The sequence below is a fragment of the Papilio polytes genome, unplaced genomic scaffold, assembly GCF_000836215.1.
Source record: "Papilio polytes unplaced genomic scaffold, Ppol_1.0 DF823688.1, whole genome shotgun sequence".
NCBI lineage: Eukaryota > Metazoa > Arthropoda > Insecta > Lepidoptera > Papilionidae > Papilio > Papilio polytes.
Genome location: NW_013525516.1, coordinates 1,199,575 through 1,343,753, shown reverse-complemented (window position 1 = coordinate 1,343,753; position 144,179 = coordinate 1,199,575). Strand labels below are relative to the sequence as shown.

The window sequence follows — 144,179 nt, the reverse complement described above, 5'->3', positions numbered from 1 at the left end:
AATGTGACAGAAATATCTTGTGGAGTGTGTGTACTCTTTATATAAGTACAAAAGTTATTTTTAATGATATTATTTAATGAATAGTAAATATTGATATCATTATTTCATACTTAACTAACGATATATTGTTTTGTAAGTATATAATTGTTTATTTTAAACTAAGTGTAATGAGTTCATTAAGGTTTATAACTTACTATATAAGAATATTTATATAGGAAAGTTTAAATTGCAATTATTGGTAAAGCGAGTGTTAAGTACTTGTAGAATAATCTTATACTTTTTATAAAGAACATTAAATTTACTAAGATGCGATATTATAAACGCAAAAACTATGTCTTTTATATCAAGATGTTTCCATGGCTTTAGCGTGTTCACGTACGCGGCCGTGGGCGTAGCCTGTACGTCAACAATGCCGCGCGGCCGGCAATGAACCCTCACATTTGCTTTGCCGAAACAATTAGCAGAGCTTCACAAATACACAGCGAGGATCGAAATTCTTGATTCTATATCCATAGCTTAATCCGGTATATATATTGTAATAAAATTAATAATTGTGAAACAAAGCAACTACCTTTTTAAGTTTCATAGGGTCTCGAGAATTGTATGTTAATTTAAACTAATTTGCGTAACTTAAGTACATAACTACCGAATTTGGTAGTTTAGGTCAATGGCGCAATTGTTTACCTACCGCTTAATAATGCTAATTCGAGTTATTTTTCTTTAAATTTTAATGAACTTAACGTGGGCGTCGAGTCGATAGGCGCAATATGCGACAGGGCCGCGCCTTCTGCCACGAATTAGAATCTTGTGACTATATGAGTAAAGATGTATAATGAATCGTCGCGTTGTGTAAGAACGGTTCAAGGCGAGCTGGATATTAAAAATCTAAACACTATTTGGAAAGCTTCAGCACCTTGAGGTGTGTTCGAACGTCCATCTCTCAGATCCGTCCCCAGTCCCAGGCGAGGTCGTGCGGCTGATCGGGGGGAACAAAGGGCCGTGACTCACGTCCGGGCTGCGATGGCCGGAGAAAGGAACAGTTCTCGAAATAGAATAATGACCGGTGGACCTGGCCTACGCTCGTTCGACAAACCGAGCCGCACACTCGTGCGGAGTTACACATGAACGGATTTAAGCTCGCTCGTTATATTCATTTAGCCTGGGAATATCTTAGCAGCTACTCGCATACGCGACGTGTTTATTGATAAGTAAAATCTTTAAACACGTTCTTGCATACGGCCGGCGATCGAGTTAGGCGAACCAGTTGCAATCGGCACTTACGAACGAGTTTTTCCACTGAGCCGCTCGCTCGTTTTGTAAATTAATGTAAATGCAAATAGCGCGATAATCAAATATATTCCACGGTCACAGCGAGGCAACGAATACTGTTGGTATTTAAAACTAATCGCGTCACATTGCCGCGCAAAGCGACAACAATATAGGAAATAATCTAAAATAGCTGATTGTCTACATTGAACGCTAGGCTGGCGGCAACTCCCACGATCGAAACTTATTGTTCGCTGCACTCGAAGGTTTCTGCAACGCTTGGACGTTGGGAAACAGCGGAGGTGGCGGCTTAGAGGCCAGAACCGGCCGTTTGAGAAACCTTTCCACTTCAAATTGCGAAAATTGTTGGAAAGCTTGTTTGCGTTGAAATCTTAAACATACATTCGCTATCAGCAACTATTTCTATAAGAAACTAACAGTCTTTTTATATCCATTTCATCACATGTGGTAGATGGCCAATAAAATGTCTTGAATCTATAGGCCGTACAAAAAAATTACGAAATACTTTCCATAACCTATTTTATTAATTTCATGAATGAGTTCGTAAAGTTGATTAACGGAAGTTTACAGGTGACGCGTGTGATATACACCGGGCGGCAGGGGGGAAACGGGGAGGGCAATTACAATGGCTTTATCTGAACACGTGGAGAGCTAATCATGTCGCGTGACCTCCGTCGCTAACCGGCAGCATGTTAGCACACGGAAAACGTTACGCCTTACACAACAACGGTGTAGACAGAGGATCAATGAACTATAACGAGTGGGCCGTCATTGTTGACTATGTTCCAAGAATAAGACGTTCCCCTTTTCACCAAGGTCAGGTCTGAAATGTGACAGTGGCATACTATATACGTGGAATTAAAAAAAAATAAAAGTGAGTAGTCTATGTGTTCTTCCAGACTATCCTCTAAATCTATACCAAATTTCATCGAAATCTGTTCAGTCGTATAGGCTACAAACTCTTACAACCCTCCATCCATCCATTCATCCATCTAAACTTTCACATTTATAATATTAGTATGAAATATGAAGTATGATATCAAATTATTTTTAAACGTACTAGTATTATTGTTGAATTGGAGTTTCATATAAAAATAATTTTACATTTCAATTCAACATATCGTTCACTTCTGATCGCAATAGAGTTTCCTTTTTCCTTATTGATTAAAGTCGGTTATATATGTTAATTTATCTCGAGTTAATTATTATAACGACTACGAAATAACACCCTTTAATGTATTGTGTAACGTTGTTATCTTTGAATTTGTTGAGGCGTTTCCTCTCATTATTTTGCAAACGATAAGCAATGTAATGCGCACAAATAATGTAAAAAATACGATCGATGATGCAGAAGGCCCTTGTGGCAATTTCATTCCTTACTGACCAAATTGTTATGTGGTAAGATTTATCACTTTTAATTTAATAAGTCAAAAATTAACTATAACTATGATTAAATACAACAACAATAACATAAATTATTTTAAGTACTATAAAGGTTTTTTGTTCACTTCGTAAATTTTCTATAACTACCTGCAATTCAGTATCTATAGAAAGCCCGTTTAACCTGTGAAGGTACCAAATTTTCTGAACAATACTAAGCGTGGGGTACAAAGCTCTATACAGCAAGGTCTCGGTGCAGGTACAAAAAAAAAACTTTTCAATATAATAATAATACACGGAGCGGTTGTGTTTGTAAATAGGCAGGTAGACGGTTGTAGGTGTATTTACGGCCTCAACGGTTTTGAGATTTTTTTTTTCAAACCGCCGAAATACAAAAAGGGCACCGGAGCACCTTTCGAAATTCCCACTGCCAGAATTGAAAGCGATCTATTGTGGTACCGTGGGCAAAGATCACCTGAGTTTTGCAAACTTATTTATGTAAAAATACATATTGGTAACGTTCATCACCTTTTATTAATTCTAGCCTATTGTTTCATTTGTTTAAAATTGTATTGTTTTAAAATATGAAGTGTTTGTAGGTTTTAAAAAAAAATAGTTGTAAATAACCATTACAGTTAAAAATATATATCTCTCGTTATTTACACTCTTAATATAATATTACTCTCCTATATAAACAAAGAACCCTAACATCCCCTACCCTACATAACCGAATATAAAATGGCGCTGAGCAACAAGTGGTTCATATGCAATGTAAAACACCACAAAAACGGACAGCAGGTAGCGTAAAAGACGAGCGAACGATTTATAACTATGTGAATTAGCTAATAGAACCGGTTTTGCCCCACCACAATACTTGAGCTTCAGAACGTATACACATGCGATTATGTGACTTATGACCACAGCTCAAGTTCACTTTTGTATTGCACTGGTAATAATAATATGAGCCGTACCAGTCACACCACTTAACCAAGCCTGTTCTTCACCCCTGCTGAGATTTGAAAAGGATTTGTCAAGCAATATCACTGACGATCGCCTATGTAAAAAAAATTATGTAGGTACATTTTATTCTTCAACCAAGGATGAGCTATTTACTACAAAAAATAACAATAATAAATAATGATAACCATAATTTCTATAATCGTTTAAAATAAATAAAGTAGTAGGAGAACCTAAAAACAATTCCTTTAATTAAAATAAATATATCAATGAAGAATTACAACTCTTTTCAATTACTTTACTTGTAACGAAATAAAGATTTGATTAAAAAAGAGAGTTACGAATTAATAATAAATATCGATTGTTAGAAATTCATTAAGATAAAAACATTATAAATTCGATTTGAATTTCACAGCCGCCATGACAGTTTGTGCGTTCTTTAATTTCAAAACTAAGCGTTCCTATTGACAAGTTTTCTTGTGTCCATGTCAAAGTGTCAACTTACTTTTACTTTTCCAAGGAAACTGGCTGTACGCTAGCCAGATCGTATTCATGCACTTCATGAACGGACTGGTCCTACAAGCGCAATCGCACGCAATACCAACTGGTTTAACTCTTTTTCCGTATAATGTAATTATGGAGTTAGGAACTCTGACTTAGGCAGTAAAAGGTAAGGGGAAATTCAACTTACCTTGTTTAGCGTAAGTGTACACAGTTGGCTAGTTACGGACTATTACTAACTCAACGATTACGATACAGAATTTTAAAACGTTGTTTAACTTTTAATAAATACGAAATTATATTTTGTCCATTAAGTATATTAGAAATTTGTATATTTGCAATAAAATACAATTTTATGTTTCACCATAGAATTCCCAATAAACAGCAAATCATTTAATACGAATAAAATTTCATAATAAATCATAAACAGCAATAAAACAACCATAAAGTAAATATTAATCGAAAAAAAAAATGTTGCACTAGTCCTTAGGAAATTATTAAATAGCTCAGAATCTACGCCAAATTGAAGAAAACATACAATATTGTCAGTATCGATATGTTATATGCATTATTTTTGTACATTATAATCCTAAAAAACTACTATTTTAATGTCCCAAAACTATTTAAAACTCTAAGAAAGTCGTTGCACGCTTTAAATTTACGCCAGTATTGGGTAGTACGATAATTGCATACATCCATTCGGAAAAAATACTTCTTTAAATAGAAACTAATAAATATCGGAATATTTTTACCTTACTAAAATAATTTAACTTTTAAAAAGTTTTGAATTTGACCAAAAATGGCAGTTATTTTTTCTAAGATATTTGAGTGACATTGCTAATGAAATTAGGTTAATATTTACAACATGCTTGAATTTAGTTAATATTACGAAGTCATCATGAATTTTAAATTAAAACACCATACGATAAACATTTTTCATACGTTTCAAAACTTTTGGTAAAAGTTTGGTGACATTTAAAAAGTTGAATAGGTTAAAAACGTGGGCTACTGTTACGAACTAAATACAAAATTTGTACGGATAACACTACCATTATATTCAATAATCTGTAATGACAAAATAATAATCAAATTATTCTTACCTTCAAGAACAGATCCCCAAAATCATACAGGGCAGACTGATGCATTATGGCAGTAGACATTATGTAAAACCAACTCGACACTAATTTAGATCCAGGATTTTAGAGCTTGTTTTGCGTAGTTGACAAACTGATCCACTAAATCACGATACGTTCAAGGAACTCACTGCAATTTTGTTGAAGTAAAATAATTAGTCCACGATGTTTCGACAAGAATTTAAAAGAATCTCTGCATAAAGTTTGTTGAATGTTGTAAGAGTACGAGAATTCGTTGCGTTTTTGTCTTTCGTTCGGTGACCACAGATTGACTCCGAACTAGTTGGCCGAGGGCGATGATTTTTTTTTCCTGTGCCCTCCACGATTAAGCCAGAACAATTTTTTTTTGAACACAATTTCGCATTAGTTGCGAAAATGTACAAAACAGTCCTTTGTTTCGAAAAGTCTTGTTCACTTTTATTTTTCGCGTCTATACGGAAATACACAAATATCGGTCAAAACTCTGCGCGAACTGTATTTATATACTTTGGACAATAAATACTTTTTAGTTCTCGACTTTATACACCAAAATGTCTATATACTGGCTGTATAAATCGCAAGATTAAAAAATAAATCGCAGTGTCAACGTCCGCGCAAAACGCACCACACGTTCATTCCGTATCACGCTCGCTCGCGCACTGAGCCTGCGATTCGGTTCGCCCGTGACTTGTGAGCCCGCGGCAGGCGGGTGGATTTTGTTTTCAAATCAAACAGCGCGATCACGTTTTGGAGCGAGATTCGTTTTCCGCTCGGCCGCTCTCGGCTCCCATCGGCTGTTTTCGACGGTTTGTTGTTGCTCCGACCGCCACAACAAAAGTGACAAAACTCTCCCATGGCGGCTCGCTCTTGCTTTTTATATTACGTTTATTACGGGATACTTTTTAGACTACGCAACTATAGCAATAAGAATAAACACAAATTAGGACGGCTTGTGCTTCATGCTCATAATTAATATCTCACGATAACACATAACTAGGATAAGTTATGAAAAAAAAAGACCGATTTACTTAGGTATTACCTATTTGTCATAAGAATGGCTTGGTTGATGTCTTCAGAGAGTTTTACAGTACACAGCTACCCATCTTAGTAATTTTTACAATGTCGTACATTGAAATGTAATTAATGTATCGATATACAGTCGTTGGTAATAATACCATGCTGGCATACTGGAAGACATAATGATGCCTGTATTGGTACTTGGAAGAATTTGCTCTTGAGCCTAGTACATACCCGTCAACTATATAGAATTCGGCGAGGAAGTGCTAAAAAGTGGCCAGAACGGTGAACAAACGCAAAAAGTTGTAATTTTAGAGCTGGTCCGACCAATGGAGGTAACCGCTGCCCGCGTCCATTTAAGGCTACTGTTATTTTAACCAAATTAGCGTTTTTAACATTATGACTATACGTAAAAATTTCTTAATTAAATTTATGAATATTAATACGTGTTATTAACGTAAACTCTGGAATCAAGTAATAATATTTTTTAGAGAATATAGAATTTTGGAACGCTTCCTTTTTAAAAGATATTTTAGGCCATAATGCTTGGACAGATTATATTTTTACTATTAAATAAACATACATTTATTTACATACAGTAAATAATTGATTTTATAATTACTTTTCAATATACGCTCCGCTTGTCAATAAGTTCGTGGTATAATGTCCGCCGCGTCCCTCGAGCAACTTTTTATTATGGCATTCGTTGCAAACCCGTTTGTCGGTTTAGTGTTATGCGCTATGTTGCAGCAACCAACAACCATACGGGAATCGATGGTACCAGTATTCCAACACTCGCCGTGGTATTGACGGCACAGTTTCATACTGTGTGATCGAAACATTATAGACTACGGCCGAATCTTTAAACGACAATTACCTTCGATGATAAAACCACGGATAAACTCCAAATTCCTTTAGTATTCTGTTAATCTATACAGTTGCCACTCAATATATGTTTTTGATACTGGTTGATAACAATTTTGCAGACTTTTTTCGTCATTACGCGATGGCATGGCGCCATGACAGCAGTGTTGACATACACTACAATGATTTTCATAATTATTTATGACGACTTCGCCCGGGTGAAATTAAAAATAATATGAAATACAGCTTATGTCAACATAAATTACTTTTCTAATGGTGAAAGAATTTTTAAAATCGCCCCAGTAGTGCGTGAATCAAATACATACAAACATCTAAAAATACGAATACTTCCTTTTTATAACATTAGTTTAGATATAGATATAGGTAAATAACAAAATAATTTCTATACAATGCTGTTGTGAGCGGCTATTCTACTCTCATGGGAAATATTCTGTAATGTGAGTTGAAATATGTAACGCGTTTTAGGGTTTCAGCAGACAATTTTCGAATACAAAAACGTTATCTAGTCTTTGACGTGGTGTTTTTAAAATGTTGCCCACGTGTCTCTGCCACGCCATAAAATATGTCAAAAATATGTCAAAAAATTGGAAATAAACACTTACAATCGATTTGAAAAACAATAAATAAGATTTATAACCAAAATGCTGATTAAATTTCGGCACTAATTTAGTTATTTTAGTTAATTTAAACACTTGTAATACTAAGCGGGAGGTCGCTTAATATGGAGTACAAATTCAAATTCGATAATTAACTCTCTCAATTTATCCTTGGTCCTTGTAAAGGAATCGGAATTTTATCGCTGGATTTAAATCAACAAGAAGCTTATAGAATGTCTGCGATTTTATCTAATTGTGTAGAATTTAGGAGAATATAATACTGTATCTTGGTATTACTCGTTTTATTATTAAATTAACTAAACACTGTATAAAAAATGTTCGTTGTGATTCTTGGATATTTTTAATTTAACATTGAAGTATGTATTTATCTATGGCCAGAAATAATCTCGATTAAAACCTTCAACTAGATATTATGGTTTAAAAACAATATTTTGCATAATTTGAAAATCGAACAAAGATTATTTCATCATTTTTAAATTCAGAACAATTTAAAGTAATCTTACGAAAACATAAATTACGTAAGATATTGTGTGTACAGGACACGTGTATTTTGTGCATTTTAAAATGTTTAAACATTTGAATGATTCATTTATTCTAAATTTTTAATAACAAAAACACAGCTGTATAAAACATAACTATAATAACATCCTTATTGTCCTTCGTAGGCGATCTTTTGAATATTAAATTACTTTAAAAAATTCCATGGTACACATAAAAATAAATACTTATACGGAACCACCGGGACGGTGAACAATGACTATACATGACTGTTTTATATAATGTGTTAGTGTCGAGTGACGAGCACGTAGTGCTTAGTGCTTACTCCTAAAGTTATGGCGCTTGGAAACCCAATACATTGTATGCAAACACGCTTTGTATCACTGCCCCTCCCTATACACGAATTTTATTATTAACCTATTATCATATTATATATACATTTGCGAAAAATAATACAGATAAAACTATAATCAAATGTATTTTTATTTAACGCACTTCTGCACGCATATAAGTGTGCGGTAACGAAAATTAAAAATTTTCGCCCAACGCATGCGGGCTAATGAAAAACTAATGAAAAACGACTAATGAAAACTCACATGCGGGCACTATGGTATGCCTGAACAGGAAATCTATGGCTCTGATGCGACAGAAGATAATCTGTATTTCTTAAGGATATATCTTTACTAATCTCACTTCTTACTTCCTACTATCTTACTAATATTATAAATGCGAAAGTTTAGATGGATGGATGTTTGATAGAGTTTGTAGCCAAAACTGCTGAACGAATCTCAATGGCCTTGGCTATCTTAATATAGACGATAATCTGGAAGCACACATAAGATACTAATTTTTTTAATACCACGCACACGAAGTCGCGAGCGAAAGCTAGTGTAATATATTTCATTAAAGGTTTCAATTGAAAGATATTCGATACAAACAAAATTCGATTTGCATTCAGCGACTAAATGAGTCCTCGATTAATTCAAAATGCTTTGTAACCCGAAACATTGAATCGGTTAGTGTACTAGTCAATTAATTTGACTTTCCATTTTAGATTTACTCTTAGTGCAGGAGCACTGACCAATAATTACTGTACCTGAGTTAATTCTCTATTATTCTATTAATAATTAATGAGATTAAAATTTTTATGTAATTAGTTTATCAAAGGATATCTAAATTACATTGTCAATTATTGTAATTGACTGTTTATTGTTATTGTTTGTTTTTATAACAAGATTATAAACCTAATACAAATAAAATATAAACAACTTGCTGTTGTTCGCGACTTCGCCCGCGTGAAATTAGTAAATAATAAAAATCATAGCCTATGTTACTCACAGCTGAATTACTTTTATAACAGTAAGAGAATTTTTAAAATCCACCCAATAATTTTTGAGTTATTTCAATACTTACAAAAAGACAAATTTATCCTCTTTACAATATTAGTATAGATGTACAATAATAAATTTATAGTTTTAAATTTGTAGTGTGTAAAACTTCTATTTCAAAAGTATATCCGAGAATTCTGATGGAGATTCTGATCCGTACTTCTTGAAATCAAGTAAATAGGTTACAAGTCTCAAATGAAAACAAAAGAATATAACATTATAAGAACTGGCTTAGACCTAATTCCAAGAAGCCAGTGATAAAGTACTTTATTGTTAGTCACCTAGAACTTTAAACAATGAATCGGCCAATGCGGGATCCACGGCTTCTTAGAACCAAGTAATAATGTAATCCGTACTATATTGGTACTTATAAATATTTTTATTACTCTTTACAAAATATTTAGAACTTTTATAGATAGTTTTATAAATAGGTTATTGTTTGTTAGAGCGTAAAATAAACTTATTACAGTGAAAATATTAGGACAGTGTAGTCCTCTTCCTCATTTATAAGTAAGGGATAGGTAGGGGATGTGGATTTGACAGAAGAGGGGAAGCATAGGAAGGAGAAATATGCTCTGAATGTAGATGCGCAAATGCATCGTAACGGTAATTTTGTTACATTGGTGAATTCATGAGGCCGCTTGCTCGTTTACCTACCATCTTTTACTATAAAAAATAGCTTTGTAATTTACATAGAATTGGTTGACAAAATAAGATTTATCTTTTAAACATTTATGTTTTTATTCATAAAATAAATTTAAACAGCCATTAAATATGAAATTAATCCAAACAATATTTCTTTACAATATTCAACAGTGTGTTGACACATTGACCCCACAATATTTACAACATTTTTCAAAAAATGTAAATCTGAGTCTTTTCTTTGAAAAAGCACTGTCTAAATTCACATTATTGCATTGAGTAGCTTATAATCTATGTAGAACTCAGTTTTGTTTCTTTTTGAATAATAAGAAATTCAATTAAATAACAAGGAAATGTCTAAAAGTCAAAATCACTTTCCTTTTACGATAACAACTTTGTAAAAATGTTCAAAGAAAGATTTATACTGTTTCTCAGCATTAGTTTATAAAAACTATTTATTTGTTAGTTTACGGTTTTGTTAAATATTACGAAAGTAATAAAAATAATAATTTTGTCTTAAGGTTTTTAAAAGTTAGGTTGTGATAACAATTCAGCGCCATCTTGTGATGGCGGCGAGTGTAAATTGATTTTGTGAAGTTTTAAAATAAGTGCATAAAGGATCGCTTAGCCCATTTCGGATTTACGAAGAATAAATGTGTAAGTAGACTCCATGTTAATTGTAAGCATTATTTGTACAAGTTATGTTCATTACTATTTTCTGTAATTCTAAAACCAATGCTTTAGCGAATGGCAAAAGGCTTGGTTTCATTACTTTTAATAATAAAGTTTTCAAATTCACATTTAAAATAAAAAACTCCAAATTAGACGTGCAATTGATTTAACAATGCTAAATTTACGTTGTTTAAGAACTTTTCTGACCTACAAATATGTAAGTAAAGAATAAAAATTAACAAAACTTTTGGATCGTTTGGTAAACCACCGTATTAAAATCTATACATGTGTTCATTTAAACATAGATGGACTGGATACAAACTTTGCAAATTATGTAGATTAATAATCATTGAAAATCTAAATAAACATACAAATATGGGGAAGTGTGAAGGACTTGCTGAGGGTATATCACTATTTATAACAGTTGCGAGAACGTATTCGTAACGTCATCGATTTTGTATGAGATTTGTTGGTGTACTTTACCTCCGGTAGTTGCGCTGCACAAATCTGATACAAATTTTGTCGATGGCGTAATGAAAAAAATCTCACGGAATATTCGTAATAACCGTCAGTACTTTATCAAATAAATCGCATCGTGTTACGGTAGGTCGTATATCAGAGATCGTGTATAACAAAGTCACCTTTGTTATCGACCGGTGTCTATTTTATGTCGTAATATACTCGAGTGAGTGTAAACAAAATCATTTCTAATTACTTAAAGTCCATTGTTATATCGAATAAAATGTTTTATTGCGTTTTATTATTTATACACAAATTACGTATTAAAAAGTTATTGAGTACCAATTTGATTGATTGAAAATTTGCAACTAGTTTTTGTAATCGATTGAAATATAATTTTTCGCTATTGTAAATTATTTAAATTTACTATGTCAATATAACATCATTATTAAGTAATAATATATCCATAAATTATGCACGACCTACACAATTCTAAATAATATTAATACAATCTATAAAAATATTGCAATTTATTGACAACGTTTTATTTTTGACGAGCTGTCGTCGCCCGTAAACTTCGTTAGCGCAAATTTGGACCACACTTTACACCATTTTGACACCGCGAAATTTAAATTAAAAAGTAGCCTATAATATGCCTATCCGTGTCATCTACCCTCCATTAAAAGTCCCGTCAAAATCGGAGTTTCGGAGATGAGCGGTTTACCCTAATTTAAAAAAAAAACATAAATACTAATAAGTGATGAGTAGCCTCAAACGGAAATAATTTTCGCAAGGCAAGTACAAAAGAAATATAATAATTCTATACATAGGAACAACCTTTAATAATACAATAAAAAGTAAAAATCTGTTTATGTCTGAAATCGTAAAAATGTAAATATGATGTGTATTTAATTTATTTTGTTATAATACATGCGGAATCAGAGAGAACAGTATGCAGGTTGCATTTTAAACCCACATTACATGTGGTGGAAAACACAATAAGAGAATTTCATAAAACGGCAAAGCGGGTAATTTTATAATTTGGCGCGCATTTATTGCGTTGAAACAGGGCTGCGATGCGGGCGCGGACGTCGCTTATCACAAACATATTATAGAATATATAACTCAGTATGTTACACGATAACTGATTTTTACTGCTCTAAATACTTATGTAACAACAGTACAACGTAACGCGCCCCGACGCAACTAAATCACGAACTATGTGAGTTCCTTATCTCCGCGTTTCGTGCATTTTCGACATATTTCATTTATTTTGTTGCGCTCAAGTATGCTTAAGTAATCCATATTTAAAGTAACAATTTCAGTTTGTAAACATTTACGAAATGTTACTTTTCAAGGAAATGAAATGACTAACAGGAGTAGCTGTAAGTTTTATTTTATCCACACGTATGTGTTTAAATTATTTGTTAAATCAACTTTATGTCGATAATTTTAAGGTTGATTTTTATTTATGCTTTATATTCTGATCTACATTTTATATAACATGTTGTAAATATCTTTAATTAATTAAAACACAGCATTACAAAATCAATGCGTTATGTTACACTGGTGTTGTTTTGCGATAGAAAAACATATTCTATCCACCTTAGCTATTATTTCATTTCCGCTGATGCCTCTGTAAAGGTTTCAAATTGTATAATTTGATACGATTACTTACGTCAATACGCGAATATGATATTTTTAATGTAATAAATAGGTATATAGACACCTCTAGTGTATGCACTTTTAAATGAAAAGATAACCTCTTTAATGAAAAGAAAGTTAACATATCCGAAGTACGAAAACAACATTCTTTATGGCAAAATTTTTTTGGCTGTACTATTTCCTTGAGTTTTAGTATATTTGTTCGGCACAGGTGCATTTGTATCACTTGCTCAAATAACATTTAACACCTGTACTATTGTAATTACTGAATGTGTAGCGCGAACGGTTAGTTCCGTACAATATAAATAATGCCCAAAGCACGTGGTGCGTTTACACAATTGCGAAATACTTCATACAAACACGTGACTAGGATATACATAATACGAGAAATGTATATTTAATAAATATATGTCACCTATCTAAGTCCTCCATTTGTCCTGTCCTAGTCCCTTAGTATATTGTTTCCCTACACTAGGCGTCAGTCGCTCGCCTCACTTTGCCCTACCCTACCTAATCATTTAAGTTACTTATGATCTCAAAATAAATGTGAACCCTATGTACTCAAGTTAATAGGCACTTTATTTTTTTCCAGTATTGCTACAGTCAATTCGGCATTCATTATGTGTGCATCCACTTCACCTGCAATCGCATCCTCAACAACATTCTGTGCAACTGCTAGTTAAGTAAAGTAAGTGTAAATTTAAATCGTATTATTATAGTGAATAATGAAGTAGTCATTGATTGTGTGAAAGAGGATATGCTTAAGAAAGGAGTGGATTCAGATATGGTGGCTGATAGAGATGTATGGAAGAGCAGCACATACTGTGCCGACCCTCCGTAAGGGATTTTTTTTATGGCGGCTCTGCGCCGCCCTCCCATACCCCTAACATTTGGATCAGGGACGTTGCTTACTTTCCTTTTTTAAACTTAATATATTTGTTAAAACTTAAACGAAATTTACAATATTGTACTTTTTACAAATTTCCTATTTCTATCTTGTCTTATTTCTAAATATCACTTTTTGCGCTATATATTTACAAAATTTTATAAACCCTTCTCTCGTGTCTTCATTCCTTAGTAAGCTATTTAAATTATCTCTATTTATTTTGATATTTATTTTTGTTTCTGTTTCAGTTCTTCTTGCGGCGAAGACCGGACATTCAACCAGGATATGCAGCACGGTTTCCTCCCTTGCCGGGTCGCAGCGGCACGAGGGGTCCTCCTTGCATCGGAACCGATTCAGGTAAGCTGAGAACCCCCCATGCCCCGTCAAGACTGGCGGCAGCACAGGGTCCATCTCCATCTTCCTTAGTGTGGGGTAGGCGCTCGTTGCGTCTGGGAGGAAGAGCTTTGTTGTTGAGGCCGTGACCCCTTCCACATATCGCCTGTTCCATTTGTCAAGCGTGTCCAGTCGAATCTGTCGCTTGACAAATGAAACAGGACACCTTTCATACATCATCCCGACATCTACCTCGACTGCGGCCTGTTTTGCCAGCTGATCCGCTCTCTCCTTTCCCTCCAGCCCCGCGTGTGCTTTCACCCAAAACATTCTTACACTCTTTCCCTGTCGCTCCAATTTCCTTACACCCTTTCTTATCCTTTCAGCGAGGGGATGGAGGAAATGCGAAATGCGGCGGTTAGTCTCCGAGGCGTTATCCCATATGAATAGCGTAACTCCGTAAGGGATTAGGGCAAGTGGATGATGTATGATGTAGTTATTGGCAAGGACACGTATGTTTATAAATCTGTATACTTATCAGGGATTAATATGAAAAAGCCTATGTATGTTTTTGTATGTATTCAAAAAATACTGGGCCAATTTCAATTTTTTTTTCAACATCAAAAAGCTATGTTATCAGTAAAATAGGCTATATTTTTTTAAATTTACGCGGGCGAAGTTGCCTAGCTACAGCAAATTTAAAAATGTAATTGCATCTCTGTCATTCTCTGTGAATAAAAAAGAGATAATATTATGAATGTAAAAAGGGTTACGGGAGTGAAAACGCACGGTTCGATGTGCGATCTTCTTTTATTGATCTTATTAAACGCTAAAACCATATCGTAATGGTCAAAAATACGATCTTGTCTAAATTAGGATCTGCATTTATTAATGTTTATAAAAACAGGAAAATTATATGCAACTTGATAGCAGCTAATTTTGTATTTCGCGGTAGTGATGAAAAAAAAGAAAAATACGCGTTTCATATTATTTATACCAAAGTAATATAATTAAGAAACTTGTACAGTCAGATAAGTTTTATTTTTGAAACTTGAGATTCCTGTTTATAAAAATCAATGGATCCCGAAAATATACCAGTCAAGGGTTTAATAAGGCAAGGTAAGTACACTATGTTTTATTCCACTTTCTACGACCATGAAGGTTTTACGTTCCTTCACAGTACCGACCTCAAGCAACGTCTGCTTCCCCAGGGTAAATATAGGGACATCTATATTTAGCCTGTCAAATAGGGTTTTGACCATGCATAAAAACAAAAAGGAATATGTTGAGAAGTTTATAAAAAATACACAATACAGCTTATGTGATAAATTAAATTTACTTAAATGTGTATGTAAATTTTAAATATATCTAAAAAAAATGCTAATTTAATGGCAATTGAATTGTTTAATGGATTGCAATAATAAATGTTAAAGTTTCTTCCTATATTGTAACAAAAAGTAATCATTATGTGTTGTTTTATTATATTAAAAGGGTAATATTTAAACAACCAATGCTTAAAATTGCAATTAGAATGGCATTTTACACTTATTCAAAGCAATGGATTGTAAGGTAGATCAGATTTTTTGAATTATCCATTAGCACCTGATAACAACACAGTATGCAAATATCTCGTGAGATCAACTTAAGATATGTTGAAATGTTTACTTGTTTATAAAACCCAGATTGCTGTCTTGTAAATGTAATTGTCTTTCGCATCTTTGTTGCTCTGTCAGTAAAACCACAAAACATATTTATTTGGACTAGATTGGAGGATTAGTACTACGGAAACTCTAAAACTAACGTGTAGTTAAGTCAAATAAAATAACTAACTTTAGTGAATAAATGTTTAGATTAAGGTTCGAAATACAACAGGAAAAAGATTAAGACAAACCATAAAATATTACAGATGAAACAAAAAAATATAAACGTAATTTATGGTTAAATTTGTAACGAACGTATCTTTTCCTTTATTTATTTTCGTACAATATTTCTTAGATAATCTAATATTGCAAAACATTCAGCCAACAATCTTTTATCGGACAGCCGAAATAATGAAGTGAATCCTTCATCTTCAACTAAATAAACTGTTCGAAGGGTATACGCTAAAGTGAAAGAATGGCTACGATTGTACAGTCGCGCACACCATGTACACATACAGAATCTTATCTATGTAATATAAGTTTTACTTATCCTCGAGAATGTAGCATTGCGTGCGTATATAACCACTATTATTACCATATAAATGGGTTTCGACAGGACTGTACTGTTACGTTACAATGTTGCGTAGAAACGGTTATAGCAAATTATTTTTTTTTTCAAATAATTAAGTGCTAAAGAACTTGTTCGTACGAGGAACTGATGTTCGAAATTATAAGTTTATGGATAAAATTGACAACATATAAAATTAAACATGATAAAAATATACTTAAATCAGTAATGAAGTAACAAAAAAAATCATACCTATCTCATATCTCTTAAATAATTATTAACTTATACTTAATATTATCTATGATATTTAGTGCAACAACAAACAATAATAACGATAAAATTTAAAAAAAAAATATTGATAAAATACAATTCCCAAATATATCCCAGCTTTTCTTAAAATCAAGTCCCATCTATTCACACTCCCTTTTGAGGACGGTAATTTGAAAAGGGCAGGCGTAGATCACCTCGAGACTCGACCTCTCTTACTGCCGGGTTGCTCGAGCACGTGAACGGATTAACATTAACAACGAAAACAAAGGCCAAGTGCGGCTCTCGAATAAGGCATTTCAGGAAGCGATACAGCAAGCAGTTCTTTTACTTTCTAACGTAGTTAACGTGTCTAAACAAGGGCAGAGATCCGATGAACTAATTGTCGCTACCGCTCTAAGATAGGACATACGCTCAGTTCTAGCGAGTTTTTAAAATATTGTACTTGACAAAGCTACTTTTTAAATACACGCTTTTACTAATGCATTGGTATTTATATGTTTTAAATGTTGTATTTTTTGTAGTTTTATTTAAAGCTACAAAATACATAGCGTGTAAAGTCTGCTTCTTGCAAATTTCCATAAAATTAATTTTGGCATTGCTATATTTGTCTAAATTAAAATCATTCGTTAAAATAAGCACCGATTAACTTTAAAATTGTTTTATTCTTACACTAGTTACTCCCAACTTGCAATAAATAATTTCTAGACGTTTAATTTTTTTTAATGTTTAAGGCTAAACGTAAGCATTAATATAAGTTTTCTGGGGGAATTTTCTGTCTGTTTTTGTGTTCATCATAATATTTTCGCATGTTTGAGCAGACCTTTTAAACCGCAAAGATAATAAATATACCTAATTTTATTCAATAACCTCTCTTATCGCTGTTGGTATTATTTCCTCTTCGTTATTTAAAATTTGTAAGATAACATAAAACTGGGTCGTTTGTGTAACTAAAATGTTTGTTTTTCTGAACTTATCTTTGTGGTCGTTAGGAGATTATTTTTATATGCATATACATAAAATGATTTATCTTAAAGGACGGGCAAATAGCAATGAACTGTGTAAAAAGTATACACTTAACTTATACCAGATATGTTTAAAATCGATGGTTCATACGTAAACTGTCGTATGTTCGAAACGCACATTTTAATAAAACAAAAGTTTATTCATTAATATGATTAATTACGTACGGTAGACATCTTAATCTTTAGCTTTTCTTTCTAAAATAAAAACAAATGAATATTTACCAAGTTATTTATAAAAACCTTTAAATAAGGCGTAAATCACAAAATTGTGGTTTGCGATAGTCTACGTAAGAGCTATCGAAATATTGACAGTATAACACGAAGTACCAGTTGTGGGTTGGTCTGTCTCTTATAGAATCCGGTTTTAAAGTCAAACTATTTAAATGCAAATTAAGTTATCGTAAAATATAAAAAATACAAATTAAAAACACTATTATGACTGGCCCAGCTTCAAGTTATTTGTTCACAACATATTGCTTTCAGTAAACGTAATAAAATTATGGACTCATACAAAACAAGCAATGGATACTAAAATTATTCATTGCTTGCATTATACTTGTAAGGAGAGTATAAGCTACAATAATAAATTAATTGAAGTCGCGACATCCAGTCTAACAGTTAATTGTCCTCATCCTCCGGACAGCAGTGAATAACGCACGTAATTATTAAAAGGAACAAGTGACCAATTTGTAGATTTTGTAATTTAATAACAAAAGCTTCTCACGGTATCTTAAACTTTTGAGTAAGAGCGTGCGCACACCTGAAACTACGAGTACTTTGATTTCTGTGAGCTTATATGTAGGATACACTATTCGATTTTTACTTGTGAAACTAAACAGTTGAATGGGCTGCGAAACAATCGACGATCGACAATCGTATAACAGATTTTCTATAGTTTAGTCAAATGTATGTTGTCCAAGCCATATAAAAAATTCTAGTGTTGAGGGCTTCTTTTGTTCGATCAAACGATATGTATTCTGTAAGTCTATCTTGAATATTTGCGTGACAGTTGTGAGAATGTATTTGTAACGTCATCGACAAAACTTATATGAGATTTATGTTGTACTTTACCCCTGGTAGGGCCGCTGCACAAATCTAATACATGTCGATGACGTTACGAAAACTCACGAATATTCAGGATAGTCCTTTCATAGTACTTCGTAGTTCTCTATTCTAGTAAACTCGTTGCAGGAATGAATCATTCGTGCACAACTTAACTTCCAATATGTACACAATCAGTTGCAACAACATGCGAGCTATTCTTGGACTTATCAATGTAGCTAATTCATTATGTCATGAATACACTTGTGTGGTACAACGATGCCGATAAGTGTACAGTACAGTCAGCTGCATAAATATGCATACATTTACACAAGTTCACACTTGAGGATTTTGTTTTAAAAAATATGTGCTTCAAAACAAAATTTATCCGTATGTTTCCGTTCATTAGATTATGCTATTAACTAATACGTGCATACGTATTTTCGGAACAGGAGTTTCGAATGTTTTTGAATGTATGCCACTTGAAGCTGACTGTACTTTTTAAGTAGAGAGCAAACAAAAGTAACCATGATTCCGTGATAAGGATAAAGGACAAACGGGTCATTCCGATAAATACACGGTTATTCTTTAACCCTCACATTAAGAAGAGATAAGTTTTCTAGTCGGGGTCTCTAAAATTAGGTAAAAGGGAAATTTTTGTCACTACTCTATTAAAAAGTAACTACTTCGGCAACTTTAGTTGCACGTATGCAATTACAATCTGTGTACAATTGCTTCGTTACAGATTAAATAAATCAATATTGCTTTTATGTGATACATTTCTATGGATAAAAATATTATTTTGATTTTATAGCCTGCGATTAAATAAAATAGACTGTAACAAGCTATCTAAATTCATAAACACGTAGAATATCTTATTTCCTACCATAGTTTTTAACACATTCTTGATTAAGAATGTTTTAAAAATTAAGGAGGTAAAAACTAACAGAATAATTGCACTTCTTTATGTATTACATTTTAAAATATTTTATCTAAAATAAAGTAAACGTTAAACGATCGCGTTTCTGTTTTTATCACACAATCATGAGCGGCCTTTTTTTTAGGTTATCAAGTTCAAGAGAACGTAATTTATTAATATTACGGTTTCGTTTATTCATATATCATAAGATAACAGCTTCTACTCAATAAGTTAATCTGTTGTTATCAAATTTGTTTATTTTTAAAAACATATAGGATCCTGGTTGGTTAAGTTGGTACTTGATATTGAATTGAAATTTAAGTTATTTAAAAAATTTTACATTAAATTTGTTTATACAATTTGTGTGATTCTAATCAGACTTCATACTAATATTAAAATTGCGAAAGTTTAGATGGATGGATGGATTGTTAGAGTTTATAGCACGGCTGAACAGATTTCGATGAAATTTGGTATAGATGTATATTCTGGAAGAACGCATAGGCTCATTGTTGTTTTTGTTTGAAATCACGCGGATGGAGTCACGAGCGAAAGCTTGTATTTCATGGTAGTAAACAATTCTTGTCTTGGGTGATAATGCTTCAAGCTTAAAACACATCTAGCCTATGTTTATAATTGTCATAAATAAAAGTAATATTAAAAATACTTTTATCCAAAAAATAAAGTATTCTTTGATAAGGAATTCAGTAATGCGGAAGCGTTCTTGTTTTATTTGAAGTAACAGATAGCAACCGAAGATTCGTAACATATACAACAGCGGTTTTTTCCATTGCAATACTAGAAACGCTTTACGCTGTTTCATTGTATGGCAACATGATATGTATGAGAATTATGGAGTTTACTGTACTCTTGTTTCCGAGAAAAAACAACACTATGAATACACGTGCAGGAATAGAATATCCTTGTCTTTTGATACAATTTTTACATAAATATAAACCAAAATAAGACAGTAATTTAGAAACGTAAATATTTTGTTATTGAACCCTTGTAATCATTGTCACCCCAACTTTATAAATTCCTTCACCTTATATAGTTATATTAGAGCTATTCTTTGAAGACTTATGTTTTGCTTGTACATGTATAAATTTTTGTATAGCGATATAATCATCATTATCTATAAACAGTTTTCATTTAGAAATTTGTTTTTACATCAAGCTGTTAAAACTCTTAGTTGTATTTCGGACTTGTATTATCAGAGAACATATTTGTTATTAGCACCACAAATTCCAACCGCTTACTTGACAATCCCATGAGAGTAATATAATCGTGGTGCCTTTTGTAGACTCAAAATTGTTTAGCTTTGTTCGACAGCCATTACTAATCGTAATCGACGTTGTAGAACCAAATATGTAAAGAAGTCTCGCAAACAAAAGTTTCTAAATAATTACGCGAATGCCTTTTAAAAGAATTGCATATTTCGCGGTGTTCATTGTTACACGGTTTTATTTTCAGTTTGTTACGACACGAGGACGGATTATGATGCGACACACTTATTCATTGCCTTTGTAAGGCGTTTTGAATGTTTATTATACGTATTTACTTTCATTTTTTATCGGTTGAGAGATCATATTCTTCTTTATAATAAACTTTTTTAATTTTGTAACAGATTGTGCATTTCTATTTTTCTCTCAGTTGTCGTCGGTTGTTTCAGTAATGTTAAAATTGTATCGATTGTTTCCTATCTTTAAACATGTATTGAAACCGAATACTCCTTTGGAGTCAGAGGCGGTGCCAGGTCGGCTAATAGTTCCAATAACGCGGATCGTTCGCGACACGAGGAAGTCTGACGGACCGGTTCTGCCCCCCGAGCAGCTAGGCCCCTCAAGCGACTCGGTGTCGCCGTTGCCTCATACATGCCATTTATAATAATACCCTCCTCCTTACAGCTGACAGCTGGCTCTGCCTACGTTCTTGTGACGTAATTATTAAATATTCAATTGCAAAATGCAAAAGGATGAGACTTGTAACCAGGAAGTCGTGAGAATTTGTTGAGATGTAACCAAATATAGCTGCAATATGATTATGCGCAATTTATGATGAACAGTATAATTAAGTTTAACATAAAAAATGTGTTCCGGCATATTGCAGTAACAAGAAAATGAAATGTTTGTGATTAACAAAAAATATTCTAGCTACTCATGTTTTTATTGTAATCGAACTGATCATGAGTAAAAAGCTTGCAATTATACTGATCATTAAACGAGACATGCATATGTAAAAACTTTGAGTTTTTACATGTGATTGAATCTTCAACATGTATAACCGACTAAGCTCAACTTAATATAGACTTGCTACGGTCGATTCGCTTAGAATAAGGTAAGCAAACCAAATAGGAAATAAAAGTTAATATAAAAACAAAGCTAAAGTTAATCAAATAAAAGTAAAATTAATTAAATACATTTCAAACGAAAGTTCTTGAAACATTTCGAAACTTCTCGCCTAACTCATAAGTCGTGAGAAGGGCTAATGGGAGTTGGGAAGACGAAGGCGAATCATAACAGGCAATTTGAATAATGAACATTGTTATTCTGCGAGCGGTTGGAACACGCGACCGCAGTCTCTGAGCTGGTCCGCTTTACGATCGGGGATGCCAGTTGTTGTTGCCATCTCCAGGTTCGTACCAGGACTCTTAAAAATTGAAGACTTAAAAATGTTTAGACTTTCTCTTCCTCAGCATTAGTATCTGTGAATTAAATATGTAACCTTATATTCAGTGTAAACAGTTCTTTTAATTTAACTTGTAATTACTGGTTGTTAGTATCCGACTTTTATTTAACCCAACAATGAAAATTGTACAACAGAATATTAGATCTAAGTTCGTCGCTCGGTTACAAGGTTATTAAGACAAATTGATTTCTCAGTATAGATATGCACACGCGTTGTCCGTGACGTGATAAATTAAAAAAAATCATCGTTAGTATGGTGAGTTTTGTGCAGTCGACGGTCGCCGGATGTTTATCAACATTGGCGTTCCCAGTATCCAATGGTGACCCTAGCGTTGGCCCATAAATGTACGCCATAAAACTCTCGCCATTCCGACACACGAAGCGTCTGAGAAAAAAAACGAACGCACAATCTTTGTTATCCTGTTGTGGTGAATCAAAGTACTTACTGATGTAGGATCGCTTTTTTCTACTTTCGTTTAATTCATTCACAGCAATAGTAAAATCTATTTTCATTCCTATTAATAAACGTAAACTTATAACTATAAAGTCTGTAACTATTTTTGAATATGACTAGACTGAACCTTCAACATGAAAACAATATTGTTTTACCACACTTGTTAGTCTATTAGACATTTGCAAGGCAAAAAGACAGCGTCTGTTTGTTGTTTAAGATTTCAACTTAGTTATAAAGTTACGGAATATCGAAATCAAATTCCTATTAACAAATATACGATACGCAGACCGTATCTCATCAGTTATATAATAATACATCATCGCCAAACCAGTTTTTGTCAAGTCATCCTGAATGCCAAGTTACATAATTTAAAAACAAAAGGGTCACGACAAAAAAGCCTTAGGCCAGCGTTCGGATGAGAACAAAGCATTTTGCCAAGATATAACCTGGAATAGGTTCGGTTCTTAGACGTCACATAAATCGAATCCTTGAGCGGAAACAATGAACGGCCATTTTTGTTTATGATTTTCGGTTTCGAATTTAGGTAGGCGTTTTGTGACTTCATTATAAATGTTTACATGTAGAATTTTAGCACAATAATACTAACGAAATGCGATCATACTCTGAAAGAACACGTTATGGTTTCTATTTCGTTTATTTTGTTGATGGCCCGATTGATTTTGGCTTCTGCGTATAGATCTTCGTACAACGCGTGGGTAGTACCACAAGATGAACCATCATTTTATTCTAATATTATAAATGCAAAAGTTTAGATGGATGGATGTTTGTTAGAGTTTATAGCCTAAACGGATTTCGATGAAATTTGGCATAGATGTAGAGGATAGTCTGGATGAATACATAGGCTACTTACTTCTGTTTTTTTTAACTCCACGGGGACGGAGTCGCGGGCGACAGCTAGTATTGTTATAATTGTGAAAGTTAATAATGAGAATATTAAAAGGGGAAATTACTGAAAAGACCTACGTTATCTCCTAGGTATGTGTGATATAATAAAATTGGTTAAAGGCATTATTGTATTTCTTCAAGGAATGGTTTCCTTTAAAGTTGCTCCCTAATAGCTAGAATCTAAAAATGGAGATATTATATTTACCGTTCGCAGGTCACTATAACAGTTGATGGTCCTAGGCAAAAAACTTGGAAAACTCGCCTTATATGAATTTAATTAAAATAACTCGACTTTTATGTTTTCTAGAGACTAATAAATAATCGTATAAAAAGGTTTAATTGTATATGCCGCGGCAGACAAACTTGTCTAAAATTAACAAGATCGTGGCTCGTTAGGGACCACGTTTCGCTGAAGTTCATTTATATGTCAACTGGTCCGTAAAAAATAATATACCTACGTCTGTTGGTAACGATTGCGTATTCGTCCTAAAACATCTATATATATCGTACTTCGTGAATGTCATACTTTGATAATTAAATCTTATATCATCGTGTATACGAATCAACTTTATCTTGTTTTTTTGGTTTACAAAAAAATAACAACACGTTTTAAAATACTTATTTATAATCTGTAGATTGTTAAAAAGGCGCAGTTTAATATTAAAAACGTAATATCTCAACTGACTTAAACTAATTTTAATGAAATAATTACTTATAGGTTACTTTATAGTTTCCATCATGACGTCTTGGTACTTGGTGGCATTTTTTATTTCAAACTAGCTTTCGCCCGAGACTCCGTCCGCGGGATATTAAAAAAACAAAAGTGAGTATCGTATGTGTTCTTCCAGACTATCCTCTACATCTATACCAAATTTCATCGAGATCCGTTCAGTCGTTTAGGCTACAAACTCTAACAAACATTCATCCATCGATCTAAACTTTCGCATTTATAACATTAGTATGATTACCAACTAGTAAATTATACATATGATAAAAATTGTTCAAAACTAATTCAATTAGCGCAAAAAGACCGGTAATTAACTACAAGAAGTTTTTTCTTAAAATTATAATTAGTGTTTTTTAGAATTCCAGTAAATTTGCGCGACTTCTTATGAACTAGAAACCAGTCCATCGTTGTTATGTTTTCGCTTTCGTGCGGCGGAATAACACGGGATACAACCGAAGCTTATCGTTGGCAACATTAATTAAATTTATCAACTCAAACTAGGTTGTGGTACGGTGTATAAGGCAGTTTTTATACTTTATATTTCCGGTCTACTGTAACTTTGGTTCTAATTGTAAGCGTAGCATGCTTTGTTCCTCATATATTTTTTACTATAAATAATAACAAGATTTTGTATTTGTAGAATTATTATTGAAATAAAGGCAGTCCTCGTACATACGACATTTTAGGTTCTCGAAATACGCGACGTAAATCGAAACGACGTAAGTCGAGACATATTTTTTCATATGTTTACATGTAAAATTCAAGGGTCAGGTTCCATACGGATTCAAAATTAAAAAAAATGCATTTATAACAAAGGATACTTTATTATCAAAAGTAAGTTCTTAAAAAAATTATATATGCCCTTATGAAATAGTTGTTTTTGGTGTTTGTGTGTAATTTTTTGAGTAATTTTAATAATAGTTATAAAACTTTGAAATGCAATCAAATACATATGTAATAAGAAATAACAAATTAAACTTTTGCATTAAAGAAACTATCAATTCCAGATTGCTTCGCTTCTTTCTTCTTGCTATCATACAGATCTTAGTAACACTGATAGGCTACCCAAATTTTTTAATAACTTTAAAACTTCTCACAAAATTAGAATAATTTTGTTCATCTCCTATGCCGGAAAACGAAAAAAATGACTTATGTTTAAGGAATAGTGTCAAAACATTGGGTAACGTTAGCTTTAAAATAATTCAGTATGCAATAATAAACTTTGTACCACGGGATATTTTTAAACAATATGCTTTATAATCACAAAACAGGTTTTCTGTAGGAACTAATGACCTAGACGGATAATGGGTCCGCATTTATACATACATAATGAAGTTTATTTGACGTTGGCAGTATTTAATTGCTAATTTCTGTTTAAAACAATATTTTGCTATTTATACCGTGCTTAATTTATGTTTTAATTGATATTATTTGCGATGTTATAATTGCTAAGTTAATATTATGTTTCGATAACTTTGTAACTTAATATATTTATAGTAGTTTAATGTTTATGACGAAACATATTTGTAAGGTTTTCTGAAATTATGTTCCTTTCGTTGGTTTCTTCTGAAAGTAAAAATCTTTTTTTTTTGCTATCAGGATATAATCGGGTTGATATTTTCTTTATTACCAGTATTGCCTCATAAGAACAAGTTTCCTATAACTTCTTTTTAATGTCAAAGATTTTATTTAAAGTACTCGTGTCATTTTAATTTAATTAACATATTGTGAATAATGAATATGGTAGTGACAAATCTTGTTATTTTTTCAAATTAATTCCTACAATTTCTAAAATTGATTCATTGATCGTTCATCAGTTTTATTCTAGTCTATACTAATATAATAAAGCGTAAACACACACTTCTTTGTTGCCTAAGATGTCAGCAATCACAGCATATTTTCGAATAACTCTTTTTTTAATAAAAAGCCCTACACTTACGTCACGCTTTAGGCTATATATTTTCACGCCGTTAAACTTAGGGATAAATATTTTGGATAAAAACCCTAATGTGGGAAAGAGACCATAAGTTGTTGCCAACATCAAGGAAGCAAAATTGCCAAGGTTTGACATGTCATGTCATTTTGACATTTGCTATTGATAATTTGACAAATGTAAACTATAAAATACATTTTTCATAATTTTATGCGGATGAAGCCGCACGGGAACAGCTAGTATGCGAATAAAGTTGCATGGGAACAGCTACTAATAGATAAAGTAATCGAATGGATCTAGAATATACATTTGTATTTTTTAAATAATTACTATTATAATAGAATGCAAAGTAATAATAAATCGATGTAAAAAAGAAATATCTTTAAAAAGTTCGGCGAGTTTGCACAATATTGCGAATAGTTAGGAACAGTGTAGCTCGAAGGCCGGTAGTCGATAGCAGTTATCTGCTGACCCCGGCCGCTGCAGATAGCGTACCACTCCACACCCCATTGTGATCCGACTCTCGCTCAAATATACATGGAAATAGAATTTTGTATGACTCAATACTGATATCAAATTACTGCGTCTTCTACTATAGAAGCTATAATTGTGATTTGTGAGATTCAATTACAAAACGTTCGTCAAGTACGCCCGAAAACATTACCCTACTGTGATTCCCACTGCACAGATAGATAAGGCATTTGTTTAAAAACGACTGCTTTTGCTCCATTTCGACGTATAAGCGTCTGTTGATGTTGACGGCATTTAATAATATCTCGATTATTAGTACGAATTGCTGCTAACTACTGTAATTGTCAAAAAGGCGCAAAAACAAAAAGGTTACAAAATACCACGTCCTTTAGCCTGTCTATAGAGGTCAGTTGTACCACAAAATGATTTGCATGGCAGGAAAATGTCACACGGAGTATGCAGGTACGGCACTGGAGTAGCGTCGCACTTCACTTTGATGAAATTTGTATTCCCCAAGTTAATAAGGGACAACATAATTAGAGGGTTGATATCAAGAAACGGTTTTTACTCTATAAATGTAAGTGATAACTATTCAGTTTGTAAAAAATAAAATCATTTAAAATTCTAAAAATACAACCACAAGTTTGCATTCAATTTCATAGCCGCATAAAATATTCAACAGCTAAACAAACGAAGCGCATCGCGGACGAGTGCGCATTTGCATTAGTTGAAAACAATTTATCATAGCAATTTATTTTAGGCATAGACTAAAAATATTGCAGGCCATCGACACTGCAGCTTCGCAACGGACGGGGAGTCCGTAATTAGACGTCAATTGACCCGGGGCCGGGATTGGAGGCGCCATCAGTGGCCACTAGTCACTACACTGTCACGTGCTGGGGAATGGCCTTCAGCTGGTCACAGCTGCATGTCGTGATACTATATTGTCGCTAATGTTTATTGTTGATCAGTATCTCCCTTTAGAAAGTATCCTTGATGAATTAGCTCCTTCGGGATTGCTATTTACAATAAAAAATTTGCTATGGATGATTTTTGACATTGCTTGAGAACGGTCAAAGAGATAAATCTTTAAGTTTTAAGTTTAGAAGTCATGTACAAAAACAACAGAATGTTATAAAATTTAAAACTAAATTATTGTGATGAAGATTCTTTTAAGCCAATGTAAATGATCGAATAAGTTAAAAGGTTTGTCGCAGTTAGAAAATATTGTTTTATAATGTTTGATTAGACATAAATATCAAGTTAAACTCGTCAATGTAAAAGCATGCTGACATTACGGCGCCGGTGTTACGTCGCCTCTATTGAGCTCAGAAAAAAATGACCTGTTGAATGATGACGAAACTCGCGCACAGATTTTTGTTACGTATGCGGAAATGCGAAATTACTCCCCGTCCTGCCTCTAACAAAATGTAACTCATTAACATGAAATGATACATAGATCGAGGTTGATGTCTCCGATTTTATCTTTTTTGTGGTAATTATGACGTCATATTGTGAAGATTTGTTGGGAAATTGTTGAATATAATTTATGAGTACACAATCTAATTATAATAATAGCTTCATCAGATACGCAAACTAACTTTGTACGTAGTGAGCACATTTTTGAAAATTTTAACAAGAATTTATTTACTTAAAGTAGTATTTATAGTAGTTATAACACGTTTTCAAATATTAAGGTACAAAATAAGAGTAACTAGGCCAAAACACGTAAACAGACATACATAAATTGAATTCAGAAACGGGACTTACGAAACAATAACTCAAGCTAGCACTACAAAAACAGTAACAAATCGGTATGCTCCAATAAGTGGCTGGTGTTGCCAGTAAAAGTGCCAGGGGACCGGTTATTTATTATTGCAACATTTACCTAGTACAATGCTTTAAGTGACATTCATTTATTTGTCTATTTCAATTTTAGGTGTTATTTTGTAAGGCGCGGGTTGTGTGGCGATTTGTTTACTTAAACTGATAATGTGATTTATTTTAAGATTTCTGAGTACCGTATTTCAAATTTGTAGCGCGTCATATGCTTCTCTCTTCTTGGGTATTTCCTTAACTACAATACTTACTTATTTACAAAATTAAATCATTGAGATCCAGCTTTTAATATACCTTCCGCTGTTACTTTTGTTGATTGTATTATAGATTGGTTTACTACCAAATAATGTTAATTAGAAAACTCGCCTTAACTCAAATGATACCTTCAGTGAAGGCATCGACCAGTTTCGGACTAGTTGGGGGTCCTTCATCAGGGCGAATGATTCAAACGGCATTGTTCGCATCTCCCCAGGCACGCCGCCAGTAGCAAGTTATGCTTGTTGTCAACAGTCGTTTGTTCTTCCGCCTAGTCCACCATAGCAACAATGTTTAAAAGCAATATACACCGACTGTCAAATGGCACACTGTTTCGACGTCACGGTTGGCCAGCGCGCAACTTCCGTGCGGATACTTCGCGGTCTCTCGTTACGTGCTCACCTGATCCACTATCTCGCTATTTGTCGCTTACAACTTTGTCTCCGAACTGTTCAGGGCTGCTACTACAATTGCTCTTTTTTATTAATATTTGTGAAGGTTTTCCATAATTTGTATAACTGTTACGGAAATACTAGTTATAGGTTACTTCTTTGTTCATCTTGATTATTTGAATACGAAAAATGCCAAGTTTGTTAAATAAAAGCAATTTTGAAGACATCGACTGATACACATTTGCTTCATTATCTTTCTGTAAGATTCTACTTATATACTATTTTGTGACGTAATTGTTTTTTAAATTATAACGAATTTTCAAAGATTTTTAAATTTAAATCGAGGAATATTTTTGAAAGAGTTGACAACCCCATCGAAACAAAACTTCCCGCTCAGATTTCTCGATAGATAGTACTAGGTAGTCTAGCTTGCTTTTTGCAGTCGAATTTCGCTCTTTATTGCCGCTTACGTATTAAAGTAGATATTTACTACGTTTTGTGTAAGCCTTCAATATAAGATTGATTTGTTTTTAATTCGTAACTACAACGTAACTGCTTGTTTTGCTATCAAGTATTACAGAAAATTGGACATTGATAAATTATCGTATGCGTCGCCGTACAAACTATTACAGTGTCAACTTTTTAAGATGATCTTTATTAACTTGAGTATTTTCCATGTGGAAATTGTAGAACAAAATTAATTACAGACGTATTCTGTAGTAGTTTTCTAGTTAGTCCCTAGTTTTAAATTAATTTAGCATCTATGCCGACTTAGGATGCTTCAAGAAGCGAGCCTACAATTTCCTCAAAGGCCGGCAACGCATCTGCAGTTCCTCTGGTGTTGCGGATGTCCATGAGCGTCGTTGACCACCTTTGTGTTCCCGCCGCTCTTTTGCCCCCTTCTTATATAAAAAAAAATCTATTCCAAGTTAAGATTTAATAATAATTTATTTCGCTATATGTTATATGGAAAATCTACACCCTGTCAAATTCGAGTTGTCAATTCCTTTTTGAATCCAAATAATTTCCTTTAAAACTAGCATTTATTTACTTTCATTCGCCTTAGTGCAGACTGATATATTTAACGGGCTATGACATACACAAATATTGTTTAACGTATATTTGCACAGCAAACACTGGTAGTCAAACACTAAAACTCGATCATTGTAAGAACATGGCGCCGCGAATGTAGGGTATGACATAAAGCGCACCTTTCACCAGCTCAGCGAGGGAACGGGCGGAAGCTCGGTTATGTCACTGCCGTAGTGGGCCAACCGCTGACCGTAATGCCACACGCCGGCACACTTACCACGACCCACCAAAACAACTGTGATGCAACTAACAACATCTTGCATAACTTATTTGGACTTTTGGATGTTATCATCGCTGTATTATACATGCATATTAGCTATGTTCCGAGCATTGTATTTATGATGATAGATTCAATCGTGACAAGGTTAACTATCGTAATATGAGACCTGGTTTCGTATAATATCGTATTATATTTGGAAATAAATTTTGAATGTTTTATTTCTGTAATGATAAACATAAACATAGAGTAAACCGGGGATGAATGTAATTTTTTTTATTATCAGAACTGTTCATAGCTTTGGATGAATTTCTACTTTTTTACTACTTTTTTCTACTTTTCTAATTGGAAATATCTTGATAAGGCAGTGTCGTGTTAAACTTTAAAACTCACCAATGAGAATAAAATTGGCTTGAAATTTGTGAACGAGTGCTCAAATTTGCAAGTTAAATAAGTGTACTCGTTGCACAGGAATATGCTTTTGTGGTCAATTTTACGGATTTGCATACAAATTGGTAGTCTTTTTGAAATTGTGCTGTGGACCAAATATATACTGGCTAAAATGGACGCTGGCAATATACGATAAAACTACATAGAAATTTATAACAAATTTTTAATGCTTTAAACTAAAAAAAACCTTTATTGGACCAAAACATTTTTGAACAAAATCATTGGGACTCTGTCTCTTGAACTAGTGTTTCAGGGGGCAGAAATATTTAAATGAAATGTAGTTGTTACTCTCTGTCTGTTAATTTTATTAGGTCTGTTCTTATTGGTTTCGGTTAATTCCACGGAAATCCCGAAACACTCTTTTAATGTACTAGAGGCTGGCCACCGGGTTTTAGGGCGTTTTGGGTACAAACCTCACATAACCCTGTCTTCCCCCAGAAGGAAAGATATATTTTTGAAGATTTTCTCCCGATACAAAAACAGGGCTATTCTTATTGTGACCTATCGGTTTGATACTGATTTCATATTTATTATTATTATTATACGTTTATTAATAACTATGAAATTATTATTTAAATCCACAATCGCAAATTGGAACTGCAATGAGTTAAAAGGTCGAGATAATGTTTCAAATAGAGACGTTCTCTAGGCGGCGAGTTAGTGACGTAAGATGACACAGATCTCGTCGCGAATGCATTTGAAAGTGACAGATTCCGATATCCGAACCGACTGCATAACACATTTTTTTACAAATAAGCTACGAATGGTCGTAAAAATAATCTAAAACTGAAGATTGGAACTTGGAAAAGATGACAAGACGAGCACCACCTATATTCTGGTGAAAAACATTGGCTACTTAGATACTAAGTTTTTATTTATGCGCGGATAAATCTAGTATGTATTAAAATTTTCACTTTCAATTAGATTTATTTTTATCATTGTTTATTTCTATTTATAAGAAAACTATTAACTTCAAGAACACCTTCAAACTTTTTGTTCAAATTCGAAGTGAATTAGCAATTAAGGGAACGTTGTCCTTTGAGCAAAAAGTGCGTAAAATGACTTTGTTCGGTAGAGCGTAGCAATCGGTCCACTTCAGTGCTCAGGAGACGTGCACAGTCATCGCTCACCACGACCGCGCCTAAAGCCCTTTCTATTAGACTGGTACAAAACAACTGATAGTTTTTACACGTAATCCTTTCAGTCTCCTTTACGCGTGAAGTTGAATGGCTATGGCTAGAAGAAGACCGAAGAAAGTATGGATGGATTGTGTGAAAGATATGCAGAAGGGAGTGGATTCAGATATGATTGCAGAATATTTTTTTGTCTTATATATTTTTTAATACAAGTATTTAAATTTATCTGTATCTTCGGACTTAAACTTTAGTAATTACTAATACTTATGTTTTTAACTACACATATAAACGAAACTGAGACGATTACATATAATTTTGGGCCCAGATGTTCAAAGTTCGAATTCAAGTATAGTTACTATGATTGAATAAATTCATACTTAACACATCTCGTTGGAAATGTTCGTTTTCTCATTTGAAATTGATTTGAGATCGTAAAAAAACCGGCAAAAAATGTTTATGCACTACGGTTTTATTACGGGGTTATTATTTTTTTTTTTTATATTATAGTTATAGATATTTGAAAATTCGTAAGATGGTAAACAAATATGAAGTGTATTAAATTACTTTATAATCATTTTTATATCAGTTGAAGGTTCTATTATAATATTCTAATGGTAAATGTATTTTAATAAGATTATACATATTTATAAAGCTTAACGTCATTCAAGATTAAGTAAGAGTGTGGCCTCAATTTTTTTTTAAAATAAGGACTTCCTATAATCGAATTTCCTATTAAACCCCATATCACATAGTTTACAAACTTTCATTCACAGTAAATGCATTTATATCAAGTTATAAATTATCATATACAAGATAAAGAGGCATGTAATTAACTTCCTTATTAAGTAAATAAAACAGTACGGAATAAGTATCTAGTACACCTGGAACTTCCTAGTAGTTAACTTGAAAATAAGCATACGCCGAGGCTAGGGCTGTCACTCGCTATATTCCGGGCTTAATAAAGATCACGGACACATGATTGGATCGACATTTGATCGATTTAAAGAGGAAGAAAAATAAATATAATGTTATTTATTAATGTAGCAACAAGACATTTAAAAACATTTATTGAATATAATATGTAGATATGTGGCTGTTAATTTATTTATGAAACATTTAATAAAGGTCGTGAGTTTGCGAATCGAAAAAGACCATATAAAGATGATTACCACCTACATTTATTTTACTTCGTATTTGATTAAAGATTTATGATTTTAGTAAATCGTGAATACCAAATGAATAATAATAATTGTTGTTTAATTTTAAAATGTACTCTTTGACAGCCCTGGGCGAGTGAGAGTGTACCGCGCTGCTGCGCCCGCGCAAGTTAGGTTACGTCACCGCGCACACTCACACACACACTTTCACTGTTAGATAATAACCACGCCACTGCCTTACTTACACACTTACACACACACACTCGCTGTAATCATCCCGGCGTTTTGCATTTGACTTTTGCTTGCAACTCGATTCGTGCGGCGCTCGTAACAATTGATGTAAATGTTAGCTTTTATACAAACATTTTATGTAATAATACGTTAATCGCCGGTGTTGTTACTTAAGTGTATGAAAAACGATTAATCGGTTAGCATCGCTTGGTCGATGTAAAAACTATCGATTTATAATAGAATTGATACAACAAAAAATATTTTATAATATTTTCATTGAAGCACTTTTTGGAATACTTTTACGATATTGTTTTTGAAAATACCTAATTTGTTTGTCATCACCTAACACTAGTTACTAGTTTTTCCTCTGCATAAAAAGCGAGTTTTGTTAAATATCAGTAGCTTTAATATTTCTAATATACGGAGCCATTGACCGTGTCTACAGCAAGGTACGCGCGGGCCGCGGGTTGGCAACAATGAATTTTAAGTTTGGCATATCCGTATGTAGAGACTAACTTGACCTTGGCTTCTTGCTCGCTCACTAACTTAATTCTTTCCGTATCAAGATGATGGTAATGGAATGCTTACAAAGCTCGTTAGCAACTATTGTAGAATATAAACTAAGCTAAGTCTTTGTTGGTATATACAAATTAGGTATTTATTCAAACTCCATAATGTATTATACATCACGTGTATTGTTAGAACTATGTAATTTGTATTGACTATTTTAGTTAATGTATGCATCTATTTATAGGTAGCGATGTACTGGTTTGTTGGTTGCCAGACTTTGCTAGGTTGATGACTAGATGATTGTCTAGTTTCTCTAGTTTATTATTCTCATTTGTAATTATGTATTTTGTTTTACACTCTTCGGTGAACCCAATAAAAAATTAAATTATGTCTTTAATAAGAATAGAACCAATCAATTGTATTAGTTCTTCTTGTCGATACTATCACAATTCGACTTGAATCTTTAAAGCTTGTTGGAAACTATAGAACTGTTTACCAAAACACATTATAATTAATAACATAGCTATAATTTCAGATTATAGTTATTACGTATGTATTATAAGTTATGTTATGTTAATTTTGTAATACTATGTTTCCACTTTTTGGTTAAACTTGTTCACGCAAAATACGATAAATGATTTTTAAAGAAATTAGTTGCGTCGTTAGGCACAGCTAGGCGCGCCTTTTCGTCCATTTAAGATATTTCACGCATTTTTTTTGTTGAAGTTTAAGACTGGTCACGAACGGAGGCAAAAACTTTATCTTCGAATTGTGACCTTGATCTTTGTTGTAAAAATAATTACGTCTTTATATAACAATCCTTAGCAATACAAAGAACGTACGTTACAAGGAATAACAAAGCCCTTGTTAAATTATTTTATAAGATTAATTATTTGAGATTAGCAATTCAAATTCAATTATAGTGATTGCGTAGCTTTTTTTATTTTTGGCAATTTAGTAGCTGATGAACTTGATATCCGGGATATATATATAAATAGTAAACTATTTTATATTGCTGAAAACAGTAGAAATACGGTAATAAAGTTTACGATTGTCTATCGTGTCTCTCTCGTTTGATTACTCTACTTAAGTTTGCTAATATTGTTTTATAGGCAACCTGAGGGATAACACCTCAATAACTATAAAAATCTTATTAAATACGCCCTCGTTATTAATATATAGCGTGATATGAATAACGAAAAACCTTTTTATATTTAGTTTCAGTATAGTACTTCAGTACTCTTTTATTTATTATAAAAAATATTACTTACAGGTTAATTGGTGAATAAATTCTGTAACCGTGATGATGGAAAGTGAAAAGAACATTTTAGGGTGCTCCAATTCGCGATCGTGTTGAAATTGCAAATCCGCGTTAGGACGCGTTATCACTAACGGAGCAAGTAAACGATTGATCGATGTAGCTGATTTAAAAACGGCTCATTTAACATAATCAATGTATAAGTTTTCCATCGTATCGACGTAGAAAAAGCGAACGATCCCGTTGAATGTAAAGAATATGTTTGCTAAACGGATTAATATTAAACAGTTCTTGGACAACAATAACAACGAATCAAGGCATTGTGTTAAATAGTTTATGAATATAAATATATATTTACATACTAACATTGATTGTACATTTATATATGCTTCATTTTTTATGTTTCATAGACGGAGATCGACAGCGGACTGCGTAATCCAGGGTCGTCGCACGATAAAAAAACATTCGGCATTTTATCACCGTACGCTACCAACCTGTTAATAAGTCACAAAGTGTACTCCGTAATGACCGTTCACACGATGCACTTATCAACCTTATTGACTGGCCAATGAGTTTGATTATCATTAAACTCCAAATTATACTTTAATGAGATTACGTAGATATATTAATCAGATATCTACGTTATCTGAATAGATTGAAACATTGAAAATAACATTTAAATGGAGATTCGATTGCGTTACGTTTTATGCATGATTTTTTTTTAGTATTGCTTTCTCTCGAATTTTTCTTCGTGTACATACCTCTGTGGTTAAAATTATATTTTTAAAACATTGCCAATCTTAAGTTTTAAAAGAAAATTTATTAATTGTTATTTAAGTTATGGAATTGTTTTTGTATTACAAATACTATTACTAAGTAATTGTGTTTAAGAAATTATAGGAAGAGAACAGATTTTAAAAAGATTTAAATTTGCTAAAGTTAATAAAGAACCCTTTCTTATAAAACTATTTGAATAAATTAACCTTTAGAATTGCTTTACCCGGTCTGATCTATGACCTGTTCTGTAATAAATCTTGTATTATTAACGGTTTTATTACTTGCGTTTATTTCTAAAAAATGCTAGCAGATGTCGCGACGACCGCAATCTTACGACGCATGCGATGGACAATAAACTTTCTGCATTGTTCATTTAATACGAGACCGAACTTTGTGACCGCAAACTATAACTTTCGATCCGTCGTTTATTGCTCGAATGTTTTCAATACCGGCTTGCGAATATTTTTGTAACAAAAAAGAATCAACCCTAGCGACGAAATGCGGGTCGCGTGTCGATCGCGTGTCCCACATACGAGAATTCACACAATAAAAAGCATCAACTGACACTCGAAACACGCAGTTAAATAGCGTGATGAATCTATGAATGTTATTTAACGATGCATTATTAACCTAGGGGTGCTGCAGGAAGGTGCGAAAAATGTAATCTCAAAGAGCACGAGATTAACATAATAAATTAAGTATCTATTACGAGGAGTATACCGGTTGGTATTTCGAAACCGGATTCTATAACTTCATATTATAACATTAATAAATTCGTATTGATTTGAAAAAAAAACAACAATTGGATTTAAATGTGAGATGTACTTTGTACTCATGTTAGTTATGTCCTTTAGTTAATTAGCTTATCGTAGTCCCATTTGATTATATTTAAGGACGAGGAAAAAAAGCTTTATTTGCCATTTGACTAAGCATTGAGAAACAGCAAACGTCAGTTGTAATATACACGGTAGATGTTAATTTAGTATTATAAATGCGAAGATTAGATGGATGGATGTTTGTTAGAGTTTGTGGCTTAAACTACTGAACGGATCTCGATGTAATTTGGCATAGATGTAGAGGATAATTTGGAAGAATACATGAGACACTTACTATACTTTTCTTTTTTGTAATTCCACATGGATAGAGTCGCGAGCGAAAGATAATTTAACGTAAAAGTCTTTTAAACGTAGAATAGGTAGAGGTCTATAATAAGTCAGAAGTACGCACTATTATGCATGAAATATTTCTTACATATATAAAAACTATAAACGGAGAGTTACTGAACCATAAAACCCATCTTTCAAAGTTTAAACATAAAGTTCAAAGGGTTGTCAATATCGTGATAGCTTGTATCGTAGCAGCACATACAGTGCGTTCCCAGCGATAAGGAATATAGTTAACCTTTACCAAGGGGTGGTTACCTAACCGATGATCGACGACCGTTGAAATATAGTAACCGTTAGCCTAATGAACTCAGCCCTTGAAAAACGTCAGTCAAATTGATTGTAGAGTACCTTCTTAGCATTGCAATGCAATGAAATTATATTAATATAATTTTATAAGAGTATTTATATGTAAATAATATGAACTATTAAATTTGTTGTGGAAAGAAAACATATATGAAATACTAGTTAAATATATTAATAAAAAAACATTGTATTAGAAATGTAGTGTCATTATTTGCAGTTTTATAAACTCACTAGCGTTTGCCCGCGACTCCATCCGCGTGGAATAAAAACAAAAGTAAGTAGCCTATGTGTTCTTCCAGACTATCCTCTACATCTATGCCAAATTTCATCGAAATCCGTTTAGGCTACGTACTCTAACCAATATCCATCCATCTATCTAAAGTTTCGCAATAATAATATTTGTGAGATTAGTAAGACTGATGTGAACTGAAAAATTCAAGATCTAGTCTGTTAATTTAAGTAAAGTTAATAATAACTATTGAGATAATAGAAGTAATAAACTAATAAAACTAATGTAATTCAAAATCTCACGTTCTGTTCCCAGGATATCAATCTTCATGTTTTGATTGCACCACTAATGGCAGATTGTTGAAGCTTTTGCAATTTAGCTTCTATAAATAACAATTTAAAAGCCACTTTATTCAGTTGTGTTAGAAGTTATTATTGTTTACGAGGCTATAAGGGGTGATTAAAAATCCGTTGAGCACTCGTGCGCGGGAAGCCCGCATATTTTACCCCATACTGATTACAATATTAGAGGGCGGCTCACCCCTAATAGCTTAGCTACAAGTACTAGCATCTTACAAATTTTGTTAACGATCTTTTATGATACAATCATTTTAAAAAATAACAGTTTTAATAATTTTGTAGCTCTAAATTCTATCTGTTTAATCCTTAAAATAGTTTTTTCTTTTATTCAAACTATTGACTTCAAGGATTTGGATTATTTATTGAATTAAAAGCATAATTTATCAAAGTTATTTGGGAGTTTACGATACAAAATTAAATCCACATCTACACAATACGATTTGTGCGCTTTGTTACTATCATTAGCTAAATTTAAGTTCGAGAATTACTCTATTCTCTAACTTAAACAATTTAATTAACTAACAAAAAAACTCCAGACAAAGAAGAGACTAAGTAGATTAACTGTTGTAATAAAAAAAAACATAAATATATGAGAATTTGTGTTAAAACCTCCTCAGTCCAGTCAAGTTAATAAAACAACTATAATGTGGGGCAATTAAAAGCGAGCAATTGTTTTAGAATATTAAACGTGCTCGTCGCTTATCTTTGTATCGAAATGGTAATTGTAAGCTAGGGAGCCAACCGTCACCGGGCAAAAACATGCTCGAGCTCGCGCGGGTAGGCAGCGATAATGTGACAATGATTCTTGATGAAATTATCGGACAATTTTATGTTATAAATATTACTGAAACAATGCATAACTGTAGGTCGAATTGCAAGTAAAATGGGACCTCTTGTTCGTGGTAGTGTAAACAAATGCTTTAATACTCCTAACTCATATAGGCTCCGAGTCCCTGAAACATTATATGAGAAGACGGCTAATAAAATATCTTAAACATATATTGTCCATGTAAACAAAGTTGTTTATATTATGACGAAAATTGTGTTTCACTACTGAAAAGATAATGTCCTGAATATTTAAATTATCGTCGTGGACACTTTACTCACCATGAAAATGAACTACCCGCATAAAAGTTATAGTGGTGCGCCAATCTAGTTATGTTTCCCTGCAAGCGGGCTGTTTAATCGGAGGGGCGGCAGTAAGGTAAGCCATCCGTTAATTTGTCTATTTATACATTACACTATTAATAAAGGGAGCGTGAATTTATAATCTTATTATTGAGTACATATTATACTTCATACTTCGTACTAAAAATGTGAAAGTTTAGATGGTTGGATGGATGGATGTTTGTTGGAGTTTGTAGCTTAAACGGCCCTACGGATTTCGATGAAATTTAGTATACGAGTAGATGGAGAGGATAGTGGGGAAGAACTCATAGGCAACTTTTTTTTAATAATAGAAGATTTTGTTAATTTACTAATATTTCCTTTAACCATTCCAACTAAGCTCTAGGCTTGTGCTTGGATATGGTTCACGACAATAGTCGAATGGAGGAATTCGGACCCTCAACCGCAAGATCGGTAGTCCGTACCCCAAACCATTAGGCTATTGGCGCTAACTGACTTCTGTTTTTCTTTTTTAATTTACGCAGATGGAGTCGTTGGCGAAAGCTAGTTTTACCATAAAGTTATGATGTTAAGCGTTTTATTCAATTTATTTACTAGACATGTATAGAATATGTAAAGAATATGTAATATGTAAAGAATAATAAATTAACTTCAGATTCTTAACAACGTACTTATGTGGTTTGGAAGAATGATAACAGATCCATTGCCCTTAAGGCATCAAAATGATAAGTGGTACCCTCTGTCCTAAGATTAGAACAGATAAATAAACGATATTTCTTAACGTCCGACTTCTAGGAAACAATCTAAAAGTTATATTTGAACACTACACCATTAGTCACCAGTACGGTGCAGTCGTAGGTGGACTTGAATAGCAAGCTAATAAACAAATCACTAGAAAGCTTGCGTAGTCTTATTAGGATATTGCAATTAATTATTAGATAACGTCGCTAAAATTGTCCGGTTCGAAGGACCAAAAAGGAATAAATCGTGAAAGTACGATAGCTTATTTCTTGGAGCTAACGGCATATAAACGAAAGTATTTAATGGCATTTGTCAGTCTATTGAATTAAATAATAGCTAACACATTTTATGTAAATTTATTATAGCTATTTAATTTGTACAAACGTAAGCGAAGGACCAACCAACGCCTACAAATGAGTTGTGCTTACAAAAGTTCCAAAAGTGGTTTTTTGTTATTCAGACAGTACATGGGGCAGAAGTGTTCCAAATTTAGTTAATTTGCGTGCACCTAAACTGAAAGTCACGTTTAAAAACAAAACGCTAGCGAGTCGCGAGTTCGAGCGACCACCGCGGTGCGTTCTCGGAACACACTCGTACTGTATTTAAGCCGTCCCTCTGAGCGAAAATAATCTCCCAGTGCATTACGGGCGCGTTTCCTAGCGTAAACAACGTTAACTTTTTACTTTTTGTTGCTTCAACTTATATGTACTGCAGGCCACGGACCGTCTACCATAATGAAAGGGTTCGATCCCAGTTTGCCAAGAGGCTTGTATCGCATTGACGGACTTCACATGGTAAATTATACTAGGATTGTAGGTTGCTACGTGATCTGATCAGTCAAACAAAACTCGTTACTAGTTTTCTTGGGACTTACCATTCTTATTTTTGTAATAACTTGTTAGTTCTTTCTAATTGAATAATTGATACAAATTTAAAGAATGTAAATTTATAAAAAGGTGTTAGGAAAAAATGTTTGCTTGTTTGCTCTGCTATCGGTGCGAAGTCGGAGAGGGTCGCTAATATTTGATAATCACATTAAGGGAGTTTTTCAACTTAAATAAAGGGTTTTATGTTATTACAGAGGTAGTTTTACAGTATTGGTCGCGGTGACAAAGTATTCCCAGCTGTGGCTTGTGTATTTATGTTGAGAAGCGATAAGTTCGTCATACATTACATTTACTTGAAGCCAATAAACCGCGTTTAACAAATGGATGCGGCAAGTTATATAGTTTTGGTGTTGAAATGATTTTATGAAGTAATTAAAAAGAAGAAGTCTTCTAACTATTGGTGAAAGTCGCCTTCTTGTAAACATTAACCCCTTTTGTTTAAAAAAGTTAGTATTTCTTAGAATAATAAAAAGTCCATACAGCTTTTTAGAACAACACAAATTATGCCGTTTTCAAAAAGTTTCTTTTTTGTTTTTATATTGTTTACTACAGTAACAATAGTTTTTGTTTTGACGTTAATTTCTTTGTTTTTTATTTCTAGGTAAAAATAACTTTTTAAGTTAAACAACACTTTTAATAAGAAATCTGATAGAAAGTTTTGTTGAAGATTAATAAAAATAATGCATCTTTTTAACAGATTTTTGACATCGTTAATAAATATACGAGTATTACTTTATTTTAATTTATTACATTAGAGCAAAAGAACCTCATCGCGTAATTTGATAAGTTACTAAATATAAAAATGTCCATACGATTGTTCTGAGCTTTTAGTATTTTCGTAAATAGACAGAAATATGAATTTATCGCATCCATAATTCCTACATCTACGTTATACAATGTGTGCAGACGATATCGTACACAATATAAGGGTATACAACTGCGTAAAAAGCAATATAGCATCAACTTGCATATATTGCAACCGCTTTAAAGTCTAAATTCGCGTACACGAGCCATATCTCGACAGGGGAAAAGGTCGGGGCTATCAATTGATAAGAGTCTGTCCGACGCCGGGTTGACTGAGCCGAAACGACAAACTTATGTTTATATGATATTAAAGAAGCTTTGTGGTTATGTATGTGAACTGGTCTCTCAGTTGCACTACACTGTGACCTATATCCCCACGTGACTAGATGACTTAGATATAAAACGCTTTAGTTATGTCTGCTAACGTCATTAGCTGACGTTCTATCATTGCTAAGATTAAATTTGAATTATGTTGTAATAGTATTGCGAATATGATCTGCAAGAAAGGATAACATTTAGTATAAAGTAGTGTTTTGTACAAGGAGAACGTTAGTTATGAGTGTGGAGGTACATCGGTTGAGGTAGACCTAGAAAGAGATGGATGGATTGCGTAAAGGTGACATGATCAAAAAGGGAGTGATGACTGAGATGACGTATGATAGAGTTATGTTGACAAAAACCTGTTGCGGTCACCTTACGGGAGTAGGATAAGGAGAAAAAATGATGATGAGTGTTTTGTACTTATTCGCAAAAAAACAATCGAACAGACATCATTAGCCATTTTATATTTGAATAGAAAAATGTCATGTGCGCAACAGATTTGGGTCGCATAACAATGAGCGTTGTTTATAACAAACTGTAGACATATTCGGTCCCCAAGCGTCATTAATTTAAGACAGGACAGTTTAAATACCATTCGTATCTTCGTACACTTAATGCCAATAAAATGTACACGCACTAATGTACAACGCGGGCCCCTATTTTATGGTGGATTTCATTAACATTTAACAAAACGGTTAATAAATGTTGTTAAGGACTATTTTTACAACAAAGACTATATATGGATGTGGTCATTTACAACGTACATTTTCATAGTACCAACATGTTTAATTACTAGGTAAGCAATAAATTTAAATGTATCGTATAACAGCTTCGAGAAAAACGCAAACATTCTTAATGTTTACTAATAAAAAGTTTACCATAAATGTTATGTTGTTTAAGGGCTATGTGCTGGCTTCCTTCATTTACCAGATACTCCTTTTTTATGTTTTTAAAATCAGCGCTTGACCACGATCCCCCCTATAGTTAAGTGGTAATGTGGTCGAAGGATCTTAACTTCGCTTTACCTTCATAGTTAGAACCGAAGTTATTACCCGAAGTGCCTTGTTATCTTCTTTGGTTTAAAGATTGACAACGCAAGTCATCTGTTTGATTTTAAAAGGATGAAAACTAGATAAATATATACTAAGATTATTATATGAATGTATCATTGCTTGTAAATGACCGCAGCGAACAATATTGTAAAGTTCTAAACAACGCGTTCACTTTTACTTTCATTACAACCGCTCAGTCCTCACTTCCCACTTACATTGAGAGGGAACGGTGTAGCAACTGTCTCTGTCATGTAAACGGAAAGACGGATATTGTCGTCTTCTTCTTAAATGTCTTTAAGATCATCTTTACTTGTACCAGTTCTTGTTTGCGCTTAGTCATTCTCGGGTCAGCTATGGCCGTTCTAAATGTCGTGTCGTAGCGATTTCTTAGATTTATCTTTTTCGAAGTTCATTAATTGTGAATAAAGAATGGTTTACAAAGTTATACGATTGTGTATTTTGTACTATAAAAACAATTACTTATCTGTGTTATTGTAAAAAATAATTAAATTTAATCAAGCCCGTCCGTGACCTGGTAGGCAGGGGTTATAGATTACCATTTTGCAAACTTCGGAGATCATTCGGGTCTTCCGCATCCGGGAACTAATTTTAAGACTAAAATAAATATACTGGCATTTAAACGTTGATTGAACAAGACAAGATGATAAATTATATCTTACATAGCTATTTTGTCTATTAATTTAGTGATTTCGAATCAAGTTTTTTTAGTACACGTGTATTTTTTTTTTCAAAAATGCGTAGATATCCAATTCTAAACTTTATTTTATAAGATTAAATTAATTATTATTAGTTTAAATTGTATCAAACATGGGTGTAATCAATTTTTATTGTATTTTTTCGAGAAATTTCTTTGTAACTTTACACAAAAGTTTAAAATGAGATATGACGCGTTGAAGTCGAATCTTGGATATCGTATTACAGATGTTTAACAGATAACTAGACGATAATGAACATATTCTCATTAAGTATACTTATATAATATATCTCTAATTATTTATTTTTTCTTTTGCACAAAAGTTACAAAACATATACTTAAAAGCTAAGACAAGAATTGCGCAAGGGCGACCTTATTGCTATAAGCAATATCTTATAGGCAACCCAGTGGGACAGGAGAAGCTAGACAATTTAATACATTTCATTGTCTATTTATACTAATATTATGAAGAGGAAAGTTTTGTTTGTTTTTTTGGATTTATGTATGTATTCGATTTACGTAAAAACTACTGGGCCTATTTCAAAAATGCTTTCACCATTAGAAAGGTAATTTATCTGCTAGTAACATAGGTATTTTTTGTTAATTTTACGCGGGCGAAGTCGCAAGCAGCTAAACTTTAATAATTCTAAGAACAATAATGATGAGTAGCAAGTTTAAATGGCATCTATAACAAAGACGGCCGAGGTTAAATGGCAAACGCGATAGTCGACGCATCAAGACCTCTCGTTAATATGTTGCTTAACAGCAGTCATGTATTATCATAATTTATGAGATATTTGATTGTTAAATTTAACTCTATTTTTAATTTAATTATAAGTTAGTAACTTAATTAGATTTCGAATAAAGTGGTTTAGTTTTTGTATTAGTTTTTTTTTAATATATGATGGTTACCTTGAAATGTCATGTATAATACTATTTTAAAAGATTTAATGAGCAATAAGAATTTAATTATAATACTTATGTCAATTAAAGTTACACAGGATTTGGTACTAAGTTAAGAGATGAGTTAAGTGAGAAATAGTCTAAAATAAAAAGTGTTTTTTATCATTCAACCTCAATACCACTCTAACGACCAGATTCTGAAACGAATCTCGAATACTTTGCTTTGAAATACCGCTTACAACTAGAGATAAAAGTTACGTAACCTACTGATATATTTTAGACCGAATATAACTAAGGGAAACATTTTTATATAACTAAGGGAAACATTTTTTAATCTGTTTAAATAAGTTTGTCATAGAAATTTAAGTAGTATTCGTAGAATCATATTAAAGTTTGGTTAAACAGATACGTAATACGTCTATACTATTATAATAAAGCGTAAACACACAGTTCTTTGTTGCCTAAGATGTCAGGAATTACAGTATGTTTTTGAATAATTCTATTCTTAATATAAAGCCCTACACTTACGTCAGGCTTTAGGTTATATATTTTCACGCCATTAATCTTAGGGGGTAAATATTTTGATAAAAACCCTAATGTGGGAAAGAGACCATAAGTTGTTGCCAACATCAAGGAAGCAAAATTGCCAAGGTTTGTCATGTCATGTCATTTTGACATTTGCTATTGATAATTTGACAAATGTAAACAATAAAATAAAATTTTCCTAATTTCATGCGGATGAAGCCGCACGGGGGGTACAGCTAGTTATATATATGTATCGATTGCTCGCGCCCGCATGTTTATCAATTCACTAAGCAAATAGCGAGTCTACGCTGATAATACTCGTTATGGAGTTTATTTTGGTAACGCGACTCAATTTACTTAGCGCATATCTACTACAAACTTTATACGTTTCTGGTATCTATATAAATAAAAGGTAAACAGATTTTTTTGTTGAAACGTGAACACTGTTTACTTGATATGAGACTGATAGTTTGGTCGCTGATTTTTTTAAGAATTGACAGCATTTTTTAAATTTCACTCCTACCTTTCATCCAAGAAATGTAAGCAAGCTTGTGAAATTTAAACCTCTGTTGTGTCTTTGTAAAAACGATTTACAGCTGATTTACAGATTCAACTTGATTACTTGTAGCATTATGCTTATACGGATGTGGGATCGTCGCAAATAAGTTGAAATTAACGGATTTTCTGTACAATATTTAATTGATGATTAACATCGTCATCGACATCTTTTATTTTTCTCTCTTTTTTTGAATTAACATCTGACAAATTGACAGTAATAAAAAGGAAAAACATAAAAGCAACAAAACCTCCCACATATATTTTTTGTGATTTGTTGTCAATATCATTGTTGAATTATTATCATAGTTTAGATTATTATAATATTTTAGATTCTTAACAAATAAATAAGTACAATATTCTTATTTTTAAGCAAAATAAAGTTATGTTAAGTAGGATAGAATTTATTATCAAAGTTAGAAGGAAACATTTAACGCGATGTAAGCCAAAGCTCATAATTTAAACGCGAAGGAGAGAACCTAAACGGGGTTAAGGTAAATTTAACAATCACCGATACAACTTCGTTATAAATTTGCATTTAAAGTTATAACTTTGAAATAATTTAATACTGGTTTCAATACAAAAATGATGCAAACAATTTCACAATACGATACATCGACTGACGCAATATTTGATTGTAATATGAGTCATAGTACATTCGTATGTCTTAAAATTGTTATTATAATTAAGGTTAAAAAGTCGACTATACATAAATATTACGAACAAAGTCTAATGCAATCTTTTTCTTTACCACTTAATAATGATATATTCAGAAGCTTTGCTCATGAATTCGTGACTTCACGTTAGTAACAGCGTGATCCAATCGGTGTTTGTGGGAAGGGGATTACTTCGGCAAACCCTATGCGGGGCTAATATTCTTAAATGATATATAAAACTTGTTAAATGTATCATAAATTATTTGGAACAAATATTGTGTTCGTCTTCTAAGGATGGATAAAGTTAAGAATGTGAACATTGGAGGAAGTTTGAAAGTAGCGCCAGTGTTGGATTAATTGTGAAGCAAAAGGTTAGCGTGGTATGGACATGTTATGCGACGAGACGATGGCGACATAAACCTGAAAGTGTTAAGAATGAATGTTGATGGCTGAAAAGGAAGAGGAAGACCGAAGAAAGTATGGATGGATTGTGTGAAAGAGGATATGCTTAAGAAAGGAGTTGATTCAGATATGACGGCTGATAGAGATGTATGGAAGAGCAGCACATAATGTGCCGACCTTCCATAAGGGATAAGGGCAAGTTGATGATGAAGATTGTCTTCATCTTCTACATTGACATTTAACAAAGCTTGTACGTGCACTTTCGATTTTTTAACAAAATGTGGTATATGAGGGTACCTTAATATAATGTACCGTCAGTTCACTCATAATAAATTAGTCCAGTACCAACCGCCGTTTCATTAGCACACCTACATTACACAAAATAAACCTTGCATTTCCTTGTTACGTAGCTGAAGTTTATATAAGTATTTCTATTAATAACTGTATTAACGCGTAACAAGTTTTAATAAAAAAAAAACTTGTTCATATACACAAAATTATCTGCTGACAAGAATATCAGCAATCATACTTACATTTAAAATATAAATCCACAATAACGGAAATAAAATCCTTTCACTAGGAAATAAGTAACATTACAACGAGGTCAAAAATGTTTATTACATCAAATTAATTTTCAATATGTCCTCGACACAGATTAAAATATGTTCGAAATGCGATCGTTTTGCGTGCTGCGTTTATTCCACATTCTGTATAACAAGGACATAGTCTGTGGACAGTTGCACCCAGGGCTAGAATTAGAACCACAATGAATATTCATACCTATAAATATTCTGTACATTATATCTTAACATCGATATTTACACTAAAAATAGATGAGATATCTGATTAGCTCGTACTTAAAAAGAATTTTATGACGCGCCCAGGCAATAAATAAAACGTTTAGAACAGAAATGACTTGTGACTTCTGTTTATTTTAAACTGATATCCTAAAATTAATAATATTCATATGACAGATATTGATAATCTAAATAAAAAATGAATATATAATTAATTTCAAAAACATAAAATATTTCCATTAGCCTTCACCTTTTGTTGGCGGATGGTATTTTAAAACAACTAAATATAAGATTTTAATTCATCAAATAAAATAACCTGTGTATCAAACATGGTAACACTGAATATGAAATTCATTTGACGGTTACAAATGGCGGTTTGTGTATTCACAGTCGACGCAATCCTAGCTCTGTTCTAAATTTCAAATCGGCAACAGCCGTGTTACATTAATTTCGTTATAATCATTGTGATTGTTGCGAAATTGTAACCAAGCGACTTAAAATCATGTATACATGTATAATACGGATTGATTTATAGGTTTAATGGCTATTTTCACAAGCAAACCTTTAAATTTAGGAGTCCCTTAGCCAGTATTTAGGGTCTCCTAATGTTTTTTTTTGACGAATGCTTAGGTATTACTTTATAGTTGCGTTGTTAAAACGGAATAGGCAGAGGAATGTTGATGTAACAAGTAATAAGTAAAATGATAGATTTAGTTAAGGCACTCTTCTACTTTGAGGCCTTGCTACTTGGTAAGTTACTTTCCGTTTCACACAAGAATGTGACCTATGACTTGAAATTTGTTAAAAAGTACATGTATTATCATGAAATTAATTTGTTTAAGTATATTTTTTTAACTTTTTAATTGTATTTAAATACAGTTTATAAAAAAAAGTTATATTTAAAAAGCTTTACAATTTGAATTTGATTTAAAAAAGTTTACATAGCTTGGTTATTGTAACTTCGTGCTTGTCATTTCGTTCAGCTGGCGTGTTTACATTAAAAAAGCTAGAATTTAATCCCATTGGTTGTAATTATTTCAAGAGCTATTTGTTCGATGCATAATTTATTCCAATGATATCTTTGTATCTGTTTGATTGAAATAAAAAATTAATGTTTCCTCTTGACTCGAGTTATTGCGACTTAATTGAATTAAGAAAGTTTAAATGAAGCGAAGAAAATGTAAATATAGAGGTATTGAACATTAAAAAGTTTTATATTCAAGAAAGTAGAGATTAACAGTGAAACTGATGATTTTTTGCGTATTTTCCATTGTCTATTCTTTACCTTAATAAAACTTAATGCTTATGTGTCCTTTTCCCCCTATAACTCATGGTTAAATTAGTATTCTGAAAGCGTTGGATAGGTGACCGCTCGTAGAAATTATTACATGTTCGCACGATTTATGGGAATCAGATACATTACCTGACACATTTAGGGTTTAAATTGTGAAAAAAGTAACACAGTTTATTAACCCAATCAGTTTTATCGTTTCGTTAAAATGAATTTTATATGTTTGTCTATAATAGGCTTTGATTACAATATCGCATTTTATGCAAATCCTATATCGATACCGAAATTATCGGTTAACCTCAAAACCGTAATGATTCTTACTCAATTCCCAATTTACATTTCAAGGATAATAATAGAAAATTAATCTATTGTATTCCAAAAGGTCAAAAATAATTCGTATTTCTGTCATCGTTGCTAAACAAACACTTTGTTAGCGTTTCTGTAACCTGTAATAGCTGTTGCTTCAACCTTGCTCAAGCTCGTGTCATTGAAAAAATCTTTAGCAAATTATTTCACCCGAAAATCGTACTCTGAACATACATTAAAAAAGCAGCACAAGAACCATGTTCGCGGAAAACGTAGTAGCACCAAAGAATTTTAGGTAAATATTTATTAAACACATAAATACGGATGGCAGTGAACAAGAATGGGTTCGTCGCCGTCGATGCGGACACTCTGTAAGCGGACAGCATTCGCCGAAGGTCAATCGCCGTACGCAACGCACCATCACTTCCTCGTTGGCAACCGGCGCGCCGGCCAGCTTGGGCAACCGCCTCTCACCAGAATTAGGCACCCGCTTGCGACACGTCACATATCAAGCCACAAGCACTCACAACTCTTCATAAAGTTCTACATTATTTTCACTGTACCACCCCACACCTTAATCAATTGTATAGGAAATTCAGTACGTAAAGGCTACGAATTAGCTTTAAGCAAGCTATAAAATTATTATTTTTATAGCCTGCTCATATAGTCATCTTTTCTTCGTTACTATCTACCTTTAAACTGTAGCGCAACACAATATTGCTAAAGACTTTCATAATCTATATAACTAAGTCGTGCTGCTGCGGATCCAAGTTCTCTGTATTTAAAGGACAACCACTTAATGCTTTTGTCGATTTACTCTATACGGTAGTTACTACATTTTCGGCTTCTAAAATCAAATGCAATTTATAATCTGCAAAATCTACAATACTGCAATACAATTATTATCAACAACTTGTAAATTGGCTAAAATGTCCAGTCAACTCCATCAATTACAATGCCGGCTGCATTCTCGCAACGACAATGGGTTTAAATCTATTGTCACTTGAATGCGGCAAGTACCAAGATTATAAGTCGTCGTATACGCAAGTGAACTAATAACACGGCATTAATTGCGTCTTACATTGTACAATGCACATTAATAATGAGTATGTCGATATTTCCTTATTGAAAGGATAATAAACAGATCTTTGCTAGTTGCAGGAAAATCGTAAAATTCATTTCAAGGAAAATATTGTACATTGAACCTTTACGCTAATTTATTGTATTTACTACCGATAAATCGAAAATGACGAAAGGTTTTAAAAATAAAGGATAACATTTACAAGTCAAGTGCATATACGAGTGTGCTACGTCATTGTGTTTATATGAAAAGTTTCATTAATTTCCGACAATATATAGATAGTCTTAAAACAGAGATATGTCCGGTTTCCCAGGTACAATTAACCATTCGTTTATGTTTTTGGTTCCGTTATAAAATAAATGAATACTTCAGCAACCCAGCATTAATGAAGTACATTAATTAAATATTCTACTACAAGGCCGCTCCCGTTTTTTGTAGCAAACGTACGAGGAAAATAATTAGAACAAAAGAACGTGTACAACAGGAATTGATAAAATGAATTAACAAAATTTACTATGTTAATCGTTCAATAAAATAAATTAACATAAATAAAGCAGGGGCACGAGCGGTTTAGTTATCTACACCGCATTGCAATTCAACTTTCAAGGCTCGAAATGGGCGTCGCACTCGACGGATCACTATCCATTATACAGTAATACTCTAGGAACAAACCAATTATCTCTTACCTTTATACCAAACTTAATTGAGCATAGATAAGTTCCAATGAATACTTATGTAGAAATTCAACAGTAGCACTAAATGTTGAACATACTGTCGTTTTCAATCAAGGACGTTGAAACATTTAAATCTCTTTGTTCTAATTTTACTGTAACTATACTATAGTTGTATTTCACCTATATTAAACTATATGTTTTATGTAATCTATAAGCAGTGTGACGAAAGAAATAATTGATCTTGTAACGTGATCTCAAAACGCTGTATACAAACATTACAGCAAGTTTTCACTCGTTCCTGGTAGCTTCTCTATCAAAGTTTAAAATGCATATCTTAGCACATCCCTCGGTTTTATAGTCAACTCCATACGAAAAACATACCACCATACATTATAATAATATTAAAAAGTACGTAACTATATCCAAAAATGATTTCAATGAATTTGACAAAGATCTTAATATCGAAAGAGCAAATAGGCTACTTTATATGATTTTTATTTCCGTGCGAACGAAGTCGCGGTTAAGAAAGTAAAAGGAGAAAAATCACATGTATAAAATTACTGTAAAAAGCTGATGGTGAATTGTTAAACATAAATGACAAATTGCCGTTTTAAATATAGCAACAAAATGATACCGCGGTCATAAGGCATATTCACATACGCGTATTATGTGCTAAATGTAACTTTTACAAGCTCGAAAGTTAAACATACATAATGTCTTTGTCTTGATTCGTTGTTCCAGATTTAAATGTGCGCCAATTAATCGGAATTATTCAAAACGGCATTGACTAAAGTCGGTTGCGACGCCACACCGCGCCGCCGCTGCTCAAGAGGCGCGTAAATAAATTATGGTAACGATTATAAACTCAATGTCGTTCAAACAAAAGATTTTAACACTTTAAACGTATTCAGCGATTCATAAAACAAGGAGGGTGCCGGATGTTTGAACGCAAACAGAAATAACTTTGGATTTGGTCCCAGTTCGTGTGGTCTTTGTTTTCAGATCCCTTACGTTGTTTCGGAATAATCTAAATGTTACGCTTTATAATACGAACTACAAAGGCTACACGAGTCTTACACAAAAAAGGAGTAATATACCGATTTTTTGGAACATATAATTTTACAAAAAGACTTACATGACGTGCGACTTAACGCAATACCGTATCTAAAATGTTAATGCTCGTTTTTATGAATTTTATGATTTAGCGTCCAAAACAAAAGGAATATCAAAATTAACAACCGCACGGTCTGCTAGGCATCGTGAATAAGTGAAAATGAATTAGATTTAATATTATAATGCCTTACGAAAATGTATTAAAAACTCTTAGGGTGGGTTGCACCATATCGCCGGTTACCGTTAAAGTTAAAATTATCTGTAACGGTAATATTTGGAATAACTTTAAAATTTACTAAGGGTGAGTTACATTAACTAACTATAAACCTTAACCAGCACATTCCCGATGGTTACGTCTGCGGATGTTCATGATATTCGCTACACCAGTTTTGCACTGGTCAAAATGACGTCATATTTGACACTAATCATAACCGCCCGATTTTGGGCGGTTATAGTTAGCGTTACGGTTAGTGTCAGTTCGGTAGTGTCAACTGTCACAAGCTCTTATCTTCAAAAGTACAAATAATGGAAAAAGTAATGGAAAAAGAATATCTCTACTATTATCCTATACGTAATCCAGAAGAATAAAGTCTTGCGTGCTCGGAAATAATGGATTTCCAAGATGGATCTCGAAATTTGGCCAAACATTCAGTTTGTACAAATTTCGAGTGTCTAAGGCCATAGCAACAGCGCTTGTCCCTTTTCTCTTATTTAAAAAAATGTCCTCCATAAAAGGACAATTTATAATATGCATTGAGAGGACAATTTATAATATGGAAAATAAATAAGATGCATTTATATTTGTATAATTTTATTGCTTCATTTTTGCTACATATTTGAGTAGTAAAGTAAATACAGTTTCAATAATGGCCCAAACTAGTTTATTTTCACAAGAGTTTGCCATTTTCTCCATCCCCGTGGGCAAAGAGTTTATGTCACTATAAAATACCATGCGTATAATACATAAACATAATCGGCGAAACATGAATTTCCAAACATTATAATTTACGTAAATGTCATTCTTGACACCAACTTGACACTTTAGTGACATTCAGGTTTAAATGTTTCCATTGTAAAAACGAAAAACACATAAAACCTCTGTGAGAATATGTTTTTGCACTTGTAACCCTATTAACTATAACTATAACTTTTACGATAACCGGCGATTTGATGCAACTCACCCTTAATATTCCTTAAGTAATTTAAATATATTTCAAATTAGAATACGACCCTAATAAATAGTTATTCAACAGATCACTGTCCACTTAAAACACTACATTATAATATTGACGAGCCAAGAACACGAACGAATGTATTCAAATGGTCGTCAGTTGCGAAACCTCCCTATACTATGTCATTCAGAATCATATTAACCCACTGACCCGAGTAATTTCACAATTTTCAACATATCGTTTAATATAATTTAATATACTTAGCATTTGTTATTTCGTAAAGGGTGGTAAACTTCACCTGTAGATACACCTGCCACTAATTAACAAATAACCTTAAAAATATTTCGAATTACGTTACGTTATTTTTATTCTTTGGAATTATTAAGACCTATTATAAAAGTCAGCTGATTCGTTAAATAACTATTAGTGCTCTTATTCAGACCTCATTTCATCATCAGCTAATTATGCTTCCCTGCTGAGGGGCTCGAAGACTATCCTAAGTAAAGGATGACAAGGCCTAATTCAACAAGGCTTCTCTACTGCGGATTAGTTGGACAATATTTTGTAGGGAGTTTCAAGTCCAAGAGATGATTCGGAATCGAGAAAACTGGAGAATATAGTCGGAAGCAAAGGTCCACTTTAAGTAACTTTTTTGGTAGAGATTACGACCCCAGATCTTATATCTTTTTCTAAATTACTGGGCTATAATCGATTTCTGCTCAAGGATTCAATACAACGCAATATTCAATCGGTTAACAGAGCAATATTGCCTTGAAATACCATGGAGTGTTCCACTGTAGCGCTTATTGTTGAAAGCCTCGTTTTTGTGTTTAAAGTACTTGTTAAATGTAAAGGCGTACTTCGTACTATCATTTATCACAATGACAAGATTATTCGTATATTTTTCTGTAAACATTATTTATTAAGTGGTTGTCGTATTGATTATACGTTTAACATCACCGGATTTAATGGTTCACTAAAAATGTAGAAAACAATTCTAACAAATGTAGAATCCGGTGATGTTTTTTGAGTATATGACAGTCCTGTATTGTCATGCAAACTTTATGGTAGCTTTCAATTTCATACTTCACGACGTGTACAAGATAGTTTTAGATATCAACGTATTTTAAAAGAATGAAGACGCGCGGTATACGCTTATGCTTTCTGCAAAAAATTCCCGCAGCTAACCACAAGCCGTAGTAAATTTTGCGTCTTACAATATGAGTTGCAGGAAGTTAGTACTATCTTACTGCCCTTACTAAAGCGTAGTGAACGCTGAACATTCCACGATCGTTCGCCCGTTAACCGGTTGATACGGTGTGACAGGTGACTCGACCGGTACGACTCCTTACGCTTTAAATGGCACTTGATTAAAATATTGTAAGGGAAAAAAATCATTCTCATTCGTTCTAAATTAGTAAACAAGCAGCGCAGTACACTTGTTACTAATAAGTTGTGAATACCCCTCAATTTATAATCTGACCAGATGTTTCATCTCCCAGCAAACTGTGAACGAATGACTTTAGTTTTTTGTTTATTAATTGTAAAGTGACACTTTATATGTCCTATTATGCTTAAATTATGTTCTACGCATTTTTAAATTGCGGTATTTTTAAACGCTCAAAAACAAAGCTTTAAACCTTAATACGATTAATTACGACGTAACATTATGATTGACAACCAAAATACTTATTTCTTATTTCTGACATTTATTTTAAAATTTACACATCAACTATTTATTAAGAACGTAAAACAAAGTGTTAAACGCAAAACTGCGGATTACGATAGTTTAGAAGCCACCGTTTATGTAGTATAATGGTTAGTCTGTTTAAAGAATGTCAAAGTTTACAATACATCGGTGACATACGCATGCCATGCTTTTATCTGTAATTGTGGGTTGGTCTCATTTGGTTTACTCATCGGTTTACTTTAATATGGTTATAATATGTGTATAGTAACCGGTTATTGCGTAGTCCATTGTTTTGGTCGGGTTTATTGCGTTTTAACTGCGATGGAGTAAAAAGATTGTATACTACGCATAAATACTAATTTTAGATTTTATTGGAAAACTGTAATACTACAGAATAACCACAGACTAAAATACAGATTAAAATAAGTGAACATTATTTTTTGGAATAACATGTAAATAAAATTTTAGGGGGAAACGACCATATTAATATGAGACCTAGCCTAGATCATCGACTAGCTCAAGCCTTCTAATAATACTTATTTCCACTCGTTGTATTTCTAAGGACATGCAACACAACTGGAAATATTCTCATACTGTAAAGATGCTATACATTTCATATTGAACCGGGTAATTATGCACAAGCGACTCAATATAATCGTTTGTTTACAACCTTGACAGACCGCGTAGGGAGCGACAACCTGCAGACATTGAAAGCTGCCGGCGAGCGTATGAGTATGCGATAAACTTAATTATAGTATTACAAATTTATCTGGCTCACTGATAGAGTGATACTGCATTGGGTTCTATGATAAAATGGCTTAAAAGCACGAGCCAAAAAAATTAAAAATAACTACTATATAATCCCCTGCCTTATCCTACTCCCGTATGGTCGGCGGGGGAGATAACTAACTACTATATAATCAAGATATTATATTTCTTCACTTTGAAATTAACTGGATGCTATATATTTGTGATTTTATTTTACTTATACCAACCGGGTCAGATAAGTTTGTCAGACTATAATACCGACGTGCTCGATACACGAAGCTCTCTGCATCATACTACGCTTCCTTATTTTTTCACATCATAAGCAAAAAGAATATCTTTACGATAAACAATTCAATATCCGGGACTCAATACGAGGAAACTTTAAATACGCATAACTCTTAAGTGCTACATAAATGTTAATGAACACTTATGCGTAACGATGTTAATTCGTTTTTATAGAACTTTTTAGGTTATAAGACGTGATTTGCCGATTTTTTAAAATATCTTATATAGTAGTATTATTGCGTAATAAAACATATTACAATTTTGTTAAAAGCATCATGCTAGACTATAGAAAAACTTATTGATATCTGTAATAGATAAATGTGTTTTGCGTAGTAAATAAAATTACTTACAATTTTTACTTTATGTTTATTTATACAAATCTATACATATTAACAAAAGTAATGACATTATGGATTTAACATAGAAAATAAATATAACATTTCTTAGGGATGACCAGGAGTGTATTTTAAAGAAGTGAACAGTGTAAACCTACGTTAATTCGGTCCTAAACCGGCTCAGTCGCTAGTGTGACGTTCAAAATATCTTCCACAAAATGATCGCAAAGATAACTAGCCTGTTATCCGTGAAGCTAAATGCACCAGCCAGGTAATCTGTACGCATCAATTAACATTTGTAATATGTTTATAAGAATTCTTTGCATATGTAATACATAAAAGAATGTGATTTCCTTGATCATGTTAAAATGCCACACGATGCTGTTTTGTTATTAGATTTAATGTTTTCGTGTAATTTTCCTAACATAGGCGCATCGTGAAAAAGTAGTAATAGTAATACTATTTCCGAGCAGTTACAACTTAGGAGCGTCCAAGAAATAAGCGTAAAACTGCCAGTGGTAGTGCCCGCTTTAACATCTTTGCACTGCAGGGCCGGCACGCCCGGTCTAATACCACGACCACACAAAACAGGCGTAAAATGGAAGCAATTCCGTGTTTCGTCTGATGAGTGTGGTGGCCTAATTTAAGTCCCTTCCTCTTTACCACCCTTTTTTTATAAGGAGAGGATGGCTACGGGAAATGGATTTGACGGTAGAGGAGATGCATAGGAAGGGGAAATATCCTCTTTATATGCGTCTCTTCCTCCGTCGGATAAGGGTAGGTAACGCATCTGTAATTGCGGATGTCTATAGGCAGCGGTCGCATCGCCATTTTGGCGGACTCAGGTGGTTGCTTGCTCGTTTGCCACCTTATGTTATAAAAAAAAACTTTACAGGACGGCAATGCATCTAAAGTTTCTCTAATTAGGCGATCCGCTGCTCATTTTTCCTTTTAAATAAACCGTAAATAAATCATAAGTTACTAAGTTGCTTACTTTTTCTACGTAAGAAATAGTTCAAGAATTTCTAGACTACGAATAGTATGGTTAAATAGGATTATATTCGAGCACTATTGTAAAAAATGTATCGATTCTACATATTAATCGAATTGTATATGATCATGCAATTCGATCGTAACGTTTTGCATAACAAACATATATCGATGTTATATATCACGCAAAAAAAAAGTTATTATATCAAAGCACGCAAGACATAGTTCACAAGTTCAGCCTACATATCAGAAAGTCTTTACTTAGATAAGATTCAGAACTGCTGCCATCATTAGCAATGTTGATTAAAAATTCTTATGTATTTCTGACTCATATCTTTTGTAAAATAATAAAAAAAATAATTATCTGCAACGATTCACGGTTCGTGCGTATATTGAAATAAATACCACTAAATACATTTGAGTCACTCTTAAAGAGAATTAAAAAATTATTTCGTAATATAATGATAAAAGTGTTCAACTTTAAATGTCAGGCTACGTAGAGATGACGTTGAAAGGAAAATTCCATATTGCAGATACGTAATAATGACTAACACACCTTTTTTAAATAACTATAATTGAGAACTGGAATAATCACAATCGATGCGTGAAGAACCACACGTAGTACCTGTTATGATGACTACGACAGAAATACCTAAATACAAATATTTACGGAAGTATCAAACCATTAGAAACAACTAGTAAAAAAATTCTTATACATCTATTGCAATATATAAAAATAAAATAAGCATAAAAGCATTTTTATGTTAGTTATACCGACGAACGTAAGAGATGATTAAGTGGAGAAAAAATGCACAAAGAAATTTAGAAAAAAATCCCGATTATGAATTACTAGTTGTTGTAGTTGTCGATAAATTGGAGACCACTATACTATGGTCAATAATACCATAAATCTTATATCTTATATCTCTTAAATATTATAAATGCGAAAGTTACGATGGATGGATGTTTGTTAGCTTTTGTAGCTTAAACGGCTGAGCGGATCTCCATGAAATTTGGCACAGGTTTAGAGCATAGTCTGGAAGAACACATAGGCTACTTTTTATCCCGGGAATAGTTATGGTTCCCGTGGGATTCATTAATTTAGTTTTTTAATGTTTACTCGATCATTCTGCAACGATTCCCGAGGAATACGCAGCTTTTTGTTATTTATATAGTTCGTATCTTTTCTAATACTACGCGGATGAAGTCGCGGGCAACAGGTAGTTTTGAATAAAATCCGGATTGTAAATTATTAGTTGCATTTCGACAAATTGGCAACCACTATAGAATACGTCGCGACAGTATGAACAGTAATACCATAAAAATGTAATAAAATGGCGTATTAATGTAAAAATGCCACGATCATGTATCGAAAGAATCACATACGAATATTTTAATTGAGTTTCATTTAAGGTCAAAATAACTTAAATGAATAAAATGTCTATCAGAACTCCCATGCTAATAGGCCACATAAAATTGCTTTTTTAATGAGAACTCAAGTATACCGAGTTAATTTAAGAGCTTCTCTTTCTGATAAGTTGTACTCGCTATTTAATGGACACGTATTTTTTGTGAATCAGCAAAATAATTAATCGAAGGTATTCATTAACTATAAATGCTTAAAGTTCGTATAACGCGAAATAATCGAGTTGAAAGAAACATCACCCTCTTTCAATTACTTTTTTCCTATTTTTCCTTACTTAATTTTCAATGATAAACATTAAAGTTTCGTATTATTATTAATACATTTGAGATTATCATAATTTAAGCGAGTAATCTCTGCCTTTAATTTTATATCGCCGTGTTGTTAGCGATATAAAGTTCTTTACCGTATAATTTTGAATTTTCGCAAATTTATTCACTGGGCAATTTATTTCGCAGACATGTCTTTTCCCCATTGTTATTTTTTGAACACGTACAGTATGAGTTCTGAGTAACTCCAATCTTGTGCAGTAAAATTATTATTGTAACGTATCTAACATACCTTCTATATTTTTTCCTTTATTATACGATTTTAGAACGAGCTCCTTTTTGGACTTATTAATAATAGTAATATTCATATCTTTAGAAAAATTATAGAAATGTTTTAAATAATTGTAAGCTAAAAAAAATTGTACAGATGAAACTTTGTATATGCAAGTGGTAACACTCGACTTGGCTCTACAAAACTGGTTTATGGCTCGTAACGCCCGCGAGTCTGCCTTGCTCAGGCAACCAACAAAAAATAATCATACTCAAAGTGGTATTGAATCATTATTGATCGTGTATATGAAAAAATGCTAAAAGAACAATAATAAAAAACTTGTATAAAACACTGATAATTCCAGTTGTAAAGGTGTGATGATGACCTTGTCAATTACCATTACTTAAAGATTTAAAAACTTGTAAAAAATCAAAACATTGTCCATGACGATAGTCGTAAATTGGGAAATACGTCATTAGGAAAGTATGTAAGTTCCTTAATATTACGTACGTATTAGGTAGAACCTGACAAATTTCCACACACACGGAAATAACAAGTTTTAAACAAGGGTTCTTCCATATCTGTCGTAACGGGGGATTTATTTCGTTTACTTAGAAATCACTTAACACTTGTTATTGTACTATGACATCTATATCAATATATTTTAATGACAAATCTTAGTTTTAAAAAAATACAGAAATATTGCGGACTTCCCCATTTTTGATGTCCATTAAAATAAGTTTTTCTTTTTGTGCTTAATAAAAGTAAAAGTGAGAAAAGAGGACGCATAAAGAGAGTATTCATTACCTTTGTATGGTAAAACAGGGATTGTCATGGGATCCCAGCATCACATGATAATAAGAAATTTACGTAAGAACATATTTCACAGTAAAGTTCTTATGAATTCGGATTTTTTTCCTAATAATTGCTCAAGCCCATAGATCATGTTAGATCTGTTGTTGATCTATGTACAGTCTAGTTCACTTGTTTTGAAAAACCACGAACCCGTATTATGATTCTAATCACAATGTGTTAAGCTTACAAATTGCTTGCATAATTTAGGTTATAATCAACAAAAATGGCATCCATAAAGCACTGGGACGTGTCGACGATGGTATCTGGAGGCCTGCAATGTATTAAACATATCGCGATACTGGGAACACTCGCTAAGTATCAAAATGCGCATCCCAATAGCATCTACACTGAACGTCAAACGAATGACAAGAAGTTGCATCTCGACAGAAATAAAATGCGATAATTAATTTTATTGTTGATACAGTTTGTTGACATTGACTCTAACTACGGACGAAGCGGGCCTAAAGGGAACTGGTATTGCCAGTGGTGCTTACGTTAGAGATCCTTAATATTTCTTAACCATTTTTATTGACTTAACAAGCGTTTTCTTCGTTCCCACTTGTGTAGTCTAACGTATACAAATACTGTGTTTAAAATAACCAAATCTTTAATCAAATTATATCATCATATCTTATCATTAAATCATTGGTTTCCTGTGGATAACTTTTAACTGTAACTAACTTCTTTTTAGGTACTAACATCATGTTCTAAATTAAGAATTTCTTATTATATTAATTGTACTGAACCCTCGTTGCGTCTAGATTATGATCGACATTAGTTTTTGTAAGTGAGCACACATTCTCCATCACCTTATTTAGACGTCACCGCACAAGTATGCTGTGTGCGTACCTTGTTCCTTGTGTTTTTTTCTGTTTTATTCGCTCAATATTGATTTAGTGGGCAGCTGCGTTTTTATTATCACATTCGAGGCGTCATTACACGGGTTAAATAATGCTTATTGTGTTCTCTAGCGCTGTATCACTTTACCTCTAACTTTTTTTGGTTTCCTATTAAATCTTTAAGTCATTATGATTCAGATAAATATAACCCTTTGTGAATTCAGTTATTCACGTATTTATTTTTGTTTTCTATTTATATCTAGATGTACTTGAAGTTGGTGTAACCTTAAAGGGTTTCAATTTTTTTTATCACGAGATGGCAAGCGGTCAGGTGAATTCGCCCCAATTGCGAAGCGATCGTTGCCCATAGACATCCGCCAAAGCAAAAGCGTACCTTAATCGACAGCGGACACATAGATACAGAATATTTTCCCCACGTCCCTTTCCCATCCTTTCCTCCTAAGAAATGGATAGGAAGGGAGAGGATTATAATTGGGCCACCGACACGCAAAACTTAAATAAGACTTAAGTAATAATTGATGCTAAAAGAAATGAGTAATGTCCTACTTAATAGGTGAAATCCACCAGACCTTGACTTTGCCCTCCTTTCTACAGGTAATATATTACGTCAGTGTTGTAACTGGGCACAAGACACGTCGTATAACCTTACAAAATGGCCGTAGCTCTTGGTGACATACGGCCCGCTACGTGCTCAGAAGTCGAAATTCTCACTTTATCTAACGCAATCCATCGCCTACTAACACATACATTGCGCGACCGGGCCGGGCATCACTTACGTTGTTAAATTGATGACAAGCATTGATTGTGTAACATAAAAGCGGGGGAAATATACCCATTATGCAGATTAGCACTATTTCCTTGCATTAGCACCGACTGATTCGTCTTCATTTGGAAATAAATTGTCTTTTATGTTCAGCTAAAGAATTCGTATAACAATATAAATTTAGTTTAAATATTGTACGTATAAACAAACATATTAAGCCACACCTATAACTCTAAGTGGATAAAATGGACTTGGAATTGCAAATCAAATAACAACAAAGGTGAACTAAATGACAGCCGCATACAATGATAATAACTAAATATACAAAAACAGTTTTTTCTTAGCACACATATGTTACTCTGTAGAAAAAAAATGTTTGTTCCTATAGCTGTATGTCGATTAATGTTATAACCAGTATTATTTATTGCTGATCAACATATTAAGGATCTAGCTGTTGCTCGCGACTTCCATCATACTTCATACTAATATTATGAATACTAAAGTTTAGATGGATAGATGTTTGTTAGAGTTTGTAGCCTGAACGGCTGAACGGATTTTGGTGAAATTTGGCATAGACGTAGAGGATAGTCTGGAAGAACACATAGGCTACTCAGTTTTGATTTTTTTAATTCCACGCGGACGGGGTCGCTAGCGTAAGCTAATGTAGAATAAAAAAGTAGGGAAAAATATAACATTTGTTACTCACTGATTATAAAACTTTTTAATAGTGAAAGAATTTTTTAAATCGGCTGTGAAGTTTTTGAGTTATCTCAAAACATACAATAATGCAAATCTTTCCACTTTATAAATAGGTTAGCTGTTGCCGTGCGGCTTCATCCGCATGGAATTATGAAAAAATATTTTATTGTCTCCATTTTTCAAATTACCAATTGCAAATGACAAACAATGGCAACCTTGCTTCCTTGATGTTGGCAGCTCGTATCGTATGGTCTCTTTCCCACATAAGGGTTTTTATCCAAAACATTTACCCCCTAAGTTTAGTGGTGTCAAAACATATAGCCTATGACATGACGTAAGTGTAGGACTTTTTATTAAAAAAAAGAATTGTCTAAAAATATGCTGTGATTGCTGACATCTTAGGCAACACAAAAGTGTGTTTACGCTTTATTATAATAGTATAGATATAGATAAAAAATATTTACAACATACTTAATATAGTCTGATTTTGAGTAACTAAATAACTTTTGTTCCCTGACTTTAATATTATCAAGATGTCATAGAGTGCCTTTTTCAATAAAATAATGAGTTAGTTATGTTACCTTTGTAAATCGAAATCTGATTTCTGTTAAGCACTACAATCCGTATTGCAAATTATTGTATAATTAATTTAATTGGACAATGGAAGTTTCACGTAATTTTAAACATTAACCGATAAGACACGAATCTATTCACCTGTAAGATATATATTTATCTATGTCGGCTAGAGTATAACGTTATCTGTTGCTAGGCTAGATAACTATTTGAGAAACCATTAACTTTAATACTTGATGGACAATAAATCAAAAACTAAAATTTACAAGACCATGTCCTTTTCGGGAAAATAGTCTCATAGTAATTCCAAACGACAATAAAATTACAGATTTTATTATCAACATAAATTCTAAATTAATTTAAGACTTCAGCTTAAAAAACTGGATTTTAATCCAGGATCTTAAGCGGTTATGTTCTGTTTAATTTTATTCATGAATAAAATCAGCCTACGGGTTACCATATACAAAGCCTTTGCATCTAATTAATGAAGGAAATATTATAAAGATGTCCTGTTTTTACGTTAAAAGAATGTATACCATACCTATATTTGTTTATAGAACTCAACAACAGCGATTACACAAAAATTGTGTCGATACTTATCATTGATTGAAGCTAATTAATATGTTTTCTAAAAGATAATTTATATTTAGACCACTTTTTACAATCACGATTAATAATGGATTCGTTTCTGTTACTATACGATATATATTGGATTTCAAATATTTATTAACTTACTTCTCATCCGCGATTCCATCAGCGTGGCTTTAAAAGAAACAAAAGTAGCCTTTGTGTTCTTCCAGACTAACCTTTGCATGTATGGAAAACTACAATACAACTACAAATACAAAACCTAACAAACATCCATCTATTCATTATCATTATGAGGATACTAGCTTTCGCCCGCGACTCCGTCCGCGTGAAGTTCAAAAAAACAAAAGTTAGTAGCCTATATGTTCTTCCAGACTATCCTCTACGTGTATGCCAAGTTTCATCGAGATCCGTTCAGCCATTTAGGCTACAAACTCTAGCAAACATCCATCTATCCATCCATCTAAACTTTCGCATTTATAATATTAGTAAAATTTAAAAAAAAAAAAAACAAAATATAGTTTGCAGAATTTGTTGTATCGAAACTAGGGACGATAATGACAATTATGTGGACAATTGGACAGACAGTTGAGAGCAAGTTCAACAAGTGAGGTAAATTTTATTTCTCTTTTAAAAAAAGTCGATGAAAAAACTATAATCATTTCAAATAACTAGCAATTAAACTCGCCTTATACATTTTTAATTGTCCTATTCCTATTACTCAATGTATTTATCGCTTATATAATTGTATTTACGCTCCATTAGGCACGTCGTGCGATATTAATTGATTTAGGTATCCTAGATCAGACGCGGATGCTAGGTATCTCGCTGTTGCATTCAACCAGCTGACCCGTGTTTACGCAAACAACCGTATTGACTTTCCTGCTTAGCAAAGCCGCTTATATTGTTGCCCTGGGTCGCACTCGGCACTTTATTTATCTAGTTAATTTATTTGTTCCTTATTAACCGAGGTATTACCGGGCGGGATTCTGATACGGAAAAAAGATATGTTGATTTTCTGTTTTGCTTCATCATTAAAGAATAATTCAAAATGTCTGAAGTGACATTTTTAAATTACTAAAAGGCTTTAAAATTAACTAGTCTATAATAAGGAAAAATTTGTTATTAGGTAAGCCTCTATTAATAATTTTAATTTTTTTATGTCTAAAAAAGTTATTTAAATAAGTACTTAGCAATAGAAAATACGAAGTACATGATATATGTGACAACCTGTGGCTTTTTGAGATCTTATCATAATGCCAAAGCAGGTAGTAATCTACATAATATAAGCCTCTATGTATTAAAATTAGTATTAATTTATACAATTAAATTATAATAGACAATGATTGTAAAAAGTTGTCAAAAAAAAATAACACGTTGAAAGTGCTTTATTTTAATGCTAAAATTATAACGCTACTATAAATGGTAAATAAATTAATATCTAGTGTAAATAATTATCACAATAAAGTAAAAAAATCGTAATGGTGATAATTAAAAAATGAATTTAATGTACCGCTGTGAATCCGGCCCTGTAAATTGCGAGCTGTCACCTGGGGACCGGTCCCACTCGTTCTGCAGGCCCACGCAACGCCTGCCTCCTCCTACCATGATATTTATCTCTAACACTATCGCTCACTAACCACCCATTTGCTAACATTGCTTACCATTGAAGACTTCGCAAACAAAGTCTTTTTTGCCTCCATACTAAAGTAGCAATAGATAACTATATTTTAAAACATAAAAAATGTAATTGCAAATTTTATTAAAGCTCTAAGCATAGGATAGCGAACAATTTACATCTCAAGACAGTATTTTTCCACGAAAAGTTAAGTATTACAATATATTTAACCGTTTATTCGTGGCGTTGATAGCTTCATTGTAATGAATATTGCTCATGTTTTACATGCGAAAGTGCATTACAATCTCGTATGTAAATTTTATGTTCGCGGCAAACCAGGCGTTTGTGATGCCGCGCTAATCGGAGCCGGTGCGTCTGAGACGCGTGAACATTGTGTTACGAAGACATTTATTGGATTTCATTGGTCTCGTATAACTTTTTAAAAATGTTAATAATGTACGAGTACTAAGTAACATGATAGAATCTTTAAAACATTTAGACTTTAATGGATATTATAGAAGAAAATTCCTTTTTGTATAAGACAAAAAAATACAGAAGATTCTCTAAGAGCGCACACCTTTGTCTAAACTATCACAAAACTGTTGTGCGATTGTCGATTGTTTCGCAGCCAATTCAACTGTTTAGTTGCACAACTAAAAATCTAAAAATCGATAGTGTGCGCACCTCAATATAAGCCTATAGGAATCAAAGCGAGACTAAACAGTTGTGCAATAATTGAGTCAAAGTTGTGAGTACGCTCTAAAGTGCTTTGAACAAAACAATATCATATCAAATTGAATTGTCTTATATTTTCGTTCTCTTTTTTATTAATTTAATTTATGTCTAACTGAATTCTTTGCCAAAATGTGTAATAACTTCTCGTTTTAGAATTACAAAGCGTTGTTTAATTCAAATAGTTATCTTTGTCCAAGCTATGTTTTAAAACTTTAACGGCATCTATTTTGTATTCTGTAATTGTACATTGTTCAATCACTTCCAGGAAAAATTTAAACGGTATCGATACCAGAAACAATTAGACATTCATAGTAGACACGGCGCCAAGGTTTTTCTTGTCTAAGTGTGACATCTAATACTAATGTCATTAGTATGGATGCTTTTTGATTAATAGTCGCCTTCCCCTCTTACGTACTTATGTGTTGTATACCAGAGGTCGATAGGAAGTAGCAGTTTCCGTCTCCAAGAGTAACTTCCGGTTGGAAGGCGCAGCTTCCTGAGACTGCCGCACGAGGTCGCTTCTGTTCCGGCTTTAATAATTCGGCTGCTTCACTTCCGTACATTGAGTTCACCTCATTAAATCGGCCACACACGTTTAGTTCCATAACGTGCAAATACAATTTAAGTGCATAGTATAGATATTGTAACGTTGAAATTATGTGGCGTTTTACTTTTACAAAAAATTATCCTAGAGATCATTGGTATTAATACTTGAACTCTCAGATCGTGAGTTAATTTATAGATAAGAAAAGTACGATCAAAATAAACAGTATTCAAATATCTATCTTTTTAAATGTAAAGGAAATTGAATATGGAGAATAATTTAAACTATTTAATCAATCGGTTTATATTGCCAGCTGATGATCTAACCTAGCTCTAGGTTGCAGCAGCATTTGAGGTAGACTTTATATTTTTTCTACATTTTACTATTCTCTATGCCCATGATCTGATGGGTGGCCTTTTACACCGGATCAAATCCCGGACGGTGCATACCAATTGCTTTTTTCCGTCAATTGTAATAAAAAGTTGTTAGCTTTAGAACGACAATGGACGACGGACCATCTCTCACGTCCGGTAAAAAAGCTCCGGTAAAAATATAGAAAACAATTGAAAGTTAAAAACTATGCTCTCCTTATTATCTACTGATGCAAGCGAAAACTTTGAATAGTTGAGTTTTTCTCCCAGATTGAACTACTAGCGACATCTATGAACGATAAAATGAAACCATCAACAAAAACAGTGGTAGGGTCGGACACACCAACAGATAATCTATATTTATGTCTACAGTCTTCACTTAACATATCACTAACATAGAATAGAGATAATTTATATACTCCCATGTACTTATAAGTTCAAACATTTCTATCTGTGGTAATAATCTTGAGTCATCCGCACCTTAAGCCACATTATTCCAAGAAAAGTGAAACTGGAAACCGAATATACATTTAAAGTTCTAAAATGTTCATTTCAGTTACAAAGATTTAGTATTCGAAGTTACGTTGTCAGCCATTTCATAAATTGCCCATTAAGTTTCGACAACGGGCGAGATGGTTTCTAACGATCTTATAATATCTATGTCGTTTGATGTCGACACTTACATCTGAATCACTGACACTCGGCTACACGTAACATATTCCAAAGAGTGACTTTGAATCCGTGGATTTCGTTAAGGTGACGCAACCTTTGATATCCTCAAATATTTAATGCTTGTCAACGACAATGATTGCGGTCGTCTTTTATTTAAATCTATATGTACTTTTATGTTTAATATTAATTTAATGACGTTATTGTGATCTAAGAACATTGATTGAAATAAATCAATAATCACATTTCTAAATCAATCGCAATGGACGAACGCAGATATTTAATAAATTTTTGCTGAATCGTGTCTCTCTAACAAAATTAAAAATGTTAAAACCAGAGTTCATTGAACTTTACGTTTTAAAATATGTTTAAATACTAGCAATATTGAATTGTTCGTCACGCAATCAAAATCGTGATATGTTTTTGCAATATCAACATTAAGTTTTTGCTGCGCAGTATACTTTATTGCTTTGGATAAACATAAATAACAAGTAAATAATTTATTTCTGTTTACAATCGAAAACCACTAGGTTGACAGTACCTACATATACTCATTCTATAAAAAAAACATAGAGCAAGTGTAATAATGAATGGGCCTGCTGGAAACTAGTAATTTCGCTTTGTTTACTGGAGAGCGCCAGAGTTATTACACACTAAAATCCTCGTGACTTCGTCCGCGTGGAATTAAATGAAAAACGAAAGTAAGCCTATGTGTTCTTCAAGACTATCCTCTACAACTATACCAAATTTCGTCGAGATCCGTTCGGCCGTCTAAGCTACAAACTTTAAAAAGTATTCATCCATCTATACTTTCGCATTTATTACATTAGTAAGATAACATTTATACAGGGAATAAATACATCGCGATCCGTTCCGATGTTTATGTCTTTGCATTCATTAGGAAGATTTGCGCGGGGAGTAAGTCGTCTGTTAGTTAAACTTTTCTATCAACTTATTTTACGACCCCCACTCTGTATGAATAGAATGGACTCCAAAATTAAGAAACGTCTAGTCCAGTTGGATCAAGTCCTTACGCTGATAGAAATAGAGTTTCATATAAGTATTATTTCATTAACACACAAACATGAATACCTACTAAAACTCATAATACAGATTCATTCAGATCAAATGCTAAACTAAAAAGGCAACTAAATGAGTTCGTTATTAGTATTTCTCGGAATGACAGTACCAATTATGTTGTGTGAGCGTCGAACAGCGGGGCTCTGTTAGTTACAATTTGGCACGTCTGTGCTGCGCCAGATGACCCGATAGTCCGCTAAAAGTGTCACGGTCCACCGAAATATTAAAATAGGAATTACGGAATTCGTAGATTTATAACACGATTCTAACACGTATAAAGACATCTATTATTATTAGTATTTTTAAGAAAAAATGTTTAAATTCGAGCTGATGAAAGTTTGGCATTCATTAGGGTCCTCCTTACCTTTAGCCCTCATTGACATAGGCTAGGATAAGTAGAGGTTACACATATACTTTGGCACTGTTGTAGCTTTTACTGCCATCACGTTTCAACGTATACTGCTCACCGGTACGGACTCTTCAAGTTTTTATCGCGTTTCTGATAGAAGTTTCCTGCTGAAATTACCTCTCAATTCAGCGAAAGTAATTCGTCTCTAATCAACACATTATTACGAAAAACGATGTGTGAAAACTCCTGTCATTTTTCAATGTTATTAAGGATAATTTTCGTTATGATTTTAGTAAAAGTGCAGGCCCAGTTTGCGTATAAAATTCAAGAGATCCGTCTCTAGTTATGGGCATGTTTCATGGCGCACAATCTTAGTTGGTATTATTTAAATTAAAGACAGGCTAAAAACTGGTCGGTGCGCGGCGGCAGGCTTTGATAAGCTCGGCGAAGTGTAGAGGGTTGCAAGGCGTGCGTGCCTCCCGCATACCCGCTCCGACCGCTTTAACAGATAGCTTTTTGTGGCTTTCACGTCCTAATGCAATAAGTTTAAGAAACGAATTAAGATTTAAATCCGATCACGTAAAAAAACAAATGTTTTAACCCAACTAATAAGTTGAAAATAATGATCAGGGATTAAAAAAACATAGATCAAAGGCTCTTCTTTCTTATTTATACATTTTTATACATCACATAAGTAAATAATTAATTATTAATGCCTGAAAGAAGACGTAAATAGGGCATTCTCTGGTTTTTGACTGAACTTCTACATTTCGATTTCAAACTTGTCATTATTTAAAAACATAAAATTTATTTTTCCCGACTATCTTGAATAATTTATTGAACATCCGCCAAGTTAAAAGTGGACAAACCAAAAAATATTTTCACTTTTAACAATGGATATGTATTCGTATTGCTTTGTTTCACTAAAATAGTATATGAATGAAAGAGTTAGTTGCAGGGATGTTGAGGCGTTCATTCAATGGATACTAATATGTCCATGCCAAATGATCGTTTCTGTCCATACGTCTGAAAGATACCATATTTTATAATGTAAATTCTGTCTGAAACGTGTGTCTGGTTATTTATTTTTATAAGACTATTATTAACCTTAATTCATCTACATTAGTATAAAGAAAAGATTTTAACATAGTAAAGAAGTGATTGATTAAATTCTAAACAATGTTATATATTATTGTTTGTGTAGCGTTAAACGGCTCTTATTCGTTTGTTTATAGTAAAAATTATATAGTCTAAATAACAATCGCCATAATCTTAATAGCGTTGAATATTAGAACAAAGTACAGAGTATTTACGAACGAATACAAAGGAAACCTTGTTCGTGAACTATCGAAGGTCGACGAGCGACAACGAGTTACTTGCGTAGTTGTTAATGTACTCGCACGTACTTACACAAGTTCATGGCTACTTTTATTTTTGAGAGAGATAAACCCGAAGCAAAGAGGTCAAGGATTTTATTTTGGCGTACACCTCCCAATATCGTTGCCAACGCTTTATACTTCCACTAAACTCGAGCGCAATTACCGTAGTACGTGTTAGCAATTTTACTTTTTAATTCATTCATGTAATCTTTTCGGCCAACAACATTTTAATTTAGATGTTTATATTATCTGTATTAATTTTATTAGCATGTAACTGTCAAAAGGTTTGATGTAACGATATTGATTGAGTAAATATTGACGGGGCCTTTTCGGACGTCCTATTTACAGCCTCCATGGCGATTTCCTTCGCGGCCGAATATATTCATATATGTATGACATGGTAGTTTTTTAAGTTCACATAAGGTATTCACCGTAGCGCACGAATTAGCATTTCGATGTTGATTCGCCGGCGGCGAGTCGTGTGTCCTTGGAATAAGGATGTGCCAAATGTTCTTATCTACCAGTTCGCACCGCCATTGCCCTATCAATGTTAAAAGTCCAATCCGTTTTTATGTGGAATACACGCAAAAACGTGTGAAAAATAATAGAAGTTTTTGAATCTTTAATTTCTAACATTTTTTTGTATGTTACAATCAAGTCTTACATGGTATTCATTATCATTATCATCATCATCATCATCATCATCGTCATCATCATCACCAGCTCACTGTACGTCTCCACCGAGGGCTCGGAGCCTACCCTAAGTAAGGGTGACTAGGTCATAGTCAATCACGCTGCACTGCGGGTTGGTTGACTTCATACATATCTTTGAATTTCTTCGCCGATATGTGCAGGTTGCATCACAATGTTTTCCTTCACCGTAAGAACATCGGGTTAATTATGTACGTATGAATATTCGGAATATTGAAAAACACGTATAAAAATATAATTGAAATTCATTTATTGACATCTATACGTAGACATGAAATATAAAAAGTTCCAAGTGTACAATAAAAGCTTTCTGCAGACAAAAGCACTTAAACTTGGAAATGAAACTTACCCGTCCTTTAAGTTTTTAAAAGTTTTGAAAGCTCACAACACATAAATATCTATTGGTAATTTATTCTTTTTTCAAAATTAATTATTACTATTTTATATGATATACGCCTTCACTTAAGCGGATCGTAGTTAGAATGGGTTCAGGGTTCGATTTTGTCAAATAAGTAAAGTGTTCTTACAATTTATTTTCGACACAAAATAAATCATTACTTAATTATTAATTATAAGATAGTTCATCCTGATTTACAAATATTGTGTCAGTTTAATTTGAAGACCTTACTTTCGAATATTATTGTTAAGGAACTACCGCATACTATGACGTTTTATATTACAGAATATGTCCGCATTTGTAGTCAGTACAATTAAATTAAGTCAAACGTTTATTATGTTCCGGAACCGTCGTGTGACCTTTGTCTGTGTAATCGATAAAAAATCCGGATGAGGAAGATTTAAACCCGCTTTATTCCATTGCATAGTTTTATATATGTTTCGTACCAGAAAACAAGACTTATTTTGTATTTTGAATATGCTTTTTAAGAAAATTACAATCACTCGTATACGATAGGAAAAATGTATCGATCTAAAAGAATGAAATTCTTTGATACTAGTTTACAAAGTAAAAATTTAAATTGTACAAACCCAGTTTTTTTTCCTAAAGATGCCACTGAGTTTATCCTTGTTAAAGGTTTTTCTTAATTCCCACAGAAAAATAATGAACCCAACAAGAGTATAAGTTACGTCCCAATCAGTATAGGAATTTATTAAATCCAAGAGAAAAGGTTGTTCGATTGTAAAGGTCGGAGATGTGTTTTTTAGTGTTAACACGTTCGTAGTAAACTTGCACAATTTATTAAACAAAGTCCTTTGTTTCTTTGTTATGAAAACACGTAATAATGTACAGTTTCCATTTAGCACTCGTAAATATTGTCTTAAATACCACAGATAAAATAAAGCTTCGTTCACATAAAACGACGTACAATCGTTGACGTTTACGAAATAAATTTATGCTCGTAGACACGTCATGCGTTAACGTAAACCAACTGAATCGATTAATTACTTATTTTTAAGCGTTTTGCACCAAATTAAAATTGTTTAAATGATTGAAGTTGACATTACCGTTTTTTCCGTTAAATGTACAGTACAATACACATCAAAACAAACATTTACGGTGTACAAGTTTTTTGACACCTTTTTGACTTTTGTTCGCATTGTGTGGAATTCAATTTACAGTTGTTACAAAAACTTCAAAGATATTTACATATTGCTATAAGAAATAACGTTACAATAGCCCACGTTATACATGTCTTGTACATGTTTTTGTTAAATTTTAATATGCAAAAAATGCGAAAAGAAGACATCTTGATGATATAGTAATTGTGTGGTTGTAAATTATAAAGATCATAGTCATTTAAAATGAAACCTATGCAGTTAAACCAGTCAAGTACGAATCGTAAATCTACATATTCTAGAAAATAACCACAAAGTGCAATTCTTCAAAATACTTGTTACTACTACATTGTACTCCACATCTTCAGAAACAAAGGAGCTAACAAACAGACAGGGCAGTACGCATACCAATTTCGGCAAGACGGTATCATCCGAAGCAGACAGACGGACAGAAATTACAAAGGATACTATTCCTGAGAGCTCAAAGCTGGGACAATGCAGAGACGCGTTTAGGGAAGTGCGTGACCTGCGTCGTAAGACTCGCCGACAGGGACGCGCCGTATGCTAATGTACGCCATGTCGATAATATCGATAATGTTAATAAAGTTCAATCACTCGGAATATGTTAAGCTTTGCATGATTGAACAGGATAGTATTTTAATGTTTTCCTGCACATCACTAAAAGCCCTTGTAAAGTATTCGTTGACTTTCCTCGATTTATTTTAAAAATATATCCAAGCCAGTATTGATATCTGGTGTCACATTTAATAAGCCGAAAACTATTTATAACAGAAGTGTATGTTCTACTTCTACTCATAGTATTACTTACACTACAATCCTTTAAATATAATCATAAATTTTACACAGTATGTTTTCACTGCCAAAAAACAAATTATCCTATTTCTTCAAGGTTTTAGAACAATGTGTTTGTTGTATTTAGTTAAGATGTTTGAAAGCGGCAACACACGGTAAATCGTAGGCACATCACTAGAGCGCGTTCGGTCTGGCGAACTATGAAAGTGCATTGTATACGTCCTGGAAGGGCTACGTCACGCCGCGCGACATTTATATGCACGATGCAATCCACATCGTGAGACAGACGTATCTTACATCGATTATTAATATTTATAACGAACAAGGAAGCTCCGTGTTGTAACATAAAGTCAATTAACAGATATAAAATTAACATCGTAAATGCAGTTGATAAATAATATAAAACTACTAACTTTCGCCCGCGTCTTCATCTGCGTGGTTTTAAAAACAACAAAAGTGAGTAGCCTATATGTCCTTCCAAACTATCCTCTACATCTATACCAAATTTCATCGAAATTCGTTCAGCCGTTTAGGCTACAAACTCTAACAAGCATCCATCCATTAATCTATCTCTGATAAATGCATTCATATAAGGATGCAATAAAAGTAAATATTAAAATTTACAGTCTACATTACTCTGTAGAATACAAAGGAAAATTTCATGGCAGCTTAATTCAGTTACGTTTTAAAACTAAATACATCAATAACAATATACTAAAGCTATGTATAGTAACGTATTTAAAATACATTTACGAGCAACAGTTTAACAATTCCAACAGAGATTTGAAAACAATGGAGAGGACATATTTGTTTTCAAAGAGGTTCGTTTTAACAAAAAGTTGTTAGTCGCTTTACATGCCTCTCTCGACCTATGCTTCTTCGAAATAAAACAAAGGAATATTTCGTATATTCCGGTAGACGACAAATATATTTTTACAACACATAACAAACGGGAATTGATAAAATCGCAACGTGACTACTACCAAGCTTGCTTTTATGTTTGTACACGGAAGTTTCTTTAAATATATTACTTAAAAAAAACACAAAAAAAACTAAAATCAGAAAGTCTCTAGAACTTACAGACATAACTAAGAATTCATCAACCATTGTCTAACTTACACCATCATCTAGAAAATGTTTTCTATAGGATATTTTTAAAGTTGGTTTTTTATGACAAAAACAAATATAGTTACCATAAATAAATTATAATTTGGAAGAATGACTATGTTATATGAGACGCCCAGTCAACAGGGCCGTTTGAAGTAATTTGATACAAAGTAATTATTTATTTTATACCTTCTAAGTTTTTAAACTTTTTTATCAACTTTATACAAAAAAATGTTTAAAGCGCAGCCAAATCACTGGCCTTAAAAAAGGCATAATCGATTGTAAGGGGTATAGTTTTTCATAGCATGATTGTTGAAGGAGTAAATTTTGATTAGAATCTAGAAAGACATGCTTCAATGCTTTGGTTTTAGAGTAAGTGGTCAGATATGGTTATAAGAGCAAAGTATAAAGAGTACTTCTTTAACAAAAAGTTCGGAATTTATTAATGAAGTAATAGTAATAAGTATTATCCATAGGGAGAGAATCTATGGTTACACGAGTGGTAAGTATCAACACTAAAATATTTTCAAGAATATATGTTAACAAATAGTGCAGTAAGCCTTTGCCTAATCCAATTAAGGGCAAACTAAAAACTGTTCTGTACGGATTTTAACATATTCCCTTGTACATAACTCAAGGTTTTCACATATTTGTCTCAAGATTAAATTTATAATCTAATTTAACTTACATATTTCAGTCATGAATTACTTTAAAAGGAAGTTAATTTTATGAAAATACTGCGGGTACGTGACGACCTCGCTCGCAGACGGCTAACGTTCTGTTTGATCGAAGGTTATCATAGCCCATGCTACCCATAACCACTAAGATAACATGATAATGGTATTATTATAATGTTAACTAGCTGTTGCCTGCGACTTTGTCTGCGTGAAATTATTAAAAAAATAGCCTATGTTACTTGTGGATAAGCTTTCAAATGGTGAAAGAATTTTTATCGAGGATCTAGTCGTTTTTGAGCCTATTCATTACAATCAAACAAACAAAGTTAAGAAGTCCTAAAATGCTTGAGATAAAACAAAGTGATTAGGTTTCCTCAGATACTTGGCCCAACAGTACTTATTGCGCCATACAACCTTTTCACCCATACATCAGGGCAGCTTCCTAGTAGTTGGCAAAATGCATGCGCCCTGAGGCATTTTGTACTTCAGCCAAAACACGTACGAATATCATCAAAGAGATCCGCTTGTAAATTTAATACCTACGTGATCGAGTTACTAATAACAACGATTTTACTTGTTACTGAATTTTAGAATACACGTAATTTTATAAACTTAAGCAATAGAGTTTTTCAAGATATATCCTAAGATAATGTTTTAAGATTTATCTTTAAACTTAGCAATAGTGTTTTAAATTTTTGTCTATTACTATTATTAATAATACAAAACTATGACATTACGTAACTATTAATAATTTCAATGTACTTTTAATTTTAAATATTCAGTCGTCTTGACATTTTTTCAAAGTTCCTCTTCCATTAATCACGTTACTAAATCTACATTATATTTAATCACATGTTGGGATTCGTTTATATAATTTCGCAAGAACCTAAAAGCCATATGATATTAATTTAAAAAGAAAAAAATAACAGTCAAGTGGTTAATTATTGAAGGCAGCCGAGGATGTTTATGGGCCATTAGAAAGTCCTCAAAAGGGCGAGAAATTAAATAAGACAAAAATACTTCAAATCAGTTTTAAGGGGACTCGAAATTTTTTCGTTGTCACTAAAGCTACCTTTTTTTGCCTGTTCCGAAGACCCTACTCACTTGAAACAAAAAAGTTTAGTGATGGGCTTCATAATAAATCATGATTTATTTTACCAAACAATGTTATTGTAAATATTAATTAAGACATGTGATAACGTAAGATTTACAATAAAAATGTGAAATTATATTTTACACGACTTTTACATGCTAATTGATTTAAGACATTATTAATGTACACAACAGCAAATACATTATTGAATTCTTAATTATTCGCGGTTTTATAAGTGCATTTAGCTGTCAGGTATTATTAAAAATTAACGCGTTTTAATTCATTTAGCACAGTCAAGGAAACATTACATCTGTGAGTTCCGAAATGTCAGAATAATTCGAATGATAATGTCAAAAGAAACTATCGTAATGCAAAAAATATTTGCGTTTCCGTAAAGATTTTATACATAAGTACAATTTTGGAATTAAGTGTAGTTAAATATCGTTTTTTTAATCTTATTCATAAATATTCATAACAACTCAATTAGATAATATTTAACTATAGTTATTTCATCCGAAAACGAGAATGAATCATAATTAAAAATGTCAATTTTTGATTACGTTGAGAAATGTCGATATTTTATTTTTGGGTACATCCCATCCCTACAGTTGTATAAGTCAAGTTACAAGTGCAGGTTGGGCGAGGTCATGTGTCACTATCCTTTGAGCGGGTGCGGAGTATCGGGCCCAATCACGCACACAAAAATATCCTCTTATACAAAAAAAAACTATTTCTTATATCTTATTTTATAATAACATTTTAAAACTTATTCCTTTTTGTAAATCGATTCTGATCTGAGATAGGTTAATCGAGTTTAACAATCAGAACCTCTCATAATGACTCAAATTCAAACTCAAACTTCTTCATTTTCGGATAACAAGAACTTTATATTATAGTAAAATATACTACCTAGAAACTTATATTAGGGTTACTAAATTAAATAATATGATATATTCCAAACACTATCTTAACGTAATAACACGTGAACAATAACAGAAGCCTTGCGTATCGACTCTCCCGATCCTGTTATGCGTTTCCCATGCCTACTGATTTGTTTAACTAATTTAGTAAATGGTAAAGCATTTTTACGACTAAAATCTTTAGTATCATTACATACTACAAGTGCGAGAATTTCTATACAACAATGCTTAGATGTTGAAATAAAAAAATATATTCTCTAACCAATCGTAGCAAGGTTGATCTAGACATTAATTTTCTCCAAAATACATAAAAGTTTGATTATTATCAAGTAGAAATTTCGAACTGTACTACAAAGTATCAAATAGCTTTTGGTTCTTGAAAATCGTAACGGTTAATGGGTGTCTAATACGTGCAGCCTGTGTTAGAGCATGCGCACACCTAAGACTAAACTATCGCACAACTGTTTAATCTCGCTTTGATTCCTACGAGCTTTTATGGAGTTGCGCACACTCTTCGATTTTTTTTATAACATAAGGTGGCAAACGAGCAAGCGGTCACCTGAATCCGCCATAATGGCGAAGCGACTGCTGCCCATAGACATCCGCAATTGCAGATACATTGCCTACCCTTATCCGACGGAGGAGGAGACGCACATAAAGAGGATATTTCCCCTTCCTATGCATCTCCTCTACCGTCAAATCCAATTCCCGTTCCCATCTTTTTATAAGAAAAGGGTGGTAAAGAGAAAGGGACTTAAATTAGGCCTCCGGCATCACACTCATCAGACGAAACACGGAATTGCTTCCATTTCACGCCTGTCTTCTATGTGGTCGCGGTATCACATCGGGCGTGCCGGCCCTGCAGTGCTAAGATGTTAAAGCGGGCACTACCACTGTCAAACAATAACTAGCTAGTTGTATTAGCTGCGAAACAATGGACAATCGCACAACAGTTATGCAATAGTTTAGTCAAAGGTGTGCGCCCGCTCTTAAAGTTCTTTAGGCGTTGTTGATCTTAAACTTCCGAGAAGAATGTCGTGGGGGATAAGCTGTTAGTAGTCTTAACATTTAATGTTACCTTAATTACATTATTACGAGTTAAATGCAAGTAAAAAGGATTTCAAGACACTTTGTTAATGTCCAATGGATGGGATTCTTTCTTAGAGCCATCTGGTCGTCATTTTTTGAATAACTTTTGGTCAAAATTTAATAACAATATTATTTACAATACTAGTTGTGCGTTATCTTGAATACTTAAACCCACCTTACTAATTTAATTTGTGTGAGAAAATTGCCTTCATCAATACAGAAAATGTGAAAATCTTAGAACATTTTACAATTTATTTCGGAAAACTTTCTTGTAATATCAATAATTTTAAAGACTATCCTTCACTAAAAAGTTGCACGAATATTGCAGACGTAAAAAAAATATGGTGTGTCATTTTGCAAATAGGTGCAGGTGGGGGATGTAAATCCGCACGAAACCGTACAAGTTCGTGTCTACCCCGTGAGGGTAAATTTTTTTGCTTATAAACGACACCTGCATAACTATCCTATTGCGAAAATTCAATCACTTATGGACAATACACTGATTTTTTAAAACATTTTTTACTATGCGAACTAACATCGTCATCGGATAAGCTTCCGCACAGTAACATTTAACACTTCATATGCCTTGTATATCCTTACTAAAAGTCCTCCTGCTTTACTTCGCTACATTATACGTTGTGTTTGTAGTACAAAAATTCCAACATAGTATGTTAGTGAACTCTGCGAGACAACAAATATTTAGTGTATATGACATATGATAAACACATCACCTTTCAAGCGGGTCGATGCTCGGAGCATCAACAAAGTTTATCTGCTCGTTATCATCGCGGGTGACGCGTCTCTAATGTGTAATCCGTCAACAATACATCATGGAGCATGTCACTAAATATACCATGTAAACCTAACATATAAGAAAAATAGTAGACAGTAACACGTGCAGCGACTAAAGTTAAAATGATGACAACACGCGGTGCAACCCTGATGAAAGATGTATAAAGGAGTGCCGAATGGATAGGTTCTGAAAGAGAAAGCTAACCGGACATCGACAAACGACTTTGTTAACATAAGGAGCAGACGAAACAGTCAAAAAACTAAAAAATAATTTCAAGTGTTGGAGGAGAATTTTACTCAATATGAAAATCATTGCATTAAAATAGCTTTTATGACTATGTCATGTGAACGTGCAGCCATCAACCTCCAGCAACGATGATAAAAAGCAACTGCATCACAGCATCCCTTCCTAAGTGACTTTTAATATTTCATTAATCAATTACGCATCAATCAATTAGTCGTCGCACTGAAGCCCTAGGCGAGAACATGCAAGACGAAGACCCGGGAGGTAAAGATTAACCAGCTAAGACGGAACCCTACATGCATATACTTTACAATTCATCTATTGGAAAATTATATAGATAGGGAATATGAATGGCTCATTTGAAACTGGTCGATGCCACATGGTGCGTGTAGCGGGTGGGGTGCGGGGAGGGGTGGCGTGGGAACTGCGCAGGAGCACATATGGGACGCAGCTTTATCTCGCCATGCATATTACGCGTCGCGCTCAATAATAATAAGAAAACAAGCTCGTAATGACCTAAAGCTCGCACATTTACACTGAATTCAACGAACAGGCTTGTTTACTCAAATCCGATACAAGAGTAACGCAATGCTTGTATCTGAGAGTAAATACAAATATAACGTCACGAAAGCTTTAAGATCTGTTCAGCTCTTATTGTACTTTGTATACGCTACCCGTAATCACATCTTCCACGAAACTATTTGACAAATGTGACCGACGTATTAAGATTTCTTGGAAATTCCTACTAAAACTTTCGTTAGCGTCTAGAGTGTAATTTTAAAATACGACTTTGAGAAGTCATAATGAACAAAGTCATGTCCAAGGTAGAATATTTTGATTCATCTCCTGGCAGCCGCCCAAAACGGGCCGCTCTTTACGACTCGAAGTTGCCCAACGTTCGCTTTCAAAAGCTACTAACTTTCGTATAAAGATATAACGTAGCTGATGTCGATGACAAACACTTTACAAGTGAAATCATTCATTCAACAGTGAAACTGTTATCGTTAAAACATGTTCTTAAGACAAAAAAAAAAATTTGAGTAAATAAAACACCTAATTTTTTTATACTGGCAAAATAGAAATGAATGTTTTTTTTTTGTTTTTCAGTGTTTTCCTTAAAAAAGCCAAAGTTATCATATCAAATATATAATTCAGGAACGCAACAATGCAATATTAATATACGGTTATTTATTTATATTACAGTCATACTAACTACATTATTACGGTAATAATATTCTGCTGATAGCAAAAATATCCAACGGCATATGTTCCTGCACAAATATAAATTTACTGGAGATAAATAAAGGAAATGACTAACTGCAATTTGTTACAACTCATATTAGAGTAGCCACCAAAGTATGCTTAACTAAAATAAAATTTTCCAAACGTATTCTGTACATAAAAACCCGTAAAACCAACATAGAAAAAAGAGTATTTTGTTTGTAGTTACTCATGAATGGTATAACAAAATTCTTCTCGTCAGGGATACAAAATCTGAAAGCATTTTTGTTAATCTGTTACATACTTTTATGGACATGAATCATTAATCGAAATTTTAAAAGTTGTTTATTCTAGAAGTAATAAGTGAGTAATAAGCAACACAAACTTAGGTACACCAAACGTAATCGTAATACTTAAAGTAAAAATTTTAAGAGCATTTTCCACTTGCTTACAGACTTTCTCGACTAAAATTCATGAATAGAAGAATAGTAACCAGGCAAGAACGTCTTTGGGAAAAAATCCTTTGTCTCTGAAGACAATTGTCTCAAACCGAGACGCCTTAAGAGAGTCTCTCTTAGATTAGACCTACTTTAAACAGTAGGATACGTCACATAGTCTTAAGAATAAAAATACATACGTACAGATATCAAATTGTAAAGATAGAAGAGTTTGTAATGTTTTGTACTGGGGATTTTAGACGTGATTTTGATATTTACTTCTGAATTTAAATCATTAATATAACTGTTTGACTTCGTACAAATTATAATTAGCAATTCTATGAGTTCACGTGACATATGTTCATCGGACCTTCTTTATTATCTAATCCAAAGAGAACTAAAAGAAACATGGATTCTTGCAACTTGTAAATTGTTTTGAATTTACTCCCATGCTTTGCTTTTACGTCAAATAAAGTTAGTAAATAGTTTAAAAGTTCCTGGAACACTTATACGACACCGTTCTTACCAGTTTTTAAAAAGACAGGTGATAAAAACCACGCACAAAGTGCGTTCAAGAATAGATTGGCGTAGTGCAATGCACTCGAACATAACGTTGTAAATCAGCCCAATTAGACTCGCATTTTACTAACAAATAGAAGGACAGATAAGACGTATTTAACTACATTTATCTCTTGTTTAAGGAAACCTTAATTATCTTATGCGAGAGTTTCCTAAAACCATATCACTATTCAACATTTACTAATTGTTTTATTGTTTAAACAAATATAAATCTTAAGACCTTGAACATAAATGTTAAATTAGCGTATCAAGCAGTAATATCTAAAAGCATACATAGTATTTTGGTATGTAGTATAATGTAGAGACGTAGGAGATCGGTCAACGCCCTGGACCTATGCCAATGGCAACAATCGCGGCCGTAACTTTCAATTACTCGTCTATTAATGCGTCGCAGGTGATGTATCGGTTCACTCGTAATGTAAACTCCCTTTTGTACTCAAACGAGGAATGGATTCCTTGTGTCTTTGTATTGTAAACTGATGACTAACATCTTCAGAGTTGTAGTTATAGTTGTATGAACGCACGTACTTTACAAGCCGAGATGTCTTCATTTTGACGAGTGTAAAAATAAAAGAAAGTGCAATTTTGTTAAACATATGAGCAACATGATGAGGAAGGGAAAAGAAATGGCTCCGTTCTCATTAATAGAAAAGCAGCTTAGATCTTTAAAGATCACAATTCTTAAGAACAGTTGGCAGAAGTCTGTTTGCAGGCAAAGGATTGACAAGATTAAAACAGAATCAAGCGTGAATAAAAGGAACAATAGTGAATAATTCGGTAACAAATCGCTAACCACGCGGAAGGCATTGCTCGGGTGATCGGTTGGCGAGTGGCCAGGCAGCGTGTGGCAGATAGGTGGCATTGGGCCAGCCACGGTCACGAGCGGCCGTCGATCCCGCGCCCTCGCCCTGCCTCATAACAATCATCACAGACAATGGTCCAACATTACCGGAATGATGTTAAAAAGACAGCCTTTCTCATAACCTATAGCCATAAGTGAAATCTTTGACGATGCGAATCAGAGTCATTTGTTTAAAGATCAAACGGAAAATGTCTTGAAAGGAAATTATCGTAAGAAAAGACCAATATATCCAAGTAGCAGTGTCTTGTTGTATCATGTTAACTTGAAATTAAGACACTCCTTTCTCAAAGCAATGCACCTGCAGATGTGTCATTGAGATACAGAAAAAAGGCAATCTTTAAAACGAACATTGATTAAAATTATCAACATTAAAAACGACCATCACGTACTTATCATTAACGATAGGAAATTTTAAAAGAGTTACATATGATAAAAACTAGTCATAATATCTCAACTTTAAGGAATCGACTTAAGGATAAGATAACAAAAAGGTCTTATCTATTCCCGAGGGTGCGTCGAGAGTTGGGTAGAGTTTACGAATAGCGGTTGTAAAAAATCATTACAAAAAAAAACGAACTTTCGAGTCATTTACAACGCAGCAGGTAGTGAGTTATAGTCCCGAGTTTCTTTGTTATTGAACGTAAGAATAATATTTCACCAGCAATTGGCAGTAAATAGGACTTTCGTGACAATAGAGTCGGTCCGTCCGTCCGAACGATGCCTCGGCTATTTTAACCCGCAACACGTGTCCCTCCAAAATGTTTGTTTAGGCTAAGTCGTAAAGCGTCAATGACAGGATGCGGTGTAAACAGACAAGGTTATTTTCAATTTTTCAATATTTTTGCCAATTATCCGAAATAGAATTTTCAAGAAAATGTAAATTGCAAGTGCATTCCAGTCAGGCGTACAACCCAGGGCATAAAGCCAGAGAAATTTCAATAGAGAATATTTATGTATAGTAGAAGTTTTTCGTTGTGCACATGAAACATTCTCAGGAGTGTGTTTATGTTTGCAATTAATCACGTAAATGATAAGTCTCATATACGATTTCGTTTATTATACTTACAGCAAAAGATTGGACTAAGTTGCCAGTCTCAGTTTTTCTTATATTTAGCTTTATTGAAATATCAATCAGCCGTAACCTATCACAATCGAATTTCTGGACATTTGGCTACTTTATAAAATCCGTCGGCCAAGGATCTCAAGCGGGTACAGTAAATAATATAAATCACGACATAATCGATTTTGATTCAATACGAAAGCGCGCCGAAGTTATTTCGAGTGCGGCACGCAAACACATTATTTATTCTCAGTTGAAAATAACTCGACCGAATTCGAAATAGTGCACGATCGTTGAAAATAACTTTTTATTTCATATTTTAACATTGACGTGAAAGATTATTTGTTGTTGCAATAAAATATCTCATTGTTACGCTATTGCCTATGTTGGAACATCGGAAAACGGCGCAAAGTACAATTAACAAGAGGTTTATAAACATGTGCCTAAAAATTAAACGAAAAGTGAGTCATTACTCTCATTTCATTAGATGAAAAACTACGAAAGATTAGTCAACACTACTCGAATGTTGACTAGTTCGCAACAAAAACTTGGTGAATCACCGCGACCTTTATTTCCGCATGTTGTTGGCGCCATCATACTTAGTAATAAAAATAAAATACGCCCATGCGACTGGATTACTAAATAGTCAGAGTTAAAAAACTAATTTGTCGTATTTTTTGATCTCTTTTTTTTACGTTTAAAATTATACGTTACGCTATGCATTACGAAAGTATTTATGACAATCCCACGAAGCTTAATCGCTATATGACGAAGGTAATGAAGGTATTTTACTTTTAGACAATATAGTTTTGATAATTTAATTTAAATGTGTTATATTAGATCTTATTATTCTTTTAAAGAACATCGGGTCATCACTTGCCAGTAGCAGCGAATAAGACGTTTCTGTAAGAAAAGGTTAACCAGCTACCAACCACTATCTCATCTAGTAGTTGTTAACGGAAGATGATACGCCCTAGTATCGTATATTATAGAATCTTGGAAATGAATAATATTCTCCTGAAGAGACCATAGCATCTCTAGCTTTGTCGGTCCATTACGCTTCCAAAACAGTCGTTGAGTGTGCGAGCGCACGTTTATCGTGTGCGTTTATTTACGCGATGCCCGCAACGTTGGCCGACTTCCAGAACTAAACGAAAATAGATGCTTCTGTAGATGTCATTGTACTACGACCAGGAGAGTCCTGATGCTGACGCACCGTGGAGTACCATACAAAGTGATATTCAACAACACAATCATATTTAGCAAACTGTTAATAAATGATATTGTCCATAAAACAAACACTAAAGACCAGTCGTACCATCATCATCAGCCTAGACAAGTCGCACCATCATCATCAGCCTAAGACAAGTCGCACCATGTTTAACTTTAAAAGAAACCTGAAGAAAAACAAGCATTTTGAGCTCAGTTTTATTTTATTTTTTGATCTTAGTTTTGAGCGTTAGTTGGGAATTGTTACCTTTGCTAATTTTATAGCCGTAATAACATACTAATAAGTTTATATAAAAACCTGATTTGAATATACATTTAAAACAGCAATTAATAGACACAGTCATGTTAAAAATAGTAAAACAAAAAACTTTTAAATGATAAGTGCGATCGTACACAAATACATTTTTTGTGTTTGATTTAAAATTTTCGTTGTAAGATTGATTTCAAATTCACGGCGCTAATGGCACCTTCCACGATTTTATTATTAGCTCGCTAAGGCGTTTAGAGATCCGTCCGAATCGTAAATAGAATCTATTTAAGCGTCCAAACCAAGACTACGGACAAAAGATGATTTTAGTTTAAAACGAAGACGCTCCATCAAAAGTAGAAAAAGATGGTTGTCGACCAACAAAAAGTGGGACGATTCGTTCGCCCAACCCTTTTATTTTGCTCCGTCGTGATGCTTTTTTACTTTTATTCTAAAAATATCGCATTCACGGACCCATTTCGAAAGGAAACGTGATTCTGTCCAAGGTCGAGTGAATTAGTATTCGTATGGAGTTCTCGCAGTTTGACCGGACGTCTAAAACTCGTTAATATGCTTGCTTGTCGATTTTTTTTACTCTTCTAACAATGATTAGAATTGCCCGCGGCCCGCGGCGGACCTGCCTTCTTTATTATGTTTCACGGGTTATGTAATTTGAAGGTCTTGGGAATTATTCTAAACTATGTGATGGGACTCTTATTTTGCGGAGTTTCGTTACATGATTTTAGGATTTCAAAATGAAATCCGAATCTCTTTGAAATCTGTAATAATTACGTAGATTTATAACTTTAAAGTTATAACCAAAATTAGGTTCCAATGTTTCGTCAATACTTTAGGGATAATTGAAGAGGGAAACACATCACTTTTGTGATGTTTATTGTCTATGATTATGATATGCAATTGAGAACAGGTTTTAAGAAACATTAAGCAACTGATTGTATTATTTAGAAATCAAAATGGTTGGGAATATTAAATAAAAATATTTTTATTATGATTTCTAGAATTTAATGTTGTCTTGCAATAAACATTAGGTGTTAAGTGCATCCATAAATTTAAAACGAGACTCCCCTCCGTTAGTGAAATGGGCTTAATGCAAATTATAAATTAAAAAATACATATATTTATACCTAATAAACTTACTCCTAATAACGCATCGAATTAAATGTTATGTAAAAAATACAGCATAAAATATAAGAGCCATTTAAATATAAAGAAGTGGTAATTTTAATAAAATATAAAATTATATCATTCCATAATAAATGATACGATATATTTTACTCTCTAAAGAAAATAATCGAAGAGGTATCATTATTTAAAAAAATGTCTCAAACTAAAGCATGGTAAACCTACAGTAATTTTTCTCGAGAGTTAAGTGTAAGCCTTGAAATGCCTTCACATTTTGTTTTCAAGTTTTGTTCAAGGAAAATATTTTATTAATCATCATGAAATATTTTTCTTCACTAATTGAATAAATGCGTTGGATGAAATTCTTTGATAGAAGAATGCTAACGAAGAAAGCTTTAAGTGCCACTAAGCTAACATTTTAATTACTCCGTTTGTAGATATTTTTTTACAAATGGTAATTTACGGTAAAATATCGTAAACTTTCAATTTTAAAATAGATTTTAAACCAAATCGATGAAATTTTAAATCATTTACTATAGTGTTTAGTCGATATGAAGCGACAAACGCCTAGGCTTTTTCAGTAGTCATTCCAAAATTACACGAAAATATGACTCATTGCTATTTTTGTTGTTAAACTAAAAAGGCAACGCTAATTAGAATTACATTCATCTAGAAAATCGTAGTTATGGCTATAAGTTTATTAATTTTTAGTTGCTATATCACAATAGCTAGCACGCATCTATCCTTCGGTCGCGTCTTCACTTAGCTTAGGTGGAATCGTGGTCAAGCGCTGGTTTATTTATGTAAAAAAATACGTAAATTAAGACGTATAAGATATCTGGAGGGAGCGTCTCTTTTTCTGAGACTACCGCAGATTCCCCTCGCGGATGTAATTAATGCGAGCATCAGACGCCCTTTTATAGCATTATGTTCAGATGTACTTGTATGATCCGAGGTTATTCACCTACCAACCAATTCACCCTACTATATTAAACATAGTCAATAATTTCTATCAAGAACTGTAATTACTGTTAAAAGCTCAATTAGATCGGATAAAGCTATCGCTTTGCAATAACAAAGATGTAGCTTTGTTGCAATCAAATATATTAAGGACTCAAGAAGTAATTGTTTAAAAGGTTGAGCAAAACAAAAATTAAATATAGTTTTATAAAATTGTTTTGTAAACTTGTTATTGCAACGTCTTGTCAATAACAATTTGTTTTAGCCGGCTTACTTATAACCTCAAAGCTAGAATTGAAGAAGATGCGACGTAAGACAGAGGGGGAGCGTCGCTCGATGTTGTGACGCATGCGCGTCTTCGACCCTTCGGAGCCGGATAGTGGAGCCGGCGCTGCACAAAGCGAGCACCCGCCGCCGCCGGCACGCACTGACCCGGCCCAACATACATGTACCGCGACCACCGAACACATTTGCGACGCACTGCCATCGCCTTCCACTTAAAACGAGCATGTGATAAATCTAAACGCTAAAACGTAGCGTCTCGTAGTGTTTGTTTTGTAGCTATCACAAAGTTATCATGTACAAGACAGTGAGACATGGTGAGAACAGTCTGCAGTATACTATCCTGCCGCAGACGGAAGAGGTGTTGAGCAACAGCGGCCTCAAGGGCAAGGGGCGCGACTACAGCCCCTCCATCCATGTCCGTCGCTCGCGGAGGAGGTCTACATTGAAATATGTTTTACTGGTAGTTTTCGGAATTGTTGTCGCACTGGCTCTGGCGTCTGTTCCGCTCTATATCATGAATGCAGCTCTGTACGCACGAAGAAATTTGCAAGATCATCACGATATTGGCACGTCTGCTCCTCTGGCTCCCACCGGCCGGGAAATAGTCAAATCGAGAAAGAAGGAACTCCAGTTTTTGCCTGAATTCATAACTACGGCAAACACCAAACTTGACACCACCACGCCAATTTTTGTATCGTCTCCTACTGTTCTCACGACAGTTATCCGTGATCGTGCGACTACTCCGCCGTGGACGATGCCCGCATTGAGGTCTTGGAAGGGATTAACTCCCGCAACGACGCTGCGGCCAGCACCCACAGAAAATATAGAACAAATTCCCTTAATCGGCACTCCGTCGGGCAGCGTCCGCTTGTTGGATAACTATATGTCTGTGAAACCCTGGGAGAAGGACATAATTATAAGACCAACAGTTACCCCGGAACCGATGACCGTTCGAAACATATTTAAGTATTACTCCCAACCTATTGTTACGTCGGATAAATCGATTACGACTAATATGAAAGTGGATGATGTGTTAATCACGACCAGGGCGACTTCTACACCATCTCCACTAATAACGGAGTCAACAACGACGTTGCCGTTACTTGAAGACGAGCAATCTTTGGAAATCGATGACGTGTTCTCGCTGTCTACATTGAAGGGAGACCCGGGATTGTCCGAACCCGTCGTTGACTCTGATGAAGTGATAATAGCTAAAGCGACACGTGGCTTGTACGGAGCTAGGTGGCCATTCGTCGATCCTTCGTCTTATTTCCAATGGACGGTAAGCTTTTTTTCTTATATAATGTTATTTTCGCTGCAATGCGTGCTTGTAATAGATCATAACAAGTACTGTAACCTCGCACTATCCAGTTATTTGATTTATGAGACTTTAATTAGTTTTTTACGCCTAAACATGATTAATTTACTATAATGTTTGAAGCAATCGTGTTGTCATTATATAACAAGTCTGCACTGAGCTGTAACAAATCGCACCGATTCTCTGTCTTATTGCCAACACATCCTGTCGTTAAGATAAAAGCTAATATATTAAATACGGTTACTTTTAATCATTGCAAACATTGGATTTTTTTTTATAATACAATTATTGAACAAGGTATCGTATTCAAATTTTATTTTATTTTTCTTTATCACTGATTACCAGAAAAACTTATAATTTGAATCATGATCACATCTTTCCTTTATTTTTAAATAACATAATATATTTTCGATTAGCGATAGTAATCATGATTTTTTTGTTTTTAAGTAGTAATTTGCATTTGCTTCTATTTATTTTCAATAATAATATACAAAGCTTTAATTAGAAGATTGCTGGTGTTTACCATTTTGGTTTAGAGGTTACATTAACATTTGGAAACCATTTTTTTTTAAACACTATGGTAAATATATTTACTACATGTTACATAGTTTACGTGTAAAATCGATATTAACTACGGTAAAACAAGACCCTGAGGAATATACGTATTTCTAAATACCGTATGTTACTTTGCATACGTTTAATTAATGCCACATCTAGATGTATTTTTATATTTTAAGATGGATGGATGGATCTTTGTTAGAGTTTGTAGCCTAAACGGCTGAACAGATTTTGATGAAATTTGTTATAGAGGATAGCCTGGAAGAACACATAGGCTACTCACTTCTATTTTTTATTAATTCCATGCGGATGGAGTCGCGGGCGAAAGCTAGTAGTAAATAAAATTTACTTACTTAAACAACAATAAACTAACGTACCTGTGTAGAGTTGGTTATAAAAAATCTACTTTAATTACTTGAACTTAATTTAAAAAAAATAACCATAATTTCCCAGAAATTCACGTGTTCTTGTTCGCAAATAAATATTTTCAGAATTAAACATACATTTTCAATTCAAAATAATAAAATTTTATTTGTTTTATTCGCTTGCAAAAACTTCATTATGTGTAATCAAGAAACCTTATTCGAAAACAAACGAGTCTTTAGCGTTGTAATTGCTACTTTTATGAATTTAAATTAATCTGTGTCTTAAAGGAAAGTTACCAATTTTTACTTACTTATATAAAAACAATAATACCATTTATTATACGTCTTTGATTAATTTATTTTTACAATCTTATATAATACTTAAAACTTGAATATTTGCTTAAGTAGCCCGTTACAGTATTCCTCACACTGAGTCGACACTAAAGATAGCCCTTATCACCCATTTAACGACATGTAAATGTGAAGCCTGAAGGAAATGTAAATCTTAATGTAGTAAGAGCGCTCGTACACCTTTGACTAAACAATAGCATAACCGTTGTGTTGGCGATTGTTTTGGTAGATAATTCAACTGTTTAGTTCCACAAATAAAAATGTTGTCTACTCAATTTATTTTAAGACAACGAGTAGTTTTCACAATGTATTTACACATGTCTTTCGTAAGTTTTAATATCTCTATTTGTTGCAGGGTTATACTTTGACGGACAATCTGTTGCTCCCTCTGCTTGTATCTACTCTGTCGTCTGTTATCCTCGTGTTGCTACTGGCTGTGGCGGTACGTCGCCGCAAGAGGACGACTACAGCTTCCGCACAGATTGGGGTAACGGAATATTCAAATCTAAAGCGCCAAAAACGCTTCTTTTTGTTTGATAGATGAACTCTGTATAAAAGTGAACAATAATTACTACATAGGCATACAATAATGTGGACTTGTTTGAGATAAATTAGTTAAAATTAGGACAAAGCTGCCGACCGGTCGAGTTTTATCGATACCGCTTCTCAGTAGGGCCTTAATCATAATGTTACGTCGGTGTCGAATGTTATCTACAACATTCCCAAAAACTCGAATTCACGGAGAAACAAAACTCGTTTAAATGCTCTACTTTGAAACATACTTATGTTTAGCCACAGATAACACAATAGTATACTACGAGTAGTAACTAAATCTGTTACTTGAGATTAGAAGTTGTAGCTTTCTAAAATGTTAGGCTAGAATAAATATTTCATCTTCTACGAATTTGCTAAAGTGAATGTTCTTAAACCCATCTTTCTTTCAGAAGTTAACTGCTGATCTTCAAGATGATGTTACTAACCTTCTGCAGGCTGAAAATCCAGAAGACGCCGAGGAATAAACTACCTAAACCAATTCGCTTGTTCATGTAGCTTCCAAAGTACAAGTAAAGTTATGCCTTATGTACAATTGAAACAAAGCTCATAATCCCTGTTGTACATTAGGCATCAGAGCACCGTATAATTTATCAGCTAATTCTGTAGTGTTGAAATCACAAAAGACAGTCATATCCGCATAGTCTTCTATATACTGAGGTTTCAGTGCCTATTGTGTGTAAATATACGGTTTGTAGGACCTCCGTCGCTAAGGTCCAAGAAATGGTTTGCATATTCAGAGATACGATATAATATTGTGTAGGTAAGTATATTTTGTAATCGCATTAGATATTGAAATGTAATTTAGATATGTAATGTGTCAAATGCCAAAGTTGCTAAAATTATTTTTGTTACAAATTGTAATCTACATTCGTAATTTTTAATAACGTTTGGCTGACATTGCTGGGTAGATGTAAACAGTGAAATAGACTTCATTCCATTTTCAAATTCCATCATTAATATAGCGTGATCATGAGCTTGCTAGACAGTTTTTATTGTCGCTAATTTTATTTTCTATGTATAAATATTAAATACCTGTTAGACATAAATAGCAGATGTGCTATGTATATCATATCTCTGAAATCTCGAATATACGACTCGACAGTATTAACTAAACCCTGTGGTATATATTTAATTCTACATAGACGTACATATATGTGTAGTTACGGTAGGCTAAGTTTAATATCGATCTTGATGTTACTCTATGTCGCATCCTATTTGTGCATTTCTAATTATTCATGTATCTATGGCACGTTTTATACGCTGCGACGGATTCAAAGATGGCGTCGCAAAGCGCGGGAAAATACAGCCCTCGTTAAACAAAAGGTCTTCGTAGCAATCACGCGATTGCTTTACTTTTACCGCAAGCGATTTACTAGTTTCCTACATTGACAATAGGTTTGCATTTGAAGTTTTTCTCGAATGTTCATCGCATAATGTTCCTTAAAATTTCAATCTAAAGAGATGCAGTCGTTTGCTTCATCTGTATTTATTCTTTCCATATTATAGAAATAAGACTGATATGTTGCATTTTACTATAGTGCGTTTACTAAGTTTATAAAAAGGAGTGCTAAAACAAAGAGAAAAATTGTGGGAGGAGCATTAGACAAATGTGATAAATGTATTAGGTGATTCAAATTTTTTTTATTTCATTTAATTACAACAAGAAAGTATCTTTACATATTATTTCCGTTTCCGTACAATTTCATATCAAAGAGTACGCAGTTTAAATATACACAGATTAAAAATGTAAGATGTGATGTCAAAAAATATTTCAGAAACATGTGATTTGAAATTGTTTGCGCGCTTCTGAAGTTATGAAAAAAAAGGTGTTTATATTTCATAGTTACCCGAGTAATATTTTTATTAGGTATTCAAAGGTCTTCTTGTCTGGTTTTATATATGGAAGTGTTGAATATATTTTACAGTGTACGTATATAACCAACGTATCGCACGTATTGATAGTATTTAGGTACCGGTTTAGCTTGTGACGAGTTTCATGTTAAGGCAGAGTGGTTATTTTTTACGCTGGACATCCACCATGTATATATGCAAAGAAATAAATTATGTTTTTCCCACCAATAATTGTCTTATTTAACCTTTTTTTGCCTACTTGTCTTTTTTTGTTAAGAGCGCGTGCATATCTTTGACAAAATTATCGCACAAGTGTTTCGTCTCGCTTTGATTCCTATGAAAACTCTTAGGAATCAAGTATTTTAGGATTTTTAGTGTGAAAACTGTTGAATTAGTTTCGAAATAATCGATAATCGTAATAGTTGTGTGATAGTTTAGTCAAAGATGCACCTTCTCATAAAATCCACTCTTTGGTGAATGATTTCAATCTGAAAAGAGATAATAAAACGAGGCGATTTTCAAATAGACAAAATTTATTATACAAAAAATATACTACAAACCTAATTGACTTACATTAGGAATTACAACTATTTATTGCAACCAAACATTTCATACCAACTATTAAATAATATCTAATTTAAATAAACTTCTTTACTATTATCAAAATGTATCAATCACGTAATTGAATTTTCCTTTACAAAGTCCGTCGAAACACGAAAGCTATCGTCCTCTCTCATTCTACGTGAAAAAGAGATAGCAATATGTGTTCGATTCTTAAATTTGACACTTCTATTAAACCATATTGCTTACTCTTTGTCAAAGATAACAGAGAGAGATAACAATTGTCATGATCAATTGTTTGTGAAACAGAAATATTAACATTACAGATATAGATTTGACTTATTTATAACCTCTTAAATCCTGACAATTTAACAAATTAACTATTATAAGTTACAAATAGGCACTGGATTTGGTTTTGATATTAAATGTTCATTAATATGGAGTAAAGCCTTTGTATAACGACATTCCACAACATATATAAATGGCATAAAATGTAGATTTTCATACTTTGTACCTAGATGTGTTTATCAATATCGTATAATGCGTCTCATTAGTGTCTATTTCCACTAACACGACCCGCCACTGAAAACTGCGACATGTAGAGTCGCGTGCTCTATTTTCACAGCCCTTTAGCAACTAATATAAAAAACTAGACATCCAGTGACGAAAGACGAGCCTAGTGGCGATTTGATAGTCGAAATAGGCACATAGGACTAACTTAAACTGTCTATCAATTTATATAACAGATATATTAACATAAACACAAAAATTTAGGAGATAGTCATCGACAAAATTTGTATTGGATTTGTGCAGTGCCTTATACCGACAAATATTATACAAATTTCGTTGATAACGTTACAAATACGCTTTCGCAAATTTTCGTGCTATGTCTCTGTGGGATATGTGACGTGCATTATACTATATTGAAGTTACCTTGACAATTGACCAAGTAAAAAAATTACGTCAGTACAAAACATGCGTCTTATTGTGCGCGCATAGTAACAATAACTAACTATTATTGTCTACCTGCTAAATAAATTGATATAAAATGTATAATTGGAGATAATAGTATTTATTTGCCTTTTTTGATATCAATCTAATTTGGAGTTTAGAGTTACATGAAACTTGTAAGTCTTTGATAGCAAATATCTTATTCATAAGAAAGAGATAGCTATTGTGTTGTCAGTTTAGTTATCACGATGTTTTATTTTGTTTATTTGTATGAGAAATTTAATTTCCGAACTAAAACAAGGGTTAATGATATACGACGATGAAATTATTAGAAAATGGAAGTTTATGTAATTACAAAATTGAATTTATATGTTATTACTCAAAAAATATAACCTTTTATTTATAACTTATGAAATAAAACAATAATAATCTTACATAGCGCTGACCACAACCAAATTAAATAAAAGAAAGAAAATCAATATATTTAATTATGTTACATAATCACATTTAAAAAATCTCATTCCGAAATTCTGAAACTCTCTTGAACTTGCAATTATTTACAAATTCCAACTTAATTAAAAAACGAAATACACAATTTTTAACCTCTGAAGTTTTCTATATAAGTGCGAATTATAAGAGTAAAAGGGATAGATATATACAAAGACAACAGAACAGAAAGAGAAAGAACCCATCAATTTCGCACCTATTTTGCCAACTTCAGGAACTGTAAAAACTGCATTTGGTCAGAGTTTTATTTTGACAGTCATAGAAATTGTGTGATGATTCTGTTAGTAACATTTATAAACAAATCACACTTAACAATTGTCTCTAATAAATTTTATTTAATAAATTTTACATACCGACAGTAAACATTTCTCCTCCCAAGCAACAAAGTGCCTTAACGTATATACATATAAGGTCTAAATCATATCATTTTGGCGGAATTTACTTGCAAATGCCAGGTTGACCAGTATTGACAGGCACCAGGTGCCAGTATCACTGCTGTGGATTGGCAGGTCTCAGTAATCTGGCCAACACATGTCGACCTCCCACTAACTTTAGTTGTTGTCCGTCCATTAATACACTACGCACGCCGCTGGACGTTGGCACTGCAGCCGTCGGTACTGCCTGTAATACAAACAGAAGTCACCAAACGCAACTAAAATACTACCTAATTATACTAACCACAGTACAACAAGCCTATTTTGACAGCTATAGAGTAAAAATTTCGAATGTCGCGTCTATCCCCGCATTGCCTTTGAGAATCAAAGATGCTAGATAAGATCAATATGAATTTGTATGGATGTTTCATCAGAGCAAACCCACAGGGAGAAGAAACAGCCTCATTAAAATAATAATTCTTAAAGTTTTTAAAAGTGATACCGGATTATAATTACGGAAATAGATTTAACTGACAGCTGTCAAAACGGGTCTATTTTTTGATAACGAAAAAATTTCACCAAATACATAAATTAAAACTAAACCTAATACCTATATTTTTAATAATCCTAATTGCATATCCTTAAATAAGTTAGTCATGCCAAAAAGCCTTAATCTTTTATCTAAAGACTTATAATTTACTAGCTTTCGCACCCGACACCGTCCGTGGAATAAAAAAAAGGAAAGTTGCCTATGTGTTCTTCCAGACTATCACCTCTATGTCTATGCGAAATTTAATTGATATCTGTTCAGCAGTTTAGGCTAAAAATTCTAATAAACATACATAAAACCTTTCGCAATTATTAATATTATTAAGAAGATATAGTCATTTTTAACCGCAGTCCGCATGCATCATTAATTATGCGACATGCTTATAAAATCATGCATTTTATTACAATAAATCAGACTGCATATGCTGTCCATGCTATGCATGCAATATAAATTCACCTGTTGTATCTTTATCCCCTGCGGTAGTCTAACAGGATGTATCTGATTTACCTATAATTTAACATTACTATTATAACAAAAATCAATCGGAAATTTCAATTATCAACCAAAATATACCTCCAGTTCACTTTATACCAATTTGTGTGTAATTCTGTTGTTAAATACTGTATAATTAAAGATTCAAAAAATACATAGAGTAGGCATATTTGACACTTCATTTGAAACATTTTTCATATAATCTCATGAATGCTGTCTATTGATAGATCCTCATGTCAATTAATTAATTGCTAATAGGTGTAATTAAATTAATAAATACTGGCTGTTGCTAGCGACCACGTCTATTTGAAATTTTAAAAATAGTCTAAGTTATTCTGCAATAACGTAGCTTTTTAATGGTGAAAGAATTTTTGAAATCGGCCTAGTAGTCTTTGAGCTATTTCAATATGTACAAAAATACAAATCTTTCCTCCTTATAATATTAGTACAGTTATATTTTATCCGTAGGCTAGGTATAATTTATTTCATAACAAAAGATGGAACTTATATTTTAAAAAAATGTTTTTTTACATGTCCATATAAGAAGTAAAGTTGGCACTAAACTTGTCAACTAGCACCTTTCAGAGAAAGTACCCGTGAGGTTATTATGCCTAGTCTATATATTTTCTTAATGTCTATGATTACCCACTATAACAAATTATTTGATATACACCATTTTATTTAAAATTTAACCGAGGACTTACCCCCTCTAAGCTTAACTAGTATTATTTCAAATAAAACAGTACCTGTTGTAATTTTAAAACTGGCGGTGAAGAGGTAGACGTTGTTACTGATTGTCCTCCTGAAATCATAGAACATAATCTATACTTCTATACTATTATAATAAAGCGTAACCACACACTTCTTTGTTGCCTAAGATGTAAGCAATTACAGCATATTTTTGAATAATTCTTTTTTAAATAAAAAACCGTACACTTACGTCACGCGTTAGGCTATATATTTTCACGCCATTAAACTTAGGCGGTAAATATTTTGGATAAAAACCATAATGTGTTAAAGAGACCATAAGTTGCTGTCAACGTCAACTAAGCAAGATTACCAAGGTTTGTCATGTCATGTCATTTTGACATTTGCTATTGATAATTTGACTAATGTAAACAATGAAATAAAAATTTGACGTTGGCGAAATCATCGAAATGACGATGGGGTCCACTAAACATTAAAAGAAGAAGAAGAAGAAAAATTTTATAATTTCATGCGGATGAAGCCGCACGAGAACAGCTAGTAAATATTATAAATGCGAAAGTCTCAATGGATGGGTGTATGTTTGTTAGCGTTTGTAGCATACACGGCTGAGCGGATCTCCATGAAATTTGGCCCAGGTTTAGAGCATAGTCTGGAAGAACACACAGACGAATTTTAATCCCGGGAATAGTTACGGTTCCCGTGGGATACATTAGTTTAGTTTTTCAATGTTTACTCCACCATTGCAACGGCTCAACATATCTTAATGAAATTTAGCACAGATATAAAACAAAGTCTATAGTATACATAAAGTTCATCCCCGAGAAATGTCCGGTTCCCGAGGGATATGTAGCTTTTTGTTATTTTTATAGTTCGTATGTTTTCTAATTCCACGCGGACGAAGTCGCGGGCAACAGCTAGTTTTACATAATTCAACAAATATGAAAACAGTCATCATATTAAAAATTGTATGTATGAATAAAACACAAGATATAATTTTATAGACTTACCAATATTACTTAGTACTATAGTCTGTGATGTCGTAGCTCCACCACTTGAAGTCATACGAATAGAGCTACCGTCACTTTGCTGGAAAAAAACACAATAAATGTAACATTACACAAACATTAATTGTTTAACACCGAGAATGTCAAGAATAGTTTTCAGAGAAAAAACTACATTTTGTAAAGCATAATATACTAATACAGCTTGTGTATACTTAATTATAGTTATACTAGCTTTCGCCTGCGACTTCACCCATGTGGAAATAAAAAAAAAACAAATGTGAGTAGCATATGTGTTGTTCCAGACTGTACTCTACATCTATACCAAATTTCATCGAAATCTGTTCAGCAGTTTAGGCTACAAACTATAACAAACATCCATCCATTTATCCATCTAAACTTCTGCATTTAAAATATTAGTATGATATGATTTAATGTAGAATACATCTTTCTGAGGCTGAAAAGATGCATCTTCCGATTCTCTAGAGAATGGCATCAAAATGTCAAAATAGCCAAAAAGTTATGTGGTGTTTGAACTTTAACAACGATATTTATGTAAGAAGTTGTGATTTTAAATTATTTCATCGTATTGTGGTCAAGCACTAGTTGAAAAATTTGCGCGACTTAGCGTGCGTGAAATCATAATAAGAAAAGCCTATGTTACTCTCTGATAATGTAGCTTCCTAATGGTGATAAAATTTTTAAATCGGTCCAGTAGTTTTTGAGTCATTTCAATACATACATAATAATTCAATATATACATATATAAATCTTTTCTCTTTATAACATTAATAAAAAATTACCTGTAAAATAATGTTGTGTAAAGGTTTAGCAGAGGTGAGTAAAAGTGGCCTCGCTAATCTCGTGGAAGGAGACAGCACGCGCACGCCGCCGCGCCCACGAATGTTGCTCATGCCCACGTTGCCCACGCTCATGTTGCCCACACTCCCCATGTTGCCCACACTCCCCATGTTGCCCATATTGGCCATTTGTAGCGCTCGCGCCCCGCCCACTACTCCTTCCAGTGATATCATTTGACCCTACAAAAGATTGCTTAATCGTAACTAAACTAATGTAATGATATTCTACAGATCAGATCCTAAATATGTTTCATTTAGCAAAGAGATTTAAAAAATATAGAGTAGACACTTCACTTGAGATCACATTATTATCACTAACGCTATCAAGTGATATCCTAAAAACCACATGTCAATATTCCTATTTAAATTAATTGTCGATAGATATTATTAAATAATATTTAAAGGCTTATATTATATTTTGAGACACTGCTCATTTTATTTTATATCAAAAGATGGAGCTTTTTATACTTTTGTAAAATGTTTTATTACATATTATTAAAAGGATATGAGGTAGCATACTAAACTTAAACACTAACAGAGTTTAGTAATTTCTTCACTATGCCTTGTCTATATATTTATCGTTTATTGTAATAAAAAGCATACAAAAAAACACAATAGGATATGACCATACCTGTGCATTAGTTAATAGCTTGGCAACAATAGGTTGTGAGGTTTTGTCACCTGATGACTGTGTTCTTACAGCTTGCGCCATTGATTTTGGTGTTTGGTTAGCTAACTGTAAAGTCTGACCACTTGCTAACTGTATGGTTTGACCACTAGATAACTGCACAGTTTGACCACTAGGCAACTGGAATGTTTGACCACTCGGCAACTGAACCGTCTGACCGCTCAACTGTACAGTTTGACCGCCAATCTGCACAGTCGGCGGTGCAAGAACACTTTGACCGGACATTTGAGCACTTTGACCACTTATTTGCACCGTTTGTACATTTCCACCCAACTGAACCGTTTGTACACTTTGGGACGGGATTACACTTTGACTTGCAACTTGAACACTTTGTCCACTTGGTAGTTTGACCGTATGTCCGGTTAATTGAACACTTTGTCCTGCGATTTGCACCGTTTGTCCTAATTGGACGGTCGACACTGGTATGAGGGGTTGGTTTGTTTGTGTGTTTGTTTTGTTTGTGGGTGTTTGTGGTCTGGGTGTCTTGTGTTGTGGGACTGGGCGCAGCTGCGGGGCCAGTTGCACAGTCTGTCCGCTGGGCAGGCGCACGCTGTGTGGGGGCAGCTGCAGCGAGGAGAGCTGCAGGGTGTGCCCCGGGGAGAGATGCACGGCCTGTCCGCCGGGCAGGTGCACCGTCTGGTTGGCGGCGAGCTGCACTGTCCTGCCCGACAGCTGCACGGTGCGGGTCGACACTGATGACGTCACCGCGGTTGGCACACTGCTCACTACTGTTGTCACGCTCGCTGACTGAAATGCATAACGTTTTTGTTTTTAACTTTAAAATTATTCAATACAAATTAATATAGCGTAGGCGTAGACACACACTTTCTTTTAATGCATATATTTCAAATTCCTTTCTTAATAAAAAAACTGTATTTAGGAATCATTTTACGCTGTGAAGCTTAGGGATGAGTAAATTTGGAAAAACTGCTCTGTGTGAAAAGGACAAAATCTATTATCCAATAGTAACAAAGAAACAACATTTCCATGATTACTTAAATTCTTAGCTTAGATATTTGCAAATGAAATAGAGTCTTTATGCTGTGCGGATGATTCCGGAAGGGAATAGTTAGTTATTAAATTGAGACAAACAGCAAATAACAAATGTATGATAAATACCTGAGTCAAAGTGGTCACAGGCGTTGTGCTCGTTGTTGTCCGTTTCTTTGTTGTTGGTGAATCTGTAAACATGTGAAATTTGTTATTAGATTGGCGACAAAAGAAAAGGACAGACTGACGATTTTTACATGTAGTTTTAATAGTGATAGAGCTTTAACATCTTTGCACTATAGGGCCGGCTCGCCCCACGCAATATCACGAACTCAGAAGACAAGTGCAGTGGAAGTAATTCTGTGTACAGTTTGATCAGTGTGCATACCGGAGGCCTTATATTAGTCGCTTTCCCTTACCACTCTTTATTAATAAAGAATGATGGGCACAGAAAGTGGATTAGACAATGGAAGAGACGCACAGGAAGGGGAAATATCAGCTTTATTTGTGTCTATGAATTAAGATTAGTCAACGCATCTGCAATTACGGATGTCTACGGACAGCGGTCAATCGCCATTTTGGCGGATTTAGGTAACCGCTTGCTCGTTTGTCACCTTATGATATTAAATAAAGTAATAAATATTATAACAGTTAATAAAACTTACTCTGAGTCATCAAGGCTTGTGGTGAGATGAGTGACTTCCCCGAGGAAGGTGTGGCTGGACTCAGTACTCTCACAACACCTCTTCTTGGCGCTGGAGTTGTCTATTAATTTTTTTTATATTAATGTTTAATTTAATTTCGCTTTTATTGATCTTTATGTAATAAAACTCTTGCACAAGTATGCTTGTTGATTTTAATTTATATTGATATACTAGCTTTTGCACGCTACTTCGTTTATGAGGAATTCCAAACAAAACTTATAGTAACATCTGTGCCAAATTTCATAAAGATCCGTTAAGCCCTTATTAGATATGTATAAAAAACATCCATCCATCCATCCAAATTATCGCATTTATATTAATTACTTTTTAAAAAAGAATAAACTGAAATGATTATTATTTAAGTTCATAGACTAATTATTTTAATAGGAATCAGAGCTTGTTTGAAAGGCAATGTTTATTAATATTATACTATAAGAGGTTTTTATGAAGTTTTTAAGTAAAAAAGTAATACCTGTGTAGGAGGCGTGTTGATAGTCAAAGTGGTAATAGTAGAGGTGGTCTGCGCCGTGGTCGAAGGCCGTATCAGAAGCGACCGCGTTACTTGCGCTACCTGCAACATAAGGGTTGTTTGCACTGTCCTAATTTAACCAAGTATGTAAAATTTTATTTTAAATTAGCTTAGGTGTTCGCGACATCTTCCGCGTGTATAATAAACAATAAAAAAAATATTGCACATGTTACTCACGATACTTATACACTTACATAAATTACCTTTTTAACGGTGAAAGAATTTTTTAAATCGGCCCAGTAGTTTTTGAGTTATTTCAATACATACAAAACTTCACTCTTTATAATATAAGTATAGATTAATAGATTAGTGTAACAATTCATATAAGTTCTAGGCTTGCGCTAGACGGGATTTAAACCCACGATGGCGATCAGCAATTCTTGACTATTAAATTATTTGAAATTAAATAGTGTAGAACCTCGATAACCTAAAAACCTCTATAACTTCAAAAATAATATGTTCCCTTCCCATCAGAGCCCAAAACTTCTACAACAAAGACCCTTGATACCTTAAAACCTCTATAACTTAAAATATTTTGTGTTTCCACTTGACTTCAACTTATCGAGGTTCTACTGTAGTCCAAGTTAAATTGATCTATAAAAGAGTACCTTGGCTTGAGTTTGTTGTACAGAAGAGACTGATGCGGGCTGGACTACAGATACCACTGTCGTATGCTGGTTGGATAAACTTGAAGAAATCTGAAACATAATCAAATAAAATCGATATAATTATATAGTCTGACTAGAAATATAAAAACACCTGTAGTAATGCCTACCAATTTGAAAAAAATCGTTTCTTTTGTAGAATAAAGAAACCGTTTGGACACTTCCAGATCAGGGTTTTGACATTTGACTACAATAATTTCTATATTATTTATGTCTTGTATCAACCCTATTGTTTATAACGATTTTTGACCAATGTTGGAAGTGGATTTTTTTTAATTTTCATTAATGGCACATATACAGCCCATATCTTTTGTTATTTCTATACCCTTCCTTTTGATGTCCTTTTTATTATTATACCCTGTATTATTCAGTGATAATGTAGGTTACGAAGGATTTATGAAATCGGTCCAGTAGTTTATAATTCTGTTCTCTTCTCTTCCAAGTCTATTCTCTTTCCATTAATTGAATTTAAATAATATTATTAATATTAAAATACTCACATTACTTTGCGATGTTTCTATTTTCTGTACAGTCTTAGTTTTAGGCGTAACAACTAGAGAAGTATAGGCCTTAGCCCCGGTTTCGTTCACTTTACTTGGTCCGCACTTCACAGCTTCGATACACTTCGCTTGATTCTGCTTCGGAGATTGCTTCGGTATCGGAACTTGCTTCGGGATTGTATTAATTTGCTTCGGCGTTTTAATTTGCGTCACTTTTTTCTGGGTTTGACTGATTTTGATGGTTTGTGTGTTCTGTTTGGGTAATGTTTGTTTGATTTGTGGTTTTTGTATATTCTTTATTTTGGGCGTTGGTAGTTTAGGTGTCTGTTTGTGTGTGAGTTGTGTGGCCTGTATGAGGAGCTGTGCGGAGGAGAGGTGGGGCGCGGGCGAGGGGCCGCTGTCGTCTACATCCACGTCGCTGTCGGATGCATTTTCTATTACTTCCTCAACGCTGGCAACCTCCATCTCCATCTGGAAACAAGTGGAGTAGTAAAATGAGAAATCTGATTTTTATAAGAATTGAAAAGTTTCAATTTTCTAATCTATACTCTTGTAAATATTTGTATTTTTATATGTACTGAAATAACTCAAAAACTACTGGTCCGATTTAAAAAAATCTTTCAACTATAAAAAGCTGCTTTATCATTGAGTAACAAAGGCTACATTTTTATTTTTTAATATTCCAGGTTAGCTTGAAAAAGCTTGTTTTAAGGCACACAAAGACAACTATAATCAAATGTGCTGGATTTAAATCTTCGACCGCTAAATCCTCTTTTACCCCAAACTATTAGGCTGTTGTCTCAATATAATTGATTGTAACGATTGATTAGATGTTAAAAGAATAATTGCATAAGAACTACTGTACCTAATTAACATTTAACTCATAAATAAACTGTAAAGTTATACTTACAGCAGTTTGCGGCGAGGTGGCGGGCGGTGCGATCGGTACAGTCTTAGCTCCGCGGCCGCGAGGACCACAGGTTTTTAACCAGTCTTCTTCACTCCTAAGGAATACAGTTTCAAATAAATACGAATACAATCATACTTGAATAAACAAGAAATTGAAGAATTACATTTTCACTCCTACAAGTTTTTCACTAATTCTTGTAACTCGCTTTGCGAAGGTTTGATTGTACAAACATAGATGTCGCGACGGAGACTTACAGACAAATATTTCGACTTTATAAAAAGAACATTACTAGATTCCGCCTGTGGCTCCGACCGAGTAACAAACAACAATATGTAGCCTATGTGTTTTTTCCAGACTATTCTCAACATCTATGCCAATTTCAACGAAATCCGTTCACCAGTTTAGGCTAAACTCTAACAAACATCAATCTAGACTTACGCATTTATAATATTAGTAAGAAGTAAGATCACCTGTTCCTATGCAGATATGTCCATACAGCACTTCTCTGGTCATATTTGACGATAGGATCTCTCTTGACAGCGAGTAATTTCTCCAACGCAGCCGACACTGCGCTTGATAGTGCTTGCTCCGTGCAAGGAGCGATCCATTGAGACATCCTATACAGGAAAACATTTATTAAATAACATATACATGTTAAAATAAAAGCCTTTTTAAATTTTGCAATCAACGTTAACATGCATACATCCTAAATAAAAAACAATATATTTATTAATTATAACAAAATTTTAATATGAAAACTAAAATGCCTGATTTTTAGAAGATATTTGCGTTGCCTATAACTAATATCACATTAAAAAAATTTTTGTCTGTCAGTCTGTGCGCAAGCCGAGTTTGTTCCGGGTAATCTCCAAAATCTGATTTCGATCGGACTTTTACTAAAGGGTTAGACGGTCATATTATAAGAGTACCTTTTTGACCGACTTCCCAAAAGAAGGAGGTACTCAATTCGTATGTATGTTTTTTTTTATCTTAATATTGCGTGTCCAAAGTCGCGGGCAACAACTAGTATGTAATATGATTAATAAAATAGTTACATTTAATGAGATAAAAAAATAATTAAAAACAACTTCTTAACGAACACAGTGGTGCGACGCATCCCTATAACTATCAAGAGTAAGAGCAGCGTATACTGTGCCGACCCCCTGCAGGTAAAAGGGTAAGTTGACGATGATGAGAATAACATAGTACGAGGACCGGAAAGCACTGTTTTTTTTATATTAACTTCAAAAGAATACATTTTTAAAAGTTTTTTTTTTTCAATCATTGAAATAATATTGAATTTTTTGGAAGCAAACAAGTCACAATAACCTTAAAAAGACTTTGCACACCTTCGAAGTACACTGAGCTGATAAAAATAAGCAAATATCGACTTGCACAGAAACACTACTTTCCACTCCCCTTAAATCATACTAATATTATAAATGCAAAACTTTTGATGGATGTTTGTTAAGAGTTTGTAGCCTAAACTGCTGAACGGATTTCGATGAAATTTGGCATAGATAGAGCTCAGTCTGGAAGAACACATAGGCTGCGCACTTTTGTTTTTTTTTTTTTAATTCAATGCGAGGTGAATCGCGTGCGAAAGCTAGTAGTAACATTACTTGAGCAGTGTGAGGAGGTCTGTGCGCGTGCCCTGTCCGTTGGGCAGGCGGGCGAGCGCGTCCCGCAGTAGCGCGCCGAACGTCGCGCCGCGCGGCCGCGTCGCGCACACCAGCGCGCCAGTTGCGCCGCCGCCCGCGCACCGCGCTATCGGCCCCACCACAGACCTGTAACTGCAATACAACGAACATTGCAATATACCGCACTGACGCTACCAATGACAAATTAAAAATACATTCCGTAATAGGCAATATGCATGTATTTTTTCCTTTTTTAAACGATTCTACTTGTTATAAAATAACCAGAAAAAAAATTGACTCGAAAATATTCAACCATTGAGCTAAAAGTAATAAAATCGAATTACGACCATTTTCGAGCGACTAAAACGCGATCGGAGTTGTCATGAGACAATTGACGTCAATCGTCATATTCCATGCATGCCTATTAGGCAATATGCATATTACGCCAAATTGTACCAAACTTTTTTTAAGTATACTTTATTACTATAAAAACATTCCTGCAAAGATTTTTTTAAATACAATGTGATTTAGTTGCAAAATTTAATAATTAAAAAGTGTCTTTTTTTCGAATTCCCTTGCTAAGTTCTAAAACGCACACTTTTGGTCGAAACAAGTGGCTTATCTAATATGATGTCGCTGTATTATCAATATACATCATTTACGTTAGTTTATATAGAAATACACTCTTTAAGTATTTTACTGTAAACACTAGGAAAGTCTAACATTTTTAAGAACCACTGATCTGTATAAATGGACAGGAGATTGTCTGAAAATTACAGATTTTGCTTTATTCCGACTAAGGCCGCGATCTTATCTAAGTAATATTATAAATGCCAATATTTAGATGAATGGATAAATGTTTATTAGAAGGTATATGGAACGGCTTAACGGATTTTGAATAAAAGCCACAGATGTGGAACATACACTGTGAAAGTACACATTAGCTACTTACTGAAATGTATAATTTCGAAAACTAGTACAATAAAAACTAATAGTACTTACCCATACTGCACATAAGTGAAGGGTTTGGTAGCAGAAGCGAATCTTTTCCTCTCTTGTATTCTGAAGTCTGCGATCTCTCCGGGCGTGGGCGCGCGCACTGTCCAAGACGTCGGGTATCTGGAAAGACTTTGATCGTATTAATTGGTTAAAATGTTGAAAAACATATCAACAATTATAAAAAAAAACTGAAACTGTATTGTGAAATTGCTAATAAAAATGTTGTTTTGTCACTGTTAATTATATAGCTCGTAGATATTTTTCATAAGCTTTTTATATCTTAAAACAATTCTAAAACATCTAAATTAATACTAAAAAGTGCATGTAAATTCACTAAAGCCGCAGATAAAACAGAATTCCGGTAATTTCTAAAATTCCAGTGTTAACATTTGTTTATAAAATCGCAATAATGTACATTTTTGAGCATACATATACAAATATACATACTCTTACCATAATTCCAAGGTGCATTTATTTCAAAAGATTAATTGTGATATATGGATATGATAAATGGAACTAAAGAACAATTTATAATGAACAAAATATTACCAAAGGATAATTGAGATTATAAAACCTCAAAAATGATGTGTCAATTTGTATAAAAGCACTGCAAATTTAAAAAAAAATCTAAAAGCAATTTAATAAGTAGCAAAAAACAAATAAAAACGTGATCTATACATAATTTAAATTTCCAATTAAATTAATCTAAATTAATTATATACAATAGTGTTTAGCTTAGCCTGACCACACCAAAGCAATGTTGTCAGCGACAATACTTTCAAATTAAATCCATTAATTTTTCTATTAAAAACTTGAATTTTTTCAAACTGTATAATTTGCTTATGTATGTATCAGTAGTGACTTAGCTTAGCCTGACCACGAACGAGAGAAATGTTATAAACGACATTACTTTCAAATAGATATGGAAGTCTCTTTGTCCTTAGCAAACTAACAGTATTATTTCAAGCTGTATATAAGGTTTAATTGCGTATGCAGTGAAAAGCTGTAAGTGTCAGTAATTGCTGACCTGGGCGGGGGCGGGTGCGCGGCGTGGTGCGGCGCGGCGGCGCGCAGCCAGCGCTCGCACAGCCGGCCCAGGATCGCGTCACAATCACGACCCGCACCTATCCACTGGTACGTCTGGGAACAATACTTATCTCACTATCATACTAGTCATACTTAATATTATAAATGAAAGTTTAGATTGAATGGATGTTTGTGAAAGTTTGTAACTTAAACTGCTGAACAGATTTTGATGAAATTTACTTTTTTTTAATTACACGCTAACGGAGTCGCCGGCGAAAGGTTGTTAATACAGATACATACTTAATGCTTAAAGAGTGTGTACAGCGGATTTAGGCCAGTTTTATTTAGTGGCGGTGTTTCTGTAGTTTACAGTTTTTTATATAGTGAATATGTAATATTTCAGTGACCATTTACCAAAAAGCGGCTCGGGGCATACTAGAAACTAACATAACATTTCTAATACGAAAACATATCAAGCACAATGTCTTACAAGTACACTGAATGTCATAAAATTAAAACTAATCGTCATGCACTATTTTGAATGTACTTTAAAAAAAAAATAAACAATGAATTGCATACAACTTTTCTGTTCGGATTGTTGAAGCTACATTTCTTAGAAATAAAAAAGTTACAGGCATTGAAAATCGTACATGACCACTGATTCGATTGTTTTTCTGTCAAATTTATGGTAAAAATATATGCAACTGACCTGTGACTCTGGTATAAACTGTAAATATGGTACAAAATCATCAGGATGTGGTCCCCTCTGCCCGGCGAGGAAGTCCAATGCTGAATTGAGCTCAGCACACCAGTCGTCAGATACTTTAAACATTAATTCTTCAATTAAGAAAACAAAAATTATTAATGCAATCCACAATTGTATCTACATTATCTATCACTTTGTTGTATATTACTATAAAATTTGTAAATTTTCGTCACGCTGTAACTAATTCTAATAAAAACAAGTATGAAATTATTAACAACATAATTTCCCAATATCGTTTTTCAACTGTCATCTTCTACAGTCTTAAACTTTGTTTATTTCTGACAAAATGTATGTTAAAGCAATTTTATTTTGAAAATGCAAATACAAATATTATCTCTAAATATACAAATCTACAAGGCACCAAGCCCCTCAGTGGGGACATAGTTAGCTGGTGATGATATTGGTAATATGGATCTTATTAACATAATAAATGCGAAAGTTTAGACGGAAGGATGTTTGTTAGAGCTATAAGCCTAAATTGGTCAACAGATCTTGATGAAATTCGGCATAGATGTAGAGGATAATCTGTAAGAACACATAGGCTACTCTCTTTTATTTTTTTTCAATTAGTAGCGGGCGAAAGCTATTTTTTAATCAAATTTTTATATAACAAGAAGCCGAGACTACAATTCCAAATGGAATTTAATGAAGTTTATTTATTTAGTTTTATTCTAAAAACACTTGCTTATAATATCTATAATACTCAAAACTTACAATTGTACCAAGTATTAAGCGGAGCTATTGGAGATCTCATGACAGTCGCACATCTTGCTTGTAACTGCTGTTTGGAGGCTCTATGTGCCGCTTTAGCCGGGAACAGACCACGGACTAATGACAGGAAGTTAGCATGTGTGGTCTCCGTCAGTTCATCTGCATCTACATTGTCCTCGTTAGTCTCTGTCGATGTATCCACTGGTAAAACTTCCCCGGATTCATCTGCTAACTCTATAGGTAGTGCCATCATGTCTAAAATTTTATTTATTTAATTTATAGATATAGACTACATATAGATATATAATTTATAGATTATAGAGAATATATAGACAAAGTGCTGTGTAATGATTGATTTTTTTTACGTATTTTTATATTCTTACAAGTTAAATGCTTTTAGTACTAATATATTTATATTGTGCTTATTTTATACTTTGGTATATTTCTTAATTTAGTCATCAACAGTAAGTTAGCAACCATACTTATTAATATAAACCTTAACCAACCAAAACCAATATAAAGATTAACCAATGACATTGGTTCTTCTCATATACACTTTAAAACACTAGATTAAAATGAAGTTATGTATAATTGAATGAAATAGAAATGAGAAATAATATTGACACATTTAACTTGTTGATGTTTGTATTTCATTGTCTATGGATTTATTTTGGAAAGTTAAGTTTTCAAATTATACAAACATGTCTATTTTAACAAGTCTGTGATTTTAGTCATAAAAGGGTAAATTGATTTATAATAGTTTTGTATGTATATAATACATTAAATTAATAAACTCTAAGATAAATGTACATTGACTTACCAATTCCATCTAAATCTTCTAATTTTATAGGCACTGGTTGTAACACTTTTGAATTTTGTGTTGAACTAGCATAATCCATTGGTTCTTGTTTTATTTCCAATGTTGAATCACTGAAGTTTGTACTAAAGAAATGAGAAAAACGGACATAACATCATACAGGAAACCATGTATTTAACAAACAACATATAATACTAACTTTGTATAATTGGGATATTTATTGTCAACATTTTCTTGTTTGATTTCCGATTGATCCAATAATTTCTTAGTAAACTTTGGACTTGCAACGGGATCTAGGAATGATGAACTTTCAGAGTCCGACTCCTCTGGTTCACATTTAATTTTAATATTTGGCAACAATGGTTTATTTTCAACACTATCTTGATCTTCTTTAGACTTTTTGATCGCAGATTTCAATTCTGCTTTTGAAGCTTTTTGGTTTAACTCTTTTTTAGTACCTTTACGTAACTTATTTATAGGACTTTCTGTTTTAGCACCACCAAACATAAGTTTCTTTGTTCCATTCATCATTGCTACTCTCTGTTTAATATCTTCTAATGTTATACCTGCAGTATTAAGTTCTGGATGGTTCTGTAATTGTTAATTATTAATTATTTCCAGCAACAAACAATAATTTTGATATAATAATAGTGTTTTTTTACTTCTCTGTACTGCCTTCTTGAGCGGTGAGTTGACAAAACTTTCTTTAAACATTCTAGAGATGTTAAATGTGCAGGATCTGACCCACCAAGTGTTCCAGATACATTGTTATCTACTTGCTAAAAATAAATAAACACTTATGAAAGTATCCTGGACATGTTAAAAATATAGCTGATTTATTAAATTGATTTCATTATCGGTGAAAATGCAAGATATTGGAATAAAAACAATGTATATCAACATTTTTATATGTATTTAACGTTTCTTTCTAAATTTCCTCACGCATTTCCTTAATGTTTAGTAATCTTATTAGAATAGTAAAGTTAACAAAGATTCATGTTTACATAAATATATGTGGGCCTATTTGATTGGTTTCAAATTTGTTTTTAATGAACCATTAACAGTAACAAAGAAATTCTGATTTTTAGAGGTCTATGTACAGACATACAGACAAAAGTGTCAAGTAATAAAATTATACTAACATTTATAATATTAATAATGCACAAGAAATTACCTGTCCAGTTGCTGACTGTTTCTTCTTTTTCACCAATCGTTCAGGAGCACCTTCAGGGTAATTCTGATCCTCGGAGTCCTCACCTCCAACCTCACCCCAAATAGCAGCTAACTCTTCAAAGTATCTTTGTTTCACTCTCATGTATAATGGTTTATATTTATTTTTGCTTGAAGCTTTGGGAGCTAGAGCTGGTAGCCTTGGTACAGGACCCGGAGGTGCCCCTTTAACAGCTGCTAACAACCGTTCCCGAGAGATTAACAATTCCGGTAAGAGTTTAGCATAGTATGATTTATTCTAGAACATATCAAAAGACAAAAGTTTTAATATAGGCACAATAAGTTGAGAACAAAACTGAGTAAGTCATAAATCTACCTTTTGCTTTTGTTGTTTTGCTCTAGCTTTCTTTAGAAACTTCCTCATTCTAGCTATATCTGGTCGGTAGTTACCTTGTCTTAAATTGTTATAAAAGTTGCTAAGTGGTGATGTGAAATGAAATGGTTCATAGTTAAATAACATTTTCAATGTTTTCTCATTCTCATCCTCTTGATCATCTTTAAATTGAGGCAACAATTTTGTAAGCTCTTCTTTATGTTTGTCTTCCAGGCTATCCCAAGTTTTCATGGAAAAAAACTCTTTAAAGATACCATAATCTTCACAAAGCTCCTGTGGCAACTCTAAAGTGTGGCCTAAGATACTAACTGGCTCCAATAACTCCTCGTCACAATCTGAACTTCCACTTGAACTGTCGGAAGAACTACTAGTACTAGAATCGCTACTATAACTTTGTTCACTTTCCATCTTTTCCTCCGTATCTTCGACCTTGTCAGACATTTGGAGAAACTTTTAATTGGCCGTAATCAAAATAACAAAACCTGTTAGTGTAAATTACCTTATTTTCACTGTAACATTGATATATTCTCTTGTTTTGCTGGTCTTGTTTACAAAAAGTATACGCAATTGTAAACCATTTGGTAGCGAGAAGCCATGAAGGTTTTTGAATTAATGTCAAGTTTCGTCTAAAATAAAATATAACGCACTAGACAATCTGCGGCGTTTCATACATAGTATGCGCCAGAACGGCACATTGCGATGAGAAAATAGCTTGACAACCAAAATCAGCGACATTTTGCCATTTCAAAATAGAATTTTAAAACAAAACACGTCTTGTCTATGTTCATTACGATATTTTTGATTTTACCATTATCTATGGGAATCATAGATGAGGTGCTGGTTTAACCATTTTTGTTAAAAAGTTAAAAACTGTGTTGATTTTTTGTAACATTCTTGTTAGCTAACACTTTACTGTTTCATTTATTTGTATTCTACCGTAACCTGAGAAATTAACAGTGAACTTGGAATGAACTACAAACCAAATAGAAAACTTGGAAGATGCTAGCAAAATATATTCACAATGCATTATTGTCATGGTTCAAGACTTTAAAGAAGTGTAAAATGTTACGATGTAAAGCTCATTTCATTTATTTAAGTTTTTTAAATGACCCGCGGTGTTGGGATACTTTAGTACTTTAATTTCTCCAGTTTCAAGTTTCCCGCAGTTTTCCATTTCAAAACTAAGTTATCTATGGTCTTGATTGTAGCTGTATTTTTATCTGTGGCATTTACATTATTTGCGTGATGGTGTACGGTTTGACTTTTTGTTTGACGTAAATTAATCGTGGTGTAGTAAATATGGCTGACGAACTCAATGTTGACAGTCTTATTCACAGACTTTTAGAAGGTATTTTTTCAGTATTTACTAATTAGTTTGATCTTATATATTTATTTCACTCTTAAATTTAATATAACAACAATTTTTGTAATGTTTCTTGTTTTCTAGTTGCGTAATTATCACACAGTGCATAGGAATAGAAACGTCAAACTCATAAATAAATCGATTATCTTAAATTCTTATCAGAAATTAGTTTTATAAATAATACCTTAAACATAATAGAAACATTTATTTACATATAATAAATAGATCACACACTAAAATAATTCGATGTTTATAATGCGAAGAAACAAGTTACTTCAGTATTAATCACGCCAGGTTTCATGGCATCTAACAACTTCATGTGCTTATTGTTACGCTTTGTTCGCATTATACCTTACTTTACTTCTTAATTTCACTTTATCATGCTGCTTTTTATGGGTTACGACAGTATACACACTGCAACAGGAAACAGCAAGGCGAAAAGGGAAATTGAAAGACATCTTTTCGGGAGAATGTATGGTTAAACCCTAAATATTTTTCAAAGTATTGAGCTAGATTCGTTCAAGTTTATTTAATGCCCCATTGCCCTAATAATTTGCTCCATAAACATTTCAACCTTGTAATTTGACAACCTTAGAAAATGACAAATGTTCATAAACCTTAACATTTATGAATTTCGTTGATATAAGTGAAATTAATGAGAAAATGCTTCATAGAGTTGTTGCAAATTGTAACTGCTGCATAGAATTATAGCTTCTTAACATATCATAATATCAAGGTCAAATAATACTTTAAAAAATTATGGGTCTTTTGAAATTTTTTTGAGTTCTTTCTTTTTGAGTTTACCATGGAACAGTTTAGACATACCAAAATTCCCAAACTCAGAAAGTTTAAGAAATAAGAGAGTATTCACCGAAGTACTTGCTATATCACTATCCATTTTTTATTTTTATTTTTGGCATGTATAGATCATGCAGTTTATAGTAACTTCAGGAATGCCTGTGCTGTACCATTTTGTAACAATTTCCGCTGTTTCACCTTTCAAATTGTGTTCCTAAGACAACATGTTATGTAATTTTTTTACATTACTGCACCTTTTATTGCTTAATGAAAAAGTATGATAGAACTAAGAAGACAGCTTTATCACTCTAATTACTATTCATAAGAATCATTTCATATTATCAAGCCATGTGATGAATTACATTTCTTTACTGGTAAAAAAATTTCAGCTCTGAAGAACTATGTATATAGTGGGCTTAAGACTTTTCATTGCATGAATTGTTCCTTGTTATTGGCTTTTCATTTCATTTTTTAGTACAGCTGTGTTTTTGGAATCACTAACAAGATACTAAAATACTTAGTTTAATATACACAAATTATTGCTCCAGTTCGAGGATGCAGGCCAGGGAAGACTGTGCAGATGTCGGAATCGGAGGTGCGCGGTCTCTGCACCAAGTCGAGGGAGATATTTCTTCAGCAACCAATATTACTGGAGCTGGAGGCACCATTGAAAATTTGTGGTAATTATAATTTATTAACTTTATTGCAAACTTTTATATAAAGGAACTTCATAAACTGAAATCTCTGCCATTTCATGTAATGTTGTAATAGGGCAATGGTTTCCAACTGTGGTCTACAGAAGCTAAAACATGGTCCATGAAAGATTTTAAATCCCAGTTATAGGGTTATTAATCAAGAGTTATTACTAAATAAAATTTATATATTATATTTGAGTTTATGATCTCAACATGATGTATGAAGTTCTCAAACATGAAGTTGTTCACAGTACAAATGTCGAACATGATAATCAAGATAATTAATAATGTAAATATTGCTGCCCAAGTTGTGATATCTCATAAGCTGAGTTTGGCAAACAAAATCCTTTACATTAGTTATTTATTCATTGAAATATTATTGTATGCAATGTGAGACATCCTTAAGGTGTGTTTAATGTAAAGGAATTTTAATTTTTAGTTCTGTCTATTAATGCGTCACGTCTAAATGCTGAAGGTCATCTGCGCGTTACGCAGTGTCCTTTCCTTGCACCCAATTACGACCCTATATAAAATGTTATGTTCTGCACAGTGACTCATACAAAATTCCAAGCTGCTAAGATATTTGAAAACGTTTCATAAGTATTTTTGGCGCATTTCTAGCACAAATCTTCTAATCCACATTTATATATCAATGCATTACTTGTCATTCTCAATATTTTTACTACATTTGCAGGTGATATTCATGGACAGTACACAGATTTGCTGCGTCTCTTCGAATATGGCGGATTTCCACCGGAAGCCAATTATTTATTTTTAGGCGATTACGTTGATCGTGGGAAACAATCACTTGAGACCATATGCCTTCTGCTTGCATACAAAATAAAATATCCAGAAAACTTCTTTCTGCTGCGAGGCAATCATGAATGTGCGAGTATAAACCGTATTTATGGTTAGTATATTCTACCTTGTTATACTGATCTTAAAAAATGATAAGAGTAATTCTTGTTATAAATTACTTCTATGACTCAGTAAAACATGCCAGTTTCTATGTCCAATTGAAACAGAAATTCCGTAGTTAATAATGTTAACAATTAAAATTCAATTCCAGTTGGTTATCAATTCTTTTTGCTGTTGTACTCATTTATTTACTGATAAAGAGTGTTAAAACAGGTAGCTAATGTAATATACCATTTGTGACACTACTTTTCAATTCACCATTGATAATAATTATTGATAAAGATTTGCTATAGAAAATGTATGAAAACTGTTTTATGACAGGTTTCTATGATGAATGCAAACGCCGTTACAACATAAAGCTGTGGAAGACATTCACGGATTGCTTCAACTGTCTGCCGATAGCAGCCATCATTGATGAGAAGATATTCTGCTGCCATGGCGGCCTCTCGCCCGATCTTCAGGGCATGGAGCAGATCAGACGGATAATGAGACCTACAGATGTCCCTGATACAGGTTCATTTTTTTTATAAGAAAGTTGTACTTAATTGTGTTGCAAGTTCCTTCCATTCTATAATTAAAATATGTGACCTTATTTCTCTATAGTTTAAGCCAATTGTGAATATCATTTCTTTTATTGCTTTTTGGTTTAAAAACTATGAAAGAATGAATATTATCGTCGACTTCATCACCACATTAAATAAAATTAAGTAGCTAACTAGCTGCTAGTGTGTCACTCCAAAATAATAATAATAAAATGTGTTCTTCGAGATTATGCTCTACATCTGTGCTAAATTTTATTGAGATAGTGTTATCCATTCCGGAGATACTTAGTAACAAACACCCAACCAAACTTTAACATACTTTATTTACATTAAGTATGAAGTGTGATTATGTGTATATCCAATAGTGTACTGGACGATAGTTGTAGGGAATAATCTCTTAGCAGAACTGTAATCTGGATATAATATGAATGTGTTGAATACATTTATTCAATTATAGGATTTACTAGGGATTCAATATAAGTGCTGATGAGTTAATGAAATACACTAGAAGTATCAGTATATAAGTATATTACATAACTGTAAATAAGCAATAAATTATATTTTTTCAATTTATTGCATCATTCTTAGTCTTATGTTATGATGTCATGGTGATGAAATATTTTTTTAAATTGAAATAGCGTGGTTATGAATAATGTCTTTGTTTAAGGTTATGATGTAATTTTTTACAAATTATAAGAGTGGTGCTAATATTTGAACAATAAGAAAATCTTTAAAATTAGAGTAATTTATTCATTTACATGATATAAGTCAGATTCTTTGTTCCAAAATTATTCTATTGTGAATAGAAATATTGAACATAGAAGTAAATAATTTTTAAATGCATTATATCACCCAATATGAAGATTGATTTTATACCATAGCATAATTTTACTTTTATTTGTACTTTAATAGGGAATATTGATTTTATTTTTCCGTTATAAATAACTTAGTAGCCAATGTGTCTTCCAAACTATGTTCAATATGTGTGACGAATTTCATATAGATCTGTGAAGCCATTCTTAAGATAGTTAGAAAGAAACTTTCATCTATATAAATTTTCGCCGTTATAATAGTAAAAAGATTGAAATTCCATTGGGTTATTGTATTTTAAATGATAGTGTGTAATTGCAGGTCTGCTGTGCGACCTGCTGTGGTCGGACCCCGACAAGGACGTGCAGGGCTGGGGCGAGAACGACCGCGGCGTGTCCTTCACCTTCGGCCCCGACGTCGTCAGCAAGTTCCTCAACAGACATGATTTGGATTTGATCTGCAGAGCTCATCAGGTACACTTATTACTATTACTTACTTATTTATTTAAAAAACCAACAGCGTACACATATAAAAACATTTTACATCTAGTATTGTGTGATAATAAATCCAATGACAGGTTTTTATTTAATCTTAACAGTAAAAGTATAATATAATGCAATAATAAAGAGAGAAAGATAGAAAAGAAAATTGATTTATAATAGACTTAGTTAAACTCTTTTTATACTCGTTTTCAATTTTTGTTACAAAAATGCCTTATTTCTTTTCTACACTATAATATTATAAAGAGGAAATGTGTTTTTGTATGTATTGAAATAACTCAAAACTACTGAGCTGATTTCAAAAATTATTTAACTGTTAAAAAGCTATGTTCTTAATGAATAACATAAGCTAAACCTTTTTTATAATTATATCAATTTTACGTGGGCGAAGTCGCGAGCAACAGCTAGTTTGTGTTTCCGGTCAGAGTAAAGAACAGTATTTAATATGTTTGTTATACAGGTGGTGGAGGACGGCTACGAGTTCTTCGCGAAGCGCCAGCTGGTGACGCTGTTCTCTGCGCCCAACTACTGCGGCGAGTTCGACAACGCCGGCGGCATGATGTCCGTTGACGAGACTCTCATGTGCTCTTTCCAGGTAAAACATACTATTTTATGGATAAATTTAATTAAAATAGTAGTAGTTGATTTTATATAATCATAATGAAATAGCTGTTGAATTAAAAAGAAGTATCCTTAATATTCCTGTGAGCGTCAGCTACTATCAAGGCAGTCAGGCAGGCAGTATTAATTTTTTACGTGAATTTCATCATGTCTTAATAAGTTAGTAGTAACATATTTGAACGGCGTGCAGATATTGAAGCCGTCTGAGAAGAAGGCGAAGTACCAGTACAACGGCATCAACAGCGGGCGGCCGGCCACGCCGCAGCGCTCGCCGCCCAAGAAGAAATAACTCACGTTTGGCATCCAGTGTGCTGTGCAGTGACAATGATACATACGTTTCATTATCTATTTTATTATATGTTTAACGTAGTCCACAAGGCCGGATAAAACATCATTACAAACAAATTATTTATCAATTTGCTTGTGCCTTCTTATTTTTATTTTGTAATGTAGCGAGTGATATTTACAGATTTAGTTAACAGTGTGATGTTTTATTCGGCGATGGTTTCAGACTACAGCTTTTTCGATCCCCGAATGTTAGCTTCCATCGGATGCGAGTTGAGTTGACACTATTGATGTTTTAGACAAATTGTTATGTTGTTGAACTTAGGATAGTTCCGAAGGTTGCATTGGACATGAAGCCACATTAAATATATTATGTTTAAGTTGTAGTGGAATCAAAGCGCTCCGCTTTGTCTATCATTGTGTAACTAAAGTGCCTACGACTGTAAAGTATATAGGACTCGTAAGTAACGATGATTGGTTCGATTAAAAATTTTAGTTCAATAAAATTAAGAATTGCCTTCCTTTCGAAAATTTAGTCATATGTTTTGTTTAGTGTTAATTTTATTTATTTCAAAAAGGAACTTGTTTTGGAGCTGGCCTAAGTAAAGCCTTCATCGGAGATAGCTGGACCTTATTAGGATTTCATTGCAGCTCTTATTATTCAGCGGGTGTGCCGATGCTCCCAGTGAAATTAATGTTAATTTGCACTCAGTATTAATTTGAATATGAAATAAGTAGATTGGATAAATTGGCAAGTAGCCGGCCCACTGAGGCTACCTTCATGTAGTAGGTCTCCGAGTGTCAGCGGATGCAAGGTTAGAAGTGTAGTCCTCGCAACAATAGTGCAATTGCTGTCTTACGATTATATTTAAATTATATGCAGTTTTGCATTGTACAATTTTAATTATTAGCTATAGCTAATTTTAATATATTACTTATAATATATTAAAATATCAATATTCAATAAATATTGCTAATTAAAATAAGAAGTTTATTTTTGTTTTTCTTTTTTCATTTAGATTTGCATTTATGGAGATATTTCTACTTGTTTTTGCATACAAATTATAACATTACTAATAAAATCTTGAGAATACTTTTCATTATTTCGAAATCACAGTTTGCTATTTTTAATTTTGCTTTTTAAATGTATGAATTCAAAGTTTATTCTCGTTTTTGTCTACTTGTAAGCTATTAACTAGTAACTTGTGCTGAAATTAGATTTATGTGATTTCACTTTATTATTACACTTAAAGTTATTATTCTCTATTTTCATCTACACTTATAAATGAATAGTTTCAAACATTATTGAGTTTAATATACTTAGAATATAAATTTTTTGTTGTAATTTTCTCAGGTGTGTACAATTTTCTGAAATATAAATTTTACTCAATATTTGTTGATGTCATTTATTTATAGATCCTTCATAAATTCTTCTGTAGACCAACTGCCGTCATCCACATTACTTCTTACAGGAACTATTAAATTTACAAGATTCTTGTGGTTTTCAACTTTTTCCCTGCATTTGTCAACAAGCTCATCATTTTTATTTTGATATTTGCTAATGTCCATTTCCATGGCTCTTAAATACCCTCTTTTGGCTGTAATCACTCTTTTTAACCTGTGTATTCTTGCCTCATATTCCTTAGCTAAAGACTCGAGCCATGTTTTTTGTTGTTTCAAGTTAACCATCTCTGCAGCCTTTAACTGATTGACAATGTTATTACTTTTTGGTCTCCTAAAAAGAAGAAAAAGAAATCAAATAAGGCTGGCTACATTACTATTGCACCACTTAGTTACAAAATGAGCAGTGTTTTGTTTGTAGAACAAGCAGTTTTCATATTTTTTATTATGGGACCTGTAATTATTAGGGTAAAAATTGAGTGATGGCTGAATAGAAATAAAGTTATAAATTATACTCTTTAAAATATCAAAATTGCTTAACTTTGGAAGGTTTATCTTGTTTTCTAAACAATATTATTTAAAACTGCCTATATAACAGATGTTTGATATAGTTTGTATGGGTTCGCCACATGAAACAATAAAGGTGCACACAGATGCATCTGCAGTCAGCAACGCTGGTGCCTAGACTTGACTCATTGACACCGAATTAGACTAGGCACAGGCGGCGAGATGGGCATCATGCTGGTAAGTACCACTATATCCACCACATTGGTTAACAATATGATGCCCTAATCTGTAAACTAGGTATAATCATTAGTACATACCATGCTTCTTTATCTGGATTTAATATAGCAAACTTTTCCTTTTGTAGCTCTAAAATTTGTAATTTCTTTGTCATATTCTCAAACTGCCACATGGTACTCAACTCTTGGATCATTTCATCAAATATTCCTTGTTTTAAATAGTTAAACATTGGTACCCATTTTACTCGTTTCAGTTTTGCTTTTGGCACTGTTTGGAGAAAGTCTTCGTCCCTTAAATAACAAAAAAATATATAGCACTAAAGTATACTACGCATGTAGAATATTAAATAAATGAAATATTCGTACTTCACCAAGTTCGATATATTACTGAATTCCTTAAGAATTGTGAAGTTATCAAACGTAACTTCTGAATTATTCATAGTAGGTTCATTCACTTGATCTTCTACCTGTTCACCCATTTTAGTCCACAGAGAAAATTGTAAACAAATATGTATTAGAAACAAATACGAAAATTATATTCTATTTGTTGGAAGTACAAAAGCATAACAAACGCAACACACAATTTAAAACTTAACGTCACCTACTGTCAGTTTTGATTTCTGATCTGCATTATTGCCAGTTACGCATTAAGATTACGCTATTTAATCTAATAATTTTTAACATCTGTTTTTGTATAGCTCCTTTTGTTTTACTCTTTCTAAAGAGAATAATTGTTATAGAAATCAACTTATAATTTTATCACTGCCCGTAATTTTCGTTCCTTCATTGTCAACTGTTTTATGGTAGTGACATCACTCAAATTTATACATAATTATTCCTTAATAAGTATTTTATTTAAAAATAACATTGTCTCTTAGTTACTTTTGTTATTGCATATTTGACAATGGAATAAATCTTTTTTCGATTTTACTTTTTTTATTGGAAAATGTTCTAATGATAGCAACATTATGTTTTATTGTCAATGTCAACTACCAAAGTATATATAAATAACTAAATGACAAAGAAAAAGTAAAAATTACGTATTTTACTTCACATGCCAACCGACTTAAAACTTGAAAATCTTACCATAAACTAATACATAGGTCTCTTTTCCGCCACAACGTCGGCTGGCGTCGCCCATAAATATAGATTTTGTATTTATTAAACAAGTTAGAATTTCTTAGATGTAACTCGTCAATTTTAGGGCAAAGGAAAACATCGTGATGTAACCTGTAGATATCTGCGAAGAAATTCGAAGATGTACTGACCCGCACTAGGCCAGCGTGGTCGAATAAACTCTATTCCTCTAACTTAGGGTAGGTTCAGAGCCCCTCATGGGGACGTATAGTGAGCTGATGATGATGAGGTAAGAACTTAGAAGCATCACCTAGTTTGCACGTGTGCTGATTCATTTCTAGGTCATCATTTAATAGTTGTACTCTGGTTAAAGCAACGTAGCCTAATTTTCAAATTAAAAAAAAACCTTCATTTATTTAACCTTTGATTGGTTTAAAAAAGTTACTGAGCACTTCATAGTTTAGTAGTCGTTAATCTTATTCGTAATTTGAAACTTTACGTAAATAAAACACATTCCCTTATGTGGTTTTAATTTTTTTTATTTAATTTATTTGTTGTATACATAAAAATGTTTATAAGTAATAAAACAATTAATTTAATAACAAAGTTGTTTGTGGCAGTGACTATGTCACACAGTCTTTGCGATATTCACCGAAGCGGATCCCGGACATCTTCATATCGATTAAATTCGTCGAAGCTTATCTGTGGTTTTATATTTTACATAGTCAAAGAGCATTTTATTGAAGATAATAATACGTAACTTATATACCGTGTGCGATGTCGATCCTTTAGAAAGCAGCGGCTGTAAAGAAGATTGCATCACTTTGAAATATAACCTTATTATACACATTGGCATACAAATTTATTTTACTTATACTTTATATTATTGGTTAGTTTTGTAATGGTTTAGATTAATTTAAAAATCACCAGAGCCGTATACAATTAAAAAAAAGTATACAGATTATACAGTCAAACAGAAATACGCCAAAAAGTCTATTAAACTGTGGGTAAGTGAGAAAAAGGTGCGGAAGGGCAAGACCTGCATTCAATATGCCAGTACTCGACACGTGGAAAAAGCATTCTTTTTTCAAGATATTCAGTGTACGAGATGAACCATAGATTTAACAAAAAAGTTAGATTAGAAAAAATGCAAAAATATACCGAGAATCGTTAACTAATCAACCATATTTGTGTTGCAATTTTTTTAACAAATATTTTGGCGCTCAATCATAATATCAATATTAAAAATTATTCTAGTATGTCTTCGTTATACTTTTTCTGAAAAAATAAATCTATGGCTTCAATAAACTGAGGAATCTACAAGTACAATGGAACAAATGGATCTAAAAACATCTTGCGGAGCATGATATATTAAATAAGAAATCTAAACGAAATGTGCTGTTATGAAATGAATACAGTTAAATAATTTGTTATGTCACCACAAATAACATCTGTTCTTGAAGGACAACTTTTCATCGGGAACATTCAATTCTTAGCCAATCTGTATAGGTAATATTATGTACGAACAAACTACGATATCCGACGCATACCTACTGCCGATAAGATGTTGCTATTTTATAGACTACGTATGAAAGGCATAGTCTCACTTATATCACCAACTGTGAATGCATCTGCCACCATTAAATCTGTCATGACCAGAGATATGAAATTAGAAAATTATTAAACTCCCACAATAAACTGTTAGATGTTGTATAGCTGTTGATAGTTAAATTTCGTCCATTAATCGCAGGCCAATTTGTACAGCTTGAACAACAAAAGCTGTGACTGTATTTACAGCGACCTACTAACCTAAGGGCCTGATCGGATGCTTGTCCCAGAGAAAGGTGCGTTTGACGGGCGACAGGTAGGAGTCGCGGATGTATGAGGGGCTGCGGTCCCATCTGGCGAGCGGCTTCAGCAACGGCCAGTCGTACCAGAAGGGGTCTCGAGTTATCGCCGAGATCGGCAGCGAGGGGCTCGGGTTGAAAATGTCAGCCCAGGGGCGCCGCAGGCCACCGGCGTTGTACAACGGAGCACCTACACCCCACAACAATTAATGGCGGACACACACACCTCTGCCTCTGTACCTCGTCAGTGTCCTCTGCTCAGTGTTAACCGTAAAGCGTTCTGTGCAATACAAACTCTCACACGTGATGGATGAAACGTTACTTGATGTTTTAGATTTTATTATGTTTGACTATTTCCAATTACACGGTAACAAGGAATTTAGCGTTAAATGAGACTGGAACAATCTTCATTTCCTTCTACCTACATAGATACGTATTATGTAGTTGCATTTAGATTTTATTTAAGTAACGTTTCAGCATTTTTTAACATTCTAAAAGATGTAAGTGTAAGTGGTGAATCTATATATAAAAATATGTTTTTAGAATAATATGAAGTCATACATACATATTGTGATCATTCGACGATGTATTTTCTATTAGATAAGTTATTCATTATTTAATAATATATTACTGAACTTGTTAACCTAAGATATGTGTTTATTAAGATTTAATTCTGAATGCGTTAGACATGCAGATGAGGCAGTGTGTTTGTACAAAGAACACGTAACACTCATTGGAAAAATATATTATTTTGTGAATAAAAAGTCGTAATTTTTTATCCACCACAAATTGACATCTACTAGAAGATATGTAACACGAACTTGCACTAACTACTAGGCTTTTAGTATCAATTTGAACGCTGTACCGGTAAACACTTTTCAAACTGGACTCCGATCGGATAGATTTCTAATATATCCAAACGAATTCGCGGAAGAACCTTAGAAGGGTAATTATTTACGTAGAGGGTTGACGAAGATACAGGGTGCGGGGTCTGTGGCCCTTACCATCGGCATCGTAAGCGACTTCCCAATCACGAGGCGGGCTTATCCTGGGCTTGACGGGCGTCGGGGACTTGCCTCGGAGACCACGGTCAAAGTCTGCCCACTTTTCGGCTTCAGCGAAAAACGGATCCTTTTTGAAGGTGTCCGATATCCTCGACGGCCACGCTCCTTCACGGCAAGTCTTACAATCAATACTACGCTCATACACGAGGACTGAACACAGGGTCGCGGTACTAGGTAACTGAACCTTCGTTACAGAGTGTAGTGTTCATGAACGTACTGCATACATTCGATGTCAACCTTGCGTATATTTACAATGCAGGTCATGCACATCCTGACACATGAGATGGTAGTTCTTGTGATAAATGCTGTGACTTTTCTGGTGAATATATCGTAAAATGAATCATTAAATCGTAAATTTGCAACCCTTAAAGTAATGAGAGGTACTACACTACTAAATCAAAACACATGTCGGTCTTTTATATTTTAATATAAAAAAATATGGATCGTGTTAGTTTATGCAATTTTTAGTTTGTATTTATAAAAAAATTGGGAATTGCGAATTCGTTTTAAAGGTATATAACAAATATAACAATAACTTTTAAACGAATTCTAAACATAAACAAATACGGTAAAGAAGTAAATAGTAAAAATCGGCCAAATCAAAAGAAAAAAAACAATTTCGATTTTCGTAAATCATACATATTACAACAGTAAAATAACCATTTGGATGAAATGAACATACGACACAATATAATTAATTCTAATATTGATAAATAGTATACTTTCGTATAAACTGATATTAATTTTGACAAAATAATCAAATGACTTAGAGAAAGTCTAATTCACAACAAGTGGATTCAAATGTAATTGAAACAATTAGTGAATTAGATCCTCTTTTGTACAATATTCTGAATCCACGTGATCTGCTGCGTTCGATATGTTCCTAATAGACGGTAAACATGTCCGCTAAACATTTATAAAATACTAGGAAACAAGAAACACAACATATAACATGGACCAGCTGAATGCCGCCATTCGTACTTTACTTACATGAAAATATCAACCTCAGACACAAAAGTTGACTATAAATTTTCTTTATCAAATAAAGAACGAATTTCGGAACTTAACCTAACTTAAACTATGATGATCGTGCATATAGTTTAATAAAATTTACCTTTTCCCCAGTGAGGTTTATTGTCGGGTTCATATTCGATGCCTTTTAGGCTCTTGGGTGAGAGTGGGTCGATGATGGGAGCGGTTAGGTCGGTGATGGGGTATGCCCGGTCCTTCAGATACAGTCCGTAGCGAGATGGGTAGAGGCGGTCGATGGCGGCCATCCTGTCAAGATGGTCCTGCCACGCCTTGTGAGCGTCGAAGGGGTCCACGCCACGACGGATACGCCTCGGCACGTGGTATACTGTTAAACGAAAACCATTTCAAAATCCAATGTTACGTCCAATATTTAAAACAACTTCTGAATGTTTAGGAAAAAAATTAACACTATTCGAAAAACTCATCCGTTAAAGAGGACTTTAAAAACGACAAATCATAAATAATTCAAATCAAGAAAAAGATAGACCTGTAAAAGAACACTGTGACAAAACAAAAATAAATCAAGTAAAATTTTCCACATACCATTCGGGTTTAAAAATAAATTTCAATGTCGCAAGTGTTATTAGTTGTTAGGAATAGCAAGCTTTGTTAAAACTAATGATCTATTTGAATATATACATACATATATAAGATTTTATAGAACTCACCTCTATCTCATTCCAGGGGCGTTTCATAAATGATTTAACCATAAGATAATAGTTATTATAAAGGGGGGTTTTCATGAAAGAAAAAAAGTGTCACCTGACAAGCGCTGGAAGATTATCCTGATGTAAAATGGCTTTTACAAGTGTAGATGTTAAGTGTAAGAGATGATTTCCACTGAGTGCATGCGGTAAAATAAATGATAAGACGTAAAAAGCAAACATTTTCAAACATCACAAGAACATTACAATGTATATTATGACATCGATGACTACAATACATAAATATAGCGACAAAATACATACAGGGAACATCTTTACATCTCGTATTGGCTTATGTCATGATCTAATTATGAGTTTATGAAACTATACATAATGAAAACTGCACATATATTTTACAAGTAATTTTTAAAACAGATTTTGTTTAGTCCTATAAAACTTTATTGAATCAATGTTTGTGGTTCTGTGAATTTATAATGTAACCGTAGGCCTGCATTACACGGGCGCTTTTATAACGCAAATAAAACAAATTATTTCCATGTATATTTTCGTAGTGTAGCGCTTTTCACCGTGCTATGTTGCATTTGAGTACAACAAGAGTGATTTTAAAACGTTCCAATGAACGAAAGCGTTAAAAAACCGCCCGTGCCAATTGTCAAACCTCCATTCGAAACATAATGTTCTATGTGTAATGCTATCCCTGTTTTTGTCAAAGAGAGTAAAAGGGACGACAATAAGTGTTTCGAAAGTGTAAATTCACAGTAATGTTTGTCGATTCGTCATTTGTTTTCAAGATTAATCTCCGAGCCTTTGACAGGTTTCACGGCATTTCTATTTGCGTAAGCTTTATTAATTAAAAATGCAATACAATATAGCGATTTTGTTACAATAATAATATATTTCCTTACAACATTATTAATATTGTAATATTTATATATTCACAAAAGATGAAGATCATCATTAAGTGATGTAAGAAAGCGTATTCTAAAGCGTGTTGTCAGTTTTTTAAACTGCCCCGGACACTTTTGATGCTGAAACAATTAAATTAAAATGCCAATATTCACCTAATTGTTTATAAAATCTAAAACTAAGTGTTTAATGTATAGTTTCTTATAACTTAACAAATTCTACAAATTAAAGTCTAGTTTAATTTTCCATGTCTATTTACTACATACATACTTAATATTTAAATAGTTTCTTAGTTATGAAGCTTTATAATATTACAGCTTTTAAATAAGTTTAGTTCGCATGTTCGGTGTTTTTTAATCGCACATCCGGCATGTCAATGTCATAAATGTCTTTAAATCAATTTTACAAATATTCAAATTATGTTAAATATTTTTAAAATTCTACGATTATGATATTTACAAAATAAAAATGTAATAAAGAATGAATATATTGTGTAATTTTTAACAATCAATGTTAGTTTCTATTCACATTTTAAAGACAATTTTGACATTGAAACTACGATTTGCTGTTAAGATTTTGCGTTCTGCGTTAGTGTGGCGAGTTTTACTTGTAACATTGTGGATACTAACTTGGCCTGTACCGGTCGAGTGAGCTGGGGTAGTTGTGGGCGTAGATGGGGCGCGGCGAGTACCCGTATACCTCGCGGTGCACGGGCAGGTAGCGGTAGCCGGGCACAGTGATCCTCTCCGCGGCGGCGATGGGGTCGTCGTAGATAGACTTAGAGTAAGGATAGGTGGATAGGAGCTCGGGGAAAACACTGCGACGGGACGGCCTGTACCTCTCTTCCGCTCTGATGTCTTCTGATCCTGTGAAGTTATATGTTGAATTTAGGTACCTCTTTATTTAGTTATTCCATTTAGTTTTTTGTTACATTCAACTAAAGTAGTCTCAACAGATCAATAGATACTTATCGGTGTAATTTAAATGTAAATTATTATAAATGTAATTTTACTTTCGATTTACCTTTTAGAGACCGTACGAAGGATTGCCAAAATCTGGCTTTCTTCGACGGCGTCTCATTTCTGCCGATCATTTCTAAATGGCTTTTAAACATTGTGACGGCTTATGTCGTGCTCGTGCTCTGCAAAAGAAATACAATAGATATAGAAAACTTATATCAAATATAGTGTTGGGCAATGGTCGGTAAAGTTAGGATATCGATATAGTGATCGTTGGCCTTGATGTTAGAGCTTTATCTTTAAATATTCGCTCAGGTGACATAATTGAGCACAATACCCCGTTCGTTTTTCTTAAATAGAGCGATGACGTGTGCAGTTAGTGCCGGGGCCGCAAATAGCCGTCTCGATGGCTGGCCGCGGCGTCGAATGGCGGCTGAGTTGGCCGTACGCCAATAACACTGATGCCGAAGAGAAACTCGAAAACGGCCGTTTTTACGAATGCTTGATCACTCGTCTATTTTCGAGTTCGTCGCGACCTTGCCGCACATTTTAACGGATAAGTCAGCGTACCGATACAATTTGTTATTATGTAAGCGGATACGTGGCTGAGCTTACAAGAATGAAATAAGCTGGGTTAAAAAACAATCTACAATTAAATTGAGATAAAATTAAGATTTTGTATTAAATCCTATTAATTTATTTCTTTTAGTTATACTTATCAGCATATACTCTTTACCAGACTGGAAATAAGATGAATAAACTTTAGCACTTCATAATACCATAAGAAAAAACAGAGGGTACGTTTGTTTTAATTACTTAAAACAATTTTCTGATAAATGATTGTGCCAAAAAGAGCCTTATGCATCACTTAACAATTACTAGTATTTATAAATTTACAAACTAATTTATAAATCTAATGATATTTAAAAAAGATTTTATGACATTAAAGGGTAAAGTAATGACATCTGATATTTCCACTACAATAATCAATGAATAGTCTTTAAAGTAATGCTAGTAATTTAAATAATTAATGGAATTCATAAAATTCAAAACATGAGATAGAAGGTCTAACAATTCAGTACAAATGTTATCTATATTAAGTCAACTAATGTTTATCAATATTTCGACCTGTTACATTTAAAATTTCGGTCAAGATTGAAGGCCAAAGTCAAAATATTTTTATCGCTTTTATGGTTCATTGTGATTGTCACGTATAATTGTATTTGTTCATACCGTCAACAATAAATAGTTAACTATTAAACAGTACGAGATAGAGAAACAGTTACAAAAATATAAAGGCGCGTCGATTTGGCGGGATTGCAAATTTGGCGCGCGATGGATGCGCCTAAAATAGAAGCGCACGGGGTCGTATCGGATTCACGGCATTCCACTATCTTACGTGTGACGCCGCCAGGTGGCGTGTTGCTATAAAATGTTTTATCGATATTTAAAACTTATCGATAGAATGACACATCTCTTTGCAAAAAATAATAGATCCTAAAATCCATGGAAAGATTATTATTCTACGAATACAAAAGTAACTATGTAATGATTTCCCTGGCTTTTTAAATACACAACAATAAACGATACCTTTAGTTTTTCAATATATTTTTTTTTTCAAGAACAACGGTATTTTTAAATTGTAGAACAAAACATTATTCACAATTTTTAAACAAGTTATTTGGAATTACAAAATATCTGCGATGTAAAATAATTACTTCTGGAATATACAACTTTGTTTTTCTACAGAAAAGTTGTTTAGTTTTTTACATACCAAAAAGTGTAGCCGAAAATGGTAAACGCTTTATCACTGAAGAAAATATTGAAGCCGAAGTTTAGTTTAGGAGATCCTTTTGTAAGCGAGATGGATGTATTGCGCAATAGCATTACGGTAACACTCGCGCAACGGGGGTTTATCACTCGCGGGGAACAATGGCGGCTCACGGGGGGCTTACCGTTTAAAATAATGGTCGTTACGTTTAGCGGTGTGTAGTCGTTGACGAGCCGACGTCGAGTGTCGGACCGGGGCGGGCGCGCACTGCGGCCGGCCGCGCGCTGCCGGCGTAGCACGCCCCCGCCCTTTCGTCGCCCGACCCCGCCCGCCCAAAACATTTTCTTACAAATTATATTCAACCATATCCAAACGGATATAATTACCGGATATCCTTAATTATAATCACGTTTGTTATCTGACGGTACGAATTGCTAACTGTTAAGTATCGTGGCATTTATCTCGCTGCTATCCATACGCCTACATTTTAATGAATTACCAGTAATCTTAACGGTTCTGGCTCTTTTTGTTAGTCATGATGACCGTGGTATTTGGAATTTAACTCAATTAAAACAACTTCAATTTCGTTATCCTTATCTCAAAGAGAAAACAAATATTTTAATTTTTTTTCTCATATTCCAAGTACGTTACATACCTTAATCGGTGTATTTAATTTATTACGTTAACGAAAATTTCTTGCGAATCAAACTAACGGATACAGATCGAAATAGTTCTTACGTAGGTGTGAGTGATTAAAATCGCCCACATACATTTATCAAGCAGTATTTTGGAGCTGAAATATTTCCAGCGCACCTGGATCTCGACTTATGAACAAAACGATGACTCAAACGTTCATTTTATTCAACCGTGAGATAAAACAAGTGTAATCAGAAAAATACAGTCGTTTTGTTTACATTTTTTATGACATTCAAATTAATGTAAAATAATTATAAAACACTTTCTAATATCGCTTTTTCTCGATATTTGCATCATCATAAGTTAAAATTGAGCGTTAGTAATAGCCATTAATATTAAATTACCTTGAATTGTACAATGGATGTCAGAAAATATGTAATAAACTTGTATTGTCACCCTCACTTCCAGTGTACTAAAAATGCATGGGTATTTCGAAAAAATCAATGGATACAGTTGTTGTATTGACTTTTATAATAAACTTCCATGTTGATACAATGTCATATAAGTGCATTTCTAACGAGTAAAGTGGCAAAATCTCAATCGCAGATAGTTGTTTTGCATATCATTAAATTTATTGTTCAGTATAGTGAGCACAGTATAGTTTAAAGTCAAAGTATTTGCCGTAGTGTCAGCGGTAGATTAAATTAGAAGTGGTTCTGTAACGACACCTAACCTTAAACGAGGGACCCCTTGAGTTATGTCGACTACGTGTTTATGAAATCGCATAAGGTGAGTAAATTGTCTTATAATCGCAAGTGAGAACTGAATTTTATCTACTCGTGAACAAAGTGGAGGTTCAAAAATGCTTATTTGTTTTAATGGTCGAATACTAAAGTGGTTTAATATCGAGTGCATAAGATATGCTGCCTTAGGGTTTTTTTTCAATAACTAAGTTGTACAAAAAAACGTTTCTTACATTTGAGAAATGCAAATTTAATTTTATGTTGACAAATGTAGCCATGGAGATTAACAGTTGTTTAAAATGGTCATAGTTACGTTAAATAGTTTTCCAGAGAGTTAAAAAACGTAAAAACAGTAAAGTGTACTGTCCAATTACTTACATAATTTAATTATTACTTGACATCAATCATTTTAATAATTATTTGACAGAATCTTTAACTTAATAAAAAATTATAAATTACATCAATGAAGTGTTACGTCAGAAAAAGCGACCACAAATGTTCGCTACGAACATTTGCTACGCCGTAGCTTGATCTACCGTAGCACAAGAGGTCTTTGTGAAATAAGGCGCGTTTTTAAATTGATTATCTGTAAATGTATTGAAATTTTTATAAATGTCAGCTAAAAAAGTGAATAATGTCGATAAGTTATCTTGTACATTGACTTAAGTAACGCGATTGTGTTTTTTTTGCTATTGACTGTGATTTAAGAATTAAAAAAAATCATCTGAGTTTATGTAGTATTGGGCTATATCGTCTAACATTTGAATCTTTTTTACAGTTCAGTTTTTTTATAAAACTGACTAAAAATCTCCATCCAAATCACTGACAGATGTAACACAGTTTATGAAAAGAACGAAATTAATTAACAAAATGTTTTCTTTGTAAAATATTAAGGAAATCTGTAATTTTGTTAAAGTAAAATACATTGAACGTCTTGACGGACGCAAAAATTCTTTGTAAAATGTCTGGTTTTATAAATAACTGGCGCGTAATCAACAAGTACAGGAATAGTTTCACGGCTCTCGTTTTCACTTAACGACGCCTAATAACATTCTTACGTCAATAAAATATTGATGATTTTGTTATTTTGTTCACATCCAGAAGTTTACGTAATGAATTAAAAAACAACGAAAAGGGTTGTTTAGGATATTACCAACAGTCGTTTATTAGTTGACAGCCCTAGAACAAAAACCCATTTAGTCTCTAACATGTATCGCTTCGCGATGATTTATAAGTCTTGTGTTAAATAAATCCAATGTTACTCCCTGGTATTGTATCCCCCTAATTGTATAATATTTTTTGAATAAGTCCAGTAGTTTTTGAGTTTATGAGTAACATAAAAATGCATAAAGTTTAGACGTACTTATGTACAAAATCATAGATCCAAATGTGACACACTACTATGCTTAATAAATAGTAAATTGCTTATACCGAATTGAGTGTGAATACATGTTTATTGTGAACACATATTAAGTATGTATGTGTGATAAATAGTTGTAAATTATGCTACGATAATGTTTAATTATGTTTGTAATTTTTTTACAACATTATTATAAATAACTACAACATAGATGTACAGATATAAAAACGACTACTAAATTTCTTGTACTACATATTAAAGATTTATGAAAATGTAACCTGTATCATGTATAGTACAATTTATGACGATAACATGTAGTTTATTATGCAATAAAACTACATTTACAAAATAGTTTCAAATACAACAAAGAAGTATTAAACCGTAGCTTTATTAATTACTAGCTGTTGCTCGCGACTTCGCCCGTGTGAAATTTAAACAATAATAAAAAAAATCTTTCCTCATTATAACAATTCATAAATAAGAAATGAAATCTATTGTAGTGATGGAAAATCTAGTTAAATGATTGCAAATCAAAATGTAAACGAATAAATAATCGATTAAAATATCAAATAAGTCTAATTCATTGTATTGTAATAAAATTGCAGTAATCAAACTTATAAAATGTAAATAAACAACATTTATTAAATAGAAAATACTGAAAAACTCTATAATCAACCGAAATGTATCAAATTTAAGAAATCTCAATCCATATACTTACGGTGTTTGTATATTTCTTTGTCAGTTTTATTAAATAAATATGAAATGTATAAAATACTAGTAACACTGCACTCAGTCCGCACGTATCTCTACACTGGGCCAGACTTGCTCACTTCGTTTCGTCCGACCGACACGCACTTGACCGATTTTTCTTTTTAGGTTATGCGTAATGCTACCACTTCTTATTTTCTCAGGACGTTATGAATTTATTTGTATGATTATAAATGTATTATGATATAATAAATTATGGTGGCAATTTGAATCAAATTAAAATTATTTTAGATGTATAAAAATGTGTCAGTATAAAAAGATTAAACCGTAAAGTAAATTGAAAATTAATAGCCTAATTTTTTAGAGTTTCTAATATACGTTTTTTTTTATATTAATGATTTGGAATTTAGTTGGTTACTATCCTTTCATGTGAACATAGCCTTAACTTGTTCGATTTGGTAGAATGAGCTTTCATTCGATTCATATTTTCGTCGGAATATAAAAATCTATAGTCTAAATTAATTGTGAATTTTGATCGTTTTTATTATTCATTGCTATTAAATACATTAGGACCAAAATTATTGTCACACCTTTATTACAAATCGCTGCATGATTGATCCACTCCGCCCTGACCGCGTCCGAACACGGACCATTGGCGATTTTCCAACACGAGTTGTGCTCGTACTCCAGTGGGCGCTTGCGATCTCTGACAGATAATCCTACTTGAACTATACTAAACGAGAATTACTTTTTTTTTTTTTATAATATAGGGTGGCAAACGAGCAAGCGGCCACCTGAATCCACCGAAATGGAAAGCGACCGCTGCCTATAGACATCCGCAATTGCAGATGCGCTGCCTACCCTTGATTGACGGAGGAGGAGACGCACATAAAGAGGACATATCCCCTTCCTATGCGTCTTCTCCACCGTCAAATCCACTTTTCCTTCCCATCCTTTCCTCTTAAGAAAAGGATGGAAAGGGAAAGGGACTAAAATTAGGCCTCCGGCACCACACTCATCAGACGAAACGCGGAATTGTTTCCACTTCACGCCTGTTTTCTGTGTGGTCGTGGTATTACACCGGGCAAGCCGGCCCATTCGTGCGAAGATGTTAAAGCGGGCTCTACCACTGTGAAAGTTTAAAACTTTAAAATAGTTAACTAATTTCAAGTGTTATTTAATATCTAGTACTCAATGAAGTCAATGGAAAATATTCACTTGAAAAATCGATTCAATAGCAACTAGTACCCTTAGAGGAAGTATTTTTAGGTTAAAAAAGGTATGAATTTAATTGTTGCTTTTCTTATCATATAATTGTGTAGCTTATATCATCATCACCAGCTCACTATACTTCCGCACCGAGGGGCTCGGAGCCTACCCTAATATGGGGTGACTAGGCCATAGTCAACCACGCTGGCCCAGTGCGGGTTGGTTGACTTCACACATATCTTTGAATTTCTTCGTCGATATGTGCAGGTTGCATCACAATGTTTTCCTTCACCGTAAGAACGTCGAGTAAATTATGTACATATGAAAATTCGAAAAATCAAAAATCACATTGGTACATGGCGGCGGGATTCGAACCCAAGACCTGAAGATTACAAGGCAAGTGCTTAAACCACTGAGCCACCGACGCTCAAAGTAGATTATATACGACTTATAAATTAAGATATAACCGTTGGAACTGATTGATAGTAAATGTCTAATAAGCTCGTGTTGATTTAGTAACCGCGTACTGATTCGTCGCCAAACAGCTAAATGCCAATTATTGTCACTATTTGTTCCGCGTCATTAACGAAAAATGTTTTAATTGATGTCATCATAAAACCGATACAAATTGTTTAGAATTAATAATTTTACATTTGCTTTTGATGATTGTAGTAATCATTGGCTAGTGAATTTTACAAATTATCTCTTACTGTTACTAAAATTAAGAATGCGAAAGTTTGGATGGACTTTGTTAAAGTTTGTACCGTAAACGACTGAATAGATAAAGATAAAATTTGACATAGATGTAGGGCATAGTCTGAAGAACACATAGACTACTTGCTTTTGTTTTTTATATTGGAAGTGGATGTAGTCTCGGACGGAAGCTAGTATTTAACATAAAATAACATTATTCCATCAATACATTTTAATTTAAACAATTTAAGTAAAAATTTATATAAACATAACGCGTAATTTTCAATAAGCTTTATAAATTTTCCTGGAGGCCCACCAGAGGGAGTGTGACGTATGAATGTAATATTTATAGATGAGACGCATTTGATTCTGTTTACGATGAAAATTGTAAATATACAATTATTGTGGCAAATTATTGTTTGTTTAGTTTAACAGCAAATATATTAAGATAGATATGTTTGCGTATAACCTATTAATTATAGATAAATACTTCAACATAAATACAATTTTAGCTTAATTCATAAACAAGATAACCGGAAATGTTATTAAAATGTGTTATATTCTCACGTTTGTCTAGTATTTTCATTTATGGCTTAAAATATAGTCTGGGTTGAATTTTCAAATAAAATTTGAGCTTTTAATCCAATCAGTTCAGTCCTTATTTTTAGTGTGAATCTAATTATTGAAACATTATAGCTAAAAGATTTTAAAAACTACACACATTAAAGAGGTCGATGTAAATTTATTACCAAATAATTAAAATAAACTACTAAATTCATTTGATCGTAAATCGATCTTAAAATTTTATGAGCTTTATAAATAGGTCGTTTCGTTTTTATTTGGGATAATTGGGTAAACAAGTTCAGTAATTAAGAAAAGTTATAACTAATTTACTAGTTTGTTTAGTTTTAAATGATTTTTTTTGTCCAAAGCAAATCAGTCAAATCATTTTCATTCACTTGATGCTCCCGAAAGTAAAAAGTACGGTAGTTATTTCAATGTATTTAAAAGGCAGTAAACACACTAAAATGTTATTTCCTTAGCCTTGAAATCACACGTGTAACTAATTTCCTTAATAATGTGTCTAATTTATTGGTAAAATAGAGTTGTTTGCGGAGGAGGACGTGATATCTTAAATTATGTTAACATATGCGTTCTACTCGCGTTTACAGTAATCATTCCTAAATTAATAGAAAACCAACTGTCCGTTTTCCGCTGAGAATAAAAAAAAATACTCTCCATAGGCAGACTTTTCTCCAGACTGTCATCTGTCTTCATTCCAAATTCAAATTAGATCAACCGTTCTGAACTTAGCGATAACGATTTTTTTTTAATATTGGTATGAAGTGCAATTAAAATCCAGCCAGACTGATTTGCGTTTATATTCTGTCAATAAATGTTCGATTTTTCTGCATACGCAAAAATCATTGCTAAAAATATTCGCCCGCTGCACGCGATGTCGGCTCACCTACGTCTTACGTCAACAAACGTAATTCGCACAACGTTACTGTTAACTGCTTTTATATCTGTAACTGCTATAAAAATGTTTAACTTTTTAATCTTTGTAATATGAGCTTTAAAAAAGCTGTTTCTTATAACTTCGTTCACGTAAACCTTAAACACAGAGTTTTTACTTTATTGAAATATTTGAAAGAACTAACCTGTACGCCAGGTATCGTAAGTTTTACTGGAATAAAAGCTAATTTATCTACATGATATTCCTTGTACTAAATGTTATTTAACTTCGAAAATCACAGGGAAAGTGTCGATCCCAAATGACTATAATCGAATTATGCTATTTCCCATTTGTGAGTAGGAACAAAATTCAGTAGTATACGTCACATTTGAACACAAACAAATTTAATTAGAAGTGCTATGCGTAGTTATGCTAAGTTTAGGCACATTGCGATACGAACGTGGGACTTCACAAGTCAAGTGTCTCGTTTCTCGATTGATCGCTTCTGAGCGTCATTGATGTAAAAATAGCAACACATTTCGCATGTTTTCGATGTAAATCAACTGAGTAATGAATAAAGGCAAATGTATATTAAAATTAAACAGTAATTCAAGACTTCAAGCTTTATGATACAAGAATACGCTACATATAATAAGTAAAAAATGCAATTTTCGAATTGAAATTGACTCCAGCAAGTATACATATGTAATAACCAGATGAAATACGAGTACGGTACAGGCCACTGAGACGGAGTAAGTAGAGGTTTTATAACCTGTACTTCCATATAACAAATTAGGAGCCATTGGACATTTAACGTGAACTAATAAGGTAAAAGCTAATGAAACGTCAACTTCCCTTATTGAATTTGCTGTTCTTTGCTCGTGACCCATGATCATGTTAAGAGCGGGCACACACTTTGACTAAACTATCGCACAACTGTTGTTCGATTGTCGATTGTTTCGCAGCTCATTCAATTGTTTAGTTGCAAACTATGAATTGATTAGACCTTTATTTAAGCTCATAGGAATCACAACGAGACTAAACAGTTGTGCGAGAATATATATTAAAGGTGTGCGCGCGCTCTAATAATCTATTACCTGTCATCATCTTTTGTTTGCATCAGTTGTTATACTGACAATTCGCATATTTAGAGCGATGCACAAATAGCGATGATGTTCTGGCTCGCGGAAGATTTACGTACAGAAGTCCACAGCTTAATAGGTAATCAAACGACAGCTACCAGCTCTATTGACGTACTGCAATAAACATTGATTTATACACACATTAACTTTACGACACGTCAATGTCATGCAGTATATTTATTACACTTCAAATGTTTTTACATAAATAGAAGCTGTTGTTTACTGACATTAACTTTTTTCCAATACCATCCCTACTTCCTCACGGAGTATCTAGTCCCCCCTTATCCAAGAGACAAATGAAACAAACCAAATAACGAAATCTCTTCTAGTTCTAATCATAAAATATTTCATCTATATAAAACTAAGAATATGCTGGGAAATGATGAAATAAGACAGCATAAATAAACATCATCTTTTTACAATAGACCGTGCCATAATAAATATCACATCAAAACTCGCAAAGAAGTGTAATATATAAAAGCTCTTTGTGTTTTAATATACCAAACGTTGTCGCGCGTCACACATAGGTCATGGGTGTCAAAACATCCGCTGAAAAAAATCTGATGTCAACAAGTCACCACGTGTAAGTATATCCAATTCTATTATTATAACGATGCACTTGATATAATCTGTAGCCAAGAAGCAACCGGATATAGGAACATCACTGTTCTGACAACACGAACGTCCGTTGATCAAGCAACGTGACGTAACACTTTCCGTGTAGGTAGTCCATTGGTGGCAATGATCGAAGACAGCACCAATTTTAAAAGACCTACCTCACTCCCCTCGTGTTGAACAATTTGGGCCTCAGAAGGAATTCTTTGTGAAAGCTTGAGGGTCAAATAATATCAGTCGTTTCTATGTAACACTATATCGCACGACCTTGCTACGAATAGTGTCCGCCCACGTGCGACCGATGAGAATTATGCGCAGACGCAAACATTTGGCTATAGTTATTGATCACCAACACAAACAAAATTTGTTAAACTATGTAATAACTAGTTTATATATGTTGGGCTGCTGTCCATGTCAATTATAATTAATGTCTTTCGAAACTGCGCAAATATGAGCCAGAATACGATTCATAGTTTAGTAAATTTCCTCCATTAGCTATTTGTTAAGATGCTTCGTTATGTAGTTGTTTTCTTGATGTGTTTAAAGCAATAGTCTATTTATAATGATGGTTTAAATTATGTTGAAAAGTAAGCATAGTTAATTTAATTTGTACAGTAGATATTAACTGACATCTTTACGTGGATAATGGGTATTGTGTGCAATAAATTAACCTAGTTATAGTTTTAACACAATTCTACCGAGCATATAAATGAGAAGGATTGTTTTGAATACCTTTATTTTTTTTTACTATAAATAATTTACAATATCCAATTCATTGGATTGATCTAATAAGTCCCTCATAAATCTCAACGAAATCGTATGAATAAAAACGACCCTCAAGGAAACTCTAAGGCGTCCGGACTGAATCTGACAGTTGGAGACTTTTTGAAGCGTCCGGAAGTGCGTCAGTGCGCCAGACAGTGGTAGATGGCGCCACAATAGCGAAGTTACGCGAGTCCCCCGCTACAGCCGCTCCGGTACTTCCGGTTTCGAATTCTGCGCATAGAAATGGCGAAATTACACATTGTTACACAAAACTTGGACAGAGCAGAGCTCTCCGCTCAAAGCGTTCGCTCAGTAATGCCCAGAGCACTTCCTCTTCAACAAGATGTTCAATAAACAGAATTGTTATTCTATTTTCGTATCACTGAATAGGAGTGCACGAAGATAAAATGTAGACGATTTATTACTTCTTTAAGTTGTTTACATTTTAAATTAGTTACAGTAGTTTCTTTAAAACTACCTCGATGAATTTATGTCTTTAAAAATCTGCCATTTTAAAGCTTAAAGCTTAATATTATGATTGACGGACTTACCTAGTATTAAAAAAAATACTAGTTTTGTTTTTATGCTGGACATAAACTACATGTTTTTTTTTATAATTGTTATTACACTCCAGACACGATACCATAAACTTAAATGTTCTTTTATTGTTGTGGTTTCTTTGAAGAAGCGATGTTTTTATGACTTTATCAAACTTAATCTCGATTGGATTTAAAAAGTAAACTGTATAGCCACAGAATTTTATTGGAATAGACAACTCACAACCAGTGCCATCTAGTGGCAAGTTTAGAAAACACAAAACTTTTAACTTCAACCCAGTTTAATTTAATTCATAGCAAAATCAATAGCGTGTTGACGAACAAACAGTTGAACTTTGTTTGAGCACACGCCAGGTTCGGGTGTGTCAGTACAAATGTTTGCGAAGCATCCGCCACGCTGTTCTCACGTCACTGTTTACTCAATAAGTTACGGTAATGGGCACAATAATTGCTATCCATGAGTTTCAAAGTTATGGTATTTAATCAGGGAATGAGATAAATGTTTCGTATTGTTCATTATCTGACAAGAATAATGGTTTTGGCTAAAGAAATATGAGTTATTATTCAGTCCTCAGTGACTCATTGAAAAATTTGCTTCTTTATCCCAAAGTGCTAACACTAAATCGACGTTGCTTTTATTTAAAATTATACTCATCCTGGAAATGACTCCAGCACGATTATGCTTTCACCACCGCGCTAGATAATTATTAAACAACATTAGCGTAACATAAAACAATCACACGCATCCTTAAAACGTTCAAACAGTCTAAAATTAAGAAAAAAAGGTATTCAATAATGAGTTTTATTATTTTGTTGTATGATTTAAAATTCATTGTGATTTGTACCAGAGTGCAAGTTTGTTTTTCTTATTGGCAACACAAACGGCAATTGTTGTAGGGTGTAATTCAAAGATGGCGGCACGTGTCTCGCGCGTGTCGGAAGCGACGCCCGGAAGCGCGGGAACGCCGCTGCCGCCCTCCGCCGGCGAAACAATGCAATCGTGTAAATTGAAATAAATTGATGCACTCACATTGTTTCGTGTAATAACATTTCACTAATAATTTTCTAAGGTGTTACTTGTTGCTAAACAAAGCGCAGTATATCGGGTATTCAAAATAATGATCAAGCTTTCGTCTAAACATTACGAATTAAATACATATTTTACGGTAAAACACATTTGTGTCATATTCAACGATTTATAAAGCTTTTGTAAATAATTTTAGACACTCTTTAGTTCACTTTATTAAGTTAGATAAATAAAAATCCGCTAGTAGGCGGTATCAATCCATCCATTACAAATCTAAACAAGTGTAAAACAATCACGCTACAAACGTAAGCAGATCTAAAACAACATTTAAAAGTTAATTAATGTAAACACCGGTACTGAACGCAATTAGAATATCCCACGGGTATAGTAAAAGGCGTCAGAGCGAGGGTGTGAGCCCGCGCCCTGCTGACTCCTCGCGCTAATTATGTACCAGTTCTCACAATTACCGCTGACACTATGACCCGATGCGACAATTGCAACATGCGTCATTACCTTATCAACTATTTATATTACCTATAATTTTTGATTTATCAACAGATATAACTTTTGTGACTAATAAACGCGCATTTATTGCGTTATTTTTTAAACTGATGTTTTCAATTTCCATTTTACCGTCAAAAGACTGAAAGGTAAAAACCTTTAAATCAACCACATGAACAATAGATAATAATTACAATATATTGTTATTTTCCTAACCAGAACTATTATTATTATTTTAAAAATAGTCATGACACGACATTTCTCTACTGTTCAAAAAATCGTTTACTGTAACACAAACATCGGTAGAACAAGTCTGTGTCGACAATCCGGCGTGCTGTGATTTGGAGATGACAAATACGTGTCGGAAGTGATCCATTTTGGCGGGAAGCGACGCGCAGGAAGTCGATTCGCCGACCGCGAATGTCGGCGCCATTGTGCGACCGGGTTGCCATATCGAACATTATCTTTTACCATTTTTTTAAATAAAAGAAAACTTTATAGACATTAAATTCAAAATTCCCTTTTTATCTTTAATACCGTTTCTTGGGTTTTTATTTAACAAATACATTTGGACTTTCTACTAATTTTCACTCTCTAAATCACTTCCATTTCATTTGAAATAGAAAGTGATAAAAATATAATTTTATACGTGTTACTGTGGATAGACATTCGCAGTATTAAAAGTGAAAAGTTTACAATTACCACCGTTTTAATGTAAGAAGTTTTTCTAACAAATACGGAAATAAAACCACAAAACGAATTTAGTATCTAACATCTGCCGATTCCATTACGCCCAAGATTCCCCGCATCTGCACATGTTTATAGAACTACTTAAATAAAGTTTGAAGATCACATAATATAAATTAAACAATCATATTGACAAAAGTTAGGGGCGTTGCGAATCCAACCAAAGATCTCGCGTTAGGGGCGCGTGGTAGCCAGGTGCTGCAAAAGTCAACCTCGATGACAAATTATCGTATTGTAAAAGGCTCGAATTATTTGTCCGTAGCACTATAAAATGATAACAATTGTTACAGTAACCTTTTCGCATTGTATTGTCTTTTGTACGACTAAGCAAAAAGGGCCACTAAGTCAAATATGTTAGGACTTTTTTATCAAGAATTTTTATATCAAGTCATTTTTAACTATTACTTTTTATATAACTATTGCATTAATGATGCATATAGTTATAATTGCTAATTTAGGTTAACCCTGTACCCAGACAGTAGGACAAACTAAAAATTAACAAGCAGCACAGTAAGCCAGTGATTTTCTTTTAAATTGTCTTGAAAGAAAATTGGCAGATTTAATAAGCCAATCTCGCACGTCGGATCAGGTATTTTCCCTTTCAATTAACTTGTAATTAACATCGCTTGGTATCCTATTAGTTGCCTTGCCTCGGTCGAAGCGAGGCCGCCCCTTTGACTATAGAGAAACGGACTAGTCCAAGAGTCGCGTACTAAATAAATTCTGCAAATTTAAGCGAGCGCTATGAAACATCCCAATTCGTATATCTGTTTGCGTAATGAGTCAAAAATAAATCTGTTACAATAGCTAATAGACAAGAAATCAAGTGTAGAGATACTATTGCGCACGCTTGACAAATCCAGTCATTAAAAGTCAAAGGACGGTTCAGTTAGCGTCACTTACGAACAATTAGATGCCGCGCACTTGCTTTGCGTTGATCCGACAGCGTAATTAATGCTTTGTGTATGCAAGAAATTATTCTTAAGAATAATAGTTACCATGATTCTATTGTCCGTGGTTTTTTTACCTTTAACCTTTGAGCCTTTATGTGTGTAAGATCTTTATCGGATCTAATATTGCGGTTAACTATTATAATTTACATAATATTTATTGAGTTTCTTTATTAAAAATCATTATTAATTTTATAACTGACATCATAGTGGCTCGGAGAAAAAAAATGTTTATTATTAAAAACTTTAAAAACTGATTTCAAGGAGCGGTGGATAGATGGCGCTATATGTCGTAGAATAAACACTGAATACATACATTCACGTACTTATTAGATTTACGTATGATTTAAGAAAATTGATCCTTAACTCTAATAAGTTCAAAATAAGGTAAAAACCAATTGTGATTGTACCCTCTGTGGCTGTATCTCATTGTTGTTGCGACTGTCCTTTTGTATCACCCTCCATACAATTAAGTGTAACGATTTATTTGATACGTCACAATTATAAATTTCGTAACACATTGCTTGTTTTATTCAACAATTTTAGAAACGTGTGTAGTAAACAAGCATTGGATGTGATGTAATTTGGGGTTGTAGGGTGGGTAAAGTTTAGTAATGAGTCAGTTTAGTATTGCGGACTAATTACACTGTGTATGGTCGATGTGGAGGTTACGATATGCGATAACAGTAAAAGTCCAGTAATGGCAGCGACGCGCCGCCTGTGTCAACATCGGCGCACTTTCTTAATGGTGTTGCCAGCTTGATTAATTGCCAGTAACATTAATAGCGGCTGTTCGATTCGTGCAAACATTTCTGATATGGCCACCAAAGGATTAAATTTTTTTTTGAAGCTGTTCGTAAATGGAAATTTAAAATGAAAACATGGATAGTGATACGGAAACAATTAAATTTAAATTTGTATCGATAAATACATACATTTGAATTTAAATAGAGATATCTGAGAAACTACATTTTAAATTATAAAAGGTTATGGTGTACTATACATATATTACCAATATTTATATTTCGTACCTTTCGAGTCAAAAAAAATATGTCGGATGTAAAAGTTATTGCTCGTACACAGCGAGGCTTATACTAGGTTTTGCATTGAAGATCCAAAAACACGTCTCTTATAATGTACAATCCCATTTATAATGATGCTAACATCACAGAGAGTGAATGACTTCCGAAGTCAAAGGCGGTCACACCTGTGTACACGCCGCGTAGAGCAACGTTAACTGCGTCTCTCTCACAACAATCAAATGCACAAGTGGCTCAAAAGTTCCGTTCCATCCGTGAAGTCATTTCCGATCGTAATGAACGATGAGTCTCAATGAATTGTGGGTGGAAACATCCCTTCGCTACAATCGCAAGACAGCGCATTCTTTGTGCAAGTTGCGTAAAAAAAATCCCGTGTCGGCGACTCGATTCGAATAACATCCGGCGACTTTTGTCGGCGTGTACTTCTATTGTAGTGTCCGATATTTTTGATGAAATTACGTCACACAAAGGAAAGAACGCTCAATGCCTGTTGTCTGATTGTTGTAGTCTCATTGAGCGAATGATGTATGATCTGGGGACCGTTGCTCTTTGGTTCCTTCCGATTTTCGCTCGCTAATGCGTTTGCACAATACCGGCCTTTATTAGACATCGAAAAATTACTTTGTCTACAAAAATATCGAAGCCAAGTAAAAATAGTACCTTATTAAAGTAATAACCGTAAGAGAAATAATAAAAGACTTTGTACGATAGCAAACGAAACGTCACAATATTTTAACCGACCGTCCTCAGAGCAACCCTTTCGACAGTACTTTGTCAGAATTAATAGCGCGAAAACGTTACGGAACTTTCACAATTCATTGTAACAACTTTTCTGATTTTGGGATTGTTTTACGCATAGTTAACCTCGCAATACAATTATGAAAATAAATTTACAAGGATCATTACTATGCATACAGACCCTCCTCATTCTGATGCGAGGTCGATACCGTGGAATTATAATAAAAAAATCTATGATCGAAAAAAATCGTCTTAGG

General features: G+C 33.4%; 5 protein-coding genes across 13 annotated transcripts; 2 read left to right on the top strand and 3 right to left on the bottom strand.

The window, feature by feature from the left end:
• The first annotated feature begins 87,575 nt into the window (after positions 1-87,575).
• Positions 87,576-92,739, top strand: LOC106104389. Its single transcript, XM_013284429.1, has 3 exons — positions 87,576-88,809; positions 90,475-90,606; positions 91,064-92,739. Exons 1-3 carry the CDS (start codon positions 87,820-87,822, stop codon positions 91,136-91,138), a joined length of 1,197 nt encoding a protein of 398 aa, XP_013139883.1. The 5' UTR covers positions 87,576-87,819; the 3' UTR covers positions 91,139-92,739.
• A 333-nt stretch (positions 92,740-93,072) lies between these two features.
• Positions 93,073-111,772, bottom strand: LOC106104392 (nuclear factor related to kappa-B-binding protein). Of its 4 annotated transcripts, none has more exons than XM_013284435.1 (23): positions 111,021-111,772; positions 110,649-110,942; positions 110,137-110,253; positions 109,674-110,065; positions 109,478-109,599; positions 108,661-108,891; positions 107,890-108,002; positions 107,182-107,294; positions 106,158-106,283; positions 105,138-105,308; positions 103,986-104,132; positions 103,516-103,609; positions 102,606-103,076; positions 102,049-102,138; positions 101,384-101,482; positions 100,873-100,972; positions 100,337-100,398; positions 99,161-99,964; positions 98,473-98,709; positions 97,676-97,754; positions 96,707-96,762; positions 95,925-95,975; positions 93,073-95,165 (listed from the first exon to the last, which is right to left on the bottom strand). In XM_013284435.1, exons 1-23 carry the CDS (start codon positions 111,477-111,479, stop codon positions 95,034-95,036), a joined length of 4,560 nt encoding a protein of 1,519 aa, XP_013139889.1. In that variant the 5' UTR covers positions 111,480-111,772; the 3' UTR covers positions 93,073-95,033. The 4 variants fall into 4 exon arrangements, with proteins under 4 accessions (XP_013139889.1, XP_013139887.1, XP_013139888.1 ...); XM_013284433.1 differs by having other exon boundaries at positions 93,074-95,165; positions 108,661-108,912; XM_013284434.1 differs by having other exon boundaries at positions 93,074-95,165; positions 106,158-106,274; positions 108,661-108,912.
• Positions 111,773-112,273: 501 nt separating this feature from the next.
• Positions 112,274-118,958, top strand: LOC106104410 (serine/threonine-protein phosphatase PP1-beta catalytic subunit). The gene is made up of 7 exons (XM_013284459.1): positions 112,274-112,386; positions 113,748-113,879; positions 114,589-114,804; positions 115,134-115,325; positions 116,486-116,637; positions 117,125-117,259; positions 117,476-118,958. The coding sequence occupies exons 1-7, from the start codon at positions 112,338-112,340 to the stop codon at positions 117,572-117,574; spliced, it is 975 nt and encodes a 324-aa protein (XP_013139913.1). The 5' UTR covers positions 112,274-112,337; the 3' UTR covers positions 117,575-118,958.
• A 2-nt stretch (positions 118,959-118,960) lies between these two features.
• On the bottom strand, positions 118,961-120,317 carry LOC106104411. Its single transcript, XM_013284460.1, has 3 exons — positions 120,081-120,317; positions 119,796-120,005; positions 118,961-119,305 (listed from the first exon to the last, which is right to left on the bottom strand). The coding sequence occupies exons 1-3, from the start codon at positions 120,191-120,193 to the stop codon at positions 118,981-118,983; spliced, it is 648 nt and encodes a 215-aa protein (XP_013139914.1). The 5' UTR covers positions 120,194-120,317; the 3' UTR covers positions 118,961-118,980.
• A 995-nt stretch (positions 120,318-121,312) lies between these two features.
• On the bottom strand, positions 121,313-132,595 carry LOC106104429. Of its 6 annotated transcripts, none has more exons than XM_013284485.1 (7): positions 132,493-132,595; positions 127,329-127,446; positions 126,935-127,171; positions 124,817-125,059; positions 123,643-123,807; positions 122,601-122,828; positions 121,323-121,593 (listed from the first exon to the last, which is right to left on the bottom strand). In XM_013284485.1, exons 2-7 carry the CDS (start codon positions 127,417-127,419, stop codon positions 121,580-121,582), a joined length of 978 nt encoding a protein of 325 aa, XP_013139939.1. In that variant the 5' UTR covers positions 127,420-127,446; positions 132,493-132,595; the 3' UTR covers positions 121,323-121,579. The 6 variants fall into 6 exon arrangements, with proteins under 6 accessions (XP_013139943.1, XP_013139942.1, XP_013139939.1 ...); XM_013284483.1 differs by lacking the exon at positions 132,493-132,595 and adding an exon at positions 129,220-129,328; XM_013284487.1 differs by lacking the exon at positions 132,493-132,595 and adding an exon at positions 129,039-129,147.
• Between the last annotated feature and the right edge of the window lie 11,584 nt (positions 132,596-144,179).

What these genes read in the sequence shown, in the direction of transcription:
- LOC106104411 (XM_013284460.1), bottom strand. Translation starts at nt 120,193, where the DNA reads ATGGGTGAACAGGTAGAAGATCAAGTGAATGAACCTACTATGAATAAT. An exon ending in AATATATCGAACTTGGTGAA is followed by an intron (nt 120,006 to 120,080) that starts GTACGAATATTT and finishes TTGTTATTTAAG; the next exon opens with GGACGAAGACTTTCTCCAAA. An exon ending in AATCCAGATAAAGAAGCATG is followed by an intron (nt 119,306 to 119,795) that starts GTATGTACTAAT and finishes TCTTCTTTTTAG; the next exon opens with GAGACCAAAAAGTAATAACA.
- LOC106104389 (XM_013284429.1), top strand. Translation starts at nt 87,820, where the DNA reads ATGTACAAGACAGTGAGACATGGTGAGAACAGTCTGCAGTATACTATC. An exon ending in CGTCTTATTTCCAATGGACG is followed by an intron (nt 88,810 to 90,474) that starts GTAAGCTTTTTT and finishes TATTTGTTGCAG; the next exon opens with GGTTATACTTTGACGGACAA. An exon ending in CAGCTTCCGCACAGATTGGG is followed by an intron (nt 90,607 to 91,063) that starts GTAACGGAATAT and finishes TCTTTCTTTCAG; the next exon opens with AAGTTAACTGCTGATCTTCA.
- LOC106104392 (XM_013284433.1), bottom strand. Translation starts at nt 111,479, where the DNA reads ATGTCTGACAAGGTCGAAGATACGGAGGAAAAGATGGAAAGTGAACAA. An exon ending in AGAAGATTTAGATGGAATTG is followed by an intron (nt 108,913 to 109,477) that starts GTAAGTCAATGT and finishes ATAAAATTTTAG; the next exon opens with ACATGATGGCACTACCTATA. An exon ending in TATAGTACTAAGTAATATTG is followed by an intron (nt 96,763 to 97,675) that starts GTAAGTCTATAA and finishes CTATGATTTCAG; the next exon opens with GAGGACAATCAGTAACAACG.
- LOC106104410 (XM_013284459.1), top strand. Translation starts at nt 112,338, where the DNA reads ATGGCTGACGAACTCAATGTTGACAGTCTTATTCACAGACTTTTAGAA. An exon ending in GGCACCATTGAAAATTTGTG is followed by an intron (nt 113,880 to 114,588) that starts GTAATTATAATT and finishes CTACATTTGCAG; the next exon opens with GTGATATTCATGGACAGTAC. An exon ending in TACAGATGTCCCTGATACAG is followed by an intron (nt 115,326 to 116,485) that starts GTTCATTTTTTT and finishes GTGTAATTGCAG; the next exon opens with GTCTGCTGTGCGACCTGCTG.
- LOC106104429 (XM_013284485.1), bottom strand. Translation starts at nt 127,419, where the DNA reads ATGTTTAAAAGCCATTTAGAAATGATCGGCAGAAATGAGACGCCGTCG. An exon ending in CTTCGTACGGTCTCTAAAAG is followed by an intron (nt 127,172 to 127,328) that starts GTAAATCGAAAG and finishes ATAACTTCACAG; the next exon opens with GATCAGAAGACATCAGAGCG. An exon ending in AGTCGCTTACGATGCCGATG is followed by an intron (nt 122,829 to 123,642) that starts GTAAGGGCCACA and finishes TGTGGGGTGTAG; the next exon opens with GTGCTCCGTTGTACAACGCC.